At 36.7% G+C, this 123,682-nt stretch overlaps 1 protein-coding gene across 7 annotated transcripts; it reads left to right on the forward strand.

Moving 5' to 3' along the window:
• The first annotated feature begins 14,444 nt into the window (after nucleotides 1–14,444).
• HBS1L (HBS1 like translational GTPase) lies at nucleotides 14,445–108,166 on the forward strand. Of its 7 annotated transcripts, XM_030928683.1 has the most exons (19): nucleotides 14,522–14,695; nucleotides 18,707–18,772; nucleotides 27,535–27,660; nucleotides 31,389–31,583; nucleotides 60,569–60,714; nucleotides 68,197–68,305; nucleotides 73,339–73,598; nucleotides 74,053–74,218; nucleotides 77,167–77,284; nucleotides 83,464–83,610; nucleotides 85,961–86,035; nucleotides 86,588–86,705; nucleotides 87,361–87,429; nucleotides 90,160–90,264; nucleotides 93,442–93,532; nucleotides 93,912–94,020; nucleotides 103,396–103,496; nucleotides 106,293–106,437; nucleotides 107,489–108,166. In XM_030928683.1, exons 6-19 carry the CDS (start codon nucleotides 68,259–68,261, stop codon nucleotides 107,498–107,500), a joined length of 1,563 nt encoding a protein of 520 aa, XP_030784543.1. In that variant the 5' UTR covers nucleotides 14,522–14,695; nucleotides 18,707–18,772; nucleotides 27,535–27,660; nucleotides 31,389–31,583; nucleotides 60,569–60,714; nucleotides 68,197–68,258; the 3' UTR covers nucleotides 107,501–108,166. The 7 variants fall into 7 exon arrangements, with proteins under 7 accessions (XP_010369042.2, XP_010369048.2, XP_030784543.1 ...); XM_010370740.2 differs by lacking the exon at nucleotides 60,569–60,714 and having other exon boundaries at nucleotides 14,445–14,695; XM_030928685.1 differs by lacking the exons at nucleotides 14,522–14,695; nucleotides 18,707–18,772; nucleotides 27,535–27,660; nucleotides 31,389–31,583; nucleotides 60,569–60,714 and adding an exon at nucleotides 33,123–33,141.
• Nucleotides 108,167–123,682: the final 15,516 nt, after the last annotated feature.

A 123,682-nucleotide genomic window follows, 5' to 3' on the forward strand; every position in this document is an offset into this window, starting at 1 on the left:
TCGGTACTTCTAATGAATTTTACGGGATAGTTTGCAAAATCTATGGCCCAATATACGGGCAACACTGTTGTGTGACTGCTCCCATATCCAAGTTTTTTGAGATGAGCAATGGCTTAACTCTATACACATATTGAGGTGAGAAGGAAAACAAATGCTTCCCTTTGGCCTTTCCTATTTTCCAACCTGTCCTTCTGAAGAAAATCTACTAAGAATCGTATCTAGTGGCTTAAAGGGTTTTGATTTAAATTATTTTACTCCTGTCTTCTCAGAGTTTTTCTAGATATAGGTTTCTAAACAACACATTGACACTATATCCCATTTTCTGCCTTTTCAAAGAAAACAGAGCATGACAGGGCAAGGAAGGGAAATTCCTCAAACAGTTCGGTGTTTTAAATGACTTTTAATGAGAGCCGCTTTTACCTTTTAAAACCCTACCTTTTATGTGCATGCTTTTTTTCTGGTTTAAATTTGATTTGCAAATTTTCTTTGCTTTGAATTTTCCCTTAGGATTTAAAGATGCTTCATCCTTTGATTTGTCATTAACATTCCGTTGGTGCCTTGGAGCATTTTGTACTGTGGACACACCTCTTTCCCATGGCTGAAAAGCTGTATGTGTCCCTACATTATACATACATGGGGAGCCCTAGGATGATACCCAGAAGTAGACAGTCTATAAATCCTAGAAGAAGTTGTGGATACACTAAGACGGTATATTGGCAAGTCTGAATTCTGACTAGGATGGATCTAGAAAATAAGTACTTCATCTTTGAAATATTCCCACCCAACTTTCTTTCTTAAAGGATACTATACTCAAAATGGACAGTTCTCTTCAACCTGTGTGGAAGCTGTTGTATGAAAGATTTCCAGATGTATTGGATATATCCAGCAATATTAGGAGTTATGCTAATTTCTTTTTTCTTGTCTTTTTTTTTTTTTTTTTTTTTGAGAGAGAGTCTTGCTCTGTTGCCCAGGCTGGAGTGCAATGGCACAATCTTGGCTCACTGCAGCCTCTGCCTCCTGGGTTCAAGCGATTCTCCTGTCTCAGACTCCTGAGTAGCTTTGATTACAGGCACCCACCACCACATCCAGCTAATTTTTGTATTTTTAGTAGAGACAGGGTTTCACCATGTTGGCTAGCTAGTCTCGCACTCCTGACCTCAGGTGAACTGCCCGCCTCGGCCTCTCAAAGTGCTGGGATTACAGGCATGAGCCACCGTGCCCTGCCAAGCTGTGCTAATTTCTTGATAACATAACCTGCAAAGGCTGAAAGTCCCTCAAAAAAGCCTGCTTCTTGGCATGGTGCAGTGGTGAGTGGTGGGCAGGAGGGTAGTGATATTACCTGGTTAGGGGCTGAAAGCAGTGACCGAGGGCAGACTCACTGAGTGTTGCACGCTGCAGCATAGAGCTGAGAAAACACTTGACAATCATGAGCCCTACCAAGGGGCAAGAAAATGCTAAATGTTTTGTTGGACCAATAGGCATGACATAAAGACAGGGAGGCTTCCTGAGGGCCTCATCACTGGATGCAGTGGTAAAGTTCAAGGGCAACAGTGGTGATGTCAGCACCCAGGCAATCAAACGAGACCAACCTCATCTCATAATTTTCAAGACCCAGATGGAATCTGTCCTGTGCAGTGGAAGTCAGTGGGGCCAAAGAAGAATACAAGCATTGTTGGAGTACTTTCTATGTGCCTAAAGCTGCTCTAGATGCTTTAATGAATTCAGCCATTCAAATCTTCACAACTGTTTAGAGTAGTTCAATTTTTATCCTGTGTCTCACAGTGTGACAACTAAGGCCCTGAGAGGAGAAGCATTTGGCCCTAGTTTATGCAGTGACTCATGCCTGTAATCCCAGCATTTCAAGAGGCTAGGCAGGAGGATCCCTTGAGCCCAGGAGTATGAGACCAGCCTAGGCAAGATAGCAAGACCTCGTCTCCACTAAACATAAAAAAGATTACTAGGGTATGGCGAAGTGTGCCTGTAGTCCCAGTGTGAACCCAAAAGTATCTGAGACAGGTCTCAATCAACTTAGAAAGTTTATTTTGCCAAGGTTAAGAATGCGCTCGTAACACAGCCTCAGGAGATACTGAAGACACGTGCCCAAGGTGTTCAGGATACAGCTTGCTTTTATACATTTTAGGGAGACACAATACATCAATTAATACATGTAAGATTTACATTACTTCTATCTGGAAGGGTGGGACAATGTGAAGCTGCCGGGTTTTCCAGGTCATAGGTAGATTTAAAAATTTTCTAATTAGCAACTGGTTTAAAAAGTTATTATCAGTAGTAAGGAATGTCTGGGTCACAATAACGGATTGTGGAGACCAAGGTTTTATCATGCAGATGAAGCCTCCAAGTAGCAGGTTTCAAAGAGGGCAGACTGTAAATGTTTCTTGTCACACTTAAGGTCTGTGTTGATGTTAATGCTGGAGGGGTATAATGAGGCATATCCAACCCCCTCTTCCATCATGACCTGAATTAGATTTTCATGTTAACTCTGTAATGCCGTTGGCAGAGAGAAGGGGTCCATTCAGATGACTCAGGGGCCTTAGAAATGCATATTTGGTTTATACCAGCTACGCTGAGTGGTTAAGGAAGGAGGAGCACTTGAGCCTGGGAGATTGAGGCTGCAGTGAGCCGACATTGTGCTACCGCACTCCAGCCTGGGCATCAGAGCAAGAACTTGTCTCAAAAAAAAAGATTACACATTTGGTAAATTGCAGAACAGAGCTTTTTGCCCAAGTGGCTTATAATCACTACAGAAATTGCCATTGTGCCAGACCTTTCTCCTTCTCTGCCTCCAAGTTACAGAAGTTACAGAAGCTTCTCATTGCACCCATGTTTCTCAGGTGGCTCTCTGCTTTCAAACGGACTGAATACTGCCCAGGCACAGTGGCTCACACCTGTAATCACAGCACTTTGGTAGGCAGAGGTAGGTGGATCACTTGAGGTCAGGAGTTCGAGACCACCCTGGCCAACATGGTGAAACCCCGTCTCAAGTGCAAAAATTAGATGGGGGTGGTGGCACATGCCTGTAGTCCCAGCTACTCTGGAGGTTGAGGCAGGAGAATTGCTTGAACCCAGGAGGCAGAAGTTGCAGTGAGCCGAGATCACACCACTGCACTCCAGCCTGGGTGACAAAGTGAGTCTCTGTCTCAAAAAAAAAAAAAAAAAAAATTTAATATTTATCCAAAACAGATCGTTTCACTGAAAAAGACTCTTTAAAAAAAATTAGAGCTATACAGATATATAATTAACACCATAGAATTGAAGCAGCTGCCTTGTCTGGGGTAAATACTTGGGGTTCATCATGTGTCATGAAAATTTAGGACACAGACATACCTAAGGAGTTTAGGAGTGGAGGTTTAATAGGCAAAAGAAAGAGAAAGGAAAACAGCTCTCTCTTACTAGTGAGAGACAGGAGACTTCTAAGAGGAAAGAGCCAGCTGGTGGATGCGCCAGTTTTTGTAGTCAGGCTGGAGGAAGTGGTGTCGGATTTACATAGGACTCACAGATTGGTTGAATCAGGTACAAGGTTTAGGTAGCTCAGGAGGAGGCTGGCTGCTCCACCCTAATCTTATTATGCAAATGAACTCTCCCTTTGTCCGGTGCATCTTGTTTGTTCCTTCCTGTACACCTGGCTGGCAGAGAAGGGAAGATGGAGCCGCCATTTTGAACACAATTGACACAACTGCCAGCTTGTATGTTTGCAACTCGATTTTACAGGCTGCTCTTTGTTAGTAAGCAAAATGACTTGGCGCTGCTTTTCATTAAAAGGAAAACCTTACCGAGGTTTTCTATACCCTCACTATCTAAATAATTTCTTTTCTTTTTTTTTTTTTTGAGACGGAGTCTGGCTCCGTTTCCCAGTCTGGAGTGCAGTGGCGTGATCTTGGTTCACTGCAATCCCCACCTCCCAGGTTCAAGCAATTCTCCTGCCTCAGTCTCCCTAGTAGCTGGGATTACAGATGCGTGCCACCATTCCCAGCTAATTTTTGTATTTTTAGTAGAGACCGGGTTTCTCAAACTCCTGACCTTGGGCGATCTACTCTCCTCAGCCTCCTAAAGTCCTGGGACTTTACAGGCGTGAGCCACTGCACCTGGCCCAGTAATTTCTTCTTAAATCCTAGATCAGAATTTACCCATTTAGGCCGGGCACAGAGGCTCATGCCTGTAATCACAGCACTTTGGGAGGCTGAGGCAGATGGTTTGTTTGAGCTCAGGAGTTTGAGACTAGCCTGGGCAACGTGGTGAAACCCCATTACGACAAAAATGAAAAAACGTTAACCAGGCATGGTGGCAGAATGAGACCATGTCTTAAAAAAAAAATTATCCATTTAAAATGTACAGTTTTTTAAGTGGTTTTTTTGTATATTTACAGAGTTGTACAGCCATCACTACCCCCAATCTTAGACCATTTCCATCACCCCATAAGGAAACCCCCTGTTCATTAGCAGTCACTCCCCATTTTCCCCCACCTCCCCATCCCTAAGCTACTAACCTATTTTCTGACTCTATAGACTTGCTTGTGCTGGAAATTTCAAGTAAATAGAATAATGCAATGTATATTTCTTTTGGTTGTGCATATACAAACAAGTTGTGCATACACTAACAAGGTTTATTTGGCAAGCCTGGGTTCAGACCAGGATGAATCCAGAAAATAAGTATCACATTTTTCATTGAAGTATTCCCTACCTAACTCAGAAGACAGGCTTCTTTCACTTCATGTAATGTTTTTAGGTTTATCCATGTTGTAGCTTATTATCAGTACTTCACTTCTTTTTATTGTTGAATAATGGTGTACTCTGTGCATCCACATTTTATTTCTCCGTTCATCTGTTAATGGACATTTCAGTTGTTTCTACTTTTGACTCCTATGAATATGCTGTTACAGACATTCATGTACAAGTCTGTATGTGGACATAAGTTTTTGTTTTTGGGGGGTATACACAAAAGATACCTTTAAATCTCGAAATTTCTACTCATAGCCCTCACTGCTATATTACCCACTCTCTTGCACTCTCTCATTCCTTGCAGATGGTGTCCTTCAGAATATTACTGATATTGGTCTCCAAAGTCATGAACTTCTTACAGATATATTTATTTTTCATATTGCAAACCTTATTCAACAATAATTCAAGAATATTTATTTTATTTATTCTAGTTTTATACCAGCTACTACACTGGATGCAAGAGATACAAGATAAACTAAGAGTGTCCCTGCCTTTAAGGAACTTACATCTAACTTGGGAAGTGGAGAGGGCAGAAGCAAACATAGACAATTAGAATATTATTAATGTGTGTTAAAGCAGAAACAAATACTGTGCTTTTGTAGCAGGATGAGCTGCAGACAAAACTCCTCAGACACCGAAGAAGGAAGGGGTTTATTCCCCTGGGGGTATCGGCAAGACTCCTGTCTCAAGAGCTGAGCTCTCCGAGTGAGCAATTCCCGTCCCTTTTAAGGGCTCACAACTCGAAGGGGGTACGCGTGAGAGGGTCGTGATTGATTGAGCAAGCAGGGGGTATGTGACTGGGGGCTGCATGCACCGGTGATTAGATTGGAACAGAACAGGACAGGGATTTTCACAGTGCTTTTCTATACAATGTCTGTACTCTATAGATAACATAACTGATTAGGTCAGGGGTCGATCTTTAACTACCAGGCCCAGGGTGTGGCACCGGGATGTCTGCTTGTGGATTTCATTTCTGCCTCTTAGTTTTTACTTTATCTTTCTTTGGAGGCAGAAATTGGGCATAAGACAATATGAGGGGTGGTCTCCTCCCTTACTTTAAGGCACACAGGAGGGATACTTATTCTGCAGAGTCAAGGAAGATGTCACAGAGTGTGTGATGGAAACTGGGCTCTCCTGAGCAATAAAGAGGGAATGAGGATAGATGGGCATTCTAAGCAGAAGAAATAGTATGTGTGAATGTCCCGAGTCAGGAAGAGCATGGCTGGACCTGGAACCATAAAAGTAGGAGCTGAGACATAGAGTTCCGCACGTCTGGTGGTGGAGAGGTGGCAGGTGAGGTGGGAAACCAGGCAGCATTAACATCATAGTGGAACTCGTATGTCCTTCTAAGGGTTTGGACTTATTTTGTAAATAATGTGCTTCCATTGAAAGATGTTTAACCTGGAGAACTGATTATTATTATTAGGGTTTAGAACAATATGAACTTTTGAAAAAGTATCATAAAGAACTCCTGAAACATCTTTATTATTATATTTCATGATTAAGTGCTTGACAGCCAGAAAGCCTAGGGTTGGTGGTTGAAAGAACCTATCTGTGCAGGAAGAAAATTTCACCCAGGTGGTATTTTGCTGGTATTCCCCATTTAGTGGTTCATGTCTCAGTGTAGAACTCTTTGACTTTTATTTTGTTGTTGCAGGGCATTACTCTGCCTTATGAAATGCATGACCCTACCATTACCTCGCCAAGATTTTGGTATGTTCTGCATGAAGCTCTATAATACCACAAAGAAATTAAAAATCACCCACTGAGTCTTCTTTGAAGATCCGTTTCAGCGTCCCTGAATACCTTTTTGTTTGCTCAGTTATGCTGTCAGCGCTTCTGTCAAACATGGAATTCCCAGATGGCCTCAAGTCCTTTGGGGGCAAAGCTTTGTCTTGATCACGGGATCTTGTCACAGGATCTTGTCACAGGATCTTGCCAATTTTTACTCAGCTGGATTTCTGTCGAGAAACAAAGGGGTGGGGAGGGGGAGAGGGAGAAAGAGAGAGAGAGAGAGAGTGAACAATATGTGAGGAAAGTAGTCAGGGGGAATTGCAAATAGGAAGGTAAGAATATCATTTGTTCAGACAGAGGGTTATAGAAGTAATTCGGGGTATCAACAGGAAAATAAAGTCATCTGTTTATAAATTTTACGGATATTTGGTAACAATAATCAAGATGAGTAGATTTACATTATTAACGTGTAATAACAAGTATAATTCACAAGTCCTCACAACAATTGCAAAACTGCTAAGACCCCAAAGGATCTTCCCACACACCCACGACATTTTCTAGTTTGTAGCATAGGCCCTACTTTCCTAGATACTTAACTGGAAAATTCTAGAACTTTTCTTATATAACATATCTAATGTCACAAGTATAACTATCCTCTATCCCTCCTTTTTTTTTTTTTGGAGGCGGTGTCTTGCTCTGTCACCTAGGCTGGAGTATGGTAGCACGATCTTGGCTCACTGCAACCTCTGCCTCCTAGGTTCAAGCGATTCTCCTGCCTCAGCAACCTCCGTCTCCTAGGTTCAAATGATTCTCCTACCTCAGCCTCCTAAGTAGCTGAGATTACGGGCTTCCGGCACCACACCTGGCTAGTTTTTGTATTTTCAGTGGAGACGTGGTTTCACCATGTTGGCCAGGCTGGTCTTGAACTCCTGACCTCTGGTGATCTGCCTACCTCAGCCTTCCAAAGTGCTGGGATTACAGGCGTGAGCCACCACGCCCGGCCTCATTCTTTCTTTCTTAATGACTAAGATCAATTCCTTCATTTCTTTTTAATAGTTTTGGAGTACAAGCATCACGGTAATTTATTTACCAAACCTCATATGAGTATTTAAGTAGCTAACAAAGATAGTGCTATTTTAGGAACAACAGAAAATTTTAAGTGTAAATGGATCAGTAATTGTTTAGTTTTGGATAGAGGATGGAAAATAGACTGTATTCTGAGAAATATTGATACATTGTTAAGTAAATTCTAACTCAGCTGTATCACAGTGCTTAGTTTTTATCTGTATCTTTAAAACAGGACACTATATGCTGGGCATAGTGGCTCATACTTGTAATCCTAGCACTTTGGGAGGTGGAGGTGGGAGGATGGCTTGAGCTGAGGAGTTTGAGACCAGCCTGGGGAACATAGTGAGAACTCGTCAATACAAAGAAGAGAAAATAAATAAATAAAACAACACTGTGAAGCATAAAGAAAACATCTGAAACATATGTATGTATTTCACATTAAATATAGTAATGAAAATTCCATTTAAGAAATTTTTGCATTTTTTGATTAGGTTTTTAAATTGGGGTATAACTTATTACTGAAAGGTGCATAAATTTTAAATGTATAGTACAATAAAATTGTACACATGTATAAAACCTTATAATCCTAATCCAGATCAATATCTAGAACATCTTCAGCACCTCTGAAAGCTCCCTTTAATTCTCTCTTCCCTGACTCCATTAATATCTACTTCAAAAGTAACTATCATTTTGACTTTTTCTAATTTTATTTTTTTCAAACAGAGTTTTGCTCTGTCACCCAGGCTGGAGTGCAGTGGCAATCTTGGCTTACTGCAGCCTCCGCTGCCCAGGTTCAAGCAATTCTCCTGCCTCGGCCACCCGAATAGCTGGGATTACAGGTACATGCGTGGCTAATTTTTGTGTTTTTAGTAGAGACAGAGTTTCGCCATGTTGGCCAGGATGGTCTCCAACGCCTGACCTCAGGTGATCTGCTCTCCTCGGCTTCCCAAAGTGCTGGGATTACAGGCAGAAGCTATAGCATCTGGCCTAACTTTTCTTTTTCTGCCCTGGCGATTATGTAGAGCAATCATTTTGACTTCTATGACTATAGTGTGGTTTTGCGTGTCTTAGAATTTCACATAAATAGAATCAAACAGCACATGCTCTTTAGGTCTGCCTTCTTTTGGCTCGCTGCAGCCTCGACCTCTCGGGTTCAAGTGATCCTCCCATCTCAGCCTCCCGAGTAGCTGAAACTACAGGCACTTGCCACCATGCCTGGCTAATTTTTGTACTTTTTGTAGAGATGAGGTTTCGTCATATTGCCTAGGCTCATGTTGAACTCCTGGGCTCAAGCATTCCTCCTGCCTCAGCTTCCCAAAGTGCTGGGATCGCAAGCATGAGCTACTGTGCCTGGGCTTGGTGCCTTTACGAGATTATTTTAGCCATCCTAGGATCTTTGCATCTCCATTTAAATGACAGGATCTAACTGACAATTTCCACACACAAAAAAAAAAACCTTGGTAGGATTTTGATGGAGATAACACTGAATATAAATTAATTTTGGAGGAATTGACATCTCTCCCATTTAACAATAACAATAGTGACTTTTCCAATCTATGAACATGGAATATCTCTCCATTTAATGTCATTTTCTGAATTTCTCTTAGCAATATTTTCTAGTTTCCTAGGATTAAAAAAAAAAAACTTTAAGTTTTTTTTTTTTTTTTTAATTGGGTCTCACTCTGTTTCTCAGGCTGGAGTGCAATGGTGCAATCAGGGCTTACTGCAGCCTTGACTTCCCTGGCTCAAGCAATTCTCCCACCTCAGCCTCCCAAGTAGCTGAAACTGCAGGCATACACCACCATACCTGGCTAATTTCTGTATTTTGTATAGAGACAGGCTCTCCCTACATTGCCCAGGCTGGTCTCGAACTCCTGGGCTCAAGCTATCCTCTAGCTTTGACCTCCCAAAGTGTTGGGATTACAAGTGTGAGCCACTACACCTGGCTGGATGATATTTCTATGCCAATGTGGCTATTACATTTTTAATTTTTATTTTTCTATTGTTTGTTTCTGTTATATATGTCATACAGTTTCATGATTATATATACAATTTTATAATTTTATCCAATATATATGAATTATATACCTTATATAAAAATTATACATATAGTTGTATACATAATTTATACAACTATATTCACAATTGTAAACAAATTATACAATGTATAAAATATACAATTTTGTGTATTGGTAGTGCCAATTTATTAATTTTAATAGTTTAATTGTACAATTTTACCTTGAAATTAAAAAAAAATTTACATAGCATCAAAAATATATGTAGTACTTGGCCAGGTGTAGTGGCTCATGCATGTAATCCCAGCACTTTGGGAGGCCGAGATGGGTGGAGCACAAGGTCAGGAGTTCGAGACCAGCCTGGCCAACATGGTGAGACCCTCATCTCTATTAAAAATACAAAAAATTAGCCGGGTGTGGTGGCACACACCTGTAATCCCAGCTACTCGGGCGGCTGATGGGGGAGAATCACTTGCACCCGGGAGGTGGAGGTCACAGTGAGCCGAGATCGCACCACTGCGCTCCAGCCTGGGTGACAGAACGAGACTCTGTCTTGAGAAAAAAAAATAAAAAGATGTTAAGCTTATTTGACAGTTCTATATATCAGCTTTGGTGAAGTCTTTGCATCTTTGGTCAATTTTTAATAGGGTGTTTGTAGTAGAGAGTTCTTTCTATATTCTGGATAGAATTTCTTTATCTGATATAAAATTTGGAAATATTTCTTCCAGTACGTGACTCATCTCTTTATACTGTTAACACTGTCTTTTGAATAGAAGTTTTTCATTTTTAAAAAGTCCAGTTTATCAAATTTTTCTTTAATAGAGTATGCTATTGATTTCATAACTAAGAAATCTCTGCCTGATCTAAGGTTACAAAAATTTTCTCCTTTTTAAAATAAGTTTTACAATTTGGGATTTTCCATGTAGGTTTATGGTTGATTTTCAGTTGATTTTTGCATATGATGAAAGGTTTGGATCAAAGTTCATTTCTTGGCTGGGCGTGGTGACTCACACCTGTAATCCCAGTGCTTCGGGAGGCTGAAGTGAGCGGATCACTTGAGGTCAGGAGTCGGAGACCAGCTTGACCAAGATGGCGAAACCCTGTCTCTAATAAAAAACACAAAAGTTAGCCAGGCATAGTGGCACGCATCTGTAGTCCCAGCTACTGAGGAGGCTGAGGTGGGAGAATCGCTTGAACCCAAGAGACAGAGAGACAGAGGTTGCAGTGAGCAGGGCAACAGAGCAAGACCCTGTCTCAAAAAAAAAAAAAAAGTTTATTTCTTGCTTATTATGGACATTCAGTTGTTCTACAACCATTTGTTGAAAAGAAGGTCCTTTCTTCCCTGAATTGCATCAACATCTTTATCCAAAATCAGTTGTTGGCAATGATGTGGAGAAGATAGAGAAAATGGAACTACATTGCTGGTGGAAACATAAAATGTTACAACGGTTTTGGAAAACAGTTTCACAGTTTCTTTAAAAAGCTAAAGATAACCAATCATATCATTCTGCTCCCAGGTATTTACCCAGGAAAAATTAAAGTTTATGTTTACATGAAGATTTGTACACAGATATTCACAGAAGCCTTATTTGTAGCCATCAAAATGGAAAACAACCCAAATATCTCTCAATGGGTGACTGGAAAAACAAATTGTGGTATACCCACACAGTGGAATGAAATGAAAAGGAATGAACTGTTGATTCAAGCAACTACAAGGGTGAATCTCAAAATAATTATGCTGAGTGAATTAAGACAGATAAAAAAGAACACATACCATATGATTTAACCTGTATAACATTTTAAAGAATGCAAACAACTCATAGTGACAGAAAGATGAGCAGTTATTGTGAGGGGCCATGGTGAGGAAGCCTTGATGGGCAGGAAGGATCCTTGGATATTCTGGAATTTTTATTCTGGATATAAAGGTATTTAGGAAACTTTGAAAGTCTGGATATGTTCATTATCTTGATGGGGTTGATAGCTTCACTGGTGTATACATATGTCAAATTGTATCAAAATTACACATTATATGCACTTTATTGTAAATGATACCTCAATAAGGCTGTTAAATATTTTTCAGTAATGTAGTTATGCTTCTTTCATTCATAATTTTTTTCACAAATCAATATAAAATGATTTGTATTATTTATGACATTTAACAATTCCATAGCAAGATAAATGTCATTTTATTTCTCTTCTTTTACTCATTAATTCATTCAGCAAACATTTAAAGTGCCAGACATTAGGGTGCTGGAGAAACAAAGATAAAGCTTTGTAATTAGTGGGGGTAGAGAACTGGCATTTATTGAGTACCCACTCTGCAACACCTACTGTTTTTACATACATCATTTACTTTTCACAAAACAGAAGACATACATTTTCATATATATCCATTTTACAGATGAAGAAATTAAATCCAAAGGGATTAACAGCACCAAAACTAGGACTGAAATCCAGGTTCGTGATATTCCAGAGTCATAGTACTTTCCATCAAAACACAATACTAGAGTCTTTTTTTTTTCCTTTTTTGAGGCAGAGTTTTGCTTTTGTTGCCCAGGCTGGAGAGCAGTGGCACGATCTTGGCTCACTGCAACTTCTGCCTCCTCGGTTCAAGCGATTCTCCTGCCTCAGCCTCCCAAGTAGCTAGGATTACAGTCGCTCACCACCATGCATGGCGAATGTTTTTTTATTTTTAGTAGAAGACCGGGGTTTCACCATGGTAGCCAGGCTGGTCTCGAACTCTTGACTCTCAGGTGATCCACCTGCCTCGATGTCCCAAAGTGCTGGGATTACAGGTGTGAGCCACGGTGCTCGGACGACACCTGCAGAGTCCTGAGGGGAGTGTAACAGTCCTAACTTTTTGTGAAGAAATCAGTGAAGGCTTTGCTATTGAGGCTCTATTGTTTGAGATGCAGTAGAGGCTGTGCAATATTTAGAGTTTTAAAGGAGTGCATTATTGACGACCTAAGGGCAAATTATATATTATCTGGCAGAAGTAATGTTTTCTTATTCATTGCTTCTGTAGCACTTTGCTTATGTGGTCTATTTATAACTCATTCACTTCATACCTCAGCAATTGACAATTACAGTGGAGTGGAAGCTGCCATTTGTATTTTAATAACACAATTTTTTTGAGGGGGGTCAGGGAGGACAGAGTCTCACTCTGTGGCCAGGCTTCAGTGCATGGTATGATCTCAGCTCACTGCAAACTCTGCCTCCTGGGTTCAATCGATTCTCCTGCCTCAGCCTCCCGAGTAGCTGGGACTATATGCATGCACCACCACGCCCAGCTAATGTTTGTATTCTTAGTGGAGAGGGGGTTTCACCATGTTGGTCAGGATGGTCTTGATCTCTTGACCTCATGATCTGCCTGCTGCAGCCTCCCAAAGTGCTGGGATCACAGGAGTGAGCCACCGCACTCGACCAATAACACAATATTTTTAAGCACCTACTATGATCTGTGATAAATCCTCTTATATGGATAAATTATTCACAGCTCGCGAGTTAGTATTACTATCTCCATTTTACAAAGAAACAGGCAGCAAAATAAAAATTACCTAAGGGTGTAAAATAATAAACACACTTAAGCCATATAACATTAGCAACTATCTCTTTTTTTTTATCTTGGAGCTACATTAAACAACAATTTTTGTAGTCGAATACATTCAAATGCATGAATAAATTACGTTCCAAGCCACTTACAAATATAAACTAAATTTGGATTACTCTTATTTCTTTCTATTGTGCATAGCAAAAAGCTGAGTAAGCTTTTAATTATCTCTAGAATTTGACATTTGCCTTTGATGTGAGGTAACATCATTTCAAAAACACAAGCTAAAACTGAAGTGGTTTGTTCAGTATAATGAGGTTGGTTTCTTATATAACATTATTAACTTTATGTTCTAAGAAATGAGGACATTTAATAGTGGGTTATAGATTCATGCATCAACAACATTCATCATTACTACCTAAGGCCAGTGCTATGTCTAAAAACCTATATTTAATACAATGTTACACACAATTATGTGTTCAATGAATGTTCAGTGAATCCTTCTTTATGATGCTAATAAATATCGTTTATATAGCTAAAATCGTTTACATAGCTAAGGGCAAATCGTTGTTTACTGGAGATACTAATGCCGAACGGAGTGAATACATGAAGTTGTAAATTATATGAAAGCAGGGTGACCTATTATTGCCAGGGTCTCAATTTAATAATATATACCCGTTTAAAAATAGCCTTATTTCCTCCTCTAAAGCTTGGACTCTTTTTTTTTTTTTTTTTAAGATTAAAGTCTCACTTTGTCGCCCAGGCTGGAATGGAGAGGCCTGATCTCAGCTCACTGAAGCCTCGACTGTCCCGGGCTCAGAGGATCCCCCCACCTCAGCCTCTTCAGTAGCTGGGACTGTAGGTCTGCATCACGGGGCCGGCTAGTGTTTGTATTTTTTGTAGAGACGGAGTCTCGCTGTGTTGCTCAGGCTGGTCTCGAACACCTGGGTTTAAGCGATCCGCCCTCCTGGGCTTCCCAAAGTGCTGAGATTACAGGCAGGAGCCACCGCACCGGCCTGGGCTAAATCTGCTACCAAGTTTACACAAGTTTGTTGAATGCCTACTGTGTGCCTAATTAAAGATCAAAGTTTGATAAAACAAGGTCCCTGCTCTTACTGAGCACATAGCTTTCTCACGTTATCAGAAACCACATTTGTAAAATAATCCAGAACGCTGGCGTAGGTAGGTCAAGGTTCCCCGCTTGCATCATTTCGCGCAAACCAGTCAGTTCTAGGCGGCGCGATTTCCCCATCCCCCTCCGTCGCCCAACCTTTGGGTGGGGCCACGCTCAAACGCTCCCTCCCCTCTTCCCGCCCTGCGCAGCAGTGCGCATGCGCCCTCAGGGAGGCGAACAGTGACCCCCGAGGCATTGCCGTCGCGCGGTGCACAGATAAGACGTCGCGCTTGCGCAGGCGCTCGGCGCAGAGGCCTGCGGGAAGCCAAAATGGCGCATAGGGGTTCTCTAGGGCGCAGTTGGCACTTTATCAGTATCTAAGCGGAGTGTTTTGGAAGGAGTTAAGGGGCTGTGGCAAACGCCCTCTCCGCCGTCATGGCCCGGCATCGGAATGTTCGAGGCTATAACTACGATGAAGGTAGGAGGCAGGGTCATGCCGGGACGTTCTTTTGCGGTTCCAGCTGGGATCCTAGCCCGTTGGCATCTACCTCAGTCTGTGAGTTTCTCGTCAATGATGCCCTGTCGGAATTGGGAGAGCCCAGTTGGGGAATATTACAGGCCTTCTAGTGCCGCCAAATGCCGTCGTTTTTAAGTCATGATTTCTGCCCTCTGGTGTTGATTTTGTTTGGGGAGGGAGAGGTGCTGAATAGCGTCATATGGGTAGGACATTGGTGAGGTTGGGATCCGGTGATATTTAGGCACGTAAGCATTATCACCGCTTCCATTGTTTCCTCCCATGTCGGGCACTCACGTGCCTGCTTCTAGCTCCTCTCTTTCAGACCCCCTTTGAGAAATGTCCTTGAAACGTTGCTTATTTGTAAAACACAGATTGACTTAATGCTTACATTCAACGGACCTGTACCTGTGCTAGATTTACACGGTAAATCTTTTGTGTATGTCCATACATATTTAGTGCAGAACCAGTTTGCGCTAATTTATTTTTCAACAAATTTCAAAGTGGAAACTTAGGAGACAGTAGAAAAGACACATGTTAAAAAGGCCCAAAGAATGAGTCAATCAGATGATCGTGAAGTTTATACTCAGTTCTTGGCTGGTAATGCTTGATGTAAATGTATTTTGAAATGTAAATAAACGGTGGTACTAGAGGAAAGAGTGTGTGGGAAAGGACTTTTTGATATTAAAAAATGAAATAAAAGAAAAATGTCTGTATGAATGTTCTGTAGGAGTTAACAGGAGTTAGAATTATTTTTAGGAGGAGCACATCCCTCTTCATGCAGTAGATAACTATAGGCATCACCAAGCATCACATAAACTAAAAATATAAACAAGTATGAACTAATGCAGAAGAAGAATAAAGACCTATGCTTTGCGAAGTGCAGAACATGTAATGCTTAATATGTTGGTGATTGTCGTTGGCACCCCAGTAGATGATTATGGAACATCAGTGTGCTCTAACTAGAGTGAGGGCAGCTAACACCCTGTTCTCCATTTGGAACCTGTGACCTCAGTCCGTCAAGAATATGTGAATTTTCTGTTGGTTACTTTAGAATAGAGGCCCTTTTAAATAAGTATTGTCATGGATGGTGTTGCATGTGGACCATTGTCACCTAAGAAATGACTTTAGACTGAGAGATATTTTTGCAAATATAAAGAACATGAATAGGCCTAGTTATTATTCGTTTCTTTAATAGTTGTTTATCATTTCCTCAACCACCATTAAGTTAGTGCTTAGAGTACTGTTCTAAGCTTTGAGGACTGACAGTAAGATATTTGAGGGTAGTCTAAAAGGAGAAGATTGTACCAGTTACAGATTATTAGAATATGAAAAATGCTACAAAAGGTACTGAGAAAACGCTATGGGAGGGATACACAGATGAGAACACTGAATTCAGAATGCATTGGGGGGAGTAAGCAGGATTTCTATGTGAAGGAATGCTTCATGGAGGAGAGGTGGTTGGCCTCAGGGAGCACCTTGGCTACTTGAGGTCAGGTTGTCATGTTTCTTTGGAACAATTGGTGACATCATAACCAAGCTGTTCCTGTAACATTAAGGAGGTTCAGTCCCCTTTTCTTGTTTATAAAAGTTGTACTCATTATCAAGGTCCAGTTTATTTCTCTTCTTTCCAGTTAGACTTTCTCTTGAATTCTCAGAATAATAATTTAAAAATTCTCTTAAGTAATATAACCTCATTAGAGAGAGTGTGTGTTCTAAAACCTATTGGTTTCTCTACTTAACTCCCACTTTGTTTTTCTCTGTAATTTATATAATACTTTACATGACTGCCTTAGTCACTGATTTAAAAGTCCCAGGAAGGCAAAATCCATACTTTAAGTGGCTGACACAATGTTCTTTACATGTAGTAAATATTCCATAATTTTGTTGATTGAGGAAACAAACTACGAAGATTGCAGGAAGGAATTCTCTTCATCTTTTTCTGTTGTGGCACTTTAGGGTCAATTTCAGTATTGACAAGCTGACTTAGTAAAAAAAGAGTCTCTTTTTTTTTTTTTTTTTAAGAGACGGGATCACACTTTGTTGGCCAAGCTGCAGTGCGAGAGCAGTGGCATGATCATAGCTCTCTGTAACCTCCAACTCCTGGGCTCAAGCAGTCCTCCTGCCTCAGCCTCCAGAGTAGCTAGGTCTACAGGCATGTGCCCCATGGCTGGTTGATTTTTTTATTTTAGTAGAGACAGCATCTGGCTATGTTGCCTAGGCTGGACTCAAATTCCTGGGCGCAAGTGAGATCCTGCCTTCTTGGCTTCCCAAAGTGCTGGAATTACAGGTGTGAGCCACCATGCCTGACCTGTTGTCTTCAGTATCGGAAAATATTTTGTTTGTGAATGGCCCCTTGTTTATTTTCAAATAAATTTTTATTAACTTGGAATTGTGATCTAATAATTTATTTAATCATATATCTTTTTGCCCAATAGTAGCATTTATCTAATTTTTCGTTGCTGTAAGCATTTGGTCTCAGCTTTTGAGCATGCTGTTCCTGCTGCATGAATACCCTCAGAAATTAGCTAACTCTAACCTTTGGGATTGGTTTGGATTTTATGTTCCTGGGGATCTTTCCCTGGCTACCCCACTCCCAGTTCTAGTTTTGTCGTTCATGTGTGTGTTCCCAAATTGCTCTGTGTTTCTCATGTCAGGCACTTACCACATGGTTTTGTAATTGCCCATTTTCTTGGGTGTATTCCTTGTCAGATTTTCGGTGCGGTGATAACTGGAAATGTGTTCACTGTTATACCACAGTTTGTCTCAACTACTCCCTGGCATGGTGTTAGTGTTTGTGAAGTGAAATTTATGTAAATATATTTATGTTCTTTGTGGGTTTTTAGTTGTAATTAGTTTGATTTGTTAATTTATAATAAAACAAATATTAATCTAGTTCCACATATGTGCCAGGTGGCTAAACCAAGTCTTGCCCTGACGAAGCTGATAGTCTCATGTAGTGAACAGGCGTAGTACTCTGTAAATTGGGTAAGTGTGCTGGAGGATAACAGTGGCAGAAGGGCTTACTGCTTTACCCAGAGTGGTCAGGGAAGACTTGCGCAAAGAGGAGACATTTGAGCTGGAACCTTAGCTAGCAGAAAGAAATGGCCTAGGAAAATCAAGGCAAAGAGCATATCCCAGGAAGCAGAAAAAAAAGGGCAATTAGCCATCAGTGGGTGAGCATAGGGGTTTAGGGTAACTTGGTTTGTATGGATGTTACTTAGCTCTTCATGAAGAAATACTACTTTCATGATCTATTGTATACTCCCATGTTAGTCAGTTCTGTGGAAGAGGTGTGCTTTGGTTATAGAGGGAACTTGGTAAAAAAAATGGTTTATTTCAGATTTTTGTCAACACTGGAGAAACTAAGTATTTTTTTTTTTCTTTTTTTTTTTTTTTTTGAGATGGAGTCTCGCTCTGTCACCCAGGCTGGAGTGCAGTGGCGTGATCTCGGCTCACTGCAACCTCCACCTCCTGGGTTCAAGTGATTCTCCTGCCTCAGCCTCCTGAGTAGCTGGGATTTCAGGTGTGCGCCACCACGCCCAGCTAATTTTTGTATTTTTAGTAGAGACGGGGTTTCGCTCTGTTGGTCAGGTGGGTCTCAAACTCCTGACCTCATGATCCGCCTACCTTAGCCTCACAAAGTGCTGGGATTACAGGCATGAGCCACTGTACCTGACCTCAAGTATATTTTTTATAGGATTATTATATTTGATCCTATGAGGTGAAAACTTGGGACCTGGGTAACCCAATTAATTTAACAACTGAAGAACTGTGTATGTCTTTATGAATATAGTTAGTAGGTAACTATTTTGTGGGTGAAATTCTTAGTGTTTTTTTGAAAATTGACATTCTAGGTTCCTTAAATTTTGGATAAACAGTTTATTTTGAAGAGGATTCAGATGCTTCCTCACTAGTAACTAAGAATATAAAAATAACTTGTAAATGAATTTATCTCTTTTGTCTTTATTTTAGATTTTGAAGATGATGATCTCTATGGCCAGTCTGTAGAGGATGATTATTGTATTTCGCCATCAACAGGTGAATTTTTAAAAATAATTTGATTCCTTTGATTTAGTGTTTAAAAACGTAAAGTAAATGTTAGTCGTTCAAGGACTAGAGTGTTCTGTGAGACTGTAATGTATAACACTTAAAAAGTTAATTATATGTTAATTTTTAAAGGCATATAAAATAATTTCTTTCCCTGTGAGTAGAATTTAAACTTGTGATTCTGTTATTTAGTTTTAAATAATATAAAAAAGACTTTGGCCTTTTTTCCCAGCATACTTTGCATCATGCAGTTAATCTAAATATACTAAAATGGTAATTTAGTCAATAATGAAATTCTGAAGCCTCTGGAGGCAGGCAGCCATTATATCCTCAAGGATCCTTTGAGTATTAGAAAGATGGAGGTCTTATGTATAGACTTTCCTTTATTTATTTATTTATTTATTTATTTATTTATTTATTTATTTATTTTTTGAGGCGGAGTCTTGCTCTGTCGCCCAGGCTGGAGTGCAGTGGCCGGATCTCAGCTCACTGCAAGCTCCGCCTCCCGGGTTCCCGCCATTCTCCTGCCTCAGCCTCCCAAGTAGCTGGGACTACAGGCGCCCGCCTCGTCACCCGGCTAGTTTTTTGTATTTTTAGTAGAGACGGGGTTTCACTGTGTTCGCCAGGATGGTCTCGATCTCCTGACCTTGTGATCCGCCCGTCTCGGCCTCCCAAAGTGCTGGGATTACAGGCTTGAGCCACCGCGCCCGGCTAGACTTTCCTTTATACAGTACTTTCATTTATCTGTTGTTAAACAGTTTGGCAAATAAACCAATACATGTAGTTCAGACTTCTTTTAGAGTCTGATTTGGAGAGGGATTTGGCACTCATATTTCTGTATGATTCCACGTTGGAGCTGTATCTTCTAGATTATCAGCCCAAAGATTTCTTCTCTGCCACCATATAAGGAAAACATTCATATATTCTTCCCATCAAAGACTATGTCATTAATCCTGATCCTCCTGTCACTTATTTCCCTAACACTACCCTTGTCTTCAAATTTCAGCCTACTATCTACACAGGTTAAAATGCCCTGCTAAATTTTATTATGGTATAGGCTGGGTGCGGTGGCTCATGCCTGTAATCCTAGCACTCTGGGAGGCTGAGGCACGTGGATCACCTGAGGTCAGGAGTTCGAGACCAGTCCTGGCCAACATGGTGAAGCCCTGTCTCTACTAAAAATACAAAAATTAGCCAGGCGTGGTGGCGAGTGCCTGTAATCCCAGCTACTCAGGAGACTGAGGCAGGAGAATCACTTGAACCCGGGAGGCGGAGGTTGCAGTGAGTTGAGATAGCCCCATTCCAGCCTGGGCAACAAAAGCTAAACTCCATCTCAAAAAATGGAAAAAAAAAAATATTTAGTATGGTATAAAAAGAGGGTATAATAGTATATTTACCTATAGTTGGGTGTAGCATAAATGTAATTTATAAAACTCATTTTTTACAAGTCTAAAGATTTAATAAACATTTCTTTCAGAGCCTTCTGCCATGGTCTGAATGTTTGTGTTTCCCCCAGATTCACATGTTGAAATTCTAACCCCCAAGGTGATGGTATTAGGAGGTGGGGCCCTTGGTAGGTGATTAGGCCGTGAGGGTGGAGCCCTCATAAATGGGATTAGTGCCCTAGTAAAAGAGGTCCTAAGGAGAACTCTTGCCCTTCTATCATGTTAGGACACAGCAAGTGGGTGCTATTGGTGAGCCAGAACGCGGGCCTTCACCACACACAGGCTGCCTTGATCTTGGACTTCCTAGCCTCTGAACTATCAAAAATTTCTGTTTGTAAGCTGCCTAGTTTATGCCATTTTGTTATAGCAGCCTGAATGGACTAAGACATCCTTGTCTTAATTACCTTCTAGTCTGCTGGGCTGTCTTATAAACTGTATCTACTTTCATCCCATTTTTAGCCTCTTCTGACTATATATGTCCCTTCTGACTTTTATAATTTCTTTTTCTTTATAAAGGCATAGATATGCTAGAAGTTGTCTTTATCATATCTACTCTTAGCACCTTTTTCCTGTTAACTGGTTATTCTGAAATGCATCTAGCTCTTTATTTACAGGCCTGCCTTTCTGGTCAAGTACTTTTCTCATTTAGCTTAATCGTGGCTTTTCCTCTCATCTTTTAATGTTTCACTGTTATCAGTCCATATTCTGTTATGAGATAAAGATTGTACCAGTTATTTTTTCAGAAAGCATTTAACATAAAAAGTTGTTAACCAGATATTATAGAACAAAGAATGCAAAAAGTGCAATGAGGATATCAAGAAGGTTATAAGTTCAGGAAGCACTTTACTGTCCCTAGTTCTTAGGGGAACAAACGGCAAGGTTGAAATCACCTTTTAGAAGCTGGTGGAGGCACCTTGGAACTGTGACTTAGACCTTGAGGAGAGGGTTTTTTGCTGCGTTGCCTCTGAATTTTTCAAGAGGGACTGTGGGGCCAAGACTCAGACCTCTGGGCAGGGAGGCACTGCATGACTGATGCTGGTGCCTCAGAAAGCCCCTGAATCTTAGAGCTGGGATTCAGCCTTTTAAAGAGGAGATTCCAACCTACTGGCTGGTTGTGTTGTCTGGGGAGTGAAGAGGCAAATTGAAGCTGGTTCTGGGAGTTTTGGAAAAACCAAAACTGGATATTAATTGCAGTTACTGGAAGAAACTGCTTCTGGAAGGTGAAGTGAGTATTGCTGGGGTGATACTGGAACAAGAAGCAAAGGTAGAGGAGCATGTGCCTGCCTTCTCTGGCTTTCCAGTGTCCCTTTAGTATCTCATTGGATGATCCTAAAAGGGAGCTGGGTATCAAAGAAGAAACGTGCTTTGCAGTGACTTCAATCCAGCATCACAAAGCTTAGTAAAGGATGGTAGGTTAGAAACTGAGAGACGGCTGAATGAGCAGCATTCCTTTATAGCTCCTTATTCAGGGATTCAAAAGAGAAGACATTTTATAGTGATTTAGGAATAAAACAATTTCACATTTTTCTAGGAACCTCCTAGGCATTTGCCCTTTGGAGCTTCTATAATTCAGCATCACAGTTGACTAGGTAACTTAAATATTAAAGGTGACAAAGTGATGTCTGGTAGTGCTATCCTCATCACGCGCATTCTAAGCACATGAGAGAGCATGGCATATTCATAGAACTGAGAAGATGGTATGGTTATATTAGATTTGAGTTAAAAAATCTCTAATACATCGATAATGGATTAAAGGTGGTATATGGGTAGATGTAAGTAGACTCGTTAGGAGAGTGTTATATGTATTTATCTAGAGGAGATGAGGCTATTTTAGGACAGTGTTCTCAAAGTGAAGCATCAGCATCACTTGAGAGTTTGTTCGAAATGCAATGTTGGGGACTCCACCCAAGAGTCAGAAACTGGGAGTGAGGCATAGCAGATGTTTTAACAAGCCCACTGGGGTATGCTCGTGGTATGCATTGAGAACCATTTGTTTAGGGCAAGAGTGGTAGCATTGGATTTGGAAATACATTCAAGAGAAAATTTACAGGAATTGAGGTCTACAGGACTTGGAAGTTGGTTGAATACGGCTTTGTGTAAGCGTGGAATCTTTCAGATGGGGGATTACTGAAAGACACCTTAATATTGCAGGTTAACATAGTCATTTAGGCTTCTCTGGATAAATGTTATGTTGTCTTGAATAATAAGCTAACAGCACACAAAGTCAGACCTTCAAAGGGTGTTTCTCTGAGATTTGCATTTATGACCTAGCTTTCTTGAGGACAGGGTCAGAGTTTATCCATGTGTCTCTCATAGCTTTTGATGTGGCTCTTACCTGTGGTTTGTATTCAGGACAGTCTGACTCTTGAGAGTTACTTTTCGAACACACCAGAAGCCAACTGATCTTATCAAAGCAGGAGATAGTTAAATGTTTTTGAGTTTCTTCTGTGACAAACTGATATTTTTAACAAAAGCATACGACTTTGGATTTTAAAATTTTTCAAAACATTTAAAAAATAGCAGTAACATCAGATAAGAAACTTAACTTTCCTCTTTAGTGGTATATTTTCCAAGTAATTTTCAATAAAAAATGAATAGTTTTAGAAGAATATTTTCCTTTCTTAAGCAGCTAATGTCATTGCATAGCTGATTATATTCATGGTATAATGAAGTCTGATAATTGAATGACTTTACCAGTTAATTGGAATTTCTCTCTAAAATTCATCAGCGTGTGTATATTTTTTTGAATTCTATTAAGCCCAGTTTTCCTGGTCTCACTACGTTGCCAAGGCTTGCCTTAAACTCCTGAGCTCCAGTGATCCTCCTGCGTTGGCCTCCCCAAGTGCCAGGATTATAGGTGTATGCCACGATGCCCAACCTAGGATGGTGATTTTTAAATGTTAACTTTTCTTTCTTTTAGAAAGATTGACTTTGATACTGAGTATTGAACCTATGTCAAAGAGTGGGGGTAGCAAAAAGAGTTTGTATGTAAAACTTTATTTGAATGGTGATGTATTTTGTTTCAGCGAATATAATTAGAAGTAATCTTTATTTGCTCCATTCTAATTTCAAACCTTTATTGTGTATTTTTTTTTGTAAGAAAAATGCTATTCTAATACATTTATAAATTAGTTTGGTATAAGGAAGCTTGTTTAAAGTCTTGTTCAAATAACTTGCTACAATAGTACGGTGGGTAAAGAAAATAACCCTGACTGAAAGAGTATGGGAAGGCTTCTGGAAGGAGTTGGGATTGAAGCTAGTAAATTTGGGAGTAAGAATGGCATCCCAGCTAGAGGAAACAGTGTTGCTTAAGCAGTGATCTCTAAGTGAGACTTGTTTCATCAGACTACCAGGATTAACTGCACATGGCAGGAGGAAACAGGGCTAGGAAAGAAAATGGGAACGAAATTGTGAAAGACAGTTTTTGATTTTGTGTTTTTAGTGTCGACTTATTGGAGTTTTTTGAGTAAGGGAGCTAGTATTTTGTGCAGATAACTGATCATGGTCCACAAAGTGGTGTTTGGGTGCGACAGAAGAAAGGGGAGACTTGTAGGTCACCACTGTTTCTTAATCTTACCTTGTGATATGAATCTGCTGGGAATAGTTCTTTTTTTTTTTTTTTTTTTCCTTTGAGACGGAGTCTCATTCTGTATCCTAGGCTGGAGTGCAGTGGCATGATCTCGGCTCACCCCAACCTCCATGTGGCTCCCAGGTTCAAGCAGTTCTCGTGCCTCAGCCTCTCAAGTAGCTGGGATTGCAGGCGCCCACCACCATGCCTGGCTAATTTTGCATTTTTAGTAGAGATGGGGTTTTGCCATGTTGGCCAGGCTGGTCTTGAACTCCTGACCTCGGGTTATCCACCTGCCTGGGCCTCCCAAAGTGCTGGGATTACAGGCATGAGTCACTGTGCCTGGCTGGAATAATTCTTAGGAATACGAATTTCCTACTTCATTCCAGCACCACTGAATCATAATCTCCAGGGGAAGAAGCCTGGAAAGCTGTATTTTTAATGAATGCCTCATGTGATTTTTATTTTAAAGTGTTTAGGAAACCATTTTAGGAAGTTTCAGGTGTTAGGTTTTGAATTCTTTGCACTTTTATGTTTGTCAAAATGCCTTAAATTTTGAAAATTATAGGTGTCCATTTTTTCAGAAAGCACTTCCATCAAAGTTTGTGATTTACAATTTTAGAGAATAGCATTTTGTATTTATCATTTTTTCATCATTACTTTCTCTCCATTATTTCTTGTATTTGTTGCTTTTGGGGCTCTCAGTACAATTTCAGAGGTTTGGATCGCTCCCTGCCTCACCCACCCACTGTTTGAAAGTAATGGAAAAACCTACAGTTACTTTTACACCAACCCAATGTTTCTCCTGGGGGAGTTTTCTTACTCTTCCCCCCACCCACCCTTCGCAAATCCAACCATTACTACTTCCAGAATAGTGGCCACAGTATAGGTTTCTGAGTTGGAGTTATGTGTTGGGTGTGTGTGGTGGTACAGGACTACCCTGACCCCACTGCAGAAAAAATAGCTCCTGGCAGGCAGAGGAGAAACCTGTACGTTGAAAACTTCCTCTTCCCTGTCAGTATTTCCTGACTGAAACTTGTTAAGGGAAACATCTGATTTCATGCCTCACTTAATTTTTAAATTTGTTTTGGGTTTCTCCCTCCTAGTTCATGGGTAGGAGGAGAAGTTGGGGGAAGTATGTTTGTTACTTTTAGACTAAACTGTACACAGTTTATTAAAACCAGGAAAGCACCAGGGACCAAAGGGCCTCATTTATACCACATTAAATCTAAAATGCCATGAATTGTAAGGTGTATCATTATTTTAAGGACCACTTTAAAACTGAAAGCTATCAGTCTAAGTATTATGTAATGCTAAGATGTCATTTGATTGAAAGACACATCTCTAATTCTGAGATTTGTAATGTGAAAAAAAGTTGTCCTCTTAGAGAATTGATGAAATAGGATGTCTCTTCTGCTGTTTAGCCATGCTGACTTTATACCAGTGTTGTTATCTCCTTGCACAAGAGGGGGGAAATAGAGAGATATATGCAACATAACGTGCATTCTTAAAAATCTTTGTGATCTTCAGAATTATATACTAAAAATAACAACTTATGGGAAAAAATAAGATCAGGACAAACCACTCCACCTATAGAGTACTAACAGAAATAATCATCTTAATAAAAATGCTTGCACATTTGAAAAGATAAATTAATTTCCTATTAAGTATTCCAGTAAATATAGGATTTTACACTTTAAAAAAATGGTGAAAGGAGATAGGAGATGTAAGAAAGGGTTGAAACTAAAGAGTAATATTGTAAATGCTCACAGACCTTGGAGAGCCAAGCAGTAAAGGCTGCCCAAACAGGGCACATGTCCAAACTGAGCCAAGGGGAAGAATGTGAAGCTATGTGGCATTATAATACAATTATACTTACAGTGTAATATTTCTCTGTGGTTGGTGTTACCAGACTTTATATGTGTTGTTATTATGCAGTGATGCAAAACATTGAAGTATTGGGAGAAAAATTTCTTAAACTAAAGCATCCTCAATGTTACACTTTCATAGCCCATTGACATGAGCTAATTTGTTTTAAGGAAACATGCATTATAGTAGAATGGATTGAATTCTGTCAACTGTTCTTTATTAATATTTCTCTTATTCTGTTCTCCTTGTTCAGGATCTCTTCCACCTCTTCAATTTTCTCTATATTCCTACCTCCTTTATTATAATGCTCCAGTCTTCATTGGTTACTTCTGTGCTTCCACAGTGCTTGTTGTCTGGTATTACTCATTTGGCTTTTAAAATAAATCATTAGGTTTTTCTTCTTTGCCTTCCCTCCTAATTTGTAAGGCCATTGACTTTTACAATGAATAGAGAGTGCTTATGCTTTAACCTTCTGAGTATAGGTGTTACACATACACTGCAGCTTTATGTTCTATGCATTATCTATGCATTTTGATGTCTTTTTCTCTACCCGCAGTGTGATTACATATCTATAAATTTTGAATGTAGCTTCCCTTTAATAAATAATATCTTCCTGATAACCTATACACAAGTCAATGGACTTAACATGTTTTGTGCTCTTATAGAAAGCTAGATAATACCTCTAATAATACCTTGCCTTTTGAATATTATATCTATATTTCTGTCCTTCTTAACATATTCTTTAATTTTGTTCCTTTACAATTGAACACAGTCTCCAGGATTCAGTTCAATGGCCATCCAGTAGAGCTGAAAGCATTTGTACTTTGGATATGCCTGTGATTTTCTCTTTTGCTCACTTGTATTTCATTTATGATACTCAGGCATGTATCAGCATTTTGATAATCTGCCTTTCTTTCCTTGATCAGATATATATAAATACTCAGTTATATATTGAGTGATGGTGTTGGCAGTATTGCAGAGTATCACAGATACCTGAAAGTTACAGTCAGGTATATGACCCTAGTTTACAGTGTCAGTGTATGATTGAAAGTGTGTGATTGAAAGCATGAGTTGTTTAAAGATTAAAGTCTGTATTTTCTGTGAACTCTTACATTCAGGCAAAATCAGCACTTTTTGGGAAGTGAAAATTAACTTTGTGTTTTCCTTTCTTTTCTTTTTTTTTTTTAAGATGGAGTTTTGCTCTTGTCACCCAAACTGGAGTGCAGTGGTGCGATCTCGGCTCACTACAACCTCTGCCTCCTGGGTTCAAGAGGTTCCCCTGCCTCATCTTCCTGAGTAGCTGGGATTACAGGCGCCCGCTACCACGCCCAGCTAATTTTTATATTTTTAGTAGAGACGGGGTTTCACTGTATTTGCCAGGCTGGTCTTGAACTCCTCACCTCAGGTGATCCACCCGCCTCAGCCTCCCAAAGTGCTGGGATTATAGCGGTGAGCCACCGCACCTGGCCACCTTGTGTTTTCTTAATTATGTAAATTAGAGATTTGATATTTGGTTTGAAATACTTGTATTGAAGAGAAAATTTCAGGGAACACAGAATAGTATACAAAGAAGAGATATTAGGAAAGGTAGATTTTGGAAGCCATGGAGAAAGTAGGCTGAGTGGAATGGTTTCAGAGATTGGGGGAGAGAAGGAAGAAGATTATAAGAGATTAATAAGTTGTAAGCACATTTGAGTAGGATTTTGGGTATATGTTTTGGTATGATATTGTTTTTGTTTTCTTCCCTTATTTTGAAATGTGGGTAACTATAGGTGATTGATTAGAATTTTTCATTTTTACTTTAACGTTTGTAAAATAAGTTAATAGGAAATGACTATACCATAGCATTCTTTGGTCATTTTATATTCTAGCTGCTCAGTTTATTTATTCACGGCGTGACAAACCTTCCGTTGAGCCTGTAGAAGGATATGATTATGAAGATCTGAAAGAATCTTCCAATTCTGTTTCGAACCATCAGCTCAGTGGATTTGATCAAGGTATAGCAAAAAGTAGTGCATCTGTTATCTGAAAATGATTAATAACCAAACACACCAGAATTTATCAGTTTTGTTGTGAGTGTTTATAACAATGACTATGAACAGTAATGATGTAAACATATCTGTCCTATTCAAGGACAATTTATGTTTTATTAAGTATGTTTTTTGAGGAGTGTATTTAACTGTATGATTGAAAAATTGTATGGCTGTTGTTTAGTAACTGGAATTTTAATTGAACTATCCTATTTAAAATTTTTTTCCATGGGAGAGAAACTCCAGTGATTTGTTAAGAAGACCTTTTTGAGATGATTTAATTGTTTGATAAGCTGTATGTAGAGCTTATGATTAGAATACATAAACTCCTTTACTTACAAAGATGTTAAGTTCAAAAGGTTTGAAAAAAAACAGTTGAAGTCTAAAGTGACACTGGATAAGTGTACTCAGGATTTACCTCTGTGTGAATTAAGTTTCAAAATAGAACTTGGTAATATCATTGGTTCTGAGTTTTTGCATATTTTCAACTCTCTTAAACATTTTAATGAAGATATTTATATTTTGGCTTTCTTCTTTTATAAATAAGTTCCAAACATGACATGGCTTCAAACATCACTCAAGCCATAGATTTGATAGCAGAACTAAAATGGCCAGGTATAACAATAATGCCATTTGTTGATAGCACAGGGATTTGATCTTTGTCTGGAGTGTGGCTTTGTTCTATAATTTTTTTTTTTGAGACAAGAGTTTCGCTTTGTCGCCCAGGCTGGAGTGCAGTGGCGCAGTCTCGGCTCACTGCAGCCTCTGCCTTCCAGTTTAAAGGGATTCTCTTGCCTCAGCCTCCTGAGGAGCTGGGATTGTGGGTGCCTGCTACCACAGATGGGTAATTTTTGTATTTTTAGTAGAGATGGGGTTTCACCATGTTGGCCGGGGTGGTCTCGGTCTCCTGACTTCAAGTGATCCACACACCTCAACCTCCCAAAGGGCTGGGATTACAGGCGTGAGCCACTGTGCTTGGCATAATTGTTTTTACATTGAAAATTTGTAATAATTTTAAAACAGAGGAAATTTATGAATCTGGGAGTTGATCTTTGAATTAATCAATAAAATATATACCAGCTGCTAACCAACTCAAGAAAAATGGAGAGAAAGCATGAATATACAAAAGTACAAAGCAGAAAGGGAAACAACAGGTAAAGAAGAAGTAAAGGGAATTTACCAACTCTGAAAATACAGTTGGAAAATCTAGATAAAAGTCTGTAGCTGTTGTATGCACTCACTTTATAATTGTATTTTTAAAGAGTATTATTGTTAAGATTGTAAGGAGAGAGGATACGAATAGGATGGAAGTTCTGTCCTGCTATGCCTCAGTGGACAGTGATTAAGGAGTTAGGAAATTCAGAGTTATTTTTGAGAAGGAAAGTTAGTCATTCTAACCTGACTTATATGTAAGTGATGACAGTAATAATGATCGTAGCTGATTTTTGCTAATGCTCTCTAGGTACTTTCTATGTACTGTTCAGGTGTTAGCATCTTTAATCTTCGCAACAACCTTATGAAGTAGGACAGTTGCCCTCATTTTACAAGAGAGGAAAAATGAGACACCGAGAAGTAACTTGCCTGAGGTTGTACCTGCTAGTAAGTGGCATTAGGATATGAACCAAGATAGGCTAACTTTATAACCTCTACTTAAAATTCATAACCAGCCTGACCCACATGGAAAAACCCTGTTTCTACTAAAAATACAAAATTGGCTGGGTGTGGTGGCACATGGCTGTCATCCCAGCTATTCGGGAGGCTGAGGCAGGACAATCACTTGAACCTGGGAGATGGAGGCTGCTGTGAGCTGAGATCATGCCATTGCACTCCAGCCTGGGCAATAAGAGCGAAACTCTGTCTCAAAAAAAAAAAAAGAGGAGGCCCTAATGCTAGCTATACTAAGTATTTTGTTACAATTTCAATAATTGATGTTATTTATCAAAGAGATAATATTATCCCAGTATAGCTTATTAGCCTTTAAAAGTTAATCTTAGATTGAAGCAAAGCAGAATTGCCCAAATATTTCAGGAATGTATTTTTAATAATTAAGGGGCCAATGAAAGAAGTATCAAATACTTTTTTTTTTTTTTAAAGAAAGGGTATTGCCAGTAGATTACTTGTTCAGTATATGAGCATGTACAATTAAATATAAATTGCATTCTGTGAAATGGTTTTGTGGAATAGGGAGTTTGAAAGCCTCTATTCTGTTTTGATTATTGCTGACTTAGTAGTGCTATGATTTTCAATCTTATCTTTATTAAGTTAGAATTTGCCTGATGTATCTGGCTCATAGACTTATTATGAGGATTACAAAAGAAATATGTATATATATATATATATAAAAGTATTGTGAAACTTGGCAAGTGCTATACAAAAATATGAAGGAATATATCATACATTTTTATTCATTGACCCCTAGTTACCTGGTACTGTTTTAGGTTCTAGGGATTCAAAGCCTCTCTGCTCTTACAGATTTTACATCATTAATAAGTATTATTAATAATTTTAATACTGTCATCAGAAAATTAAAATTCATAAACAGCTTAGATAATTCCAGACTTAAATTTTTTTATTTTAAAAGTGAATGCTGGCTGGGCGTAGCGGCTCCCGCTTGTAATCCCAGCACTTTGGCAAGCCGAGGCAGGTGGAAACCTGAGGTCAGGAGTTTGAGAACAGCCTGGGCAACATGGTGAAACCCATCTCTACTAAAAATAGAAAAATCAGCCGGGTGTGATGGCGGGCATCCGTAATTCCAGCTACTCAGGAGGCTGGAGGTGGGAGAATTGCTTGAACCTGGGAGACAGAGGTTGCAGTGAGCTGAGATCACGCCACTGCATTCCAGCCTGGGCAACAGAGTGAGACTCTGTCTCAAAAAAAAAAAAAAGCCTATCCTCCCCTTAACTTCCTGGACTTTCTTATTTTTACTGGCATTTTTGTATTATGTTATCTTGCCGTTTTTTAAAGAGTCATTAAGGATTATTTTAGTTAGCTGGGAAGAACTGAAGTTAGCCAAAAAGGAAACAAGGTAGCAGCTTGAGAAATATAAGAAATATACTTTGTGAGTAACTGGGTTCACTAACAAATTAGAAATAGTTCCACACTCACCCCTTCCTTTCTGTACATGCAAAAAATGATCAATGCAGATACCATCATCATTGGTGACTGAAAATAGATATTAGTGTATACTGTGCAATGTACACTTTTTTTTATTATTATACTTTAAGTTCTAGGGTACATGTGCACAACGTGCAGGTTTGTTACATATAGTATACTTGTGCCATGTTGGTGTGCTGCAACCATCAACTTGTCAGCACCCATCAACTCGTCATTTACATCAGGTATAACTCCCAATGCCATCCCTCCCCCCTTCCCCCTACCCATTATAGGCCCTGGTGTGTGATGTTCCCCTTCCCGAGTCCAAGTGATCTGCAGTGTACACTTTTTGAAACATTTAGTCACTATTATTCAGGAGATATTTTATTATAGTGATTTTTAAATTAACGAAATTATTCCTCTGATAAGGGAAGATAGGTATATTGTAGATAAAAATGTGATCATTAGAAGTAATTTTTGCCAAAGAGAAAGGAGAGTTGAATATTCTAGTACAGATGTAAATTTTAAAATCAGTTTTGAAGATTAGAAGTTCTTTCATGGCGCCATTTAGTATAGCTTTTGACCATTGTTGTCTTTTCTAGCTCGTCTTTATTCGTGCCTTGATCACATGAGAGAGGTACTTGGAGATGCTGTGCCAGATGAAATATTAATTGAAGCAGTTCTGAAGAACAAGTTTGATGTGCAGAAGGCTTTGTCAGGGGTTCTGGAACAAGATAGAGTGCAGAATTTGAAGGACAAGAATGAGGGAACAGTATCTACAAGAAAGATAGCGAAAGGTATGCCTTTACTTGTTCTTTTTCACTTGTTTTACATAGTTAATGCCTAAAGAGAGGCTTTCATTTGCTTGAGCTTTTAAGAAAATACTTAATTTGCTTGAGCTATTAAGAAAATCTTGCATGTTATTGTTAACTTTTGATTATCAGTTGATCTTCTAGTTGTGAATTTTTAGGATGAGTACTGAGTTTCCTTTCTGTTGTAGCCTGTTTTTGTGGTTATTTTACTACTTGATTTTTTTTTTTTGTTTTGTTTATTTGTTTGTTTTTTGAGACAGAGTCTCACTCTGTCACCCAGGCTGGAGTGCAGTGGCATGATCTTGCTCACAGCAGCCTCCCACCTGCTGGGTTCAAGTGATTGTCCTTCCTCAGCCTCCCAAGTAACTGGGGTTACAGGTGCATGCCACCGTGCCTGACTTACTGTTTTTTTCTTTGTGTTTTTATTAGAGACGGGATTTCACCATGTTGGCCAGGCTGTTCTTGAACTCCTGGCCCCAAGGGATCTGCCCGCCTTGGCCTCCCGAAGTTCTTGGATTACAGGCATGAGCCACTGCACTCAGCCTCACTACTTGATTTTATAACTAACAACATAGTGGAAATAAAATTAGATAAGACATCTTTTTCTTCTTGTTAGTAGCTTACAGAACTTTTCAATTGTTATTTTTTTAAACTCTAGTGAGATAGGAAAAGGAAATTAACAGCCATCTAATTAATGTTAAAAAAATCCCTTTATGCTTTTATTATGTATGCTTTTTAAAATTTAAATATAATTAGGTATAAGTATCATAATTATACTACTTTGCTTTTTATAGCCAGAGATTTAATTTTAAATTTGTAAAATTTGGGGTGAAATTTGGAATTCAGTGGACGTAAGAGGGGAACTGAGGTGGCAGCATTATATTAATTGGCATGCTATCTCTCAGTATGAGTATGGCAATTTGTTTACTATGTCAGTGTTTATTGTAACCTTTGGGCTAAATTTTTCTACAACAAAGCTGCATATAGCCTGTTACGATGAAATAAGAGTGTTTTCCGGGGATGCTGGGCCCGCAGATGGGCACTTTTAACTGGCTGTGATGGAAATGAATGTGTAATATGTCATCTTGTATTGATAGTGTATCCCAGATTATGGTAGAAATTACTTGGGGTTATTTGTTTGCTTATTTGTTTCTAATACATTAAAATACAGAATAAAATGAACCTAGTTTCTTTTGTTTTTTTAAAGAAGTTTTTGAATTTGAGACAATCCTGACTGTAATTTAATTATGGTTAAAACCTCACATTTTTAAATTCATGAAAATTAGAACATTGACTGACTTATTTTTGTATTTATCAGTGAATAGAGTATAAAGAGTACTTTAAATTGTTAAAGGAAGGTAATACTCCCTTATTGTTTTTTAGAGTATTCGTGTTAAATAATGATCAAGTATCACTTTATTCATGTCATAATCAAAAGAAGCATTTAGTAATTAAATGCCTCATTTCATGTTTCCTTTTGGTTGCTGTGACTGTCTTCTGCATATATCAACCTATTCATCTGAAAATTAACGGCTCTTGTAAGGTAAGGAGTCTTATTTTCTTCTTCTGAAGTTTCAGCTGATAATGTTCAAAGTTCTTATCCTCAGTCAGTAAATCATTTGGATTATAGTTGCAAACCCTTTGATTTGTCTAGCTCAGTGGGAAAATATGGATTATCTCATAATTCTTCAGTTCCAAGTCACTGTTTACTCCATAGAAGAAAGAAACTTGACAGACTTAAAAGTGAAAAGAAACTAGAATCATGTAAGTTAACAAAAGAACTTTCACTAGCTGACCTAATTCATGATATGTCAAGAGATTCCTGTGAAAGTCAGCCATCAGTCAGATTATCATCTCCAGACAGTGTGGAAAGTCTACTTTCAAAGAACCTAGATGCTGATTTGTTGAGACTTCATGCATCTGAATGTGTTTCCAAAGATGATTCTGCATTCAAAGAAATGCCAGATTTAAAGTCCATAATCATAAAGAGCACAACACCGAATAATTCTTTATATATTCAAAATAATTCGCTGTCTGATTTTCGAAACATTCCCGTACAGGACAGTTTAGGAAGTTCAAATAATCATTTGTACTTAACTAGCTCATTGGAAAATATGACTGTTGATCATTTAAATGCCAGTAAAGAAACTGAAGTTGGAAGTGTTTCTTTAGTTGAACAAAGTGCCAAGAATTACATTTTTAAAAATGATAATTTGCAGTTTTCTCAGTGTGAAAGTCCATCCCTCACTGAACTGTTTCAGGAACACAAAGAAAACAATATAAGCCAGTGCTTTACTTTATCTGACCTTTATAACCAGTCATCTGCCAGTTTCACAGATCTAAGTTTGGGATCCTTTCCCCTGTCACAATTAGCAAATCGCTGTCAGTCTTCACCCGGAATATCAGAATTAACAGGATCTCTCTCATCATTGGCATTTCATAAAGCTTCTCCCACAAGAGACCTTGAGAATTTGTCACTTTCTGAATTGATTGCAGAAACAATTGATGTAGACGACTCTCAGATTAAGAAAGAGTCCTTTGAGGTCAGTTTATCTGAAGTGAGGTCTCCTGGAATAGATTCAAATATTGATCTTAGTGTCCTTATAAAAAACCCAGATTTTGTTCCAAAGCCTATAGTAGACCAATCCATTGGTCCATCATCACGAACTAAAGTTCTAAGTTCAAAGCTAGGGAAGAATTCCAATTTTGCTAAGGATAATAAAAAAAACAATAAAGGCTCTCTGACCAGGAAACCACCTTTTTCTCTCTCTTGGACCAAGGCCCTTGCTGCTAGACCTTCAGCTTTTGCCTCAACACTGTGTCTTCGTTACCCACTGAAAAGCTGCAAGCGACGCACCCTTGACCTCTATAAGACTTTTCTTTATAGTAGACAAGTTCAAGATGTAAAGGACAAAGAAATAAGTCCTCTTGTAGCGATAACACCATTTGACTTCAAATCAGCATCACCTGATGACATTGTAAAAGCTAATCAAAAAAAAGCATTCACTAGAGAATAGTAACAAAAGAAAAACCTGATTGCTGTTGTAGAGCTTTTTATTTTTAATTAAAGTCTTCAGAGGATCACTTTATATTATGGGATTCAAATTGTGATTTTTATGAAAATTGTCCTAAGTCAGTTGATTAGTTGATACTTATTTTTGCACTGAATTTTTTTTAAACTATGCCTTCTTTCAGTGATAACTGGCTTTATTTAAGTTGGTAACCTATACTGAGTATATGTTTACAAAGTGGATATGGAAACTTGATGTTGTGAAATCAGACCTCAGATATTTTTGTTTGAAGCATTCAACTTTCTATGTTTTTTATGACAAAGTATTTTTTTCTATGAAATATTTTTGTGCTTTGTTCTTAAACGAAAATGCCAGCATTTGGTATTATAGTTTAGTGTGAAGATTATTCTTATGTGGCACAGCATAGCTGAGACATCATATTTTAAAATATGATATAATTCCTAGTTTCATTATTTTTCTGTAGATAAATACTAAAATTTTTCTATTAGAAAAATCTTAAAATTCCTGACTTTTGAGAGTACTGTGGAGATTGTTGAAATACGTTTTTGATAATAATAAACTAAAAATCTTTTAAGGGACCATGTAAATATAGAAGTTGGATTAATATGTGAATTATTTTTATACATTTTTAAAAACCATTTGTCCTAAATATACACTTTAAAATAAATGTATAAAAAGTGTTTTCAGGTATGGTTGCATGTTCTTTGAATGGAGAATTTTACCAGATGTCTTTAGCTGCTGCTGCTGCTGCTGCTGCTGCTGCTGCTGCTGCTTCTGCTTCTTCTGCTGCTACTGCTGTTGCTTCTGCTGCTGCTTCTGCTTCTGCTGCTTCTTCTGCTTCTGCTTCTTCTGCTACTGCTTCTGCTTCTGCTGCTGCTTCTTCATTACTATTATTATTTCTTCTTTCTTATTATTATCGTTATTATTTTATTTTATTTTATTTTTTTGAGACAGAGTCTTGCTCTGTCGCCCAGGTTGGAGTACAGTGGTGCGATCTCGGCTTACTGCAAGCTCTGCCTCTGGGGTCATGCCATTCTCCTGCCTCAGCCTCCCGAGTAGCTGGGATTACAGGCGTCCGCCACCATGCCCAGCTACTTTTTTTTTTTTTTTAATTTTTTTTTTAGTAGAGACGGATTTCACTGTGTTAGCCAGGATGGTCTCCACCATCTCCTGACCTTGTGATCCACCTGCCTCGGGCTCCCAAAGTGCTGGGATTACAAGTGTGAGCCACCGCGCCCGGCCTGTTCTTCTTATTTTTTAAGATGGAGTCTTTCTCTGTCACTAGGCTGGAGTGCAGTGACAGTGACGCTCACTGCAGCCTCCGCCTCCTAGGTTCAAGCGATTCTCCTGACTCAGCCTCCTGAGTAGCTGCGACTACAGACGTGTGTCACCATGCCCAGTTAATTTTTGTATTTTTAGTAGAGACGGGGTTTCACCATGTTGGCTAGGATGGTCTTGATCTCTTGACCTTGTGATCCACCTCCTCGTCCTCCCAAAGTGCTGGGATTATTATAGGCGTGAGCCACGGTGCCACAAGGCCTAACTTGTTCTTTACAGTAAGTAATGGAATGTAGAGTTTTCCTTTTTGCTACTGACAGCTGTGTGCCCCACAGTGACAAAATTTCAGCAATGGGGGATCAATAAAAGCTTTTCTAATCATTAGAATAAGTATGTAATTAATCCCTTAAAGCAGTGGTTCTCAACTAGCAATCAGAATCACTGGAGGAATTACTTCAGAACACAGACACTGAGGCTTCACTCCATATATGCTGAAGCAGTCTCTGAGGAATGGCACTTGGGAATGTGTATTTTCAAAATTATTCCCCAAAATGTGTATTTCTGTTTGAGAATCATGCCTTAAAGGCAGAAATCAGTAGAATGGACTTATTAATGCCAAGAATAACATCTGACTGACTTGAATGAATAATTTCTAGAAATAAGGAATACCAAGGAAAAATGCTACTTAGGAATTACAGCTTTTTGCATAAAACGATGGAGATATTATTAGTATTCCTTGCAAAAATATAATACAGTTGTATCTAAAACGTTATTTTATTTTTTTGAGACGGAGTCTCACTGTGTTCCCCAGCCTGGAGTGCGGTGGCATGATCTCGGCTCACTGCAACCTACGCCTCTCAGATTCAAGTGATTCTCCTATCTCAGCCCCCCGAGTAGCTGGGATTACAGGTGTGTGTCACCATGCCTGGCTAATTTTTGTGTTTTTAGTAGAGATGGGGTTTCATCATGTTGGCCAGGCTGGTCTCTAACTTCTGACCTCAGGTGATCCGCCCACCTCGGCCTCCCAAAGTGCTGGGATTACAAGCATGAACCACCACGCCTGGCCAAATATTTTTTTTAATGAAAATAAAAAGGCTGGTCTTTTCCCGGTAAATATTTTTTCTCTGGCAGCTACTTTACATTTGATACTTTTTTGTATTACTTTTGTTTCTGTTTATTTTCAGAATGACATTCCAAAATTTTAATCTCTGTGTGATGTTTTTATATTCAGTATTTTGATGGGAAAAGTTAAGATGGCATTATGTCTTTTTTTTTTTTTTTTTTTAAACCAAACGCTTCTTGATTTCTTGTGATGTCTTCAGGTTTTTGTTTTTTAATTGAATATATCAGTGCACCATAATACTAATGGTTAGGAGATCATTTAAATCACAAGCTATATTTTGTGATTGATTTTAAAATTTTAATTATCCCAATGGTTGAGATTGTTTTTCTAGTCTTGAACCTTGGTCAAACATTTTAGTAACTTTGAATTAGTGTATGATTGAACTAGATGTATATATTGGCAGTCTTCAATTTAGCAGTGAATTAATTGAATTATAAGAGTTTGTTTGTAACTGATGATAATTACTGATAGGTTAAGTGCTGCACAGGTGGTCCACATTGCACATGAATCCCCAAATACTTACGTAATCTATACTGTAGTTGAATAGCAGCACTATTGTGTTACCTTCTTTCATAACAAAGTAATTTTCAAGTGGAAATGCAATACTTTTAAAGCCATGTAGTAGACCTTGTCGGGTGAACTAGGTCTCCATTTTTTGGCTGATTAGGGTTGTAACTACCAGGTATGAGATTCTTTTGGTGGGGAAAAAAATTATATATTATAGGGTGGTAAGAGATGGCACCGATATCTTAAATAGGTTTCCAGGCTTCCCATTTTCCTTGGCTTGGCTACTGGTCTGTCAGGCATGTACACGACAAGTACTTGCCCTGTTGACTAAGGGAATGTCACAGTCTCTGAGATTGCAAAGATGGAACTGAGCAGACCTTTCCACCTTCCACCCTTGGCCATTGGTCCTTGGTAAAAAGCCAAGTGTCTGCTTGTTCATGAATATGCTCCTTGTGATTGTTGGCACTAAGTGTATATTCTGTACCAGCTGCTGTTTATTGACTGCTGTCTTAGTAGCTCAGGTATGCTAGGTGTTTTAGTTTACTTTACTTTCCAGTTCAGCTATAAATTTTAAGATGCAAAGCTGTTTTTACTTGCATTATGATCAAGGGCATTAATAATTTACTTTAGGAGTAGAAATATTATTGTAATTATATTCTAAATGATATAAAATACATTAAAAACAATTTTTGCTCTTCACTCTTTTTGGTTTCTTAAAAGATCTGATGTTGTTCATGGATGGATGTTTTGTCCTTTTGCATTCTAAAGTCTTTAGTTGGCTCTTTTGGATATGATTCTTCTTACAATAAATTGCCAAGAACCAGGGTTTCATTTCTGTACAGAGCACTTTTTAAAACTTTTCCTTTTTAAAACCTTTCCTAGTTACTAAACTGGCATTTTAACCTCTTTTTCTCCTTTTAGCTTTGAATCTGTCTTTCTTAAACTTACCTTTTACTCTTTTTCTTCTCATATGTAATGATAACTACAGTCAGTGTTTTATATTTAGTTTTTAGTACTCAGTAGGGGGTCATGTAACTAATTGTCATACCAGGGATAAAACTAATAAGGTGCTCATTTTTTGTAAGTAAAAGAAACCACTGAAGATAAAATACAGTTAAAGAGAAGAATAATGAGTTCTCTTATGATTATTTCCCTTTTTAAATTGACCCTGAATCTATATGTGGACCATTGCAAATAAACAAGTATACATTGTATGTTGAGAAAGAATTGTGTATCAACATGTTTTCTCTTTTGTGTTCATGCAGGTATATATTTGGTTATAAAGTCAATTTTATAATAGTTCAAAAATTGTTTTGTATATAAACAGTAGATTATACATAAATAATGCGGACTAGACAGGGAGGGATTAATATGAATTTCTACACTCATTTTCCTTTACCTGTATATTTATAATGATATAAAACTCAGTTTATGCAGTTATACAGTTTTAATTTTTTGATTGTAAAAAATTTGTCACATTTTGAGTTTGTATATATTTTGTAAAAGCTACACTGAAAGATTAAAATTCTGAGATTTTCCTAAATCAAGTGTGAAAACATGCAATCTATCCATTAGGATTTTCTATATAAACTTGATATTTCTGAATGATCTTTTAATCATTTATGCTGAAAGTACTGTTTTATTTCTATAAACAAATTAAAAAACAAACTACCTGTTTGTGAAAATTTTCTTTTAAGATATTTGCCATTTAGAATTCTTGCTTTCCATGGGGTAAAATTTTATATATTCTTTTTACTTTTTAGGACTCACCTAGAAATACTATATAAGTATAGGTTGTGATGAATATTGGCCATGTAATTGCAGAGATGACAGTGGAAGGCAAAGGAAATGATGAGCTGGGTATGGTGGTGGCATGCACCTGTAGTCCAAGCTCTTTGGGAGGCTGAGGCAGGAGCATTGCCACTTGAGCCCAGAAGTTCAAGTTCAGCCTGGGCAGTGTGGTGAGACCCCGTCTCAAAAAAAAAAAAAAAAAAAAAAGAAGTGATAAGATGCGTATTTATTTCTGAAATTGACATGCCTGATTTCTATTGGATGAGTGAAGAAAAGCATTTTAGATGAAAAGATATAACCCAAGATGAACAAAGATAGTATTCTTATGTCAAAGGGGAGGGCGATATATGCACACTTCAACACATGATTATCTTTATTACAGTGTAGCATATTATACCCTTCAAAGCTGACATCTTTGTCTTCCTCATCCAAAGTGCCACCTTCTCTTCTGTTTCCCGTCTTTGTTATTACTATCACCATCTAGTTAACCAAAACCAGGAACCTAGTATCATCCTTGGTTCATCTCTCTTTACCTGCTACTCATAATTGATTACCATTCCTGTTATTCCCACCTTATAAATAAGTAAATATATGTGTGTGTGCATATAATATGCATACATATATAGTCGACTCTTGTTATTTGCAGTAGTTATGTTTTATAGTCACTGCAATCACTGAAGTAATGAATACTGAACCATTGCTCCTACAAGAAATACAGGGGTAGGTTCCTGTGAGCCTCTCATAACATTTTCATCAATCAGTGAATACATAACATTGTTTTATATGTGTCTCTATTTAAAGACACCTTATTAAGCCTCTCATAACATTTTCATCAATCAGTGAATACATAACATTGTTTTATATGTGTCTCTATTTAAAGACACCTTATTTAATGGATGTGTGTAGCATGGATTCATTAACACCGAACTCAGGCCAACAGCACTGTAACTCATGCCTTATCTGACATCTTTTATTTGTTAGGCACAGCCTAGCCTTCTTGTGTTTAGAATACTAAGCACTACACTTACAGGCCATTTTAAAAATTATCAACAAAAGCACAAAATTACCAACAAAAAGTACAAAACTGGAAAAAATGTAACACTAAGTAGACCATGAAAAGGACATTTATTTACAGTATGAGAGCTGTAACAAGAAGGCCGACTGTCACCTTCCTCACCTCACCTGGGAACTTGCATGTTGGATGACTCAAATTTTTTGCTGCTCTGCACATGTCCACAAGTGAGTGCAAAAGTGAGTAGTGATTTTGGGATTACAAGTAAATTTGTTGTGATTAGGTGAATTCACAAATGTGGAACCTGTGAATAATGAGAATCAACTGTACATTTTTTGGCCCGCTACTCTTTATTGTTATTTTTCCTCTTCATTATTTTCTTCTTTATTGTTACTTTTCCTCTTTATTGTTACTTTTATTTTTATTATTTTATTTACTGTTACTTTTCCTTTTACAAGCCATTAGCTTTTAGCAGAATTACCTAAACATCTAACTGGTTTCTTGACTTTTCAGTTTATTTTGGCCAGAATAAGTTTTCTAAACTAAAGATCTAATTTTCTCTCTCCCTATCTAAATCCTTTTATTTCCTGAGCCTCTTTATGAACTCATTTCTGTTTTTTACCTGTTTACCCAAACCTACCCAAGAACACCTACCTGAGTTTCCTCTGCTTCTATAGTGCTTGCCTTTTTTCTCTCCCCCTTCCCTCCTGGCTAATCGCTGTTTGAATTGTAGTTTCAATATCACTTTACTCTCAATCATAGGGTAGGGGAACTTTCATATGCACCCATAGTTCACTGTTCTCCCTTTATTACCACCCCATGTGAAGTCATAATTCCTCTCTCACACATGCATAGACTTTCTGTTGTAACTCTGGTTTATTCTTAACAGCACTTATATCCTCTGACACTGTGTTTGTTGTATATATACTTGTTTTTGTTATGTTTTCTCTCTGCTCTCCCTCCACCCCCCTTCCACGTAAGTCCTACAAATACAGGAATTTTGCTGTATTCCCAACTCAGAATATGTCTGGCACATAAACGTAGGCAAGGATTTTAAGTAAAAATTGAGTCTGTCTCCTAATATGGTCCCACAATCTTGTTCCTTAGAGGAAGCCACTGTAAATACACTGTTTCTTCTTTATTCTTCCAAAGGTTTCATTAGCATGTTACACATATGTGAATGTAAGGATACCTTTTTATACAAGTGGAGAATATACTGTAACACTTGCATATGTATCACTTAAAGCATTTTGCAGAACTTTCTTTACTGCCATATACAGATCAATCTCATTTAACAGCTACCTAGAATTCTGTAATATGATTGTACCATAATTTATTTAAACAGCCTCTGTTGATGAACATTTTAAGTGTTCCAGTTGTTATTGCTGATAATAAATGAACATCCTACATTTCTAGAAATTGAGCTGATACACTTGAAAGTTTTGGATAGATATTGCCTAATTGCTCTTAATAGAAATTGATTTCCCTCCCACTAGTGTATGAGCATTTCTGCCCAAATTCTTATAGATAGGGGTATTATTCCTTTTGGTATTATACCAACCTGATAATTGGAAAATTTTTTTTCATTTATTTATATTTCTTATCTATAAAGCTATATTTTTCTCCCTGTCTACTCTTAATCTCCCCACTTTTCTGCTGGTTTATCTCTCATTTCATGATTTTTAGGATGTGTGTGTCTGTGTATGTGTGTATGTGTATGTATATGTGTGGATCCATATGCACACATATATGTGCATATTTATATACTAAGAAAATTAGTCATAAAAATTGTTATATGCATGGAAAACACTTTCTGGCTTCTAGTTTGTCAGGTCATTTTTTAAGAAGATAGATTTTGAACTTTTATGTATTCAGATTTGTTAGCCTTTTTTCTTAGGGTTTTGGAAAGTTATGCTCCACTGTGACAAGATAATTTTTTAAAAAGTATCCTTGTTTTTTCTAATACATTTGTCAGATTCATTGTTTTTCAGTTGGATCTTTGATTTAGCTGATATTAAGGGCTAACATAGGAATCTTATTTCTCCACCATCTTTTCTCTTTGTGGAAAGATAGATTTATCGTAGTAGCTTTTTAAATTACTATAGCTTTTTAGTACCTGTTTTAATATTTGGTAGGCTGTCTTGTTTTTTTCACTCCTTATTGTAGTTTTCCTGAGTTATCTGACATGCCTCTTTTTCCCATATGAGCTTTAGAAACAGCTTGTCTCGTTACTAAAAAAAAGAAAATCCAGCTATAATTTTTATTGTTGTATTTATTGCTAGCAAGAGATTTCTGAAGGAAAAAAACACTGTCTCCAGAGTTGCCAAAGGCTTTAGATAACGTTAGACATTATTATTATTTTAGTAGATTTTCTAGTATTGTTCTAGTCTTATGATGTAGAACCATCTCCAGTTGGTCATGGTGGATTTTTCTTTTAATGTGATGGATTTTATTTGCTAACATTTTATTTAAGATGATTTCATCTATTCATAAAATTACTTGAAATTGTGTGTATGTGTATGCTCTTTGGATATTGTTTTTTCTTGTGATGGTTTTACAAAAAATTTAGAATGATTTTATCTTCAAATAATTCAGTAGCATTTAAATGATTTGCTTTATGATAGGATTTATCTTTTCGAAGATTCTGGGATCAGTTTTAAAAGTTTTAATTTTCTTAGAAAAACATCCATTTCATCCAAGGTGACAAATGTGTTTGTTGTGCATTGTACCAAACATTGTCTTTTTCTTTTAGATTTTTCTATGTCTGTAGTTACTTCTCCTTTCTTATTTTCAGTATGGCTTTCTCTCCTCTAGTCTCCCCTTTCTCTCTGCCCAGCATTTTTTTTTTAATTACCTTGCAATTTATTTTGTTTTTTCTTCCCTAAATTTTAGTTCCTAGATCTGTAATTAGTTCTCCTGGTTTAATTCATTACTTTGTAAGTTTGTGTATGACTTCATGTATTTTCCTTATGTTTTTTGCTTTTTATTTCCTATCCTTCTGAGTAGAATATTTAACATATATGCATTTTTAATTCATCTTAAAAGTTTTTTATGGCCAGGCACGGTGGCTCATGCCTGTATTCTCAGCACTTAGGAGGCCGAGGTAGGTGAATTACTTGAGCTCAGGAGTTCAAGACCAGCCTGGGCAACATAGCGAAACCCCATCTCTACCAAAAATACAAAAAAATTAGCCGGGCGTGGTGGCACACATCTGTGATCCCAGCTACTTGGGAGGCTAAGGTGGGAGGATTGCTTGAGCCTGGGTACAGAGGTTGCAGTGAGCCAAGATTGTGCTAATGCACTCCAGCCTGGGTGACAGAGTGAGACTGTCTCAAAAAAAAAAAAGTTAGTTTTTATGTATGGAATTTCTAACAGAAAGATGCAGAAAATAATGTAACACACACTCATGGAACTAGCACTTGGTTTTAACAAGCTAACATTTTGCCACGTAAATTTCAGATCTCTGTTTAAATAAACTGTTAGAATCTAGCCTCATCCTTTGCTTGTTCCTTTCTAATATTTTAAAGTTGATATGCATAATTCTCACTTTATTTTTATTTAATTGTATCTCTATAGTCATTATTTTTCCTGTGACTACTACATTTGCGGTGGCTGATGGGTTCTTTTCGAGTTACTGTTATTTTCCGGATAATCAACAATTTTAATTTTCATTTCCTTTTTAAGCCAACAGTCCAAGAGAGTTTTAGAATTTTGGTTGTTGGGGAGTTTTGTTATTTTTGTTATGATTACTGGTTTTATTATACTGTTTATCAGAGTATTTGGTCTGTACTCTGTTTATTGAGTTTGTCTTTGCGACCCAATGTATTTCATAGGCATTTGTCTGCAACACTGTTCTGTTTGCAGAATACAAAATACAATAATTTTCTGTTAGCTTATTTTTCTTTTTTTTTCGAGATGGAGTCTCACTCTGTCGCCCAGGCCTGAGTGCAGTGGCGCCATCTCGGCTCACTGCAACCTCTGCCTCCTGGGTTCAAGCTATTCTCAGGCCTCAGTCTCCCGAATAGCTGGGATTACAGGTGCCTGCAATCACACCTGGCTAATTTTTGTAATTTTAGTAGAGATGGGGTCTTGCCATGTTACCTATACTGGTCTTGAACTCCTGGGCCCAAGCCATATACCCATCTCGGCCTCCCAAAGTGCTAGGATTACAGGTGTGAGCCACCGCACCCGGCCTGTTCGTTATTCTTATAATCTGTTTTTTTTTGTTTTTTTTTGTTTTTTTGATTGGCGATAGGCTGAGAGTGGTAAGTTAATATATAACACTCTTGCATTTTTATTTCATATTGCCTGGAGAGTTTACTCTGTAATATTTGATATACAAAGATACATGATCTTTCTATGGATTTGAATTTATCATTAAGTTTCACTTTTTGCTAGTTTTTTGCTTTTTGCCTTAAATTCAGTTTAGCATTAATATCATGATTGCTGCTTTCTCTTAAGTTTTATTTGTCCCTTCTTTTGCTTTCAATGTTTTGAGTCGCTTAGGTTTAGTTGTATCTCCTGTATTTATATACTTGGGTTTGGATAGAGAGTCTTTGTTTTAATAGATGGGTTCTTCTCATTTATGTTATTAATAGACCAGATAATAATGTCTGTCATTTTTTAAAAAGTTGTTGTCTTTTATATTTACATATTTTGATATGATTTGTGTTTGTTTTTATCTTTGTGTATTCTTTGATAACTTGGAAATTTGATAGTTTATTTTTATCATGTAATAACATACTTTATCTTTTTAACTTCACTAACTTTAAACAATGCATATTGATCTCTCACTGTTAAAAATGGAGATGTGAACATTTACAATTCACCCCTTTTCCGTTTCCCATTAATTTTGTTAATATTTTAAATTCTTAGGTAAGGTGTTCTCCTTTACACCTTTACTGAATTTATTAGCTTTTAAACAATTTTTTAAAACAATTTATTAAACAGTTTTTAAAAACAGTTTATTAGTTATTTTAAAAGTGATTTTGTGGCCTGTGTTTGCATGACAAATGGAAAATAATAGTTTAGCATTCCTGTTTCTTTCCTGGAGGAATTTGCAGCTGCTGCTCTACTGTTTTCTGTTGTTGCATGTTGCTAACTAGCTACCTCGATTCTGCCACCTCCAGTGTGGTTTTTATTTCTACAGGAGTTTCCCATTCTCCCTCTGTTCTTCTGAGCCCTGCTGGCTTACGTTTCCATTTTTCCTCCTATTTGTTTTTATCATCTTTATTTTATCCTCTGTGTCTTTCTTTTAAGCTCTTGTGTCAGAGACTGTATTTTCTTTGCTGTATTTGATATCATAAAACTTTAAAAACCCTGTCTTTTTCTTTTTACATTCAACTGTTACATATTCTTCATCTGCCTTTTGTTTTCCTCCATATTTATTTTTAGAGTATCTACCTATAGCTTCTATGTCATGCCCTCTTTGAATATTTGAAAAAGGGAGGGATTTCTTTTTTGACAGCATTTTATAAAGAATAATGGGAGGGGTGTGGTGACTGAGCTTGGTCCACCTTGTACTCTTGAACTTGCTGTTTATCCTTAGGTCATGTTGCAGCAGTTTTCTCAGCAGTGTCAATTTTCTCTCTTTGAGGCAAAACAGAAACAGTGAAAGGCTAAGTGAAATTCTCTTTCGAAGGTTTTTATGATTTCCTTGTCCTTGTTGTGGATGGGTTCCGAGATTCTTCCTTAGCCGTCACTGTTGCTATTTTCTTGATGACTCTTTTGTTGGGTCCTTCAGAGGTATGTTTCCAACTTTGGAGAACTCTGGCTTCTGGACAGAATCTGGAGTCCTATGTTTCTCAAGTACACTGAGTTTGATCCACATTTCTGTTTGGTAAGATGTTCTTCATAGTTTGTGCTTTGGTGTTATGACTGTTTCCTACTTTTTTGAAAGTACAGTATTCTGTTTTTCTTGCTCTCTCTCTTTCGGGAAAATGGGATGGGTGTCTTTTGGAAGAAGAGTGGGATAGAAACATCTTTGCTTTGGCTCTTAAACTGGATGTATTTTTCCAAGGGCACTTGTTAGATTAGATACCCCCTTTTCAACTGTGAAACTAGACTGATCTGAGAGGCTTGTGATCATTTCTTTCTCGGTATGTGATACAACAGGCCTTGTCCTAAAGATTTAGGAGCTTGCATATAATAGTTCCAGTATCATGTCAACTTGATACCACTAAACATTCCAGAAGATTTCTCTTTTTTCCCCCAGAGAAATTTTCAGTATTTTAATATATCTGTAGTTTTAGAATGTGAACTTCCTAGTATTTACATAAAATTAGCCTCTTCTGGTAATAAATTAGAACTAACTTCTAAAATAATATATTACATGTTAACATAATTTAGACAATATTTTAGTTCATTTTGTTAACAGCAAATACATATAACCTTAGAGTATTATTTTATAATTGTGTTATACATTCCCATGAATGAACTGCTAAAAAAGCATGTATTTGGGGAATAAAATTGTGGAATAATCTTAATTTTCTGATGTTATTTTCCTTGCCACCTTAAATCTACCAAGAAAAAAAAACACCCCCAAGTATATAAAACTGAGTAACACAAACTCTTCCACAGGAAAATTCAGAAATTAAAATTCATACTTTTTTTTTTTTTTTTTTTTTTTTGAGGGGGGAAACAGAGTCTTGCTATGTCACCCAGGCTGGAGTGCAGTGGCGCGATCTTGGCTCACTGCAAGCTCCGTCTCCCAGGTTCATGCCATTCTCCTGCCTCAGCCTCCCAAGTAGCTGGGACTACAGGCACCCTCCACCTTGCCTGGCTAATTTTTTGTATTTTTAATAGAGACAGGGTTTCACTGTGTTAGTCAGGATGGTCTCGATCTCCTGACCTCGTGATCCGCCTGCCTCGACCTCCCAAAGTGCTGGGATTACAGGCATGAGCCACCACTCCTGGCCCATCATTATTGTTTTAAAGGACCCTCTTCTCAGAAAAATATTATTTATGGATTAAAATTTTATAATTAGTCAACTGGAAGATAGTTTTTCTTATGATTCCTATTGAGGCTTTTCCTACCACTGGATTAATTTTATTTCATTGAAAAAATAGTTAATGTTAAAAAAAAGTGAGCATTGAGAAAAATAGTTGGTCTAAAAATCTGGAAAAACTATCATGTATAATTTAAATTGGACATTTTTTACAGTTTTCAAAATTGATATTTCCATTGCCTCACAAATAAAGTAGCTGATAAATGTTTATACTGATCAGATCATTAAGATAATTGTTTAAAAGTATTGCTTGGTTTGAAGAAATAAATGTATAATTGAGCTGCTATTGACAAGGTGTGCTTTAAGTAATAGTGATTTACCTGTACTAGTTAGAAAGCTATTATATATCATTTTCCTTTTCTCTTGAATTTTTATCTAGTTTTCCCTTCAAGTAAAACTTTTGTTTAGAAAGTAAAGCCTACTTTTATATGATGAGGTTATATTCTTTCTAGCATTGTTTTGCCATTTTCAGTGTTAATCTGTTAAACTTTACATAATATATCTGTATATGAATATCTTTAATATTATTTATAACTCAGGTGATGATTGTCATACTTTTGCTTCTTTCTTTTGTTGTTGTTTTTGAGACAGTCTCGCTCTGTCGCCCAGGCTAGAGTGCAGTGGCGTGATCTCGGCTCACTGCAAGCTCCGCCTCCCGGGTTCACACCATTCTCCTGCCTCAGCCTCCCAAGTAGCTGGGACTACAGGCGCCCGCCACCTTGCCCGGCTAAATTTTTGTATTTTTAGTAGAGACAGGGTTTCACCATGTTAGCCAGGATGGTCTCGATCTCCTGACTTCGTGATCCTCCCACCTCGACCTCCCAAAGTGCTGGGATTACAGGTGTGAGCCACTGCGCCTGGCCACTTTTGGTTCTTAATGGCAGGTTGTTCCCTATTGAAGATTCAAGAAGTTAAAAAAAAAAAGATAAAGGAGCTATAAACAGTTTCCCTAAGATCATTTTTTTCCTACTTGTTTATTTTACTGTGTTTGTCTTTTTCTTAGCCATCATCTCTATGTATCTCATCAGTAAATGGGAAACATAGTAACATTTGATTTTTATGAGAAGATGCAACCTCTTTTTTTTTTCCTGCTGAGGTCAAATGTATTATGAGGTTTTATCTTTATCCTGGAAATAAATCCTGTGATTAATTTGAAAAGTTTATGTTACAAAGAAATATGAGATATTATGAATACTACTAAATCTGTATGAACTTTTCAATAATGCACTTAAAATGCCTCTTTTATTTTAATCCTTTTTAGTAGATTGTTAACATAGTCATATTTAGTGCATCTTTTTTGGTTTCCCCTTTTGAATTTATTTTTCGTTGAAAATATTTTTTCATTAATTTATTCATCACTGAGTATTTTTATTTAGACAGGAGAATTTTATACTTATACAGGTAACTTCAGAATTAATTGGCTTTCTGCTTAAAATTATGTGGGCTTTGTAAAGGAAGTGGTTTATTTCAGTGAAAAAACTTTAGTTCAGAATGTTCTCAGCTATGTTTTAAGATTCTCTTTGTATATACACCTACACTGGAAAAACTGAAACACTAATTGCCTTATTTAAAAATAATTTGCTTTAGACTCTCAAAACAGCGTATCTTCATGAACAGCTGGTACCATCTATGAATTACATGAATGTTAAATATAGAGTTTTCTTCTAACACTAATTACCTTGCTTTTTTTTTAACTTTACAAATTCTAATCACATTATGTATATTTGTATATACTTTCTTGTTTTATTCTAAGGCAATTATACATCCTTTTAGTAAAAAGTAATTTTTGAGTGGTTTTTATGTGCTAAGTAGCCAAATAATAGAATGGAGGGAGAGGACAAATAAAATTTAGCTTAGCCAGCATTAATTGCATGCTCCTTTTTTTAAATTAGAAAAACATACTAGGCATAGGGGACATAAAACTAAGGTACAAACTTTCCCCTTGAGTTTTAGAGTAGCCTCTAAGGGGCTAGGTCTCTGATTTAATAGAAGTACCTTTATGGCCAACTGCTTTCAGTCTGAACATGGTGACTGCTTTTTTTTGGTTATCTGTAAAGCTTCCTGTTCTGGGAGCTACCTCTCAAGGGGAGATAGGATGGTGAGTTAACATTTTGAGTATCAGCTATGCATCAGGCTTTGTGTATGTTTTATTTGGTCATTATAAGAACCTTTGAGGTAGGTGGAGAAACTGAGGCTCATATAAAATAAATAAATTGCCTAATTTTAGATGGGTGTTAAGAGGCCAATTGTAATTTGAATAGAGTTCTTTGAATCTCCAGTGCCCTTTTCATTGTTATACATTACTTTCTTGCAACAAACTTTTATTCTGTAACAGTTTAATCTTGTTAAGTGATAAGTATCTTAGGGATAAAACTGAATCCATTGTCAAGGAAACCAACGTTATCATTAGTAGGGTATTTTAAAATTATTTTTAGTTTTTTTTTCTGCTAGTATTATTTAAACAAGAGACTTGACATTCATGTATAGACAATTGGTATATTTCTAAATCCTGCAAATTAGCAGTCCTAAGAAATGAAGTCATTTGCTAGTCTGTTTAAATTTCAGATCACTTTGTGGTCTTTGGATTGTAAAACAACAATTCTGTTTGACTTAAAATACTGTATAATTTAGTTTCTTAATATTTGCTAGCTTGGTGCCATTGTAAGTACCAGCTTCAATAATATTGTTTATTGAGAACCAGTTTAAGAGGAAGTGCATACCTAATCCTATGGAATCTAGAATTATGTAGCATTTTGATGCATTTAAGCAGTAATCGTAGGCAATATTAATGAGTACTTTACACCAAATGTACTAAATTCTTTATATCTGCTATCACTTAGTATTCATAATAATCATATAGAGTAGGGATTATTTTTATGCTGGTTTTATAGTTGGAGGATCTGAAGCTCCAGAATGTGTAAACATCTTCCCCAAGTCCACAAAACAAGTAAATGGTAGAAACAGCATTCACAGCAATATGTTTGTGATACTGAAGTCTTCATTTTTATCCTTTGTGTGTGTTTCTACATATTAGAGTGTATTAGTCCTTTTTTTAAAAAAGTGGTCATCTGCCTTTTTGAAAAACCCATTTTAACTTAATCATGTGCAACATTAGACAGCTCTTCATTTTGCCCTCCCCTTAGTCTCTGACAACCACACATAGACCCTTTTTTAATACCAATAAATTTAGATTTCATAGTATTCCATTGTCTAGCTGTCTGGTTATTATAGGAACTTAAGTGTTTCAATTTATTGTTATATAAAAGATAAAATTTTAGAGTGGAATTGCTGGATAAAAAGGGATGGTCATTTTTAAGACTTTTAGTACATATTGTACATATAGTACTTTTAGCACATTTCTTCAGAAAGATTATACTAATTCTTAAATTTAATTATTACCCATAATGGCATTGATAGTGTTATTTCATAAAGGATAATTATACTCCACTGAAGGATTTTGTATTTGTATTGAAGTTTTCATTCATTGACAGTGGATAAAAGATAAATTATGCAGTTTTTCTTGGGCTTATGGCAGTTACCTTGTGTCCCTGAAAATTGTGTCCATAGTGCATTGAACATGCTGTTATAGGTCAGCATTGCCAAAAATACCATTTATCCATGAGAAAATAATGTCTACCTTACAAGTTTCTGAGAAGTAAAGTAACCCATATAATGCAATTTTCATAATGTCTTGCTCTTGGAACATGCCCAGGAAATGATCATTGAACTTAGTTCAAAGAAGTAGTGTTCTTTTATTACCACTTAAGGAACAAATGCGGTTAAAAAGTGGATTATCATGTTAAAGTCTAATGAATTGAGATGCTCAAGTTACTTCCAGTGAGTTTTTTTTTTGGAGGGTTTTTTTTTTAAATCATTCATAATGTTTTTATGTAGGCCCTTTTACCTGTTATCCCTTTCTCCATTTAGCCATTTTAACAGTCTGATGTATATTCTTTCACGTAACCATTTATAAAAATAGACACATACATATAGGGATTTTTTATTATGGTTTTTTAAATAAAAGGCATACTATATTTTTCATTTTCCTTCCCCCCCGCAGAATACACTGTCAGGATAGAATAGTTATACATCTACATAGTAGTCCCCAAACAATATTAATTTCCTTTTCCTTTACTAATTGCTTTAAAATTCGTTATATTTGTTACTATGGAGTTATTTCTGGGTATTGGTGCCATTACTAAGTCTTTTGCTCACACACATGAATTCAAAATGGTGTTTGGAAATAATGTATTATATCTGGAGATATACAATGATCTTGTTTTATATCTTTTTTAAAACTAAATTTTTTTTCAGGATTATTCAAATGGAGTAACCTCTCCCTGTCTTTAAGGTCATGTTTCTGAAAATCCTAGGTTGAAATAAGGATTATGCTGAATCTATGAAGACCTGTGTATGTGTATTTTATTGTCACTAAAAACAGTGTGTAGCACCTAAATATACAGAGTATTAGTAAATTTTGATGCCTATTAAATTTGATTAACACAGTTTAATTTTCATTTATCATCTCTGATTCTAGAACCCTTAAAGTTTTCAGTAAGGTCCTTGTAAACCTTTTTTTCCTTATTTCAGCTCATGCATACTATGAAATTTTTATTTCTCCTGAACTTTTTCGTGTATCCAGATGTTCACTATTTTTCTGATTTTTGTGACCAGAGTTGATTCTCACTGCTAGTTTCCACATTAATTTAGAAGAGCACTGGTGCTTGTGTCAGAGTGCTTGGATTTAGATTTCAGCACTAGCTGTGTGGCCTTTAGCAAATTACTTAACCCTATGCTACAGTTTCCTCATTTGCAAAAGTAGGGTTATAGTTCTTATTTTTTCTGGTAGTTGCAATGCTAAATGAGCCGTTATAGTATATATTAAGTCATTATAGCATTTCTTGGTGTGTGGTTGGTACTTACTCAATTTAGATTATTCTGCATTGCTGAGGAGGTATTTCTCAAATATACATTCTTAGCTTTGCTTATAAATAATATGCCTAAGCTTAGGACAGAAAAATTAATGTGATTAGGGAGAGACCCAAGGGTAGATAGTTCCAGGGATGGGGATATAAATGAGATCTCTCAGAGAGAGTTTGGGATAAATGAAAGAGAAGTCCTAGGACAGAATGTTAAAAAACACCAATGTATTTGTTTAGTGTAGGTTTTTTTCCTTGTTATTTTTTAAAGGTTGTATACTGTTTCATTCTGTAAAGTAAAAAGACTTTGTTTTATAGGCTGTCCTATTTCTAGTCCAACAAAATTTTCAGTCACAGTAATAATATTTTCAAATAAAATATAAATCTTTTTGAAGGAAAATTATTAGTAATAAGAATTCTTAGTGCTATAGAGTGGTCATAATATAATTTAAATTCATTGCATGTATTAGATTGTAAATTTTGCATATACTACCTCAAGGTATATAATCCAATCTAATATGTAGGTTGAATTTGTTCATTTAAATGTCTTTGTTTTAAGAAATTGCTGGTTCAGTGCTATTTACATAAAATTGAAATCTGGGCTCAGTGCATCTTTTAGGTTGTTTTCTTCTATTGTGATAGGAGATGGATGCTTTATAATGGATTTGATGACACAAGTTATGCTAGAAAGCTGCTTTAAAGTGGGAAAGTAATTCATAACAAATAAATCACAATCAGTGCAACAGTGCTATTGAAGGAAGTGGTTTATTCTCTATAGCCTAGGTGGGGTACTTTCTGAATGTACATCTGGTAACTAGAATTTAAATGTTTAGTCAGATTCAGTGAAATGATTTCATATTTTAAGTGGTGTTTTTTTCATTGGAAATTTAACACTGATTTCTTTGAAATTTTGAAAATCTTAATTTTTGTGTGTGTGTACGTGTATCTACATGTACTGGCACATTGAAACATTTATAGGAATAATATCGATTGTGGCAAAAGTGTACTTACCTGGAAAACCTCAGTTTTTTTTTTTGGTTTGTTTGTTTTTTTTAAAATAAGCTTGAATGTTGTTTTCACCAAGGCATTTTTATCTGAATGACTTTAAATTGTGAATTTGTCTCACATTAAAAGTCTGTTGTGAATTTGTTTTGAATATTTCTAAGCCGTATAAATATAATAAAAAATTCCCCTTTTTGAAATCTTTCAAATCACCTTTTCACAATGTCAAAGTAATATATTAATGTAATAAAAGGGAAAAAAGTCACTCATAATTTTCTTACCTTGAGGTAGCATAATTTATCTTTGCTTTATTTTTTCAGTTTTTTTCTATGCATTTCTATATGTTAAGTTTATATTATACATACATTTCTGTAGCCTATATTTTCCTCCTTTTCTTTATATATTTTTAAATGTGGAATAAATTTTTAGATCTCAAAATACTTTTGATTCAGAATACTTTCAAAATATTGATTAAAAGTTATAAAGGCATTTTAAATTTAAAACAAAAACTAGTGTTCTACATTAGTGTTTCACATCTTTATAGATACTAATTAAAATTGAAATTACTTAATGCCACAAGTTTACTTTTAAAAATTCTCCCTTGTAATATTTCTCACATTCAGTTGAGGATTTTATGTGAAGAAAGAAACCCAACTTGATGGTTTGGATTGCATTTAAGAGCATTATCCCTAGACAATAGTTTTCATTAACTAGTACCCTATTTTATGTAGATGATAGTATTAAAATGTTCAAACATCTTGCATTTGATGTCATTTAGAGATAAATGATCTATTTCTATGGGTAATGATTAGGATTATAAGGACATAAACCCTAAAAGGTCATCTGATTTTCTGATTTGAGGCAGGTCTTCAAATGCCTTTTTAGTTAGGAACCTGAAACCAGTCAACAATAGGTTAGGTGATTATAATTTGCAAGTAATGTGAAATGAGTGTGAACAAATTGTTTAATTTACGTGAGCCCGACTTCTTTATCTATAAAATTAGTTTTATACCAGATAAATAGTTCTAAATCTTTTTTTCTGTCCCATGACACGTGAGAGAACACTTGTCAGGATCAGTGTCTCCTAGTGACAGTGGTTTTTAAAAGGGGGAGGAGCAAGGATGTCCCTTTTATTTTGATCTACCTGTTCCTCCCAAGCTGAGAATCACTGGGTTAGAGAGTATGTTCCTTTTTTTCTTAAATAAATAATTTTATTAAATATTTGAGTGCCTAGTGTGTACCATGCACTGGACTGGATGTTGTAAAATACATCAGAAAACAAACTTCTGGAGCTCTTAGTTTAGTTGAAGAGGTAAGGCACTATATATTTTACAATATAGACAGAAAACAGTATATGCTACACGAGAATATGCAATAAAGTCTTGCTATGCAAGTTACATCATTTTGGTCTGGAGCTATTATTTTTAGCAATTTGAGATTATCATGTGTGACCTAAAGTTGATAGGATTATGTTGTGATGTACGCTTTAGAGGCTAAATACACCTTTCTCACCTCCCCAAATCACCATTCACAGAGTGTTAAGAGGACAGTATCCAGGTGTTTATTACCAAAGGAAGAATAGCCTAGCCTTCTGGATTCCCATTGGAAGTTAAAATTGTAGTAAACAGAAAATTTCTCTTTGTTAAGCAGAAAATGATCTAACTGCTAGGCTTTAACTGTGTATTAGGACATTCTGAAATGCAAACATTAAACCTAATCAGAATAATTGGTTTTAACATGAACTCTTACTCAGAAGTATCTGAGTAGATGTTAATGATGGTTAACCTCACTTAAACTCACAAAATCGTGATCTGGACAAAGCATTAATATTTTTAAAGGGGCTGGGCATGGTGACTGAGGCCTGTAATCCCAGCACTTTGGGAGGCCAAGGTGGGCAGATCACCTGAGATCAGGAGTTCAAGACCAGCCTGGCTAATATGGCAAAACCCCATCTCTTCTAAAAATAGAAAAATTAGCCGGTCATGGTGGCAGGCACTTGTAATCCCCAGCTACTCGGGAGGCTGATGCAGGAGAATCTCTTGAACCCGGGAGGCGGAGGTTGCAGTGAGCTGAGATCGTGCCATTGCACTCTAGCTTGGGCAACAGAACAAGACGCCATCTAAAAAAAAAAAAAAAAAAAAGACTGGGCGCAGTAGCTCATGCCTGTAATCCCAGCACTTTGGGAGGCCGAGTTGGGTGGGTTGCTTGAGCTCAGGAGTTCAAGACCAGCCTGGGCAACACAGTGAAACCCCGTATCTACTAAAATACAAAAAACGTAGCTGGGTGTGATGGTGTGTGCCTGTAATCCCAGCTACTGGGGAGGCTGAGGCAACAGAATTGCTTGAACCCGGAAGGCAGAGGTTGCAGTGAGCCAAGATCGTGCCACTGTACTCTAGCCTGGGCAACAGAACGAGACTCCGTCCCCCAAGAAAAATAAATAAATATGTGTGTGCGTATTGTGTGTGTGTATATGTATATTTAGAGGCACTTGGTTGGCAGTTTTTGTATACATTCAACTTCAAAATCACCCTACTTCAGTTACCTTGGGGACACCACTTCCATGAGGTTCTGAGAAGATTTAGAGGACAGAGAGTGGAAAGGAGAGGGTGCCTTGGAAGCAACCTAGAGAACCCCAGAGCGAAAACTCCACTAATCAGCCATGTGAACTTTGGGAAACTCACTTAAATTTTCATCTATAAAATGATGGACAAGATCAAATGATCTCTAACATATGGCTCTCAAATTGTATGATATGTGAATCTCAATTCTATGTAAGGATTCTATGAGGAAAGTAGATACTTGTTTTCAGCCTCCCTCTCTATTGAGTATTAGTGTTGCTTCATTGGCTGCCTTCTCATTCTTCATTTTCTATAAGCTATCTAGGTCTTGAATCGCTTCATGTATTTTAATGTTGTTTAGCATTCCTGTAAACCTGATTATCCAACTGTTTTCTACGGATTTCTATCTGTATGTCTGGGTTATTTTTTGTTTATATGATTTTTTGAGACAGGGTCTTGCTTTGTCGCCCAGGCTGGAGTACAGTGGCATGATCTTGGCTCACTGCAACTTCTGCCTCCCGGGCTCAAGTGATCATCTTACTCAGCCTCCCGAGTACTTGGGACTACAGGTGTGTACCGCTACGCCCAGCTAATTTTTTTGTGTTTTTTTTCTTTGTAGAGACAGTTTCTCCATGTTACCCAGGCTGGTCTTGAACTCCTGGGCTCAGGTGATCTGCCCACCTCAGTCTCCCAAAGTGGGATTATAGGTGTGAGCCACTGCACCTGGCCTCTATCTGTATGTCTTGAAGGAGTGTCTGACCAAATGTGTCTATATTCATGAACAGTGTCTAGGTTAGAGTCATAGCAGTCATTTAGGTTCCTGTGTTTTGCCTTCCTAAGATTTAATTAATTTCCATGTTCTGTTAATGTATTGACTCTCATGTCTGTTCCTTCTTACTCATTTCCGGTGCTATAATACTTGTTCAGCTGCAGTCACAGTGGTTGTGGTCTCCTAGAAACTTATCTTAATTTCTCTGTCTCTTTTTTCTTTTCATCTTATCGTGCTGTTAATCACATCTGTTAGAATGAAAGCTATCTGAAAATAGTCTGTCACTCATCTTTGTGTCCTCAGTGCCAAGAACATGCTGTAATTTAACCTGAAAAGCTCTAAAGATCCAAGATCATGTCTAGGCAGTCTTTAATAAAATAAAGTTTTTGGTGACAGTTTCTACTTAGGAGGAGGAAGCAGAGTTCCTCTATGGACTGTTGTAATTTTGTACTGAATGAAAGGAGTAGGAGAAATAAGATTCTGACCAGCAGACTTCTCTTAGTTTCCTGGAAGGTATTTCCTGTTTGTTCATGGCATCACCATCTACCCTTCCTTTCTTGGCAGAATATCTGAGGACTGTCCTTTCTTTCATCTCCTCCATTCATTCAGATATCCAGGATTCATGATTTTACCTTGTACCCTTGTCTCTTGTTTCCTTGGGTTTCGGCTCTGCTACCTGCCCCTCGTCAACCATCTGCTGATGCTTAAATACCTGATATAAAATGTCATTGTATTTGCATATAACTCATATCTTCCTGTATACTTTTAAATCATCTCTAGATTACTTTTTTAAAATTACCATTACATGAAAAGGAATCTAGATTATAAGTAATCTAGATACCAAATGCTATGTAAATAGTAGTTAAATAACGTATTCTTAAATTTTTTCCAATATTTTCAATTTGTGTTTGGTGGAATCCATGGATGCAGAACCCAAGGATATGAAGGACTGACTGTAGTATCTTTTAGAGTAATATCTTTTAAATATTCCTTTGTCTATCTCCATTGCTCATAGATCACTTCATAGAATTTCTTACATGTATTTGTACAACAGTCTTCTAACTGCTTTCCTTTCCATCTTGCCTCCACAATCCATTTTCTATTCTGAGGTCAGAGTAAGTTTTAAAAGTATGATATGTATCTCCAATGCTTAAATTCCTTCAGTGGCTCTTATGTTTCAAGATCAAGTGAAACGTTAGATGTAGTCCTAAATGAGTTACCTGCTTTTCTAAGCTTATGTCTCACCACATTCTTGGATCTGTTTATTTCTGTACCTAGCACAGTGTCACACAGTTGGCATTTCTCGGCCTTCCCTTCATGAATGAATATGTGATAGCCAGAGAGTAATCTGTGTCTGTAAATGTCCTGGTATCACATGAGAAAAAGAGGAAGTTGGCATTTTGGTGACTGTCAGAGACCCACGGACTATGTGCTTTCTGTTAGTTGTGTGAAGCATTGGGTATTTCATATGTGCCAGTCATTTCTCTAAGTACTTTACATGTATTGGCTCATTTAATTCTCAATTCTTCTAACATCTCTGTTAGGCAGATACTATTATTTAATGGACGAGGAAACTAGGCATAGAGAAAAGTTAAGTGATTCACTTGAGGTTATGGAGTGGCAGGGCCTGGCTTCAGACTCAGGTTGTGTTGCTGCAGAGTCCATGTCTTATCTATTAACCTAACTGGCTGGTGAATTGGAGGCATTTGGTGTGGAAAGCTTGTTGGGATTCTCCTGTGAGGGCATGAAAAGTATGCATGTAACTTTATATGTACTTTATTCTGTTGGTAATTACCTCAGAGGCTCTCAGTAAATCTTTGTGAAATGAATCTAAGAGTCTTTCATCATACATTGCTGAAGTTGGCCTCTGTGATTCATGTATTACCAAGAAGCTATGACTTCCTTCTATTAATAATCACAAATCTTAGCACAATAAAATTAAAGTATAATTTTCATGAAAGTAGTGGCTTTTGCATGAAACATGGAAATAGATGAGCCATGGCCATGCATGTGAGAAAACAAGAGTGTTTATGTCAGGGGTTCTCAGTCTGTTTATGGGAGTTGCAAGGAAGAGATGGATTTTGAAGGATAAATTGTGGTCATGTTAAAGACTAAATGTACAAGTAGATTTTTTCTGTACAGAGCTATGGAGTATATTTTAGCAGGTGAGATGATGAAAACCCTAGTGGACAGAAGTAGAACATGGTTTGGGGAGCTAGAGATAGAAAGCAGAGACACCATATCAGATACTAGGGGCATGAGTCATTTTTATTATAAAAATAATATATAGTCATTGTAGCATAGAAGTGTATAAAGTTTGAATTGAAAAGTCAACTCCTCTCTTTCCTACTATCACTCCCTAGAAGTAATCACTTCAAAAAGCGTGCACTTTTTAATGCCAGTCGCATAGTGGTATGATATAGGACCATTGCTATATTATACTTCAGTTGTTTTTTTCTACTTCATGTGTCATAGTGATCTTTTCATACTTCTAATTCTGTATCTGTAGCATACTATTCCATTGTTTGGATACATCATAACCATTCCCTTATATACATCTACAATTTTTTGTCATTATATATGGTAACACAGTGAACAATCTCATTCATATACTGTTGCACATTAGTGTTAATGTTCCTGTAGGCCATATTCTCAGAAGTATGGTGTACATAGCAACATTTTTTTTTTTTCCCTTTCCTCTGCCACACCTCTGACTTGTGTTTATTGACCTGGCCCATTTATTGCTCACTTTCTTTTTCTGAGGAGTTTTTTCTCACTAGTTTGTAGGAACTCTTTTTTTTTCTTTCTTTCTTTCTTTCTTTTTTTTTTTTTTTTGACTACTTTTGCTCTTCTGGAGTGCAATGGCACAGTCTTGGCTCACTGCAACCTCTGCCTCCTGGGTTCAAATGATTCTCCTGCCTCAGCCTCCTGAGTAGCTGAGATTACAGGTGCATGCCACCATGTCTGGCTAATTTTTGTATTTTTTAGTAGAGATGGGATTTCATAATGTTGGCCAGACTGGTCTCAAACTCCTGACCTCAGGTGATCCACCCGCCTCAGCCTTCCAAAATGCTGGAATTACAGGCATGAGCCACCACGCCTGGCCAGGAACTCTTTATTGTATATATTAACTAACTCCTTGTATATATTTTCCTCACATATTTTATGCTCACTTGTGGTATCTTTAATCAGGGGGAACCTTTTTTAAAGAGACAATGCCTCACTCTGTTGTTTAGGCTAGAGTTCATTGGCACAATCATAGCTCACAGCAGCCTCAAACTCCTGGGCTCAATCGATCCTCCCATCTCAACTTCCTGAGTAGCTAGGACTACAGGTGCATGCCACTATGCCCAGCGAATTAAAATTTTTTTTGTGTGTGTGGAGACAGGGCCTTGCTTTTTGCACAGGCCAGTTTTGAACTCCTGGCCTTAAGTGATCCTCCCACGTTGGCCTCCCAAAGTGTTGGGATTTGTAGGCGTGAGCTCACCGCGCCTAGTCAGGCAGAAATTTTTATAACACATTTGTACATCTGTACCTGAAGTAATTATACATATATTTTTGTGTTTTTCTCTTTGCTTTATGTTCATATCATTAATTGATAAGGAATTTATATGATATGCTGTATATATGATAGAGCCTTTTCTCTAAATGAATTAGCCAGTGTTCCCAGTATAATGTGTTGAATAACTCATCCTTTTCCCATTGATTTGAAACACTTCTGCATATACTGAATTTCTATTTGTAACCACATATAATGTATACATTCCTATATATTTTTCCATATATTTAATTCCTGTTAATTCCTATATATGACATTCATGTAAATATATTTCTACTAATTGGATTATTTGCAGATGCCCTATTCTAATTCATTGCATTAGATATCTGGTATCTTGATATCTGGTAGTTCAACTCCCCTGTTATTATTCTTAGTTTATTTTATTGGTCATTCTTTCACATTTACTCTTCCAGATGAACTTCAACATCAACTTGGCATTTTCCCCCCCAAAATAGTCCCAGTGGACTTGTTCTACCAGATCATTCTTAATTTGTTATGTACTCTTGAAACTTATCTGCATGACACTTAAGCAAATAAAAAACACTGAGTTCAAGCCAAGGTAAGGTACTTTGTGATACTATTTATCTGTGGCGAGATACATATTTATTGTAGTACTTTTTGATCCTATTATCACCTAAAATCATTTTAAAACTAAAAGAGGTTAGTAGGTACCGAAATAGCCAGTAAAACCAAAAATTATCAGTAAACATGTACTGATAACAAACTTTAGCCATTACATAAGTGTTTTCTTCCCAGGATATTACTATAGAAACAATAAAATAATTTTTTATAGAATAAACGTCTGATTTTTTAGTTTGGTATGAGAATGTCTTAAATGCTTGTATGTATATGATATTTATTACATCATTGTGAGGTGGGGAGTACATTTTTCAGATGGGGTAAACTCAATCTCTGAAATATCTGATGACTAGGTCAAGGCTCGAGTTCTGTGAATTGTTTGATGGCCGAGCCTTAGATTTCTAGCCATAGTAGACTAGTAGGATTGGTTGCCCTTGTGTATAGACGATATCTGTAGATTGTAAATAGGATCCTAGGGCTGAAGCTTAGGGAATGCCTTATAATGGCTTGGAAAAGGTGAGGAATTATAGAATGATGAGACACAGCAGAATATTTTATGGAGAAATCATCATCACATATACATTTCTATGGTTTTTCTCTTCCATAATCTTAACTTGGCTTTCCTCATTTCTAAACAGTTTTACTACTTATCCTTCCAAAGAATATTTAATACTACTTCTGTTTTACTTTCTACTTATTAAATGAGAAAAGGAGTCCATGAACATAAATCTACAAAAGATCTTTTTTTTTGGAAAAAAGCCATTTTTTCAAAACTTTAGCTATATAGTCTTTAAAAGTTTATTGATGAGTGCCCACATTTAGAATTTTTGCCCCACTGACCCCTCCATATGCCTTTTCTCATGTTTTTTTTTTTTTTTTTTTTTTTTGCCTCCTCTTTATTACTTTTGAGTCAAGTCAAATCTCATTTCATTTGCTAAGCCTTCTACAATTACTCAGGTACATATTTTGAAGTTCTCTTGCTTATTGCCTCTACAGCTCAGCTCAACAACTTTTATAATTTGTCTCTCAGAATAGTGTAGAATACGGTTTTTGATAATAGCACCATGTGATTCATATCTTTTTTTTTTTTTTTTTTTTTAAATTTAGCTATGTCACAGGCCATGGTTTTATGGCCTCTGGCAGATCAGCCTGTCTGAACCCCAGTTTCTCTAAAGAAATGTAGGAGTAATTATACCTCTTCTGCATGGTTGTGTAAAGGTAAAAGACCATGTAAAGCACCTGGCTGAAGAGCGTGTGAGAGTGCCATGTTGACTTTCTAGAATTTATATCTCAACTCTGGGAGGTAGCTGGTATTAAATGCAAGGAGTAAGTAAAGAGAGTAAATTGAGGAGGTTATTGCCATCTAAGATAACTTATAAAGACAATAGAGGTCACCTTGTAGTTTCACAATTTAAACCCTTAGGGATTAATCATTAAACTATTTATTGGTGGCTTATTACAGGCAGAGCACTGTGTCATGTGCTGTGCACTATGTGAACGTGTATAAGGCATTTCCTGATCCCTGACAGCTAGTATTCTGATAATGAGTGTGCTTAAAGACCAAAGGAATGATTCAGAAGAGCATGAATTGGGGATATGCAAGCAGAGGGTTTCATTAAATTCAGCGAGTCTGTATCAGTTGTGTGATGTGAGAGAGATCTACCTTTGCATCCTTCACAAATGAATATACATTGGAAAAAAAACATCTTCAGGGCAAGGGACCTACATCATTTCATGGTCAAGAGAAAACCTAGACTCTGTTTAGATCTTAGCCATAGGAAGGAACCAGGAGAGCCCTGGGGAAAGCAGCTTCTCAAGGGGTAACCACTAGGGACAGAGGAGGCAGTTTCTAATATGTTTTGCTGCAGAGGTGGCTGGAATATGAGAGAGGTCAACTGGACAGGCAATGAGGTAATTTGGTTTAAGTGCAAGCTCTGCCACTAAGGTCAGGTCATTTATTTGTCCCTTGTTTCTTCGTCTATAAAATAAGATTAGACTTGATCAGTTGGGTAGCCCTTCAGCTGGGTTGCTATTATTTCTGTCCGAATGAAAACTCTACCTAACAAATGATTAGTTCTTCTCTATTCTAGAGACAGAAAACTAATGATGAATATATGAGTTTTCAGAATATGTATCTTTTGGATGATCATGATTTGGTGGGTGGATTTTGTGAGGCTTAGGGGAGGACATTGATACTCTTTCTTTGGAATAGTGCATTTTACTTTTATCTCATAGTGGGCTAGTTGATTTAAAGGATATCTTAGTGGTTTAATTCACCTCTTAATAGGAAGTGGAAATTTTACGTACTTCATGGAAAAGTTTAGAGGAAACTGAAGCTAGTGAAATTAAATGAACTGCTTAAGCCATAAGGTGACAGCTAATTAGTGGAAGGGCAGGGACTAGAATCAATGCTTCCTTTTTTTTCATCCAGTACTTATTGTCATATTTTGGGACTTACTGAAAATTTAGTGTTCAATTTCTTGGGATTGTTAAGTGGTGAATGAATTTCCAGTTGTTTGGGGAAGATAGGAGAACATAGTAAACATTTTACATTTAAAAAATCATGATGGATTTGATTATATATATGTATCTCTTATTGATCTGTGACTGGTTATTTTAGTTATGAGTTCCTTTCTGACCTGTATCAGTAGAGTTTGCCTGCCTTCCAGAATAGTGCTAGCCATGAGGGGGACTTTGTAATGTGATTGAGTAAGTAGAAGTATATCACCTTGCTGTTAAGAACAGCTCAGTGGATAATTTACTGAATGTATGTTTTTATCCTTGACTATGGAGAACATCATTAATTTAAATTAATATATTTCCAAAATAGCCTTAGCCATGGTTATCTCTCAAAAGTTCTAGAGTTGTACTTATTGATGTCCTTGAAATAGCCTGCAAAATTTTATATGTATGGTACATTTTTCTATGAAGAATGCCCCATGGTTTTTGTTAGTTTTTAAAAGGGGTACCTGACTGAAAGTAAAGATTTAAGAACCACTGCTTTAATGGGGTGGTATTCAAATCCATGCTAGACTTTCACTTAAATAACTGCATTTTTGAAATGTTACATCACAAGTTTGATGTTCTATAGAAAAGTCACAAAAAGAAAAGTATTATGATATTTATTGCATCCCCAGAAATATTACAGGATCACATTGCAATTTTTTTGTGTGCTTAGAACCTTTTATGCCATTGTATGACCCACCTACTTTTTTAAAAGCCAAAATTTCTATATTTCAGTGCACTAAATATGTTAAGTGGGACAAGAAATTTTTTACATGCAAAATGGTTGGAAGATACTAAGATGAACTATAACAGGAAGTTGGAATTAGTGTTGTAAAGACTGGATTGAGACATTTTCATGCTCTATGGTTTTTTTTCCCTCCTTTTGACAGAGGCCAGAATCCCCTATGCCACTTTTCCTTGTTTTAATCTGTCAGGATGTCTCCTTGTTCCTAGCACACATGCATGCACATACCCACACCTTATCATTGTCATCAGCATCATGCCCTTAAGTATCCTCCTTCCTTATCTCCTCACTCACCTCTCACTCCCCTTCACTTTTGCTGTAACTTCTGGAACTGCTTTTTCATACAAAGCCAATCCTTCTGTAATTCTCAATCTATTTTCCTAGTGTTTTTTTCTACTCCTTGCTTTACTTCATTTATAGCCTCTTAATCCTCAGGCTCTGGAAGGTAACTTTGTTCTCTTTCCTTCCTTTCCATCATTATTCTGTCATCATTTTCCCCCCTTGATTTCTGTTCTTTTGAAGTTACTGTCTTTAGTTGAGCCAGCCTTCTGTCAGTCCTTACTGCTGTCATCTAGTGAACAGCCTCACGGTCACTTCTCCTTACTCATGGGAGACTTTGGCAGCTGGCTTACTCTTTTCTTCTCCCCCTAAGCTCTTCATGATCACAGCTCATGACCCATCTGTACCGCCAAGTCCAACAGTGGATTTTCAGTTCTTTGACTACCTTATTTCCAGTGAGCTTCACCTCTCATCAGAAATTTACTAATATTTCTTCTCCTTCTTTACTTATAGACCCCTCTGCTTTCTCCTAGTGCATCAGGACTCTTCCTTTGTCATTTTATTTGTTTTTTAAAAATCAGCTTAGATTTCATTATTTGTAATTTCAGTGCCATATAATTTCTTCTTATACCTGTTGGATAGATCCTTAACTCTTAATGAAGCAGCTAGTGTCTTCTCTGTGCCTTTTTCATGAATGGCTGAACATTGCTAGAGAAAGTCACACAAAGGCAGATAGATTCCACTATAAATTCATTATCACAAATCTTAAATGGGCCCTCAATACTATCCAACAGTTCCTTTTATTTTTAAGTGTTCAACTTACTCTCTTTTTGCACAGCAGTTATTGAAAACCTTATTCACTTTGCAAATCTTTTTACTTTCCTTGGGTGGTCCCAGAGCATAATTAGGTGCTGTATTACGGAGAAAATAGAAATCATCCGTTAGGAATTTTCATTTTCCAGTTCCTAAACATGCAAAACTACCTTCTATTGAAATAAAATAGTGTTTCTTCTGTCTCAGCTCAGTTTCTACCTGTACTTTGGATTCCATCTCATTCTACCTTCTTAGAAATTCTAAAGTATTGATGATCTCTTCGTAATTTATTCAACTAAACCTCTCCATTTAATCTTTTCTATCAGCTTGATCCCATTTCTCCTTTCTATTGTTCTTCTGCCATATTATTCCCTTTTCGGACAAACTTTTTAAAAGAATCATTTTCATACATATGCAATCCCTATCTAAAGCTCTTGGGACCTGATTTGATTTAGAATTTGGAATATTTTGGATTAGGAAAACGTTAGCATGTACATACCATCTGTATGTACATGTACATACCCCAGTGAATTGTGGAGCAGTTCCCTGTAATCAGACACATTGCCATTTCTGCCCTGAAGTGTGTGGCTGTCACTTTCAATAGGATCAATAAGTGCTATCGATAAATAGCTTCATATCAGTCCATGTCAGACTTTGCTTCCAAATGAGTTATTAAAATAATAAAACCCAAAACTTTAATATTTCAATGCTTTTGGATTTTGAAATTACAGATGAGAAGTAGTGAACATGCCTTCATTTTTCACCTTATATTTTTTAACCTAGTTTGGCTTTTACTTTCTCACTTTTTTCAAATGACTCTTGCTAACTCTACCAATGACTTTTATCTAAAGTGATCATGTCACCAGTGAATGTTTTCAGTCTTCATTCAGTTGACTGGCCCAGAGCCCCAGATCCTGGTGATGCCAACTCCATCAAACACTCTCTTCCCTTAGCTTCCTTGGCACCACCCTCCCTGGCTCTCCTTCACCTTTTTGTAGGCGTATTGTCCGTTATCTTGGCATTAAATGCTAGAGTACTTCCAAGGTCTCTTAGGACCACTTCTCTTCTTGCTCTGTGCTCTCTCCCTTGGTGGTCTCGCCTGTATCTATGTCTTCAATTACCAATCATGTGTTGATGCAGCTCAGACCTCTCCTTTGAGGTCAACCAACATGTTCAACTGCCTATTTAACATTCATTGTCATTTGGAACTCTCAAATATTAGGTCCAAATTCCTAATATGTCTCAATTTCAAAATTTTCCCTAAACTGTTCGTTTCAGATGTCCCTTTACTTCATCCTCCTCTCCCTTTCCCCTTCCCCTCTCTTTTGCTTACCTCATTTTTGTAACTTCCGCCTCTGTTAGAGCAAGCATTAGGATCTTTGGTATGACCTAAAGGTCCTGCACTCTCTGGCCCTGCCCATCTCTCCAGCTTCATGTAGCTCCCTTCTGCTCTTACTCCCTCTGAGGAACTGTGCTTCCTCCTACAGAAGGGCCATTATACAAGCCTCTCTTTCTGCTTGGAATGCTCTTTCTTTCTGTGCTAGTTATTATAATTTATATTCATTTTCCCCACCATAGCTTCAATTCTCACTTTCCCAGAGAAGCTCTCTAAGTCATGTGCCCTATCATCAAATCTTATGGCACCATATATGGATTCTTTATAACACTAATAACAATTTTAATTGTACTCTTTTTTTTTTTAACCATTTAGTATGTTTTCCCCACTAGAATGTAATCTCTCTTAGAGCAAGTGTTACGTCTGCTCTTCACCATCACATTTCCAGCATAGTGCCTGGTGTATATAGGCAAACAGCAAACATTTTGAATGAATTTTATACATTAACTTATCTTTTCTTGTATTGTTAGTGGTTTCTGTATATGTATTTACCAATGTAGCACATGCAGTTTCCATAGTTTTGTGTAGATCTAATCCTGATGGTACTTTTTCTGAAAATTATAAAGACACATTTTTAAAAGTTCAATGAATTATGTAGGGATCAAATGCAAAAAAAAGTCTTTCTTTGATCTAGCGCATAATTTGTTCTCCTCCATTCCTCCATTTTTAATTTTATTTGTTTGTTTGTTTGTTTGTTTGTTTATGGAGACAGAGTCTCACTCTGTTGCCCAGGCTGGAGTGCAGTGGTGCAATCTTGGCTCACTGCAACCCCTGCCTCCTGGATTCAAGCGATTCTCCTGCCTCAACCTTCTGAGTAGCTGGGACTACAGGCGTGCACCACCGTGCCCAGCTAATTTTTGTATTTTTAGTAGAGACGGGTTTCACCATTTTGGTCAGGCTGGTCTCGAACTCCTGACCTCGTAATCTGCCCGCCTTGGCTCCCAAAATTCTGGAATTACAGGCGTGAGCCTGTAAAAACGTCCAGCCTTTTTTCTTGTTTTTGAGACGGAGCCTTGCTTTGTCACCCAGGCCGGAGTGCAGTGGCATTATCATAGCTCACTACAACCTTAAACTCCTGGGCTCAACTCATCATCCCACCTTAGCCTCTCGAGTAGCTGGGACTACAGGCACGTGCCACCATGCCTGACTAATTCCCCCATGTTCTTAATTCAGTTTTCTACATTAACCTCTTTCCCCAGATTCTTTATAGATATCAGTATTTTAGTAAGTCTAGTGTTGTGTGCAAGTAAAATATAAACTATATTCCAGCACAATTCAGTGGACTCTCAACTTGTTCATCAGTTCGTAAATCTCACAGGATTAAAAATAGTTTAGCCATCTGCTAACTGACCAAACAATTTTAGTATTGTGAAAGGGTGTGGTAGGAAAGGGAGGTATAGGGTCTAGGTATAATGTCAGAACAAGGCTTAGTGCAGAAACTACCTTGTGACCTCTTAATACTGAAACTTAACAGTCAGTTCAAAATTAGGAAGAGATTTGGTGGAGGTTAAGCATAGGAGAGTCCTGACAATAGGGGATTTCCTAAAGTGACAGAATTTCTTTCAGCATTAATATCTTACTAAATTTTTTAGAGATAAGATTATGTGTTTATAAAGACATTTATTCTGTGAAAGTTATAATCTATAATTTAGAATAATACGTAATAGATTTCTGTATATTACTAAATAAATTAATTGGTCTTTTATATTTTACTCCTTAATTAGGAAAACCAGTAGATTCCCAGATATCGCGAAGTGAATCTGAAATTGTGCCAAAAGTTGCTAAAATGACTGTATCTGGAAAGAAGCAAACTATGGGATTTGAAGTGCCTGGGTAAGACTTTGAGTACCCCCCTCATCCCCACTCCCACCCCTAGGTTTTTGAAATCAGTGTTGCCTCCTATTAGTCTGTAAGAAAGAGACTGTTTCAATTTTGCATCATGTATCATTAGCATTGAAGTATCATATATCCTCAGCGCAACATGGTACAAAGAGACAAAATGAGAAATTAGGCTTGATTCTGGCCTTATCTTATGTGTATTACTTACTCTACCTCGCTGTCAGTTTTCTCACATAAATATTTTATAGCTACTTTAACGTAAAAAAACCTATGATTTTGTGAAACCTAGCACTGTGCGATAGGGAATTCTTATACCACTAGGTGGCGGAGATAACCAGATTTCGGAGTGAGTCCCGAATCATGGAATCATTAATTAAATTTTTTAATAACTGAAATATTTTTAAACTCTTTTGGATTTTTGTATTGAATAAATTGGACCATTGTAGCAAAGACATATGATATGAAACATACCTAGAATTTGAAACAAGTAGTGAAAAATGGAAATAAAGCATACCTTGGTAGCACTTGTTTGTTCTTATCACAGTCTCTAGAATCCTTCCAGGAGTTTTTATAGACAAGGGAAGTGAGTTGCTTTGAAGCCATTAATTTTTAAACTCTAAAATTTTTCAGAATTTTCAATTGTTCAATAAATCTGTTACTTATAAATTGTATGTATTTTGTCTGTCAAAATGATAAAGAAGCATTGTTATCAAATATAAACAATAGGTTTTTAACTGTAAACAACAGATTTTTATATACATACTTTTTTTCCTTTTTTTCTCCCTTTTCCCAAGTTATATTTTTTAAAAAATATAAACTCAGGAGCCTTATTTTTTTTTCGTTACAATATTCTTTTGTCTAAATTAGTGAGGTATCATGAGTTTTGGTTGGAAAGAATGTTAATTATCACCTAGTTCAATTTTTGGTTTTTATAGAAACAAGACTTTATTCACTAGATTTCAAAGTCAGTGAAGGAAAGGACTCCTTATCTAGGACATAGTAGGCATTCAGTATACATTAATTGAATGATTAGATGAATGAAAAAGTTAATTTTTATCATGAGTAACTTTAGCCTGTTAAAATAATTTAGAATTCTGATTTGGTCTCAAAAAGCTTCATGTATGCCGTTTTTCCTTCTGAACTGGGATTGGGTTGTCAGAATTATAATTGCCCCTTTTGTCCTTATTCTTGAGTGCCATTTAATTCTATTATGGGATTTTTCCATTAGAGAGAGAGAGAGAGGAAATAAATAGAATATACAATTTATTGTTCTAAGTATTGTATAATCTTAGTTCAAAAGATTTTTCAGAAGTCTTAGCAACATGCAAATGAACCCAAAATAATGTATTATATTAGAAGTAAATGCTTAGGTATCTAAATGAATAATTATAAAGATAATGGGTAATAAATGTGTCAATAAATGTGCGTAATTTTTGAAAGCTCTGTAAGTACAATGCAGGCCTTTCAGAATTTTATGACTGTATTCTTCATGAGGCCAGGGACTGGTAAGGTTCATCACTGTGTTCCTTTTACAGAATAGTTACTAAATACGTGTTGCTCAGAATCCTTGGGGAAATACATATTATTTTAAAAATAAACTTACAAATAATATAAAGGTAAAAAATCCACCCACAAGGCAACATTTTGATGTGATTCTATGGGAGAAGTTGTTAGAATATGAAAGGTCTGTAGTTATAGATTGAAATACTCAGAAATGCTTAATAGTGCTGAAGGCCAACCAAGTTGTACTATTATAGGATTTTTTTGAGATTTATAATAAGGATAACACTTAGCCTATTCTGGGTTAGTCTTAAGAAAGCATATAGAAACACAATGAAACACTTTTGAGTCAAGATTTCAGCATCATAGATTTCTATATAGTGTGATTCTCAATGATGTCTTATTTGAAAAAGGATATGGCTGGGTGTAGTGGCTCATGCCTGTGATACCAACACATTGGAAGGCTGAGGTGGGAGGATTGCTTGAACCCAGAAGTTTGAGGGAGCTATGATCCTGCCATTGCATTCCAGCCTGGTCAACAGAGTGAGATCCTGTCTCTATTTGGAAGAAGAAAAAAAAAAAAAGGATAATGCATAATGCATTGCTTGGAAGGAACTGAAATAGCAAACTTTCTTTAATAACATTAAAAATAGTAGATGCAAGTAAATGCATGTAAGTAGAAATGGAACATTGCATATAGAAGAAATATTTTTCTTTTAAACTCTTAAATCTCAATTAGTAGCTTCAAGTATTTAACTCAAGAAGAAAGATTAAACCTCTAGATTCATGTATAGTTTACTTTTAGAAAGGTAGTTTAGAGAAAAAAAAAGACTAGTCGTTTTATAATATTAGATAAGTGTACAGGGTGGGCATTGTGGCTCAGGACTGTAATTCCAGCATTTTGGGAGGCTGAGCTGGGAGCATCACTTGAGCCTAAGAGTTCAAGACCAGCTTGGGCAATATATTGAGATCCCCTATCTCTACCAAAAAAAAAAAAAAAAAAAATTAGCTGGGTATGGTGGTGCGTGCCTATGGTCCAGCTACTTAAGAGGCTGAGGTAGGATCACTTGAACCTGGGAGGCCAAGACTGCAGTGAGCCAAGATTGTGCCACTGCACTCCAGCCTGGGCAACAGAGTGAGAGCGAGAACATCTCAATAAAAAGAAGGAAAGAAAAAAAAAAAAGCTTACAAAATGATACCAGAAAGCAACTGAAAAAAATTCAACCAACTTATTCTTTCATTTATACCAATCAGTAATTAATTATAGGCCTGAAATCCAAGTGGTCATTTTTAGACCTTATCTTAGGTATTTTTCAAAACTTAAAACATTGACTTTTATTTCATAATATGCAGAAGTTTTTTTGACTAAGGGCAGACTTACCTAGGATACTTTTCTAATTACTTTGGTCACTTCCCACCAACACTGTAAAATTTTAGTGAATTAATTTACAGTTTACCTAAGATTTACTTAAAAGGGGTCGGGTACAGTGACTCACGCCTGTAATCCCAGCACTTTGGGAGGCCGAGGCAGGTAGATTACTTGGAGTCAGGAGTTAGAGACTAGCCTGGCCAACATGGTGAAACCCTGTCTCTACTAAAAATACAAAAATTAGCCAGCGTGTGGTGGCCAGTGCCTGTAATCCCAGCTACTCAGGAGGCTGAGGCAGGAGAATCACTGGAACCTGGGAGGCAAATGTTGCAGTGAGCTGAGATCGCACCATTGCACTCCAGCCTGAGTGACAGAGCGAGACTTCATCTCAAAAAAAAAAAAAAAAAAAAAAAGATTTACTTAAATGGAAATGCTATCCTGAAAGCCAGAGGAAAACAAGCCTTTCATGTTATTGAATTGCAAATGAAATGATCAAGTCAGCGCTGTTTTGTGAAGCCCTTCCTATTCTGGCAACCCCTCTGAGGGCTGCCTGGATTGGTGGGAGAACTGAGCTTCAGGCCCCTGCCCACTCTGTCCACTATAGCTGTCTGCTTTGATCTGTTTTCCATATTGAATTTAGTGTAAGCTTGCCTCTGAAGAAAATGTTTTGCAGCTAAAAGCAAAAAGATATGGGGCCCGAGATTGTGATTTCTCCCAGGTCTGATCCAAACCAGAGCCTGTGTCTAGTCACAGTAGATCACTTGTATTATAGTTTGTAGGGCTTTTTACATTCTTCTAAATACAAAGTTATCATGTTTTGGTTTTAGAACTAGCTGTGGTCATTCAAACAAATATTTGCAAATTAGAGTCTGTTTGATTTCACTTAATTTAGCCTGTTAGAATCATTTACAACTATGGGAACATTTTCCACATACTACTGTTTTTACCTACTAGTTTAAGATGAAGTGCATCTGTCTAAGCAGTGCTCAAAAATGAATACCTAAATTGGTTAGTGGAGATCTGAAAAAGCAAAATAAAATGAGAAAGGATATGTGGCTTTTAATGAATTTGCAAATATAACTAATGTGACTCTCTTCCTGAGGCATATTGTGAAGGACTAATAGTGGGCATATAAAAATGCCCTGACAGGGAAAAATAATAGGCAAGAAGAAAATAGATGTGCTTATACATATCCATCATGCTACAATCTTAAATGATTATTATGAACTGCTTTCTGTATGTAGTTTTTCTCTGTCAGCTCCACATTGGATGTAATTGGCTTCATTCTTAATAACTTCCAATTTAACCTGCTCTTTGTCCTAATCTGTTTATCCATAGTTGTTAAAGGAAAGTGAGGCATATCATAGTCTGATTATTAAGTCACATTCCTTGTAGCTGTTCACAGAGTAGCACTGGTACTAGATTCTATGTGGCGTGTCAACAAGCTCATGAAGAACTTTTGTCAACGAAAGAATAAGTTAAGCTGGGCAGCCTTGTTTCTCCTTCATATATCTGAGTTCCTCACCAGATTGTAATCTTTTGGGAGTGGTAGTTGACTTTTTAATTTCTATGTCATTTTCTTTTTGACATCAGTCCCTAGTATATATTGTAGTTTTTAGTAAATCAAGTGTTTGTTGAATTAATCAATTAAAGCTCCACTGTCAAAAATGTTTATGAACTGTAGTCATTTGAGATATCTCCCCTAAGGGTAATGTTTGAGTAAAAAAGATCATAAGTCTATCATGTTGGAAGGATGAGTTGAAGTAAAACTATTATTTTAGTACTAATTCATCTCCAGTAATATATTTGATGCCATTTTGACAAAATATCTCCTTTATAACATTGATTTTGATAGGATGGATTATATGGCCAAGGCTGTGGGCTTAGATTTTGAATTTCAGTTATTTTTCAACATATTTTCTTCTTGTCTTCATTTTTGGTACACTGTTTTTCTCATTGGGTCTTCCATGTCTGTATTTGTGTGGTTTGAATCTAGCTACTTATCGTTTCCACTTTAACAGACTTTAGCTACTTAGCAGAGATTATTTTTGGTCTGCAGCATAAAGGATTATGAAGAAACAGCTTCTCTGTCCTTCTGACATTATAGGACATCAATAGAGTTGGTTTAAAATACTTTTTTCCTATCTGCCTTCTATAGAGTATCTTCTGAAGAAAATGGTCATAGTTTCCACACACCTCAAAAAGAACGGCCCATTGAAGATGCCATTGCTTCTTCTGATGTTCTTGAGACTGCTTCTAAATCTGCTAATCCACCCCACACGATTCAAGCATCAGAAGAGCAGAGTTCAACCCCAGCACCGGTGAAAAAGTCTGGCAAGCTGAGGCAGCAATTAGATGTGAAGGCGGAACTGGAGAAGCGGCAAGGAGGGAAGCAGCTCCTCAACTTGGTGGTCATTGGTAATGCTCTTTGTCCCTCTAGATCATCAGCCAGCCATGCCTTAGCCTGCCCACTGTCTGGTGGCAGCATGGAAACTCTGAGTTTCTCCATGGGTGGAATGGACAGAGGGTGAGGAGGCACAGGGCCTCATAATGCTTTCCAGTCACCTGGGGAGAGATAATGCCAAGTTACCAAAGAGGTCATTACACTTGATTGTGGGATTTTTCATTTTGTGAACGTTTTGAAATTGGCATGTCTTGTTGACAATTTTAATTTCCAAAAATCTGAGAAATTTCCCCCCTCTGTAAAGAGACATGCTGTTTTTTTTCAATTAGATGTTGTAACTGTCATTTGATAAATATTGGTATTACTGTAAACCACTAACATGAAATATTGAATTACACATTTATGCAGTGCCTTAATGTGAACATCTGGAAATGTACCTGGTATTAATCCTGAATCAATTTTCTTTAGGTCATGTTGATGCTGGGAAAAGTACTCTGATGGGCCATATGCTTTATCTTCTGGGTAATATAAACAAAAGAACTATGCATAAGTATGAACAGGAGTCTAAAAAGGCTGGCAAAGCTTCGTTTGCATATGCATGGGTCTTGGATGAAACTGGCGAAGAAAGGGAAAGGTAGTCACTATATTTCAAAATTTTCAGTTTGAAGTCATACAGTCTTCTAAAATATGTGTGTAATATGTGTTGAATTTGTAAAACATAAATACTTTAGAGATTATTTTTAGAAAATAGCTTTTAAATATCAGGGAAATATTTTGACTTTTTTTGTTGTAATCTACATACTGTTTTTTCTCTTCTGAATTTTATGAAATAGATTAAAAGAATGTTTAAAAGAAACAAAACAAAAGCCATGCAGAAAAAACAGTAAAAATCGTAAGCTAATTATTCTATGGGATAAGTTTCAGTTGTCACTTCCCAAAGTATTTGTCAAATTGTCTTGATTTTGAATTAAAATTATGAGTAAGACTTAATTTCATGTCAGCTTACAAAGGAGAGGTAACTGTAGTAAAACCTCTTCTGTCTAGAATCTAAATAACCAGCAAATTCAAATTACCAAACAATTCATTTTTATACTGTATATATTATGTTTTTATGAGACAGTCAGCAAACAAGTAATTCTGTAGCTATAATGCAGTTACTCTTCTGTCTCTGTTACTGTGTTGAGTGCTAATTTTGGGAGGATTCTAGTAGGAATATGCAGCTACTCATATACTCTGGCCAAAGAATGGTATTTCTTTCGAAGTCTTTTTAGAGTGACAGTATAGATCGTGTTAGGGTTATTAGAGAGCCAAAGGAGACCTTAATAATTAGTGAAATGGCAGATACATTAACTGTGTCAAAATAATGACTCTTTACACACCTGTAAAGTCCTGTGGAAGTCCTAAATTAACAAGGTGATTAAACTGTGTTCCCTGATGTCTTCAGTCTGATTATTGGAGAATATATCCGGATTTTCATGCCTTTTTAATGGGTATTTTCTTGCAGTCTTGGATAGTCTCCATTATAACATACAAGGTAACACTCTGTAAAGCAGGTCACAGTATTCCTTAGCTTTTCTGATATACCAGAATTTGTATCATAATGGTTTCTCTTTCTTTGTGGGTGTCTTTAGTTCTGGATAGTATCACAGACCTGTTTTCTATCCTAGTAAGAAAAATTAGCTGGACAGTTGCCAATTTTGGAAAACAATGGAATTGTATATATTGCATTATTAGAAGCCTAAATAATTTTCACCTCTCAGTTCAACAAGCACATTATTAAAGTATGTGGCTTTTTAGTTTTCTTTGCATTATCTAATAAGCAGGTAAAGACTTTGAGAACAGTATAATTTAAGTTAGAATGGTTTACTTGAATTTATCTAGTATTTTAGTTGAGCTGGCAAGTGAACTAATAGTCTATTTGATTCCTATAATGGTCAGTCATTTTAGCTTTTTTGACAATACATCTATTGATTGGCTCTCATATTTTTGCTGCTGCCTTTTGCTGCTGCTAGTTCTTCATTGCTCAGCATGATGTAAGTTTTAGAATATTTCTTCATTCCATAGATAGCAGATGCTTCCAGGTACATGATGGAAGTTTTAGCTCACTTCCATATGTTCCTTAATAGCATTTACAAAGCGTAATATGTTGCTTATCCCACCATGTTAAATATTTGTACGTCTCCTGTTCTTCTCAGATACTGAAGAACAGAAATTGGTAAATTAAGTGACATTTCATATCCTTAGGGTTACAAACTGAAATCAGAGCTGGGTCAACGGAGTATACCCAGGTCAGTCTAGGGAGGATCTCAGAATAAGTCTTAGTTCACCATTGTTCTGAAGGTGCCTGTCGTCCCTAGATTATTTGGGAATTATTAAAGAGAATTAAGCATCACTTTGGCAAACTAGGATGGCCCATGCTTTCAGATTAAACTCAAATGGCTTGACTAGGGAGATCTACAGTTACTTTATTGCTAGGGCAAACCTATAGTTCATTATTGTAATTGTTGTACTCTTTTGGTAGTAAAAGGGAGTATTCTTAGTCCTTCCTTCGGGTGATTTTGGGGCAAACCTAGTTAATTGCCACATGATTTCCCTGTCTAAATTCTTGAGGCCTAGAATGACTGAGTGCCTTTGTAGACCTTCCTTGGGCCCTTCTTTTACAGGTTAAGCATCCCTAATCTGAAAATATGACATTTGAAATGCTCCAAAATCTGAAACTTTTTGAGTGCTGACATGACATCACAAGTGGAACATTCTACATCTGATTTCATGTGACAGGTCACACAAAATGACTGAAAATGTTGCATAAGATTCCCTTAAGGTTATGTGTATAATGTGTGTATGAAACATAAAGGAATTTTGTGTTTAGATGTGGGTCCCATCCCCAAGATATCTCATTTTGTATATGCAGATATTCCAAATCCGAAAAAATCTGCAATTTGAAAAGCTTCTAGTCCCAAGCATTTCATTAATCTGAATCTACATTTTTGTGGCTGAAAAAAGGCACTGTGTTTGTCTCCAAGAAGAATTAAATGGGATACAAAGCAATCTGCTGTTCATCTATCTCTGTTTTTAAAAATTAGGCATCTGCTTTGATACCTCGTGTTTTCTAAATATGTAGCATACTAACCAGCCTTGCAAATGTACATTTTATAAGCTCATTTCTATAATTAGTGAAGCATAAGCATAGAACATGAAGAAAATTATCTCTTGGTCGTGGTAATTTTTCATTTATCTTTTCTCATATGCAGTATTTTTCCCCCATTTAGAGTTGTCCCCATGTATCTATCTTTCTTCACAATTTACGCTATTTCTTACAAAACAAATAAGGTAATAGGGCATAACTATCATTTTTATTGAGCTCTTACTGTGTCCACCACTTTGTGTTAAAGCCACAAGGATGCACTTCTCTTATAGCAGAAATTCCAGCCCCGAGTGATAATTTAATTATTCAAAAATAATGGTCTATAAATACAGTTTCCATTTTTACCTAAGAATGTAGATGGGCATGTAGACTATTATTAATTTACTCTATAGCACTATTTACATAGTACATTCTAACCATGTTATGTTTTGTTTAAGGGGAGTAACCATGGATGTTGGTATGACAAAGTTTGAAACCACAACCAAAGTTATTACATTAATGGATGCTCCAGGCCATAAGGACTTCATTCCAAATATGATTACAGGAGCAGCCCAGGTAACTGCTGTTTTCTTTACTATAGTGTACTGATTGTACTTTACATAAAATTTCCTGATCCTGAGGTTACAATTCTAGGATTTTAACTTTTAAAATATTTTAAAATTAAAAATTTTAATCTTTATAAAGCTTGAACAAGAAAAGAGCAATATTGTATTTTTCGTGATCTTTTTACCTGTACTTTGTAAAACCTTTTAAAATTTCTCACAAAGAAACAAAATGTATAAACGCTATGAGTTTCTTTATCATAAAAGTAATGGAAAAGGACTTGATGAGTATAGCTTCATATTTCCTTTATTGATAAGTTGGCATGAATATTTCAAAATCTGCCTTATGTCTTTCAATATATTCAAGTCCTATATCTTTTTAAAGAGCTTATTTATGCAGAAATAATGAAGCTTGGGTATTTTTGCCCAGTGGTTTATTTACTTTCTTTTTAACGTTAAAAAAGCATTGCAATTTGTAAATTACGTGATTCTTAATAAGAATGCTGCAAAAAATCAAATATAATTTGCATTCATGCATCCCTTAATGATAAGGATATATTCTGAGAAGTGAGTTGTTAGGCAACTAACATCATTTGTGAACCTATTAGAGTATACTTCCACAAATCTGGATGGTAACATCTTTTATACACCTAGGCTACATGGAACCTATAGCTCCAAAGCTACAAACATGTATAACATATTACTGTATTGAATACTGTAAGCAGTTGTAGCACAGTGGTAAATATTTGTGTATCTAAACTGATCTAAGCATATTATAGAAAAGGTACAGTAAAAATAGGGCATAAAAGATAAAAAATGGAATATCTGTGTAGGGCACTTTCCATGAATCGAGCTTGCAGGACTGGAAGTTGCTCTGGGTGATTCAGTGAGTGAGTGGTGAGTGATTGTGTGAAGGCCTAGGACATGACTGTATACTTTACAAACACTGTACACTCAGGTGACACTACATTTATTTAAAAATATGTTTTTCTTTAATGGTAAATTAACCTTAGCTTACTGTAGCTTTTTTTACTTTATAAACTTTTAAATTTTTTTAACTTTCTAACTCTCTTATAATAACACTTAGCTTAAAGCACAAACATGTTGTACAGCTGTATGAAAATATTTTCTTTCTGTATAGTCTTATTCCATAAGCTTTTAAAAATTATTATTTATAAATATGAATAATATTTATAAATTTATTTTTTTTACTTTTTAAACTTTTTTTGGTGAAAAGCAAAGACACAAATACGCACATTAGTCTAGGCCTACACAGGATCAAGATCATCAGTGTCACTGTCTTCCTCTTCCACGTCTTGTCCCACTGGAAGGTCTTCAGGGGCAATAAGATGCATAAAGCTGCCATCTCCTATGATAACAATGCCTTCTTCTGGATACCTCTTGAAGGACCTGCCTGAGGCTGTTTTACAGCTAATTTATTTTTTAATAAATACAAGGAATATATTTTAAAATAATTATAAAAGTGAAAAATAGTAAGTACATAAACCACTGTCATAGTTATTATAAAGTACTATACATAATTACATATGCTATATTATTTTATACAGTTGGCATCACAGTAGATTTGTTTATACCAATATCATCACAGATACATGAGTACTGCATGGTGCTATGACATTTTGGCGATTACGACATCATTAGGCAATGGGAGTTTTTCAGCTCCATTATAATCTTACGGGACCACCATCGTATATGCGGTCCATGGTTGACCAAAACGTCATTATGCTGTGCATCACCGTAACTTTAAATGATTAAAGCAATGAAAATAGCACTGCATGTATAGGACATTCATTTCTTTCATAATGGATGATTACTGGAAAACATGAAGAGTTAAAATAACTTGACTCTGTTACACGGCAAAAGCGTGACTTCAGGCAATTAACCATTTTCTGGGATCTACTCATTAAAAGGTTAATTTTTTGAGACAGGGTTTTACTCTGTAACCCAGACTGGAGTGCAGTGGCACAATCACCAGTCACTGCATCCACAACCTCCTAGGCTCAAGGGATCCTCTCACCCCAGCCTCCTGAGTAACTGGGACTGTAGGCATGTGCCACCATGCCTGGCTAATTTTTAAATTTTTTGTAGAGATGGGATCTCACTGTATTGCCCATGCTGGTCTTGAAATCCTGGGCTCAGCATTCCAACCGCTTCAGCCTCCCAAAGTGTTGGGAATACAGGCGTGAGCCACTGTGCCCAGCCAAAAAGAGAATTTTAATGTGAAGATTTGTCAACCATAGAGGATATTGTATGAATACATTATAACATATTTGAAGATAAATAAGAAATTTTTGGTTCCATTTTAGAAAGTTGATATGTAATTTTAGAATATTCAAGATTCATGGACTGAATGTGATAAAAGATTGAAATAAAGTAATTGTGACTATTAATTGAGTGTCTGATATGGGTCAAATACTGTATTAGGTATTATATGCATTAAGTTTAATATAGTCTTTATAACAACTCTAAGAAGTGTATATTATCACCATTTTAAATTAGTGTACAATCATCCCTCCATATGCATGAGTTCTGCATTTATGGATTCAGTCAACTGTGGATTGAAAGTATTTGGGGGGGAAAAATTCCACAAAGTTCTAAAAAGCAAAATTTGAATTTGCCGCACGCTGAGTACTGTGTTGAATCCATGCAAATGAAATGATGTGTAGGCATTGTATTAGGTATTACACATAATCTAGAGATAATTTAAAGTGTGTGAGAGGAAGTGTGTAGGCTGTATGCAAAGGCTATCCTGTTTTGTAAAAGGGACTTAAGCATTCATAGATTTTGGTATCCACGGGGGTTGGGAGGTCTGGAACCAATCCCTCACTGATACTGTGGGAAACTGTAGTTTTCATTGCATTTACCAAAGAATACAATATAGTTTTGATTTCTCCTTATATGTGTATATGTATGTGTGTGTGTATGTCTGTAAGTCTTTTTCTTTTTTTTTTCATTGATTACTTACTGAATGCTGGCTGTGTAGCAAGCACTGAGGTAGCAGTGTGGGCATACAATGCCTACAAAGCACTGATAGTTTAATGAATGAGATCACAAACACCGGAACAAGCAGTTATAGTAAAAATGCTTTTGAATTCTAGAACCTTAGAGTGCATAGTTATTATAAAGATCATTTATTCCAGACCGAGGGATGGAGGCTAACACCCGTAATCCCAGCTCTTTGGGAGGCTGAAGTGGGCAGATCACTTGAACCCAGGAGTTCAAAACCAGCCTGGGCAACATGGCGAAACCCTGTCTCTACTAAAAATACAAAGAATTAGCTGGGTGTGGTGGCAGGTGCCTATAGCCTCACTTACTCAGGAAGCTGAAGTGGGAGAATCACCTGAGCTCAGAAAGTTGAGGCTGCAGTGAGCCTGAGGGAAGGGAGTGAGACCCTGCTTCAAAAAACAAAAATCATTTATTCCAAACTCTTTATGGAATTATGGTGGGAAAGGATTTTAGAGATCATCTAATTGAATTCCATTATGTTACAAATAAATAAAGAGACTCAAAGATGTTAAGTAACTTGCCGAATGTGCAAAATATTGCAGTGGGCTTTGGGGACACAAAGTAGCATACAAGGCATGCTGCCTCACCTCAGGGAAATCACAGTGTAGAAGACGAGAGGTGAAGATGAAAGGCTAACAGTTGCACTCCAAGAACAGAGAAGATACACATTGTGGAGAGAGATCACTTTATTCTGCTTGATCATCAAAGGCTTCCTTGAGAATGCGTAGTAGGCATTTGGACTCCCAAAGACAAGAGCTGCTGCCTAGAAATAATAGAGAAATTGCCCAGAAATTTTTTGGAGATAGTAATAGGAAGATTAGGTAGAACATTTGTGGCCTTACGTATCTTAATACCAATTCAATGAATTTTACATTTTAACCTAAGAAGGTAAATATAATTTTACAGTTATTATGAAAACCTAATGAGAAAAAGATTGTCAATTACTGAGCCTAGGACTTGGAAGTTCAGGTCTGGATGTTCTACATAAACTATATTTACTCCCTAGTGTTTCTATGAAGTAAGTAAGTTGATAATGCAGAGAGGCTAGACAACTTGCCTGAGGTATGGAGAACGGTTATTGACTGCAAGCATGCGTGAAAGAGCCAATTTTCAAATGGATTGTTTCAGTTTGTATGCTTATTCTTATCTAAGAATCCTTGATCAAAAGAGCTGTATCTCATTGAGGAAATAAGTGTTCAGCTTTATAAAATATGAAGAATTGGAAGTGAAGATGGCAGTTAAGAGTAGAGACAAAGCAGGAGTATTTAGGTACGAGTAAAAGGAAGCAGGAATAGTGTAAATTATCCCACCAAAGTATATGGATGGTACTTCAATTTAAATTGTAATATTCTGTTGTGAGAAAGTATCTGAGACATTCTTGACATATTTTATGACCATTTATTTTCCATTATGGTGAGGATTATATATTATATCTGAAATTCTTTAAAAACTGGAGAGCACAGAAATAAAGGGGTCATTGGGGAAGCAACAAAGAAACAAGCTGTTGTGGACTCTGTTCTGACCAGAAAGCGGGAGAACTCAATAATGTGGATGGAATATAAGAGGACCCTAGAGAGAAAGTGATTATTGTGTAACAGTCCAAGGTAGCTAAAGAAGGGAAGGGGAATGCCAGGTGTAGTCTTTGTTTCCTGGATTTCAGAAAAAGTGGATTTCTGTGACAAACAGGTATGCATACAAAGCAAAAGCTGTAAAAGAGAAAATAAAAGTGTTCTATAAAAAATGCCCCTACAGTGCATTGACAGAAATAATTGATTAGAATGAAAAAGGGGAACTTCTGTGGTTGCTCAGACTGTCTATTGCACATTTTAAAAGCCTGTATCCACATGATGCAAGTGGCATCGACACAAAAGAATAGTGGGAACCTGGTAAAGTTAGTTTCAATAAGGCTAACAAAGAAACTGAACTAAGCTAAGGTTAGCTTTCTTCTTGTGTGGGGTGTGTAATTTGAGTCTGAAAGAAATGTCTTTCTATCTGATTCATAAGATGGTCCACACAGGTTAGAAAACTTTGTTATACAAGGCTTTCTTTCAATAGCTGTAGAGGATGAATATGCTGCTTTTTGATAATTCATATATTTGCTATTTTTCTTCATTATAAACAATACTCTGATGAATATCTTTGTAGATCTATAATTATTTCTCTGGGATAAATTCCTAGAGGTGGAATTGATGGGAAGTAAAATATGTATAATTTTTAAGTTCTTGATACTTTTCGTGAAAATACCCCCGGAAGGTGGTGCACCTACAGTCCCATAAGCAATATTTGAGAATGCGCTTCTCACCGCACCCTTGCCTACAGCAAATAATTTTGTCTTTTAAATCTTTAACAATGTGATTTGTAAAAATGGGAGAGGGGGAATATGTCAATGTGTTTTTATTTTACTTTTTAAACATTTTGGTTTCTACTGAATTTGAATTTTTTTCATGTTTGTTGACCATTTATATTTCTTTAGCAAATAGCTTGCTTGTATCCTTTAAAGCTATGTCTTCTTGTTTTTTTGTGTTTTTCTGTAAAGACTCTATAGAAATTATAAATTTTACCCTATGTGTTACTAATGTTTGTCCCTCCCTATTTACTGCTTTTTGTTTTTTTGAGACAGAGTATTATTCTGTCGAGTAGGCTGGAGTGCAGTGGTGTGATCTCGGCTCACTGCAACCTCTGCCTGTCAGGTTCAAGTGATTCTGATACGTTAGCTTCCCAGGTAGCTGGGACTACAGGTGTGCACCACCACACCTGGCTAATTTTTGTATTTGTTGCAGAGATGAGGCTGGTCTTGAACTCGTGACCTCAGGTGATATGCCTGCCTTGAGCTCCCAAAGTGCTGGGATTACAGGCATGAGCCACTGTGCCTGTTTGCTGTTTATTTATGTTTTAATTTTGTTTATATTTTTCCTCCTTTGCTTAGATATTTTAATTGTTATGTAATCAAATATGGACATTTTTTGTTGTTCTTTATGTCATTATTTTTGGTGACTTTTATTTAAAAATTTAATCCGTCTTTGGGAGTCTTGTGTTTGATTTGCTTTGATGGGGGTAGTTAGGGTCTTCCTTTAAAAATTTGACAACATAATTAATTGAATAATCTGTCCTTTGAATTAAAATGCTGAAACATTTTTTCTGGTTTCGGTTATTTTTCTTCTTTAGGCGGATGTAGCTGTTTTAGTTGTAGATGCCAGCAGGGGAGAGTTTGAAGCTGGATTTGAGACTGGAGGACAAACACGAGAGCATGGACTCTTGGTCCGTTCTCTGGGAGTGACGCAGCTTGCTGTTGCAGTTAATAAAATGGATCAGGTATTTAAGGGCTTTGTGAAGATTTGTTTAAGATGCTAATTAAGATGTTATTCTGCTCATGTAGATGACCTCAGATGTCACTAGTGTACTTTTTTTTTTTTTTTTTTTTTTGAGACGGAGTCTCGGTCTGTCGCCCAGGCTGGAGTGCAGTGGCCGGATCTCAGCTCACTGCAAGCTCCGCCTCCCGGGTTTACGCCATTCTCCTGCCTCAGCCTCCCGAGTAGCTGGGACTACAGGCGCCCGCCACCACGCCCGGCTAGTTTTTTGTATTTTTTAGTAGAGACGGGGTTTCACTGTGTTAGCCAGGATGGTCTCGATCTCCTGACCTCGTGATCCGCCCGTCTCGGCCTCCCAAAGTGCTGGGATTACAGGCTTGAGCCACCGCGCCCGGCCACTAGTGTACATTTTATTAGTCAGTTGCCATGTTTTTAAAAATAAATTCTCTGTTCTCATCTTAAATGAGGTGTTAGTAATTTTTAAGCAAGAACATGTCTTATTTTCAAAATTAATTTTTAAAACCTAAAAATTGTTTTAAATTATAAAATAATAGATGTTTATTATAGCAGAATGAAAGTATAAAAATCAGAAATAAACCTATATTTCCAATTCTCCTTCCCACCCAGAAACTTATAAGATTTCATTTTGTATATTCATCCAATTTATTTTTATAGATAAGAATCTTTTTATTTACAAAATTGTGTTATCTGTTTTATCATCTTCTTTTTAAAAAACGATAATTTTCTTGTCTTCTTGCGCATGTTTCCAAGTAATTAATAATCCTTAAAGAAGATATTGTTTTTATGACTGAATTCTAGTCTATTTTAAAGATATAATTTATTAAACATTTACTTTTGAACATTTCCTGCATATGTATTTAGAAATGGTTCATTCCATGGAAATTTCTGGGCTTAAGGGAATATACCTTTTAAGACTTGCTGAACATGATTAAAATGCCTTTGAGCAAAATTCTGGTTATTTACTTCTGGCACATATGGTGTATTTACTTTTCTAAACTCTTATCACCACTGCTGTTATTACAAAATTGTTTTCCCAATTTATGTATAAAACATGATTCCTCTTTTTTAAAACATTTACTGTTCTGTGAATGTTCGTATTTAAATATGTTTTGTATATTAACAATTTGTTTTTTCTTTTGGGAATTATTTATATAATTTCTTCATTTATATAACTATTTTTTTCTTATCGGTTTGTAAACATACTTTATTTATTAAAGTTATTACCCCTGCATCCTCTCTTAGATATCTTTTCCAATTTGTTATTTTGCTTTTTGTTTATGGTATGTTTTGGACATATACTCAAACTTATAAATAGTTCCTTTTGACTTCTGTCTTTATGCCTAGGTATTTTCTTTTTCTTTTTTTTTTTTTTTTGAGATGGGGATCTCACTCTGTTGCCCAGGCTGGAGTGCTGTGGTGCCATCATAGCTTACTGCAACCTTAATTCCTGGGCTCAAGCAGTCCTCCCATGTCAGTCTCCCTAGTAGCTGGGTCTACAGGTGTGTGCCCCATGCTCTGCTAGTTTTTAATTTTTTGGAGCAATAGTATCCCACTGTGTTGCCCAGGCTAGACTGGAACTCCTGACCTCAAGCTATCCTCCTGCCTCAGCGTCTCAGAGTGCTAGGATTATAGGTGTGGGTCACTGCACCCAGCCTGCTTAGGTATTTTCTTACCCTGGGATCTGATTCACCCACATTTGCTATTAGTTCCTTTATGGTATCATTATTACATGTACTTTTAATTTTTTCCCAGCATTTGACCATGAAAAATTTCACTATAAAGAAAAGTGAAAAAAATTTTACAGTAAACATCCATATTATACCCACTTGTTAAGATTCTGCCTCATACTTGATCACATATTGATTTCTCTATCTACTTCTTTATCTATCCATTAATCCATTTCTTTGGCATGCATTTCCATGTAAGTTGCAGACCCCTAAATACTGCAGTGGCATGTCATTATCCAGAGTTCATTATTACGTATACTTTTTTAGTCTATTTGGCTTGAGGGGAGTGCCGATTATTTTATTTTGTTCTAACAGTTGGTCCAAGCAAAAGTGAGTAAAATACTCACTTTTTCTCCCCAAATTTGAAATCACTTTTAGCATATATAGAAAATTCTAAATGTACTGGAGACTATTTCTAGGCTTTCTGTTTTAGGAACAATTACTTTTAGATCATATTACTAGCAAGGTTTGATATTCTGTGTTTTGATTTTAATAGATTTTATATTTATATTTGATATAGTCTTGAATATATTTCATTGCAGAAATTTAAATTTTATGTATCATGTTCTGAAGCATAGTTTTAAAAATAAATTGGATCTTTATCAGGTTAATTGGCAACAAGAAAGATTTCAAGAGATTACTGGAAAACTTGGGCACTTTCTTAAGCAAGCAGGTTTTAAGGTAAGATCATTTTAGATTTATTTGTTATTACTTTCCTTAAGTCATCTTACTGGTACAAGAGGAAAAATTAATACTTTGATATCCTTATTAGATTTGTTTAATTCTCTTTGCTTTATTTTCTCTTGAGTATCATGTATATAATATATTCTTTGGATTATTTCACCTTAGAAAATTGCATATGTTTAATATTTGGGTTGGTTTTTATGTAAGCAAAATACTTTTACCCTACCTATTAAATTAGATGGTATAGGTTTAGAAAGGTCATAGAGGAATGTGGAAACTGATAGGGAAGAATTTGTCCAGCAAGCATCTGTAATATGCCTTTGTTACCAAATGCTTGAATGTTTTGGAATAAATTTGCAAGTTTCCCACAATTAAAAAGGTTGAAAATTATTGGATCAGATGACTTTGGGGCTGTAGTTCTATGATTTCTATTACCTTTTAAAAAGTACATTGTTGCTTTTGCAAACTTGGTGCAGTTATGGTAATGGTGAATCTTTTAACGTTTTAAAAAATGTTATATTAAGTTTCTTAAGTCATTCTTTTTAATAGGAGAGTGATGTAGCTTTTATTCCTACAAGTGGTCTCAGTGGTGAAAATCTAATCACAAGATCTCAGTCAAGTGAACTCACAAAATGGTATAAAGGACTATGTTTATTAGAACAAATTGGTAAGTATGCTGCCATTCTAGCTTTAATGCATTATAAACTTGGTATTATTATTTAGAGTTCTTTCTGGGAGATAGTCACATGTGTGAAACAGCATAGGATTTGTAGTCAGAGGAACTCAGTTGCCTGTTTTGTCATCATGTGCAATACTTAACCTGTCTAGTGCTCAGTTTTCCTCAGTTAATGAGCCTAGTGCCTGGTTTACATATCTATAGACTATTGTTAAAATTAAATGAGATTAACATTCATTTTATAAACTACAAACTATTACTTGGTTGAATATCCCTTATCTGAAATGCTTGGGACCCAAAGTGTTTGGGATTTTAATTTTTTGGCGGGGGGGGATTTTGGAATATTTACATTACACTTACCAGTTGAGCAGCCCAAATTCAAAAATCTGAAATCCAGAATGCTCCAATGAGCATTTCCTTAGAGCATTATATCAGTGCTCAAAAAGTTTCAGATTTTGGAGCATTTCAGATTTCAGAATTTCAGATTTGGTGTGTTCAACATGTATATTAGTGACAGTTAATTTGCTATTAGTAATTACAAAAAGTAGTTACTTTCTAGGAGAAGTGGGATTATATTGAGTTTATTGAAGTGAGTCAAACATTTAATTTTAAATTAAACCTTGCCTCTTGTGATTTTTTTTCCCAGATTCCTTTAAGCCTCCCCAGCGATCTATTGACAAGCCTTTTAGATTATGTGTGTCTGATGTTTTCAAAGGTAAGTGCTACCTCTGCAGTGCTTCTTCAGTATAGCCCCCTTTTCCCCACTCCCTCCTAACCTTCTTTCCTGGACTAAGTTATGACAGTATATTGCCTTCAGAGTCTCTCTTCTCCATGCCCAAGTGTGGATCACTGCCAGATTAATCTTAAAATGCAGTTTTAGTCACTTAGCTTTAGTTTACTCACCATTTCTCATCTTTCAAGCATAAGAAAACCTTGCCTTTTGTCTTTCTAACTTTATAGTTTTTTTTTTCCTTCCATTAGATTCCTTTAGTTTTCAAATCCTTCAACCAAACTGGATTGTTTATTGTTTCTTAACCAGATAGGATGTGTTTATTGCCACATGTCTCCCCATACTTCCCTGTTGTATTGTTCTTTCTCTTTACTTGTCCATTTCTTATCCATCTGTAGCAGTCTGGGTCCAGTTAGGAGTTAGATACCACACATAGGTGAAATGGGAAATGTAATATAAAGAATTATTAACTATGATAACAATGCAACTAAAAGATATACAGAAACTTTATAGGTTGGCCTGAGGAAGGACCAACATAAAAGAGGTTCAGAGCTTGCTGGAAGAGATGATATATTAAATACCTAAGAATATAACTAACTTAATATGGGCAATATCCCGTATAGAAGACTATAAAATGGAAATACAATTTCAAAACTCAATAAATAAAAGGATGTAAGATTTATTATTAGAATAATAAAAACTGTAAGGATGTCATTTGTCCTCTAAATCTCCATTGTCACAGAGCCGGCAATGCAGAGTGAATCTGGAACTGAGCAGCAGTAAATTGATAACTGGCGTGTTTACCTGCCCACATGCCCTGACGTGTTCGCTCTGTATTCTCTGTACCCTCTGTCATTGTGCTTTCATGCAGCGTTATAATTTTTTCTATGCTGTCTGCTTATCCCACTTAGATTATGAACTCCTTGAAGGCAAGTACTGTCTCTTCTTTATCTATATCTGCAGCCCTAACCCAGTGCCTGGCACATGATACATTTAATACATGAATAAAAAAATGAATGAATGAAGGTGCTTTGAAAAAATCATGCAATGAAATTGAAATTTATCATTATCATTATTAGCTTCCAGTGTTCTAGTAATAGAGGAAATATGCTAATAGTTTCCAATATGCCCATTGTTTGTCAAGAATACAAGAGGTGGTTACTTTTCTTTGATTAACAGTGTTTACTGACTGTACTTTCTCACCTCCTGTTCCCCTTTCAGGCTGCTTCCTGGCTTCCGCCTACGCTGCTCTCCTGAGTGTGTTCCTCCTGAGGTCATGAAATGACCTCTTGGTTGCCAAAGTCAATATACACTTTCAATTCTATCTTACTTGAATTTGGCATTGGTTCTGATGCTGGTAGCCACATCCACCTTGAAACTCCTCCCTTGGTTTCTGTGACCTGCTTTCTCCTGTTAACCTGTCTGTTTCTTTGACCGCTCTATATCTTCTCTGTGGGCTCCTCATTCTCTGTCTCTTAAACAGTGTTCTGCTATGCCTCAGTCCTCTTACTCTGCAAGTCCTTTCAAACTGACATCCATGAGTTTCTCTACCTACTGCATCTTGATGCTTCCCAAATCTGTATCTCCAACCCAAACCTTTTCACTCATTCTCCACACACTTGTCTAAGCACTACTGGACATCTGTCCTGGGAGAGTGTTCTTTTAGGGTTACCATTCTTATGGAATGTGGTGTGATTGGTCCCCCCTGGAATGCAACTTCTGCATGTGTATGTCTCATAGACACTTCAGATTTACCAAGCCTAAAATGGATCTTGTCCTTAGTTTCATATCTCACAGTTAGTGCATCATCATCTCAGATTTTCCCCTGTCATTAGTCTTCACTTCCTTACCACTCCAAACTTGTTGTTCCTTATTCCCGAATTCTTGAGTTTATTCCCTTTCTGTAGTAAGTTTGTGCATTTGTATCAGCCTCTACTCTAAGACAGAAATACCATCACCTTATTTCTCCGGTCACAATATTTACTGGCTTCTTATTACTTCACTGCAGGATGAAATTTAAACCCTAAGCATGATTTATGAGACCCCTTTATTATTTCTCCCTTGCCTATCTCTGTTGCCTCCTGTCTTGCCTTTTCTTCATTATTCTATGTGGCCCCCTCCCCATGGCCCCAACAAGTGACACATGGCTCTTAGCCCATCGCACATTTGGTTATGCCTTTGCACACACAGTTTCCTGGGCAGCAGTGTCTTCCTTTTTCTCCCTACTCATGCATACAAGTTACCTAATAAACACTTACTCCTTCAAAGTGCCCAGATGTCTATTCTCACCATCATGGATTATTTGGTGCACCTTTATGTTTCTATTGTATATTTTAAATGTCATTTGTCTCAGGACAATGTAATTGTTTTCATCTTTCTCTTCACTAGTATATCTTTATGGGCAGGGACTTACATTTTTATTTTTTTTATCCCCAGAGTTTAGTATAATGTCTGACACTCAAATATTTATTATTTCTCAACAAATATTTGAGAAAGGAATGAACCTTTTTTTGTAATATGAGTATTATTTGCAAAAAAAAAAAGTAAAGTGTGGTATGACATATTTAGTGGAAATGTTAATTCTGAAATGACTATTATTTAATGTCCATTAAACTGCTAGTTTTATATGACTACTTGGGAACTAAGTATAGTTAACAGTATTAATCATCAGATAACATTGCTGTATGAATCATAAGATTTTGGTATGTTTTGCAGATCAAGGATCTGGATTTTGCATAACTGGTAAAATTGAAGCTGGTTATATACAAACTGGTGACCGACTACAAGCAATGCCTCCTAATGAAACTTGTACCGTAAAAGGTATTTATCTACAAGATGCTTTTGCTAAACAGGCCTTAAGTTGAGACAGCAGATTTTTAAAAAGTAGTTTAGTTACAACTCCAAAGTAAGTAACCTCTTACTGAAATTGTAACTGACTGTCAAAATGATACTGACTGTTGAAGATTAAAATGTGAAAACATTAAACGATTTTTTTCTGTTGTGACTGTGTCTATATATATGTACATGTAACATTCTAACTGTGGTAGCATTCTGTTTTTGACACTGATTTGAGAAGCCTGGTTGGGATTTAACCAGATATGTATAGATACCTCACAGATATATTTGGAATAATATTCTGTAGCAGAAATTAAATCTCGTCTCAGCCTGACCCTAACTAGTCAATGGCAAAGCAGCCTTCTATAGTCTGTTACTTTGAAATGTATGTTTCAGAAAACTATAAATTAACAACTTCAATCATGTTTATGCCAAAAAATGTAGGTATATTTTATACGAAGATATAAGTAAGATTCAAATGGAAAAAAACCCAATGTTGAAAAGAGAAATTGAACTAGTTTAAATTACCAGTCACTGTTTCTGCATATAGATCTAATTTTTTTTCATAATGGCTGATAATTATTTCTGTCTTCTAATACATCTAATACATACATATATATTTATGTATATGTGTATATGTTATATGTTACATGTACATGTATGTTATTTTCCAAATTTTGACTAAAACTTTCTAATTCTATACCTCTTTTATTCTGGCTTCCAACTTTAAGCCTCTGATTTCTGAAGATCTGTTTTATACTATAAAATAATATTATTTGTAACCACTTTAAGCTGAAATATAACCTATTGAAAATGTAAAAATTTTTTAGATTTTAGTATTTTTCTTTGTTACTCTTATAGTTTAGATTTACCTGACTAGTTTATAAATTTGAATGTATGTTTTTCTTGAATTAATATGCTCTCTTTAAAAGCAGATTTCTTGAAAAGTTTAAGAAATTAGTATCTATTGAAGTTACATGGTTTAAACTATATTTAAAGATGAATAAGGGAGCGAAAGCCAGTTATTTCCATTTGAACTTTTTATTTCTGCTCACTAGGGATCATGAAATTTCTGTTTTGATAAAAAGTAATATGCACTTTAAAAACAGTGTCATTTTCTATAGATCTGTTCATTGTGTGTAAGTACAGGTCTCTGCTTTTGCTTTTTAAAGTGATTAGAGCTATAATACTTTTGAAACACTAATTTTTTGGTATGTTAATGATCTTTTTTGAGAACAAGAATTTTTTTATGATTAAGAGCCATAAATTAAAACCATGATCCTAAAGTTATCACAGACCTTGAGATTGGCTCCCTTGTAATCTCTAAAATTCTTAGTCACCTCTGAAAGTCTCACATTCTTTACCCCCCTCTTCTCTATACTTTCCACATGTAAACTCTAAAGTATTGTCTTTAATCAGTGTTTGTTGAGAAAGAAGTCTTATCAGAAGCCCCAGGGAAGAACCACCCTACTCCTTGAGAGCCAGACTTTTAACTTAACGGAGAGATTCTCAGTCCTCAATTTCTAACCTTACTGCTTTTGCTTGGTTTACTTGATTCTTGAATGCACTGTTCTGTCTAAACGTTTTTGGGTACTACTGTGGCTCTCTAACCAGTACTGTCCCAAAAGAAACACTTGACTGAATCTACTATCAACAAATAGAAATTCTAAATTACTTTTTTTACTTTATTAACATATCAAGCTCATGGAGTATGAAAAAAGGACCTCTTTTTGTAATGTTTGTCCAGTGAGAAAAGTTTTTTGATAAATGTCATATGTGAAACAGTGTAACATGATTGAGGGGAAGAAGAACCAGATAATATAATTACCTTTGGAAAATTTTATACCGTTAATTGAACTTGTAGTGTGAAACCTCTACAAATTTTTAAGCCAAAGGCAATATCTATTGTATGTAAATACCTAGCTTCTGTTTTTAATTCCATATTTCATAGCAAAATTCAGATACGGTCATTCTAAATTTACATTTTAAAATGAAATCTAGTAAGTTGATATTTAGCAAACATTCCTTAATACCATAATTGCTAACATGTTTGGGAGGAAGAATTTCTGATACTTGAAGAAAGTTATGCCTTCTTTTCTCAAGATGAATACAGATGTGCACATACATGATATTTTGCATAAAACTCTAGATTGTCTCAGAGCTCTTAAAGTTAAATCCTTGAGCTCCCTAAAAGTCAGAAACTGTCCCTGCTGCATAGGAAATGAGTATTTTCAGAAAGATATGGGTGGATTATAATTTACTAAGAACATGTCAACATGTCAATCAAGAACTATCCACAGTGGTTGGCCTACACATTCTCTTTGTCAAAAGACCTACATTCCTATGGAAAGGAACTTAATCCATAAATGGATTCCATAAAATCAGAAAATATGGGATATATTTTAAAAGCCTTTGAATAAGATAGCTGAGTATTGCCCTTGGGAACTGCTCTCCCCGACTACCTTCAGGACTATGTCTAGGTAAATAGATGTATATCTCCAGATATATAGCAACACCTAGAATCATTTTTAAATTAAATTTTCTTATCACTATTTCCTTAATATTTTTCTTTTCATATAAGCAGTCATTAGTACGCAGATCTCTCTCTGGAAAGAAGTTCTTTTGAGCCAAGAGTAGTTAAGGGGCCTGCTGAGAAGACCATTTGAAATTCTGACTGAGAGTACGTGTCCTATGGGTTACTTGGAAAACAAGGATTAATTGTTTAGGTGGTTGTCTAATTAAAAGCAAAACTCAAGAAAATACTGCTACATCTTCTCCAGTCCCATCTTTTATGTCATTATGAGTAACTTGAACTGTGTTTTGTCTGTATCCATTAATATAATAGAAATATTTGAATGGGGCCTGTTTAATGAATATACCAATTGTGTCAATTAGTTTAAAAATCTTGATTAAATAAGCAGAAGTCGACCTTTTATGGGCAAATACAAGTCACTTTATGTTTAGGGTGGTATTCTAGAAGAGTCAGTTCTAGAGGAAGTGTGTTTTCCTCAACGCTCACAGTTACACTTCTTACTCTCAATCCATTCATATTGAAAATGATGAGTAGTGACTGATGAAGCACAAATCAGCCAAACTCTGTTGGTTGTTATGGTTTGATATCGAGGTGTTTCACTGTATGCTTTGGTTCTTACTCATTTCCAGGAATCACTCTGCATGATGAACCTGTTGATTGGGCAGCAGCAGGCGATCATGTTAGTCTTACTTTGGTTGGGATGGATATCATCAAAATCAAGTGAGTGAGAAAATGAGTTTAAGCAACTGTTGTCTTCATATAGGATCTCACCTCTAAACACATATATTTTGCAATCTACTAGTTCAATTTTGAATTTCATTTGACCAAAAATAGACACCTGTGGAAATGTAAGCAAACTCACTTAATTTTAATTAATACATGTCAGCACACATACTTGGCATGTGCTTTGAGTGAAAGCGCTAATGTGTAAACATGACATAAGGTTAATAATAGTTTAAAGCCATGTTTTAGCTCAGAAGGGAATATTTAGAAAAAGTCCCTAATTGTTTTACTTTCCTTGTAAATGTTTTTGAGGTCTTTCTATTTGATGTAAATTTGTCCCCCAACTACCTTTCCTCTTTTTTTGTTGTTCTTACAGTGTTGGCTGTGTGTTTTGTGGCCCCAAAGAACCCATTAAAGCTTGCACTCGCTTCAGAGCCCGAATCCTCATCTTTAATATTGAAATTCCTATCACTAAAGGATTTCCTGTAAGTTCCCAAATGTTTTATTCCTGTTTTTATAAATTCAAAGTAATTTTATCCTAAAAGTGGTAACTTTCTTTACAAGTGGTGATACTATATTTATTTTCAGTTAACGTCTTATTACTGTAATCCAGAAAAACTTATGATTAGAAAATCATTTTAATTTTGTTTTTTATTTTGATCCTTGAGCCTGGGGGTTTTTAAAAAGGCATTGAGAAGATATTTCATAATAAATAGGATACAAAGTAATGATAATAAAATTTATCCAGGGAAAAATGATAGACACATTTTCACTGTGTTCTAAAGTTTACGTAAGTTTTTTAGGTTGAATCATTCTGGGTTTCCATTTTGTTTAATATGTCAATTTACAGTTTTCCTGATAATAAAAGTAATAGATTATTTAGAAAATTTTTGAAAACACATAAAAATATGGAAAATAAAAATGCCATATATTTGCATAACCATAAATATGTATCTTTACATGTCAGTGTGTTTTAATGTGAGCATATTATCCACCCAGTATGTGTATATACTGATATGTATTGGGTGTATTCTGGGGATCCTAGATAGACAGTAAACTTTAATTGTGCTGAAGCAACACATTCAGACCCTGCATGTTGTAAGGTTGGTTTGCCAGCGTCATTTGAACATATACATTTTATGGGAAGAGGGAGATTTTATACAATAATGTTACCTACCCTGAAAAGCTGTTACTTGTTAATAGTCTGGATTTTTTGTTTTATGTGTAATTGTTTTGAGATATTTGGGACCATACTCTTATAGTTTGGTACCTTGCTTTTGTCACATGACAGATGACCATTTTCCCATTAGACTTTTTTTTTTTTCTAATTAGCTCATATAGTACAGATTCTGCATGACAGTAAATGTTTGTCAGTGACGTTTCTACCATTTGATGCATCTTTGAAATCAAAGTAAGACTTTTTAAAGTTAATGATAGTGGTTTACAGGTTGGCAATACATTTATTTGGGTCATTTATACTGATACACTTATATTTGAAATAATCATGTACTTTATAATTCTTTGTAATTATTTCTACATTAATTTGATCATGTAAAATTATATTTTAAGGTACTATTTAGGTACTTTACTTTCATAATTATATTCCATTTCTTCCATACACTAAAAAAGAAATGAAAGCTTTAAAAAAAATTGCTATAGTTGAAGATACTTAAATATTCAGAATTCATGTATTGATCATCAAGTAACAACAAGTTAATTGTTGTGAGCGAATGGAACTCATTCATAGAAAGCAGTATGTCCTATGGGGCAAAGGAGAGGTTGATTACTGCATATTTTTACTCATGCAGTAATAATATTTGCCAAGGAGAGGTAGAGAGGTCAAGAGGTCAGTAGTGACTTTGAATAGTAATATTGTCTACCTGACTACTGTAGTTTCTTAAAAATAAGCACGAATTGCAAGTTTTTCAGTGTTGCTTTAGGAGATTCTACTGGCATGTATCAATTCAGAAATACCAGGATCAAATTTGTTTCAGAAAAAATGGTCATATTTTGTCAGTCTACTCCCTATGGGAGAAAAACTTCAAAAAAAATTTTTTTAAGCAAACAAAGGTTTCCTAAGCTATTAAAATTTTACTATTTAGGGACTAATACCATAATACTACATAAATGTATTTAAATTTCCCCTATTTTATATGGGAAACTCTATTTCAGTAGCTTTTGGGGAACAAATAATTTTTTCCTTTATTTTTTATTTATTTGTCAATTTTCTTTTTACTACTTCTTTTTTTTTTTTTTTTTTTTTTTTTTTTTTTACCAACTAGTGGTTTTTGATTACATGGATAAATTGTATAATGGTGAAATCTAAGATTTTAGTGCATCCATCACCCAAGTAGGGTACATTGTACCCAAGATGTAGTTTTTTATCCCTCACCCTCCCCCAAGCCCTACCTGCTACTGAGTCTCCAGTGTCCTCTATACTGTTCTATATGTCTTTGTGTACCCATAGCTTAGCTCCCACTTTTAAGTAAGCACATATGCTATTTGATTTTTTATTCCTGAGTTATTTCACTTAGAATAATATCCTCCAGCTCTATCCAAATTGCTACAAAACACACTATCTCTACCCTTTGTATGGCTGAGTAGTATTCCATGGTGTACACACACATTTCCTCTATCCACTCATTGGTTGATGGACACTTACGTTGGTTCCACATTCTTACAACTGTAAATTGTGCTGTGATAAACATATGCATTCAGGTATCTTTTTGATATAATGACTTATTTTCCTTTGGGTAGATACCCAGTAGTGAGAGCACTAGATCAAATGGTAGATCTACTTTTAGTTCTTTGAGAAATCTCCATACTGTTTTCTTCAGAGGCTATACCAATCTACATTCCTACCAGCCGTGCACAAGTGTTCACTTCTTCATCGCATACATGGCAACATCTATTGTTTTTTGACTTTTTAGTAATGGCCATTCTGGCTGGAGTAAGGTGGTATCCTGTTGTGGCTTTGATTTGTACTTCCTCGATGATTAATGATGTTGAGCATGTTTTCATATGTTTCTTGGCCATTTGTATGTCTTCTTTTGAGAAGTATCTGTTCATGTCATTTGCCCATTTCCTGATGTAATTGTTCATTTTTTTTTTCTTGTTGATTTGAGTCTTTTGTAGATTCTGGATACTACCTGTCAGATGCATAGTTTGCACATATTTTCTTTCATTCTGTGGGTTGTCTGTTTGCTATATTCAGGATTTCTTTGCTGTGCACTAGCTCTTTAGCTTAATTAGGTCTTATCTATTTATTTTTATTTCCATTGAATCTGCTTTTGGGGTCTTAGTCATACATTTTTTACCTAGGTCAATGTCCAGAGGAACCTCTCCCAGGTTTTCCTCCAGAATTTCCATGGTTTCAGGTCCTAGATCCAAGTCCCTCTTGAGTTGACTCTTGCATGTGGTGAGAGACAGGAATCCAGTTTTCGTTCTTCCATATGTAGCTATCCAGATTTCCCAGCACCATCCGTTGAATAGGGTATCCTCTCCCCAATTTATGTTTTTGCATGCCTTGTCAAAGATCAGTTGGTTGTTAAGTATTTGACTTTGTTTCTGAGTTCTCTATTCTGTTCCATTGGTCTGTGAATCTACCTTTATACCAGTAACATGCTATTTTGGTTATTATAGCCTGTAGTATAATTTGAAGTAAGGTAATGTGATGCCTTCAGATTTGCTTTTTTTGCTTAGGATTCCTTCGGCTAATTGGGCTCTTTTTTGGTTCCATATGAATTTTAGAATTGTTTTTTCTAATCTTGTGGAAAATGATGTTGGTATTTTGACAGGAATTGCACCAAATCTGTAGATTGCTTTGGGCAGTGTGGTCTCTTCCACGATATTGATTCTTCCATTTCATGAGCATGGGATGTATCTCTGCTCATTTGTCATCCATGATTTCTTTCAGCAGTGTTTTGTAGTTCTCCTTGTAAGAGATCTTTCACCTCCTAGGCTAAGTACATTCCTGGGTGAGTTGGTTGGTTGGTTTTGTAGCTATTGTAAAAGGGGTTAAGTTCTTGTTCTTGATTTGATTCTCAGCTTGATCGTTGTTGGTGCTACTGATTTGTGTACATTGATTTTGTAACCTGAGACTCTACTGAATTCATTTGTCAAATCTAGGTGTTGTTTGGGTGGAGTCTTTAGGGTTTTCTAGGTATGTGATTATATCATTGGCAAACAGAGATAGTTTGACTACTCTTTTCCAATTTGGATGCCCTTTATTTCTTTCTCTTGCCTGATTGCTCTGGCTAGGACTTCCAGTACTGTGTTTAATAGAAGTAGTGAGAGTGAACATCCTTGTCTTGTTTCAGTTCTTAAAGGGAATGCTTTCAGCTTTTCCCCATTTAGTATGATGTTGGCTGTGGGTTTGTCATATGTGGCTTTTATTATTTTTAGGTATGTTTCCCCTTTGCCTGGTTTATTGAAGTTTTTATCATTAAGGGATCCTGGATTTTATCTAGTGCTTTTTCCACATCTATCGAGATGATCATCTGGTCTTTTTTTGCTTTTAATTGTTTCAGTGATGAATCACATTTATTGACTTGCATATGCTGAACCATTCCTGCATCCCTGGGAGGAAACCTCCTTGATCATGGTAAAATATCTTTTGGATATGCTATTGGATTTTGTTTGCTAGTATTTTGTTAGGGATTTTTGCATCTATGTTTATCAGGGGTATTGGTCTGTAGTTTTCTTTTTTTGTTATGTCCTTTCCTGGTTTTGTTATCAGGGTGATGGTACTGGCTTTATGGAATGAGTTAGGATTCTCTCTTTCTCAATCTTTTAATAGTTTCAGTAGGATTGGTGTTATTTCTTTGAATGTCTGGTAGAATTTGGCTATGGATCCATCTGGCCCTGGGCTTTTTTGTTGTTGTTGGCAATTTTTTTATTACTGATTTATTCTCACTGCTTGATATTGGTCTGTTTAGGATTTCTTATTTCTTCCTGATTCAAGCTTGGAGGGTTGTATGTTTCCAGGATTTATCCATTTCCTCTAGATTTTCCAGTTTGTGTGCACGAACGTGTTTATAATAGTCTCAAATGATCTTATGTATTTCTGTGGTGTCGTTTATAGTGTCTCCATTTTCATTTTGAATTGAACTTATTTGAATCTTCTCTCTTCTTTATATTTTTTTAAGTGGAAATAATAGAAGAATGGATTAGACTTTGTTAATTTATATTTGATTGTGTGTGTGTATGTGTGTGTGTGTGTGTGTATATATATATATATATATATATATAAAGCATGGAATTTACCACTTTTAAGTGTACAATCAGTGGCATTAAGTACCTCCACAATGTTGTGCAGTCATCACTACTATTCATTTTTTTTTTTCTTTTTTCTTGAGATGGAGTCTCATTTTCGCGTCCAGGCTAGAGTACAGTGACACAATCTTGGCTCACTGCAACCTCTGCCTTCTGGGCTCAAGCAGTCCTCCTGCCTCAGCCTCCCATAACTGCCTCAGCCTCCTGAGTAGCTGGGACTACAGGTGTGCGCCACCACGGCTGGCTAATTTTTTGTATTTTTAATGGAGATGGGGTTTCACCTTGTTGGCCAGGCTGATCCCGAACTCCTGACCTTAGGTGATCCACCAGTTTTGGCCTACCAGAGTGCTGGGATTATAGGCGTTGAGCCATTGCGCCCAGCCAATCATCACTACTATTCAACTTTTTCAACATCCCAAACTGAAAATTTGTACCCATTAAACAGTAACTTCCCATTATTCCCTCTCGGTATCCCCTGGTAACCATTCTTCTACTTACTTTCTCTGTGAATTTGCCTGTTCTAGGTTCCTTATGTAAGGTCCTTTTGTGTCTGGCTTATTTCACTTAGCAAATTGTTTTCATGGTTTGTCCATGTTGCAGTGTGTATCAGAATTTCATCCCTTTTTAAGCCTGAATAACATTCCATTGCATGTATATACCACCTTTTAAAAATCCATTTATCTGTTGATGCACATTTGGGTTATTTCCATCTTTTGGCTGTTATGAATAATGCTGCTGTGAAAGTGGATGTACAAGTATCTATTGGGATTCATGCTTTCCATTCTTTTGGGCATATGCCTAGGAGTGGAATTGCTGGATCATATGGTAATTCTATGTTTGACTTTTTGAGGAACTGCTAAACCATTTTCCACAGGGGCTCTACCATTTTACATTCCCACCAGCAGTGCATAAGGGTTCTGTTTTCTCTACTTTCTTGTCAACACATTAAATAACAAGTTTTCTAGGAGTGGGGTGTGGGAGAGGGATTTTTAAAAATATTATGGGCAAACTAATAGTTGTTAAGTGGTGTCTTATAGTGGTTTTGATTTGCATTTCTCTAATTAGATGCTGAACATCTTTTCATGTGCTTGTTAGCCATTTGTATATCTTTGAGAAATGTCTTTTTAAATCCTTTGCACATTTTGAATTAGGTTGTGTTGTTATTAATAGAAATTCTTAATATCATCCCCTATTACATACATGATTTGCGGATATTTTCTCCTATTCTCTAGGCTGCCTTTTCATTATCTTGATAGTGTCCTTTGCTGCACGAAAGTTTTTAATTTGGTTGAAGTACAGTTTATTTTTTCCTTTGTTGCCTGTGTTTTTGGTGTATTATCCAAGAAATCATTGCCAAATCCAATGTCATAAAGCTTTTGTGCTGTGTTCTCTTCTAAGAGTTTTGTTGTTTTTGCTTTTATATTTAGGTCTTTGATACATTCTCAGTTAATTTTTGTACATATGTAAGGTAGAACTTCGTTGTTTTGCATATGGATATCCAATTTTCCCAGCACCATGAGTTGAAAAGACTGTTCTTTCCCTATTTACTGGTCCCGGTACCCTTGTTGAAAACCAATTGACTATGTATTTGTTAATATTTTTAAAATACAGGTTATCTAGATAATTAAGGAAAATAATTTATTTGGCCACCTAACAGGTTATGTAGCCCATTTCAGTTTATAAAACACTAGATAATTTGATTCTCATAACCGTACATGAAGTATAGAATCCCAGCCTTTACCTGAAACCCTTTAGGCCAATGGTTTTAGAACTCAGAAATGTTAGAACTTTAGAAAGGTAAATAATGCATAAAAGTTACACAACAGAAGGGAACAACACTCTAAAATCAAAATATTAATGTTTCTGCACCAGAACTTATTAACACTAACTGAGATAAATTAAGATCAGTACATTGCCTCACATCAAGTTTGGTTTTGCACTTAAATGGGCTTGTTACAGACAGGAAAAATCTTCAGATTTTCGGTCTTTTGGGACTTGGGAATTGCAGATAAGTGATTGTGGATCTGTATTAGTATGGTTCCCATTTATAGTTAAGGAATTGAACCCTCTGAGAGGTTGTGCTATATAAATAATAAGTGATTAAGCCAGGACTCCTTATTCGTTACCTTTACTCTGAAATCCAGTGCTTTTTTTTCCTATTACACTATGCTGCATGTTGAATTATAGATGACTTTGGTTATATGTAATCTGAATTAAAATGTTGAGATAGTGTACAGTTTGGTTATATGTAATCTGAATTAAAATGTTGAGATAGTGTACAGTCACTTCTCTCTGTTATTTTCGTGTAATAATTTGTTTGAGCTACTATTTGCAAGATACTGAGGAGATAAAAAGACATATGAGACCTAACTTCATGCTGCCACCACCCATCCTTTGTTCACCCTGATTTTACCTGGAATACACACATAGCTCACCAAGTTAGAAAGAACTTAATTAGGTTTGTGTGCTTCTGTTCTTTCAAATTTGGCCATGGAGACTGGTTCCAGTTCCTTTGTCACACCTTGGCTAAGCGAAGTGAATCCTACTTGTTTACATAAGTTGTTTGTTACAAAAGAAATGTTTCTTAGATACTTAGACTTATATTTATGTTATGTTGATACTGGTTAAGACCTGAATGCTCTGAATGCACAGAGGTGTTTCTCACCACTTTACCATGCGTTGTGGCAAGTTTTTCACCCCCAGTAGTCAGTTTTTAATTCTTTTGGAATCTTTCTAGTTCTGACTCCTCAAGTGCCATTGAAAAATAAAACCACTTTTGTCTTTTTTGGAGTAATGGAGGCTCAGCTGTGCCTTTTTGTTTTGTTTTGTTTTTTTAAATTGAATGAGTTGGTTTAGAAAGTTCCCAAAGTCTAGGATTGTGCATCAACAGCCCCTCTTGCATTTCTGTTTTCTGAATGTGCAAACTGTTTTGGCTAGGAAATTCCAGAGTAGAAGTGTCAGTGTTTCTACAAACAGCATTAAATGGTCCTTATAAACCAATGAAACTTTGATAGTTCTGATATGTCCTGGGAATTGGTCTTTCCAATACCTCCAAACTGTAGACATATTACACACTTCATGCTTATTGCACACTTATTATTTGAGCAAGGATAGTCAATCTATGTTCTGGTTTGGATTAGGGTGTATCCAAACCTTAGCTTCATCTTCATGAAGCGAAAGGTTCCATTTGTATGATTTCTATAGCCCTCCTTGTAAACTCAAGTGGGAAGAGCTTTCAATTTGTAGTTTCAACTGACATAAGCCCAAAATTCAGCTCTACATGTAGCACCATGGCCACATTAAATTGCTTAACCTTTTTTATTTTAATTTTCCTTACATATAAAACATGGAAATAATAGCTAACATATAAGACCATCAGTTAACTGAATGCTTGCCATATGCCAGGCACCACTTTAAAATAACATTATCTGATTTTCCTCATTTCAGTGATAAGGAACCAGAGGCTGGGGATTTTAGGGGTGGAAGATTGTTAAAAAAATTATGCCAGGCCAGGCACACTGGGTCATGCCTGTAATCCCAGCACTTTGAGAGGCCAAGACAGGCGGATCACCTGAGGTCAGGAGTTCGAGACCAGCCTGGCCAACATGGTGAAACCCCATCTGCACTAAAAGTACAAAAACTAGCTGGGTGTGGTGTCGTGCACCTGTAATCCCAGCTGCTGTAGGGGCTGAGGTAGGAGAATTGCCTGAACCTGGGAGGTAGAAGTTGCAGTGAGCTGAGATTGCACCACTGCACTCCCGCCTGGACAACAGAGCAAGACTCCGCTTCCAAAAAAAAAAAGAACTTGCCCCAAAGTTCACACAACTAGAGGTTATTTGAACCCAGGTCTGTCTGACTTCAGGGCCTACTCAGCTGCCACATAAATTAAATAGGACTTATAAATCGTATCATCCAATGCTTGTACCCAGTGTAGTTAAAAATGTTATTGTCCTTCCTCTTTACCTCTGTATTTATTATAATATTCTTATTCAACAATGAATACATTAATTACTGTGAATATGGTATTATCCCCCTCTCTAATTTGTATGAGACAATTCATATTCATTGAACATCTACCATGGCAGGTGCTGTGTCTGATCCTATTTAATTTTCATCATAACACTATAAAAGCCTACTTATTTTACACTTAAGAAAACTGAGGTACAGACAGATAGAAGCGAAAGAGTTGAGATTCAATCCCAGGTTCTTTCCCTACTACTACTTATAATAATAAAAATGACAACAACATTTGTTCTAAATGACGAATTATCTTACTTAATCTTTACAACAACCCTAAGATGTTGTTACCCTCCATCTGTACAGAGGAAAAAGCTGACAGGTTATGCACTGAACTAAGTTGATACAGCAGTTGGTGCAGTAGAAATTTCAAATGCCTCTCATGACTTTTTTCCCCTTAGTAAGTTAAGTAACCACCTGATTAGAGTGGTGGGACTTAGAGGAAGCAACTGGAGATCCTGAAAGACTCCAACAGTAGCACTGAACTGAAGATAATTAAGTGTAAGTGCCAAAAGAAAAGGACAGCGATACTATGCAGATTTTTAGTGTTATAATTTTTTTTGTTTTAGGTGCTGTTACACTACCAAACTGTCAGTGAACCCGCCGTTATTAAACGATTGATTAGTGTCTTAAACAAAAGCACGGGTGAAGTCACAAAGAAAAAGCCTAAGTGAGTGTTTTAATACGGAAATGATAAGCAATTTAAGCCAATTTTTTAAAGATTAACTCATTTGTGTAGTATTTCTCTTTGTGGTAAGTGAAACCCATTTTTACTTGTTCCAGAAATTATTTTTTTCAAGGACTAGATTAAAACAAACATAAAAACAAGCAAGTATTTAAGCTCTTGTTTAGATATGAATGCTAGATATAATTTCTGTTATGTGTGGTGGTGGAGGATGTGAATTATAAATAAACGTAAATATAAGCTTATATATGTATGTACATTTCAAGCCGTAGATACTGATGATGTGAAAATAAGGGCATTTCAACAAAAACCAGACCTACGTTTTAAAAAGTATGTCTAGACACTGGTTCCAAATTTCTACTGCGTGTTTAACTTTCTTGTCACCTCCTTAATAAGATCATTCCCTACGCTAAGCTAAGAAGAAAATAATCTACACACTCTGTAGTGCCTGCTCTTTTCCCATATGGAAAGTTTTTTTTTTTGTTTTGTTTTTGTGTTTTGCTCCAAGTCCACCTGGAGCCTTAAGTTGAGGTGATCAGCATCCTGTTGGGCCTGCTGATTAGCATTAATGTCCAGGCCTACGTGTGACACTTTCCCTCTGGCTAGGACAAGATTGGGATTTTTTAAGTACTTCCTCAGAAACTAAGTATGTAAATAAAAACAAAATACAAGACTAGAGATGAATGTTACAAAATAGATTTGTTGGCCAGGCACAGTGGCTGATGCCTGTAATCCTAGCACTTCGGGAGGCAGAGGCAGGTGGATCACTTGAGGTCTGGAGTTTGAGACCAGCTTGGCCAACATGGTGAAACCCCGTCTACACTAAAAATACAAAAATTAGTTGCGTTTGGTGGCTCACAACTGTAATCCCAGCTACTCAGGAGTCTGAGGCAGGAGAATCCCTTGAACCCGGTGGGTGGAGGTTGCAGTGAGCGGTGATCGCGCCACTTCACTCCAGCCTGGGCAAAAGAGTGAAACTCCATCCCCCCACCAAAAAAAAGAAAAAAAGAAAAAAAAGATTTCTTACCCTAATCCAAGTTAAGGCTAATTGCAATTTGGTTTGGCTGCTTTAGCTTTGGGGTTTCCCTTCCAACTTCTTTTCCAATGACATCCCAAGTCCCCTTTTTTCTATCCTTGGTGTTCCTCATCTTTTACACCTGTAGAAGAGGCCAAATATGGGTAGTGGGTTAATAGGCTGACTGCAAGTGGAAGAGGAAATCTTACATTGCTCTAAACCCTTGCCTGTTTCTCTGTTATGAGGAAGGGCTACTTTACCTCTCTTCTAAAGGTAGATCTTTATATTTAACCTGAGTCTTTAGCTTCTGGCATGAGTGTTTGCCATAATGCTCTGAGAAACATGATATAACTATACGACTGACATTTCTTGAGGACCACTATTTTTTAGGCTGTATTGTGAATGCTTTCACATGATGTATATTCTTAGCAGTCCTGTGAAGCATCTAGCAAGTGACACAAAGTTCAAGTGATAGAGGCAGGATTCTAACCTAGTCAATTGGTTTACATAACTTATATTCTTTTGTTCAGGAGCCAGGTTGTTTGACCCAGACAATTGATACAGAATTTTTAGTCTGAAATTGGCTCATCATATATAATCCTGAGTCTTCCCCTCCATGCTCCTGCTACAAAATCCTAGCTCAGTGATGGTAGAGTTTAACGTATATTCTCATGTTTGTGTTCTCTGTCACCTTATTTGTAGCTTTATCCTTTTATTTTGCACAACTGTTTGGCCTTTCCCTTTGATTCCTGTTCAGGTACGTTGTAGGCTCTTGATTATGCAGAATGGAATTTAATGTTTTAGAAACTAAATTAGGAACAAGCCATGTATGTATTAGATGCTCTCCTTCCTAAGGGATGAACTGAAGCCTGAAATTGTCCAAAACCGATATTTGGAATTTTTGGTGTATTTTTTTAGAACCTTCTTTTAGTCTGTCTGCCCCTGAACTAATCTTTCAAAAGGAGAGTTTATGATTTCTGTCCACTATACTTGTAGAGTACATCAAAATTAAATTAGAAAACAATTCCAAAATGTCCCTTTTTAGGTTCTGCCTGTCTGAGCAGGACCCACCCTAGAGATTTTTTGTTTACTTATTTTTATGAAACCATTTACAGTCTGATCCATGCCTGGTCTTCCTTCATATTTTACAAGTATCATATTGTGGAAAAGCTACTTATGTAATTTTTGTCCTGAATTCCTGCTAAGCAACTATTATTCCTGTGTGGGGAAACAGAGAGATTGCTTGCTTGATTGAGGGTAATCTTAGCAACAACAGATTGATTGTCCTCTTTACAGATAACTTCCTAATACACATTCCCCAAATTACAGTTTTACTAGGAAAGACATAGGGCATTATATTCCGCTTTGCAAATACTTTTTTTTATAGAAATTAGCCTTAGTATAATTTTCTTTATTAGATAATTGAACTCACTTTCTTGAGGGAATGAAAGAAAAAGCATTTCTTTCATGAGGAGGGGCCTTAAGCATTTTAGGCTATGGTGGTCCTGTAAGGGATAGAGTTATATTTGGAAGACAGGTAAAAATGAACTACCTAATGTTTCTTAAATCTAGAATTACTCCTCATTTCTTTCAACTAAAGCAGAAAGTCCAAAGACATATATTTTTATTCAAAAAATATTTTTCTTGTTTTTGAAAGACACAGTTGATATGTTGGTTAAATGTGAAATATTTGTTTTTCAGGTTGTCATTATTATGTCTATTCACGTCTATCATATATTCATTTGTTCTTTTTTTTGTCTGAATAGGTTTTTGACTAAAGGCCAGAATGCATTGGTAGAGCTGCAGACACAAAGACCAATAGCTCTTGAGCTATATAAAGACTTTAAAGAGCTGGGGAGGTTCATGCTACGTTATGGTGGTTCTACAATAGCTGCTGGTGTTGTCACTGAGGTATTTTATTTTAAAGTGACTCATTATATATCCATAGTTATGATGCCTTTTCTTTTTTACCTTTTAGGAATGAAAAGAAAGCTTTGAGGGAATGAAAGAAGAAGCATTGATGAGGAGAGGCCTTATGCATTTTAGGTTGTAGTGGTCCTTTAAGGGATAGAGTTATATTTGGAAGATTGGTAAAATCTTCAATGAGATTTTGTGGCTTAAAGGAAACACAGTTATGCTATTAGAATAAGAAATTAGAATTTATAGTAAATTCTAATTGCTGGAGCAAATAGCCAGAAACGAACCAGAAAATTTCAGTGATTTAATTTCTTCTACATTATCATAATTAATATGAATCTTATGAATATTGTATTTTAAAGGGTACTTCATTACTCCACATGATTTTCTGCCTAAAACTAGTTTATTTAATTGGATATAACATATGCTTTAAATTGCATCAAAAGTGAGTTACACATATCATGAAAGGTCTTTCTTTTAAGTTGCTAAAGTACCAAGAAACTCTATATACATCATTTAAGTAAAATGCATATGGAAGGCGGTGTGGGGTAGAGGTGAAGAAAACAGCTTTCAGAGTTACACTGCCCATTTGTGTTCTTGCTCCACCAACTTTTAGCAGCATAAATGCATTTCTCCTTCAATTTACCTCCTTCAGTATAAAAATAGGATAATAGAATCTACCTCCTAGAGTTGTTGTAAAATGAAATGATAACGTGCAACGAACTCGGCACAGCAGTTGGCACATACGAAACATCCAATATGGTAGCTGATGTCATCATTGTCATCAACATCACATTTAATCTATCAAGACATTCTTTCTGAAAGAGCATTCTAAAAATAAGATAGAGTTGTTTGTGGAGAATAATGGAGAGAGTATAGTAAATTGCAGAAATAGCATGACTAGAAAAGGAAGAAAGTTGCAGAACAAAGAAAAAGATTTTCTCTTGATATAATAATTCTTTCACTGTAATTTTCCCATTGTTGTTCTTATAATGTGATTGATTAAATGATAGCAAATGTCTTTTTTTTTTTTTTGCTTTAACAGATAAAAGAATGATGGGTCAGAATTTCTGCCGTGTTTCCGGATACAGTGAAATAGCTAACCTCTGTTTCAAAGAATCCAGTCATTAAGTCAAAGGAACAATGTGCAATTGGTATTTTTTTTAGATGAGAGGAAAAATTAAAGCTAAAATTAGCTGCAAAGAAGTATTAATAATCACCTCTGCAAAAATTATAAGTTCCCAACTGGCAAAGAAAGGCTCATGTTAAAAACAACTTTCCCTTTGAAATGTTAGTAAATGGATTTACTTCGCTGAGATTTATGGCAAGTGTCAAAAATAGTATCCGAAGATACTGAATCATCATGAAATGAACTCTACTTCTGGCCAAAGCACAATGTATTTGCAGTTTTCTCTTTTGATTCAATTATACTTCACATGTTTTAAGGAAAAGTAACTTAATTGGGTTTTTCAGGCAGTTGATATTTGACCTAAGCTTTTTTGTTTGTTTGTTTGTTTGTTTTCCTCCAGTTAACGCTAAGAAAAGATTTGGGGAAGGTTATAATAAAGGTATTTTGTGGTGACCATAAGAATGTCCCTCCCCAAACAAGTAAACTTGTGAAAGTTTAATTTGGAATTAGTGGAAGCTGTTCCTTTGAAAGCCAAGATATTATTTAAGTTGTAAAGCCACCTAATAAAATGCCTTAGTTTGAGCATAATACAAACTGTGTTTTGTTCTTCAGACATTTATGAGATTCTCTAGACATTTATGAGATTCTCTGTCACTAACACTAAATATGATTTAGGGGTTTTGTGGGATCTTTTTCACCTAAGAGTTTCCTAGCTCTGTCACACGAATTATTTTTTATCCTAATGGCAGATCTAATTTCATCTCATCCTTTTTTTTAACCATAACTTGCTTTTCCTCTTCTCACTTTTAGAATTACACCTGTGATGGCCCTGTCTTTATTTTGCTTACCTTATAAATTATAAGTACCCTGTGAGTAAGTAAGAGTCATATTTTTCTTTACGGTTTCAACAACAAACCCCAAAGTTTACTTATTTAAAAACAGGTATTCGTTGAGGTGCCTCCTGGATGCAAGGAGCTTTAGAGTAGATTTTGACCTCAGCTGAACCTGGAACTCTGATCTAACAGACTATTTATGATAAGCCTTTTTTTTTTTTTTTTTTTTTAAAGAAAGCAGTGTGATTTGTATATCGATGGCTTAACATATACAACAGCATTTCTTTTCCCCGCCCCTTTTCATGAACCTGACATTTTGAACATAAGCAATAACATCCATATGGTAAAGTAGGCAGATTATACATGTGCTGCTTAGTGGATGATTACCAAGTGAATGCACTTGGTGTATTTCTTTACCAAAATACATGTGTAGTTGTCACTTCAGAGTAAGTTCACTGAGTTAAGAAACTTTTATTTATATATTAATATTAATCAGGAATTTAACAGATACATGTGACAGCAATTTAACTTCAAGTGACTTAAGCAGCAAAGAAAAATTTTTGAATGACATAACTGAGAAAATTAGAGGTAGCTCTAGCTTTGATTCAGTTTAGATTGAGCAGCTCACCCAATGTTAGCAAGGACTCATCTCCACTCTGCCTTCCTTAGTGCTGGTTTTGCCCTCAAACTCTATACAGAACTCTTAGCTGGGCACGGTGGCTCACACCTGAAATCAAAACACTTTGGGAGGCTGGGTCGGGAGGATAGCTTGAGCCCAGGAGTTTGAGACCAGCTGAGGCAATATAGTGAGACCTTGTCTCTACAGAAAATATTTAAAAACAGATTAGCTGGGTGTGGTGCCACATGCCTGTAGTCCCAGCTACTCAGCAGGCTGGGGTGGGAAGATCACTTGAGCCCAGGAGGTCAAAGCTGCAGTGAGCCATGATCGCATCACTACAGTCCAGCCTGGGCAGCAGAGCAAGACCTTGTCTTCAACAAATAAAAAACCTCTCCTGTAATGCCAGGTTCTTGACAGGATGTGTTAATTCCACACTTACATCCTCAGATCTTCCATCCAGGGCAAAGACAGACTAAAAGAGCATACATTTTCCAGAAATCCTAGAAACATCTCATCATTGACTATGATTGAATTTTATTTATTAATACTTCCCTAGGATATATCCTGTGTTTGAGTGTGAAGTAAGTATCACACAAAGCATATAGCTAACAGTTGTGGGAGGGTTGGAAATTCAGGGTGCTGTTAGGAAGGGGAAATGGATTGGGGTTTAAGGTAGGGGGAGTAAAAACAAGAAACCATCCACTCTGTATATTATATAAGACCATGATCGAATTAAGAATTTTAGTTTACAATTTAGCATAAACAAATAGTAGTAGAAATGAATGCATTTATTCATTCCTTCTTCAATAGTGTTTAAGTATAATTTTTTTTTTTTGCATTTTATTGATGATTGATTGTGGTTGAAGGGAGTGGTGATATTATTTTGAGGATTCACTGTGTGAGAACACTGTTGGCAGTGGAAGACTTGAGTTAATTAAGTGACAAAGACGTAGAGCCGGCACGCCCAAGCTTGTTTATGCTCTGATTTCCTCACCCTGTTACTTTCATCCATAATTTATAGTACATCCATTTTGTGTCATTTTGCTTCAGGTATTTCTTGTCCTGACTCTTTTTTTTTATGATTTTACTGTTTCTTCACACTAATGGCCTTGTCCTCTGACTTTGACTCTTTGTGAGATTCTACTGAGCAGTTAACCTCTAGGATAATGTGGCTTGAACACATTATAGAACCGTGTTTGGACTTGTTAGTAGTATTCACACATTCATGACATTTGAGCCTCTCTACTGTGAGAAATGTTTTAGAGACCAGTTTCTGGGCATAGCTGTTTTTCTCCTGTGAGTATGGAAATCAATACTTTTAACTGTTGTTAAAATGCAATCATAGTGACTTCAGAAAATTTGGAAAATACAGAGAAGAATAAAATTAACCCACAGTTCTATCACCTAAAGGTAACTGCTGCCAGTGTGTTCATGTATTTCTTTTGTGTCTCTCCAATGCATTTTTTTACATAGTTGTGAGCGTTAGCCAAGTTATTTTCATTTTATTATGTAATCAATATTTTTCAATAGAAGTATTAGAGGTATTTTTTATTGATATAAAAATAACAATTACAGATCCTGATATGCAGAAATTAATCAAAATTATACAGTTTCCAAAAAATCAAGACAAGTAGGCCCAATACATACTACTTAATCGTCTTCTAATTTCCCTCTAAAATATTTATAGAAATATGTAAGAGAAAAACATTCATCCTTTCCTTATCTAATTATGAGCCTGCCATATTCCAGGCACGAGAGAAAGCTGTCTGGCTTGAGTCTTAATAGGGCTGATAGTCCAACCAGGGGACAGGGTATCAGAGAGAGATAATTTGAAACTTTAAGATTGGGGGGCAGGTGATGGTAGAAAATTCTGCAGCAAACATTTGTTGATGCTCATCATTTGTTGATGTCATCAAAGATCACCAGGGCATAATTGTAATCAAAATTAGTTTTATTGATGCTTGCTGCAGCAAGAGAGACTGCACACCACTGGGGTCTATACATGCTTCTCAGTGGGAAGGTGTAAGGAGGGGCTTGCTAAGAATTTGAGCACATGTAGCTAATTTTAAGGAGGGCTGAAGTGAGCATGGGTTTCTTCTGGATTGAGTGAGTGCTGTCAGAAAGTGAGAGTGATTTTGCAATTGGGTATCTTAATTTTGTGTTGTGGATGGGAGGAAAGGAAAGAAGCAACAGTCATCCATGTTAGCCACAAGAAGAGGTTGGCTATTTATGGTTTGCACAGTGACTTTGTTTTTGTCTGTGCTCAGGCATGATTACAGTATCTCATTTTATCCGGATTACGGTGACCTCATCTGATGTTAGAGATTTGAGAATTGTTAAATGTTCAGCAGGAGAATGCCACCACCTAGTGTGAGTGCTAGGTCAGAAGCTGCTTTTTCACACTGAAACCATTTAAGTATGTACAAGTAAGTTAATAGTATAAATGTAGATGTAAAATACAATGCAAAACAAAATAATGAAGTAAGTGAATTAAATTATTGCGCCAAATATGGGGATATGAAATAGGGCAAGAAAAGCATTAAATTACTTATCGTCCATAAAGGGACTACATTATTTTGTTATTCTGATAATCCCATAAAACAAAGTTTTAAGCATGTTTACAGTAACCACGAGTGGAATTAGTGAAACTATTCCTATCAATGCAAAAAAAAAAAAAAAAAAAAAAAAAAAAAAAAAAGCAAAGAAACTAAGTCTGTACAGCAAAAGATGGAAAGGAAACAAGAAAATTAAATGAAGACAAAGGTTGTGATCATTACAATAAATGAAAATAGGTTTTTATCTTTAAAATGTAGACTCAAACTGCAAAGCTAATGATATGCCATCTACAAAATATTCCTATTTTATAAATAAAACCATAGATTTAAAGAAGAAAGGGCACAGATGTACTGGGGAGACAAAAATAACTGTGACCTGTTGGATGTCACATGTGCCAAGCAATTTTCATATACTCACTAACATGACATATCTATAATTATATGAGGTAGGTATTATTAACCTCAGTTGACAGATAAGAAGACTAAAGCCCAGAGGGATTACTAAAAACTAGTAAATAAATTATGGAACCATGATTTGAATTTAGATTTAAGTCTGACTGAGGCATGTTCAAAGATACTACACTGCCTCTCCAGAAATCAGGAGTAGCAATATTAACACTGGACTAAGAATTTAAAGCAAGTAAAAAGAAAATTAAGGTAAGAGAATTTCATATTAATAGCAAGTATAATGCACAATAAAGCTGTACCAAATGACATACAAATGCATAATGAAATTTAGAAATTAAAAATTAAAGGACATAATTACAATTATTGAAGAATTCTCATAGCTCTGCCTTATAGATAATATAAACAAACAAGGTCATAGAGGACTTAAACAGCAAAGCAGAAAAAATGAACATATGTAAAAAGAGAATATACTGTTACAAGTTTCCTTCAAGAATTGGATAATGAGCAGTGATAACACTGCTCTTGAAGAGTTACGTTATAAAGTGAACTCAGTGGATCAGACTATAGATATGGGAGTTATCTTTTAGGTTTGGAATCATTTAAATGGACTACAGATATTGGAATTACTGGTTACAGAATATAAAATAGCTGGCTAAAATATTTAAATATTTAATATTTCCTTATAAGAGGTGAGTAAATAAGAGACTATAAAATGACCATATGTGTTTTAAAATCAAACATAATGTTTAAGTGTGAAATATATAATTGAAACTAAAAACTATTTAGATTAAACAGATTAGATACAGCCAAAGAAAGAATTAGTAGCTGGAAGCATAGATCAGAGAATTTACCCACAATAAGATAAAGATATAGTAAGTTCATGTGGAATGGAGACTAGAATGAGAAGGTATATATTATATAAAATTAAAGTTTTGGAAAGTGAGAATACAGAGAATGGATGTACAATATCAAAAAATATAGCTGTAAAATTTTCCAGAATTGATGGAAGACATGAATTCACAAAGAGAAGCAATACAACGTATTTCAAGGATGGTAAATAAAAAGAAATCCACTTTTAAGTACATTTTAGTGAAACTGCGGAATACTGAAGACAAAGATTCTAAAATTGGTCATAGAGAAAAGTCAAATCTACAAAGGAACAGGAATTAACAACAAAATGGAAAACAAGAATAGCAAGGTATCTGCAAAGAGTTAAAGAAGGTCTGTGCCATTCATAAGAGGGCTTAGTTATCCATGGAATCTTGAGAAAGGTTCACAGCAACAAATGCTATTCATTCAAAGCTCTATCTCTCAGTCTGTTCCAACTGCTATAGCAAAATACCGTAAATTACCCAGGTAATTTATAATAACAGCCATTTATGTCTTAACATTCTAGAGGCTGGGAAGTCTAAGATCAAGACACCAACAGATGTGGTGTCTGGTGAGGGCTCTCTGCTTCAAACATGACATCTCTTGCTGTGTCCTCACATGGCAGAAGGGACAAACCGTGTTCGCATGAGGCAGAAGAGCTGAAGGGACAAACTTGCTCCCTCAAGTGCTTTTATAAGGACACTAATCTCATGCATGAGGATGGAGCCCTCATGGCCCAATCTTGTATTTAAAAAGCCTCAATCTTAATACTGTTATATTGGGAATTAAATTTCATCATGAATTTTGCAAGGACGTAAATATTCAAATGATTGCACGCTGTCCAGAAAGGAAAGACTCCCTGGCTCCCTTGGCCAGGCCAGGCCCAATTAGGAGATAAATACATAACTCTGAGCTAGATTCAAATACTGTTGAATTTTGATTTGTCTAATGTCTCTTCTGGTTCCTTGTTGTTCCTTTAACTTTTACTGAGCTGCATAAGTTCTGCTGAAGGTAAGAATAAATGTGCTGAAGTTTGATTATTTGGCAATTCAAGTGGTTTAATTAGAGGAAGGGAATGTGCCAGGAATGAGGACACAAGAATCTGGGGGTTTTCTGATATACTTCTCATAGTATATAAACAAATTGGAATTTGGGTGTTAAATATTAACCTCTTGAGTTTAGTTAAATGAGCCTATTCTCAGTATATTGACAAATTCAGATCCCAGAGCCTACAAGCCAGGTATCGAACCATGGTAATTTCAGTGAAATACTGTTGATGCCCCAGAGAGCCTCCTGTATGACAGCATACTGACATTTTCATCTGAGGAGTTTTACCTGTGGCCAGACTTATTTCCTTAAACACCTTCTAAAATGTTCATTTACAAAAATTGAATGTATTCAATTTAGTGATGAAGAAAACCCCAGGTTATCAAAAGCATAATATTCAAAAGTTCTATATATTAAAATGAGTTTTTAGAAGTACTTTAGTCATGGGACGTATAAAAGACACTCTTCTAAATAACCTAATGAAGAAAATTTAAGATTATTTTCAAAAATAAAAGTGAGACTACTTATTAAAGCTTCAGATAGCTTTATACTGATGATGGTTTTCTCTTTGTTTTGGCTGCCAGGAGTCTGACAGCCAAATTTGAGGCCCCAAACTGTACGGGATCTTAGGCATTTTGTAAACTACCCGTATCCCTGGCTTTATCTTGTTTGTGAGCACCTCTTTTTCATTCTTCCTAATATTTTCTCCACCCCCAACCTATTATAATGTATGTGTTTTTATTTCTGTAAGTCATCTCAAATCATTTGTGGAATACAAAGTAATAGAAATAAATCAGCAAAGTAAAAATTTTTTAAAATGTGTATAACACATATACCTATGTATTACATGTGTATACAACAAATGTATTTTACATATATGCATGTGTATATGTGTATATATTTGTATGTAATGGAAAGAAAGCAGTATATCCTTAAATATTTTTTACTATAGGCCTATGGGAAAACTAACTTAAGAAACATTTAACTAAAAAACCTAGAAAAGAAACAGAATGACTGTCCTTAGGAAATATACCCATGGGTCCATACCAATATGAATAAATGATTGAATAAATAAAAGGAGATTGAATAAATAAGAAAGGGGAAATGAAGAGACAAATCTCCCTTGTAAAAGCATTTCAAATAATTTATGTAGATACTTCACCTTCACGGAGTTAGAACTTAACACTCCACTCCTCATGTGTGGGGCCGAGCCTAGTGACTTCTTTCCAAAGAGTACGGTATGGAAAAAGCAGTGAAAAGAATTTTATAATGGAAAAACCTGACAAGTACTTCTTCAGCCAGGTGATCAAGGTTAACATCAAGAGTGATGTCATGTTGATAATACATACCGATACATATGTATGTATAATAATGTGAAGATGGCACTTTCTCTCTTTGTTCTTCCTCCTAAAAACTCACAACACCTCTCTAATCAAGATAAAAACATCAGGCAAATTTTAATAGAGGAGCATCCTACAGAATTCTTGGCCAGTACTCATTAAAACTGTGAAGGTCATAAAACATAAGAAAAATCTGAGAAACTCATTGCCATGAGGACGTAAGGAGACATAAACAAGTGTAATGTGGTGTCATGAGTGGGATCCTGTACCAAAGACATTAGGTAAAAGCTAAGGAAATATCAGTAAATTATGGATTTTAGTTAAGAATGTATCACTACTGATTCCGTAATTATGGCAAATATATTATTCTAGTATAAGATGTTCGTATTGGGGGGGAACTGGCTGCAGTATTTCTATAAATATAAAACTGTTCTAAGTAATACAGTCTTTACATTTTTATTATATAGTATTTAATACAAGCAAAAGAACATTTGTAATTAATATATAGATTAAAACAATTAATTAAAACGATTAGAACATTAGCAATAAGTGCCATTGAAGCTATCCTAATCTATCACAGCCTTTCCCCAGCCCTGACATTTCCCTTTCAAAAAAATTTTTTTATGTGGTATGAATAATATGTTCATGATATGAGGTAAGAATCCACTTCCTTTTCTGTTATGAATATTTTGGAAAATATTTCAAATAAATGAAAAGTTCCAAGTCCAATAGAAACAATTTTTTCCCTAAACCATGTTGCCACATGATGTCCCATCACTACTGAATTGAATATCTGTTTCCTACAAGTATTCTCCAGAGGTTGGGTGCAGTGGCTGACACCTATAATCCCAGCACTTTGGGAGGCCAAGACCAGGAGAATACTTGAGCCAGGAGTTCAAGACCAGCCTGGGCAACATAGTGAGACCCCATCTCTACAAAAAATAATAAAAAAATAGCCAGTCATGGTAGTGCATGCCTGTAATTCCAGCTACTCGGGAGGCTGGGGTGGGAGGATTGCCTGATACCAGGAGGTGGAGGCTGTAGTGAGCCATGTTCATGCCACTGCATTCCAGCCTGGGTGACAGAGTGAGACTATATCATCTATCTGTCTGTCTGTCTATCTATATCTATATATGTATGTATGTATCTATCTATCTCTATCTTCTGCACAACCACAATAATAATCATCAAAATTGAGAAATTAATATGTGTGGACCACAGCTATTCAACTAGCCTCTATTAACATTTCACCAATTGAAACAAAAATGTCTCAAACCCCACTTTGTTCCTGATGTAGGGAGGGCAAGGCTATTCTCTGACTTGTCTTGGAACCCTGCTATCTAGGGGTTAGGGAAATCCCACACTCAGCCCCCACTCCCACCACCGTAGTTCTTCAGTAGATTGAGAATTGTTGAGAACATGACCTTAACTTTTCTGGCTCAGCATCCAGCACAGGGTCTCACTGTCGCCCAGGCTGGAGTGCAGTGAGCAATGATTGTGCCACTGCACGATCACGGTTCACAGCAACCTTGACCGCCTGGAGCTCAAGTGATCCACCTCAGCCTCCCAAGTAGCTCGAACTACAAACATGCACCACCACACCCGGCTAATATTTTTCTATTTTTTTTGTAGAGATGGGGGTCTCACTTTGTTGCCTGGGCTGGTCTCAAACTCCTGGGCTCAAGTGATCCTTCCACCTCGGTCCTCCCAAAGTCCTGGGATTATAGACGTGAGCCACCATGCCCGGCATTGAAGATACAGAGTCTTTTTCTGAAAGATCCCTGTTTGTGTTGCCCCTGAATCCCACATGCCATAGAGAAATTTTATCTCCACTTTGTTGTTATTCCTGGCACCTTAACAGAGTGCCAATGTAGATTTCTGGATACCTATTGTGCCTAGTGCTGATCCTTGTTCAGCTATATACTGGGCAAGTCTTTGCATCTGTCCTTTGTTCTTGATCCCTGAATGAAAGTCTAGGCAACCAGGGCTTCCTCCCAGGGCGAACAAATAAGCAGTGAGATCCCTGGCCTCATTCCTGGTGAATTGTATACATGGCCCGAGAAGCCCATGTTATAAGCCCTGCACCTCTTCTAGATGTGCCTGAAAACATCTTGTTAAATCTCCTGGATGATAAGAAGTGGTCCCTGGCCAAGTAAAATCCTTCCTGTGAAAATCAATTCCTAAAAATCTTTCCCTTGGTAAACTGGATCTGATCACAGAGTTAGGAAGCCTGGAGGATCTGCTGCTGCATGGGAGTTGAGAGTGAGGGAGTCTCATACCTTAGTACATTTTGAAAAGAAACACAATGCCAGTCACACGCATTTTAAGGTATTGTGGGTCAGAATCATTTCTGAAGTCTACTTTGCTGAGCAGTTTTTTCCACTTAGTATATTTGGTGTAAGGTATTATTTTCTCTGATTATCCTTGGCCATTTGGCCCAGAAGAACTGCATCTTAATTGATCCTAATGTCTGATCCTCCCCAAGTGTCCAGTCACAAATATCAATCAAGGTACTGTGGAGTCACATGGTAGCTGCTTCCACAGCTTGTGGCCTTTGTAATATCAATTCGCCACCCCTTAACTGGGTTTAAGTTTTGACATCTTAGCACTGTTTCCATACTGGAGAAGGTGTACACCTTCGCCCTGGAGGCTCCTACCTTCCTTCCACTGACCACAGCTTCAAGTCTTGCCTCTGAGCTGGGCACTGGACTTTCACCTCCTTGGTTAAGGAAGTAGGCTAGGGTTGCATCATTAACATGGTATGTAACACCTATCAGGCCCCACACATTTGACCATGCCCTTTTCTTTGAGGAAAAGAGCTGTGTCTCCTCACAGAGGGCTCTATTCCTGTCTAGATATAGGATCATTGCCCAGGGACTGCTATCTGCAAGACAAAGAGCATCAATGAGAAATTCTGAAATTTTAGCCAACTAAAGTTATATGCCTGCTAACCAGGGTAGGCTTGTTTATGCTGTGATTGATTAGAAATTGGTCCCCAAATACAGTGGCATAGGAAAACACATGTTTATTTCATGCTAATTATCACCACATGATAAAACTGTACTCCGTAGAGTGACTTAGTCCAGGCTCACAGAGGTTCTCCATCCTGTACCTACCACCGGGAACACACAGCCTTCCTAGTCTACAGGGAAGTGGGAGAGACAGTGGACAGTCCCCAGAAGGCTTGGCTTTTACTCAAAGACCCTGGCCAGAACTATCCAAATGGCCCCACCTCATTGCAAAGGGACTGAGGAGTACTCAGGAGGAGAACTGTATGTTAGAGAATATTAGGGGTGGCCATCACAGAGGGCACCTGGCATTTTCCCCAAAATGACTGAGTTTAATATAAGCATATGTGTTAAGGTCTTATCTGTTCACACTTGAAACAGAATCCCATATACGTACTTCTTGAATTTCTCTCTTACACATTGTTCCTCTCCTCACCCAGTGTTTCTAGCCTTCAGCTGTATCTCTTGGGGGATCCTGCAACCATCATCCCAAGACAGTGGTCCCATTCTGAGCGTTGACCTTGGAGGGCAAGGACATGTCCCCAAATTCCTGAGTGGAGCACATGCAACCAAAGAAACCTCTAGTGTTTCATATTGATAACCTTGCATAGGATAATTCTGATGTGTGATTGTGCACAATACTTCCTCCTAGTAGTGAGGCTAAGAAGATTGAGGTTTGAGGGTGGCAAATGGGCAAGAGAACAGCATCCTGCCACATGTAAGTGAGGGTAGTTATTCCAATAACAACAGCACTTTCATTTTAATTCATTCTATGTAATGTTTTCAGTAGGAGAGACGGATTATAGAGGAGAGGACAGAGAGGCCAGAGAGCCAGAGAAATTTCTTTTAAATTTTTGTTTATTATATTATTTTGTTTATATGATATTATGTTGAAGAGAGGAGTTCATTTAAAAGCTGAAAGTGCCAGGAGAGAGGAGAAGAATGAAAAGTTAGATGATAATCCAGTGAGCAAGGTTCTTGTGGAGACAGAAGGAAAATGGCGCCCCAAAACAGGTATTTATTTGGCCTGGAATTACTCTCTGTTCTTTTAACTTCTTCTCCATCCTCCCCTATCCTTCTCCAAAGTCTCATCTCTGATGGCTTCATTTCACTCTCATGGCACGCTCCGTTCCCCATTCTGTGTTTCTCCTGAGTCTAGCGTACCCCTCCCACCTGCCTTATGCTACCATGGTGTGATTTTTGTTTACCACTGTTGGTAGTTCAGAACTACAGTATACCTGGGGCCCCCTAAATCAGGAGTGCCTCTCCCCTTTGAAAGAGAATAACTTTTGTTCTATTAGATAAAACCACCTTACTCTCTTTTGTAATATTCTAGAGCAACTAGCTCTCTTAGAATATTAGTATACTTAATACCTCCCATTTATAATTTTTTCTCAGTGCACTCAAGGTCTTGAGTCCCCTGTCCTCACTGTGCAGGACCTGGCAGTGAATCCACCCCTTGGGATGTGGTGGTGGGTAGATTCTGTTACCGCAAATGGGAGTACACTTCACCCATGGATCAGAATGGTGTTACAGGGATGTGGTAAGAACAAATCTGCATTCAGCAGGACACAGTGGCCAGCAGACGGAGCCAGCCAGAAGAATTTAGGAGCAGGTGATAACCCACACGTCCACTGAAGCAGGTAGAACTACCTGGAAGTAGGTTCTCAGCCACTAGGCCCAGACATAGGATTTCATGTCTCTTCAAGGGAAACTGACAGGAGAAACATCTGTGCCAAGCTTAGAGAGAAGGCCTTGAGGGCATGTCAGAGCTCAGGTATCAGGACTGGGGTCAACGGACATGGTCAGACTGAGTGAGGCCCGTGCTTTGTCCTCCAGAGTGAAAGTCTCTCCCAGCTCAGCTGAGCTCTGGTTCCAGAATCATCTCTGTGGTTGACCTGCAGGTGGGGATCAAGTGGTTGCACTGTGGACAGAAAAGGGCTGACAGGACAGAGGGGAAGGGAGGGAAGGCCCAGCACATTATGAAAACCCAGCGAGGCCGGGCGCGGTGGCTCAGGCCTGTAATCCCAGCACTTTGGGAGGCCGAGAAGGGCGGATCACTTGAGGTCAGGAGTTTGAGACCAGCCTGATCAACAGAGTGAAACCCCATCTCTACTAAAAATACAAAATTAGCCAGGCATGGTGGCATGCGCCTGTAATCTCAGCTACTCGGGAGGCTGAGGCAGGAGAATCACTTGAACCTAGGAAGCGGAGGTTACTGTGAGCTGAGATCGTGCCATTGCACTCCAGCCTGGGCAACAAGAGCAAAACGGTCTCAAAAGAAAAAAAAAGAAAGAAAGAAAAACCATCGAAGGCCCAGCTTGAGCAGCCAATGGCACAAGGATGCCACTGTAACTGACAGACACGCCTGCTCTGCCGCTGGGCCTGATCTTGTGTGGGGAGTTCTGATCAGTACCAGACACTATTTTGAAGCACCGTGTCTGGTTTCTGTCCTCTTTTGCTGTCACGTGGCAGAAAATTCCTCTCTCATGCCATCCTTGGAAAAGTCCTTTCTTCAAAAAGATCTCCCTTCCATAGTCCTCCCATTAGAATCCTTTGCACTCTGTACAAAAAGACAAACATTCTGATAAGTCCATCAACATTAGGCAGAGTTGTTGGAGACCCAAGGAGATGGGCTACAGAAGTCTTTATACACACACCGGGTGGTACTTACTGTCTCTCAGCACCAAACTCACTTACTGGTACTTTGCTCTGTGGTGCCAGGGCTGGGAGCTGTGTATTTCACGCATTCTGTCTCCAGCTGACCTGACCATGGGCAGCACCAGTAAGAGCCTGAGACTACCTTCTGTCTCCAGTGCCTGTCAGCGACTCTCCAGCGACAGGCAACGGCGCCAGCTCCAGACTCCAGCTGCTCTGGGCCTCCCAGCATCAGCCACACCATGCCCTTCAGAAGTCCCAGCGCCAGCCGGGCACAGTGGCTCACACCTGTAATCCTAGCACTTTGGGAGGCTGAGGCGGGTGGATTGCCTGAGCTCAGGAATTCGAGACCAGTCTGGGCAACATGGTGAAATCTCGTCTGCACTAAAATACAAAAAATTAGCCGGGCATGGCAGTGTGTGCCTGTAATCCCAGCTACTCGGGAGGCTGAGACAGGAGAATCGCTTGACCCCGGGAGGTGGAGGTTACAGTGAGCTGAGATGGAGCCACTGCACTTTAGCCTGGGCAACACAGCGAGACTCCATCTCAAAAAAAAAAAAAAAAAGTCCCAACACCAGCTGGGGCAGAGGGCGGAGGGGGGGGTCCCCTGAAAGTTTCTGGTTTCTCGTAGCCCACCTCTTCCTTTTTGTCCTCCAGTTTAAAGAATAGCAGCTGCTTTTTGTGGTTGCTAATCTCTGGGTTCTCTCAGCAGCCCTTACATGCTGTTTCAGCTTCATCTGGGTAAACATTTCCTGGTACTAAATTTTGACAAACCTGCCATGCTTTCTGTTTTCTGAATGGACCCTAACTGTATATGTGATTGTATTTATTTACCCATATATGTATTTATAGTTATGCCTTGCTTCATTATGGGAATACATTCTGAAAAATGTGACATTAATTGATTTTATGGTTGTGCAAAAATTTTAGCTTGTACTTACACCAAGATGGTGCAGCCTACTATACACTTAGGCTAGACGGGATAGCCTATTGCTTCTAGGCTACAAACCTGTACAGCACATTACTGTCCTGAATACCATAGGCAATTGTAACACAATGGTGAGTATTTGTGCATCTAAACAGAAAAATACATAACAAATGAAGTATAAAAGATAAAAAATGGTACACCTGTGTGGGCCACTTATCCATGGAATTTCTTCTGGGTGAGTCAGTGAGTGAATGGTGAGTGAATGTGAAGGCCTAGGACAGTACTGGACAATATACTGTACACTTAGGCTGCACTAAAGTTATGAGCAAATACTTTTCTTCGATAACAAATTAACTTTAGCTCACTGTAACTTTCCTACTTTATGAACTTTTTCACGTATAAAATACTTTTTGACTCTTTGTAATAATAGCTTAAAACACATACATTGTACAGCTGTATAAATATATTTTCTTTATATCCCCTTTTCCATAAGCTTTTTTCTATTTTTAAATTTTTTACTTTAAAATATTACTTTTCAATTTGTTTGTTAAAAATGAAGACACAAACACATTATCCTAGGTCTATACAGGGTCCAGATCATCAATACTTTCCACCTCCGCATCTTGTCCCACTGGAAGGTCTTCAGAGGCAGTCATGCATGAAGCTGCCATCTCCTCAGATAGCAATAACTTCTTCTGGAAAATCTCCTGAAGCGCCTGAGGTTTTTTGTACAGTTAACTTTTTTTTTTCAATAAGTAGAAAGAATATACACTAAAATAATGATAAAAGTACAGACAGTAAATACATAAACCACTAACAGTCATTTATTATCATTATCAAGTATTAGGTACTGTACATAATTGTATGTGGTAGACTTTTACACAAGTGGCAGTGCAGTGGGTTTGTTTACATCGGCATCACCACAAATGTGAGTAATGCCTCTCACTATGACATTACGATGGCTATGATGTCACTAGCCAATAGGAACTTTTTAGCTCCATTATAATTTTATGGGACCTTCGTTGTATATGGGGTCTGTCGTTCACTGAAATGTTATGTGGTGATAACTGTATTTATATATATGTGACCTGTGTTTAAAAAAATCAGAAGATATTTTCAACAAAAGCATAGTAATATGACCAAAAATCATTAACACAAAACAAAAGGAAAAAAAAAAGTTTGAGCCCAGCCTGGGCAATGTAGGCAAGACCCTGTTTCTACAAAATAGCAATAATAGTAATAATAATAAATTAGCCAGGCATGGTGCGGCATGCTTGTAGTCCTAGCTACTCAGGACCCTGAGGCAGGAGGATTAGTTGAGCCCAGGAGTTCAAGGCTGCAGTAAGCTATAATCACACCACTACACTGTAGCCTGAGTAACAGGGAAACTTGTATCCAAAAATAAAAATAAAAACATAAAAAATAAAATGGATTCAAAAAATAATTTTTGTATGTGGTGGAGGAATAAATAAAAGTTCATTTAAAAATAAAAAAGTAACCTAGAAAAGGAATGTTAAAAATTTTAAGCTGAGAAAAAATGTATATCTTTAAACATCTTTATACAGCTTTCCTACTTTTTACTAGATGAGGAGATTGAGCTCTTGCCAAGAATGTGGTTATGGCTGGGTGCAGTGGCTTATGCCTGTAATCCCAGCACTTTGGGAAGTTGAGGCAAGAGGATCACCGGAGCCCAGGAGTTCTAGATCAGCCTGGCCAACATAGCGAGACCTCGTTTCTACAAAAAATACAAAAATTAGCCAGGTGTGGTGGCACGCACCTGTAGTCCTGGTGACTTGGAAGGCTGAGGCAGAAGAATCACTTGAACCCAGGAGTTCAAGGCTGCA

Source organism: Rhinopithecus roxellana, chromosome 4, assembly GCF_007565055.1.
Source record: "Rhinopithecus roxellana isolate Shanxi Qingling chromosome 4, ASM756505v1, whole genome shotgun sequence".
Classification (NCBI taxonomy): Eukaryota; Metazoa; Chordata; class Mammalia; order Primates; family Cercopithecidae; genus Rhinopithecus; species Rhinopithecus roxellana.

What these genes read in the sequence shown, in the direction of transcription:
- HBS1L (XM_010370740.2), top strand. Translation starts at nt 14,653, where the DNA reads ATGGCCCGGCATCGGAATGTTCGAGGCTATAACTACGATGAAG. An exon ending in ATGGGATTTGAAGTGCCTGG is followed by an intron (nt 68,306 to 73,338) that starts GTAAGACTTTGA and finishes TGCCTTCTATAG; the next exon opens with AGTATCTTCTGAAGAAAATG. An exon ending in GTCACAAAGAAAAAGCCTAA is followed by an intron (nt 103,497 to 106,292) that starts GTGAGTGTTTTA and finishes TTGTCTGAATAG; the next exon opens with GTTTTTGACTAAAGGCCAGA.